General features: G+C 44.8%; 2 protein-coding genes across 3 annotated transcripts; both read left to right on the top strand.

Annotated features, from left to right (window-relative positions):
* Positions 1 to 20049: 20049 nt before the first annotated feature.
* LOC106582408 (kinesin heavy chain) lies at positions 20050 to 54089 on the top strand. The gene is made up of 15 exons (XM_045704399.1): positions 20050 to 20067; positions 25226 to 25307; positions 25436 to 25509; positions 27653 to 27791; positions 32479 to 32534; positions 32713 to 32800; positions 32947 to 33071; positions 36532 to 36631; positions 42157 to 42335; positions 42839 to 42946; positions 52019 to 52153; positions 52467 to 52610; positions 52856 to 52939; positions 53143 to 53385; positions 53544 to 54089. The coding sequence occupies exons 1-15, from the start codon at positions 20050 to 20052 to the stop codon at positions 53655 to 53657; spliced, it is 1689 nt and encodes a 562-aa protein (XP_045560355.1). The 3' UTR covers positions 53658 to 54089.
* A 9447-nt stretch (positions 54090 to 63536) lies between these two features.
* Positions 63537 to 119394, top strand: LOC106595135 (ly6/PLAUR domain-containing protein 6B). 2 transcript variants are annotated; one of them, XM_045704834.1, is made up of 6 exons: positions 63627 to 63767; positions 86901 to 86955; positions 102499 to 102625; positions 102757 to 102855; positions 103078 to 103208; positions 118484 to 119394. In XM_045704834.1, exons 3-6 carry the CDS (start codon positions 102523 to 102525, stop codon positions 118658 to 118660), a joined length of 510 nt encoding a protein of 169 aa, XP_045560790.1. In that variant the 5' UTR covers positions 63627 to 63767; positions 86901 to 86955; positions 102499 to 102522; the 3' UTR covers positions 118661 to 119394. The 2 variants fall into 2 exon arrangements, with proteins under 2 accessions (XP_045560789.1, XP_045560790.1); XM_045704833.1 differs by lacking the exon at positions 86901 to 86955 and having other exon boundaries at positions 63537 to 63767.
* The last annotated feature ends 10342 nt before the right edge of the window (positions 119395 to 129736 follow it).

Below are 129736 nucleotides of genomic sequence, written 5' to 3'. Positions count from 1 at the left end.
CATCATGGACAGTTATAGCTACTTTGCAACTATTTAGCAGGTTCGCTAACCCTTCCCCTAACCCAGCTATGTTACATCTATGAGACCAGGTTGAATGGACCCATTATTAGCATTGGGAACATCAGAGGCCCCCTCATTCATAGGAAACCCACTAGAGGGAAGCATTGGGTTGAGTGATTAGCTTTCAAAGGATCATATTTATCGAATAAGAAGCATGAGCTGGTGCACACCCAGAGAAAAGTATTTTGTATAGAGGTGCTGACTAACTAAGAATAAACTGCAAGCTATATAGAAAAAAAATAGCTGAACATGTAGAAATTCCCAGTAATTTATTGGGCAAAACATCAACGTTTCGGCATCACTGTGCCTTCTTAAAGGATCATATTGGACCATCAATTATATTTTACACAGAAATGTCTTATGTGGTGATGAGTTAAATTAGGGGACTAGGTCTATAACAAAATTTGCAAAGTAATATCAATGGAAATAACTTATTTTATCGTTTATCAATATGATTTCACTACTGCTCCCAAAATTGCATAGGTGTCATGTTCGGGATGCAAGCACGTGATAAGCTGCAACATCAGCATCCCCATCACTTGGCTGGACCTAGATGGGATTGACTGGACAGCATCAGTGCGACGAGCTTCAAATTGGTGGATGCTGGTTATGGTGCAAGGCGCCGTCGGTGGATACGGGAATACTGGAAGTCTGAAGCAAATATTTGACCACGAAAAGGGAAACTTGAACTCAAGTCCATAACAGACAGACCATTCATCAAGCTATTTTTTAAAACTTGAATTCAGCCTACCACCGATTGTTTAATTGACAGGAATGGACGCTCGAGATTGAATTTCAGCGAACCACAATGGAAAGGAGTGGTTAACGTCACATCTTCGAAGAAAACTGGTGTAAACTTCACGATAAGCAGAGAAAGTTATTCTGGATATCTGGTTGGATACAACGTAGTACTGTGGATATGGCGGATGCTGCTGAGTGCGGTGTGAAAGTGATGTGCCGATTCAGGCCCTTGAACCAACAGAGGAGACAAATACATCCCGAAATTCAAGGACGAAGATACGGTGGTAATAACGGTGAGCAAAACAATTTGATAGACCTAATGTTCATTGTGTAGTCTACAAACAAAGCCATGGTGCACAGGTGCTTATATTCACTCACAAATTCAGTTTGGCAAAAGAAACGGTGATGTGTAAATTGATCATGGACATAGGTGGTGATTCATTGGGGCCTTAATGGGCAATTGTTTGGAATAATAATGGTGTAAACGCCAAAAGGGACCGACATTTTAATCAATAATTCCTTAACTCTGCTATCAATGGAAGCATCTCCAGTAATTTACTGCGGTCCAGTGAGCTGACTCTCATCCGCGCTTGTTTCCTGAATTGCGTGCGCGACTTGACGTTATCGCGTGTATTCTGGTAGGGAAACTGAGTTGGATGCGCTCTCATGCACAGATAAAGACGAGAGCTACAAATAATTCCAAGCAAATAGTTTGAAGCACGCCTATTCAATCTTCCATAATCAAAATTGTACCAAATAATGTATTTCATTTTCGCGCCTCCTCAAAAAATACTTTGATATCATGGGAAGAGTGAGGCTGCAGAGGCTGCCATAGCCTAACGGTGGTGGTGTTTAGCAAATGTTAAATTGTTTACATTTGTGACATACAAACAAACAAACACACACATACAACTTCACAGCAATATCTAAGTGAGCTTGAGTTGACCCTTGTACTTTATTTGTATTTTTACCCTCTGTGCACCACTCACAGGACTCTACACACTCACGCACACTGACAGTCCAACACAAACACTCACTTCGTAATTTGCTCACACACACATATGGTTGCATATGGCCTGACCAGTGTTTGCCTTAGCCCAGGGGAAGGTTGGGGTATGGTTGCATACACCTTCTACACCGGCCCCGACACTCGTCAGATGTGGCAGGGCTTGCAAACTATTACAGACTACAAAGGGAAGCACAGCCGTGAATGCATGGATCATTTGTAAAGTGGGGGAAGGGGGAAGTGTTAGGTAACCCACTCAAACACACTTAGGCCTAGTCTTATTCTGTCTGGTCCACTAATTCAGATAGATACATAAATGAGATATTTACTAGAAGTCTAGAGTATCATGTAAAATAAAGCAATGCTCCATGTAATCCTCTTATTCTTGCCCTGACATTTAGAGGTATTGATTTGCAGTATAATTTCCATTTTGTAACCTACAGTAGTCTAATTGCTTATCAGAAAGAAGCTGATGATTTCATTGATATAATTGCAAAGCCTCAAACAGCTTCGCACCGGTTGTAAATTAAATGAGAAATAAAAAGAACATGAATTAATTAAACAGATACAGAGGATATTGAACTGAATGAATGATTCATTTGTATGTGTTATAGTTTAAAATACATTGTTGTAAACAATGACATGAGACTACAATGTGTAGGCTATTGAGGGGATAGACTTTCTTCAGTATTAAAGCAAACAAGTTCAGCCTTGTTTCAGTTCTGTTCCAGTCTGTGTGTTTTATATGGGTGAAATAGTGCTGTGTCTTTCTTTACTATTGATAAATGTTCCCTCTAAACAGGGGCAGGAGCACAGTCTCTTGGGTAATTCTGTCTCCATGACGATGGAGGCTGGAGGTCATTAGAAATGATTGATAGGGGAGCAGAAGGTCACTGGCTGGAATCATCATCAACAATTACAATCACACAGACATACAGTTGCTGCATGTGCTTTTACACTAGCTATCCCTGACCAAGAACAGGCTGATATGGCTGGTCACACTGTACAGGTGTACATCTGACGTGGTTTTCTCCCACAGCAACACATGAACTCTCCCTCTCTGCATCAGGTTTGCCAAAAGAGCATGTTGTCTTTACTTTCCCCAGGTGATGCAGAGAAGGTTTATTCTGCTGAAAGACGTCCCTAGTCAGGCAGTCCTCCACCATAGTGATGTCCACAGCACACAATGAGAGCATGTTGATTTAATAATGCCTGAACTGAATACCTTCATCGGGGATGGAAACCAGGCACTCCAGCAGAGCGAAGGTCTGGGCTTTCCTTTGGGACAACACATCTATTATTGAGAAAATGGCATTTTGACCGTGTGTGTGTGTGTGTGTGTGTGTGTGTGTGTGTGTGTGTGTGTGTGTGTGTGTGTGTGTGTGTGTGTGTGCGCTTGCTGCGTGTTTGTGTTCACACATCATTTATTGAGATTGTAGGATATAGTGTGTGTGTGGTCACATTTGTAAATCTTGCATATTTCTGCCATACTGCTATGGGTTTCCCATTTGTCTTTCATGCTAGGCTGGAGTAATGCTTACATGTCAATTAGAACACATGGGGTGTATTGACCTGAGGTGCCTTTATAGGAGACGTGGCATGTTACTATTTCACTCTATATTGAAAACATTCTCTTAGAAAGACATTTGAATGGTTGAGAGTGACAACCTTGTCTCTCTGACAGTTGGAATGGTTGAGAGTGACAACCTTGTCTCTGACAGTTGGAATGGTTGAGAGTGACAACCTTGTCTCTGACAGTTGGAATGGTTGAGAGTGACAACCTTGTCTCTGACAGTTGGAATGGTTGAGAGTGACAACCTTGTCTCTTTGACAGTTGGAATGGTTGAGAGTGACAACCTTGTCTCTGACAGTTGGAATGGTTGAGAGTGACAACCTTGTCTCTCTGACAGTTGGAATGGTTGAGAGTGACAACCTTGTCTCTTTGACAGTTGGAATGGTTGAGAGTGACAACCTTGTCTCTGACAGTTGGAATGGTTGAGAGTGACAACCTTGTCTCTCTGACAGTTGGAATGGTTGAGAGTGACAACCTTGTCTCTGACAGTTGGAATGGTTGAGAGTGACAACCTTGTCTCTCTGACAGTTGGAATGGTTGAGAGTGACAACCTTGTCTCTCTGACAGTTGGAATGGTTGAGAGTGACAACCTTGTCTCTGACAGTTGGAATGGTTGAGAGTGACAACCTTGTCTCTGACAGTTGGAATGGTTGAGAGTGACAACCTTGTCTCTCTGACAGTTGGAATGGTTGAGAGTGACAACCTTGTCTCTCTGACAGTTGGAATGGTTGAGAGTGACAACCTTGTCTCTCTGACAGTTGGAATGGTTGAGAGTGACAACCTTGTCTCTCTGACAGTTGGAATGGTTGAGAGTGACAACCTTGTCTCTGACAGTTGGAATGGTTGAGAGTGACAACCTTGTCTCTTTGACAGTTGGAATGGTTGAGAGTGACAACCTTGTCTTTGACAGTTGGAATGGTTGAGAGTGACAACCTTGTCTCTGACAGTTGGAATGGTTGAGAGTGACAACCTTGTCTCTTTGACAGTTGGAATGGTTGAGAGTGACAACCTTGTCTCTGACAGTTGGAATGGTTGAGAGTGACAACCTTGTCTCTTTGACAGTTGGAATGGTTGAGAGTGACAACCTTGTCTCTCTGACAGTTGGAATGGTTGAGAGTGACAACCTTGTCTCTGACAGTTGGAATGGTTGAGAGTGACAACCTTGTCTCTGACAGTTGGAATGGTTGAGAGTGACAACCTTGTCTCTCTGACAGTTGGAATGGTTGAGAGTGACAACCTTGTCTCTCTGACAGTTGGAATGGTTGAGAGTGACAACCTTGTCTCTCTGACAGTTGGAATGGTTGAGAGTGACAACCTTGTCTCTCTGACAGTTGGAATGGTTGAGAGTGACAACCTTGTCTCTCTGACAGTTGGAATGGTTGAGAGTGACAACCTTGTCTCTCTGACAGTTGGAATGGTTGAGAGTGACAACCTTGTCTCTCTGACAGTTGGAATGGTTGAGAGTGACAACCTTGTCTCTTTGACAGTTGGAATGGTTGAGAGTGACAACCTTGTCTCTGACAGTTGGAATGGTTGAGAGTGACAACCTTGTCTCTTTGACAGTTGGAATGGTTGAGAGTGACAACCTTGTCTCTCTGACAGTTGGAATGGTTGAGAGTGACAACCTTGTCTCTCTGACAGTTGGAATGGTTGAGAGTGACAACCTTGTCTCTCTGACAGTTGGAATGGTTGAGAGTGACAACCTTGTCTCTTTCACAGTTGGAATGGTTGAGAGTGACAACCTTGTCTCTTTGACAGTTGGAATGGTTGAGAGTGACAACCTTGTCTCTCTGACAGTTGGAATGGTTGAGAGTGACAACCTTGTCTCTCTGACAGTTGGAATGGTTGAGAGTGACAACCTTGTCTCTCTGACAGTTGGAATGGTTGAGAGTGACAACCTTGTCTCTGACAGTTGGAATGGTTGAGAGTGACAACCTTGTCTCTCTGACAGTTGGAATGGTTGAGAGTGACAACCTTGTCTCTGACAGTTGGAATGGTTGAGAGTGACAACCTTGTCTCTCTGACAGTTGGAATGGTTGAGAGTGACAACCTTGTCTCTTTGACAGTTGGAATGGTTGAGAGTGACAACCTTGTCTCTCTGACAGTTGGAATGGTTGAGAGTGACAACCTTGTCTCTCTGACAGTTGGAATGGTTGAGAGTGACAACCTTGTCTCTCTGACAGTTGGAATGGTTGAGAGTGACAACCTTGTCTCTCTGACAGTTGGAATGGTTGAGAGTGACAACCTTGTCTCTTTGACAGTTGGAATGGTTGAGAGTGACAACCTTGTCTCTGACAGTTGGAATGGTTGAGAGTGACAACCTTGTCTCTCTGACAGTTGGAATGGTTGAGAGTGACAACCTTGTCTCTTTGACAGTTGGAATGGTTGAGAGTGACAACGTTGTCTCTGACAGTTGGAATGGTTGAGAGTGACAACCTTGTCTCTTTGACAGTTGGAATGGTTGAGAGTGACAACGTTGTCTCTGACAGTTGGAATGGTTGAGAATGACAACCTTGTCTCTGACAGTTGGAATGGTTGAGAGTGACAACCTTGTCTCTGACAGTTGGAATGGTTGAGAGTGACAACCTTGTCTCTTTCACAGTTGGAATGGTTGAGAGTGACAACCTTGTCTCTCTGACAGGTGGAATGGTTGAGAGTGACAACCTTGTCTCTCTGACAGTTGGAATGGTTGAGAGTGACAACCTTGTCTCTGACAGTTGGAATGGTTGAGAGTGACAACCTTGTCTCTGACAGTTGGAATGGTTGAGAGTGACAACCTTGTCTCTGACAGTTGGAATGGTTGAGAGTGACAACCTTGTCTCTCTGACAGTTGGAATGGTTGAGAGTGACAACCTTGTCTCTGACAGTTGGAATGGTTGAGAGTGACAACCTTGTCTCTCTGACAGTTGGAATGGTTGAGAGTGACAACCTTGTCTCTTTGACAGTTGGAATGGTTGAGAGTGACAACCTTGTCTCTCTGACAGTTGGAATGGTTGAGAGTGACAACCTTGTCTCTCTGACAGTTGGAATGGTTGAGAGTGACAACCTTGTCTCTCTGACAGTTGGAATGGTTGAGAGTGACAACCTTGTCTCTCTGACAGTTGGAATGGTTGAGAGTGACAACCTTGTCTCTCTGACAGTTGGAATGGTTGAGAGTGACAACCTTGTCTCTGACAGTTGGAATGGTTGAGAGTGACAACCTTGTCTCTGACAGTTGGAATGGTTGAGAGTGACAACCTTGTCTCTCTGACAGTTGGAATGGTTGAGAGTGACAACCTTGTCTCTCTGACAGTTGGAATGGTTGAGAGTGACAACCTTGTCTCTCTGACAGTTGGAATGGTTGAGAGTGACAACCTTGTCTCTCTGACAGTTGGAATGGTTGAGAGTGACAACCTTGTCTCTGACAGTTGGAATGGTTGAGAGTGACAACCTTGTCTCTCTGACAGTTGGAATGGTTGAGAGTGACAACCTTGTCTCTTGACAGTTGGAATGGTTGAGAGTGACAACCTTGTCTCTCTGACAGTTGGAATGGTTGAGAGTGACAACCTTGTCTCTCTGACAGTTGGAATGGTTGAGAGTGACAACCTTGTCTCTGACAGTTGGAATGGTTGAGAGTGACAACCTTGTCTCTCTGACAGTTGGAATGGTTGAGAGTGACAACCTTGTCTCTCTGACAGTTGGAATGGTTGAGAGTGACAACCTTGTCTCTCTGACAGTTGGAATGGTTGAGAGTGACAACCTTGTCTCTCTGACAGTTGGAATGGTTGAGAGTGACAACCTTGTCTCTCTGACAGTTGGAATGGTTGAGAGTGACAACCTTGTCTCTCTGACAGTTGGAATGGTTGAGAGTGACAACCTTGTCTCTTTGACAGTTGGAATGGTTGAGAGTGACAACCTTGTCTCTCTGACAGTTGGAATGGTTGAGAGTGACAACCTTGTCTCTCTGACAGTTGGAATGGTTGAGAGTGACAACCTTGTCTCTCTGACAGTTGGAATGGTTGAGAGTGACAACCTTGTCTCTTTGACAGTTGGAATGGTTGAGAGTGACAACCTTGTCTCTGACAGTTGGAATGGTTGAGAGTGGCAACCTTGTCTCTCTGACAGTTGGAATGGTTGAGAGTGACAACCTTGTCTCTGACAGTTGGAATGGTTGAGAGTGACAACCTTGTCTCTGACAGTTGGAATGGTTGAGAGTGACAACCTTGTCTCTCTGACAGTTGGAATGGTTGAGAGTGACAACCTTGTCTCTCTGACAGTTGGAATGGTTGAGAGTGACAACCTTGTCTCTCTGACAGTTGGAATGGTTGAGAGTGACAACCTTGTCTCTCTGACAGTTGGAATGGTTGAGAGTGACAACCTTGTCTCTCTGACAGTTGGAATGGTTGAGAGTGACAACCTTGTCTCTCTGACAGTTGGAATGGTTGAGAGTGACAACCTTGTCTCTCTGACAGTTGGAATGGTTGAGAGTGACAACCTTGTCTCTCTGACAGTTGGAATGGTTGAGAGTGACAACCTTGTCTCTTTGACAGTTGGAATGGTTGAGAGTGACAACCTTGCTCTCTGACAGTTGGAATGGTTGAGAGTGACAACCTTGTCTCTCTGACAGTTGGAATGGTTGAGAGTGACAACCTTGTCTCTCTGACAGTTGGAATGGTTGAGAGTGACAACCTTGTCTCTTTGACAGTTGGAATGGTTGAGAGTGACAACCTTGTCTCTTTGACAGTTGGAATGGTTGAGAGTGACAACCTTGTCTCTCTGACAGTTGGAATGGTTGAGAGTGACAACCTTGTCTCTCTGACAGTTGGAATGGTTGAGAGTGACAACCTTGTCTCTCTGACAGTTGGAATGGTTGAGAGTGACAACCTTGTCTCTGACAGTTGGAATGGTTGAGAGTGACAACCTTGTCTCTCTGACAGTTGGAATGGTTGAGAGTGACAACCTTGTCTCTGACAGTTGGAATGGTTGAGAGTGACAACCTTGTCTCTCTGACAGTTGGAATGGTTGAGAGTGACAACCTTGTCTCTTTCACAGTTGGAATGGTTGAGAGTGACAACCTTGTCTCTCTGACAGTTGGAATGGTTGAGAGTGACAACCTTGTCTCTCTGACAGTTGGAATGGTTGAGAGTGACAACCTTGTCTCTCTGACAGTTGGAATGGTTGAGAGTGACAACCTTGTCTCTCTGACAGTTGGAATGGTTGAGAGTGACAACCTTGTCTCTGACAGTTGGAATGGTTGAGAGTGACAACCTTGTCTCTTTCACAGTTGGAATGGTTGAGAGTGACAACCTTGTCTCTTTGACAGTTGGAATGGTTGAGAGTGACAACCTTGTCTCTCTGACAGTTGGAATGGTTGAGAGTGACAACCTTGTCTCTGACAGTTGGAATGGTTGAGAGTGACAACCTTGTCTCTCTGACAGTTGGAATGGTTGAGAGTGACAACCTTGTCTCTGACAGTTGGAATGGTTGAGAGTGACAACCTTGTCTCTTTGACAGTTGGAATGGTTGAGAGTGACAACCTTGTCTCTTTGACAGTTGGAATGGTTGAGAGTGACAACCTTGTCTCTCTGACAGTTGGAATGGTTGAGAGTGACAACCTTGTCTCTCTGACAGTTGGAATGGTTGAGAGTGACAACCTTGTCTCTTTCACAGTTGGAATGGTTGAGAGTGACAACCTTGTCTCTCTGACAGTTGGAATGGTTGAGAGTGACAACCTTGTCTCTCTGACAGTTGGAATGGTTGAGAGTGACAACCTTGTCTCTCTGACAGTTGGAATGGTTGAGAGTGACAACCTTGTCTCTGACAGTTGGAATGGTTGAGAGTGACAACCTTGTCTCTTTGACAGTTGGAATGGTTGAGAGTGACAACCTTGTCTCTCTGACAGTTGGAATGGTTGAGAGTGACAACCTTGTCTCTGACAGTTGGAATGGTTGAGAGTGACAACCTTGTCTCTGACAGTTGGAATGGTTGAGAGTGACAACCTTGTCTCTTTGACAGTTGGAATGGTTGAGAGTGACAACCTTGTCTCTCTGACAGTTGGAATGGTTGAGAGTGACAACCTTGTCTCTGACAGTTGGAATGGTTGAGAGTGACAACCTTGTCTCTTTGACAGTTGGAATGGTTGAGAGTGACAACCTTGTCTCTTTGACAGTTGGAATGGTTGAGAGTGACAACCTTGTCTCTCTGACAGTTGGAATGGTTGAGAGTGACAACCTTGTCTCTTTGACAGTTGGAATGGTTGAGAGTGACAACCTTGTCTCTGACAGTTGGAATGGTTGAGAGTGGCAACCTTGTCTCTTTGACAGTTGGAATGGTTGAGAGTGACAACCTTGTCTCTGACAGTTGGAATGGTTGAGAGTGACAACCTTGTCTCTAACAGTTGGAATGGTTGAGAGTGACAACCTTGTCTCTTTGACAGTTGGAATGGTTGAGAGTGACAACCTTGTCTCTCTGACAGTTGGAATGGTTGAGAGTGACAACCTTGTCTCTGACAGTTGGAATGGTTGAGAGTGACAACCTTGTCTCTCTGACAGTTGGAATGGTTGAGAGTGACAACCTTGTCTCTGACAGTTGGAATGGTTGAGAGTGACAACCTTGTCTCTTTCACAGTTGGAATGGTTGAGAGTGACAACCTTGTCTCTTTGACAGTTGGAATGGTTGAGAGTGACAACCTTGTCTCTCTGACAGTTGGAATGGTTGAGAGTGACAACCTTGTCTCTTTGACAGTTGGAATGGTTGAGAGTGACAACCTTGTCTCTTTGACAGTTGGAATGGTTGAGAGTGACAACCTTGTCTCTCTGACAGTTGGAATGGTTGAGAGTGACAACCTTGTCTCTCTGACAGTTGGAATGGTTGAGAGTGACAACCTTGTCTCTCTGACAGTTGGAATGGTTGAGAGTGACAACCTTGTCTCTGACAGTTGGAATGGTTGAGAGTGACAACCTTGTCTCTTTGACAGTTGGAATGGTTGAGAGTGACAACCTTGTCTCTCTGACAGTTGGAATGGTTGAGAGTGACAACCTTGTCTCTGACAGTTGGAATGGTTGAGAGTGACAACCTTGTCTCTGACAGTTGGAATGGTTGAGAGTGACAACCTTGTCTCTTTGACAGTTGGAATGGTTGAGAGTGACAACCTTGTCTCTCTGACAGTTGGAATGGTTGAGAGTGACAACCTTGTCTCTGACAGTTGGAATGGTTGAGAGTGACAACCTTGTCTCTTTGACAGTTGGAATGGTTGAGAGTGACAACCTTGTCTCTTTGACAGTTGGAATGGTTGAGAGTGACAACCTTGTCTCTCTGACAGTTGGAATGGTTGAGAGTGACAACCTTGTCTCTCTGACAGTTGGAATGGTTGAGAGTGACAACCTTGTCTCTTTGACAGTTGGAATGGTTGAGAGTGACAACCTTGTCTCTGACAGTTGGAATGGTTGAGAGTGACAACCTTGTCTCTGACAGTTGGAATGGTTGAGAGTGACAACCTTGTCTCTGACAGTTGGAATGGTTGAGAGTGACAACCTTGTCTCTGACAGTTGGAATGGTTGAGAGTGACAACCTTGTCTCTCTGACAGTTGGAATGGTTGAGAGTGACAACCTTGTCTCTTTGACAGTTGGAATGGTTGAGAGTGACAACCTTGTCTCTCTGACAGTTGGAATGGTTGAGAGTGACAACCTTGTCTCTTTCACAGTTGGAATGGTTGAGAGTGACAACCTTGTCTCTCTGACAGTTGGAATGGTTGAGAGTGGCAACCTTGTCTCTCTGACAGTTGGAATGGTTGAGAGTGACAACCTTGTCTCTCTGACAGTTGGAATGGTTGAGAGTGACACCTTGTCTCTGACAGTTGGAATGGTTGAGAGTGACAACCTTGTCTCTCTGACAGTTGGAATGGTTGAGAGTGACAACCTTGTCTCTGACAGTTGGAATGGTTGAGAGTGACAACCTTGTCTCTGACAGTTGGAATGGTTGAGAGTGACAACCTTGTATCTTTGACAGTTGGAATGGTTGAGAGTGACAACCTTGTCTCTTTCACAGTTGGAATGGTTGAGAGTGACAACCTTGTCTCTCTGACAGTTGGAATGGTTGAGAGTGACAACCTTGTCTCTTTGACAGTTGGAATGGTTGAGAGTGACAACCTTGTCTCTCTGACAGTTGGAATGGTTGAGAGTGACAACCTTGTCTCTGACAGTTGGAATGGTTGAGAGTGACAACCTTGTCTCTCTGACAGTTGGAATGGTTGAGAGTGACAACCTTGTCTCTTTGACAGTTGGAATGGTTGAGAGTGACAACCTTGTCTCTTTGACAGTTGGAATGGTTGAGAGTGACAACCTTGTCTCTGACAGTTGGAATGGTTGAGAGTGACAACCTTGTCTCTCTGACAGTTGGAATGGTTGAGAGTGACAACCTTGTCTCTCTGACAGTTGGAATGGTTGAGAGTGACAACCTTGTCTCTCTGACAGTTGGAATGGTTGAGAGTGACAACCTTGTCTCTTTGACAGTTGGAATGGTTGAGAGTGACAACCTTGTCTCTCTGACAGTTGGAATGGTTGAGAGTGACAACCTTGTCTCTGACAGGTGGAATGGTTGAGAGTGACAACCTTGTCTCTGACAGGTGGAATGGTTGAGAGTGACAACCTTGTCTCTTTGACAGTTGGAATGGTTGAGAGTGACAACCTTGTCTCTGACAGTTGGAATGGTTGAGAGTGACAACCTTGTCTCTCTGACAGTTGGAATGGTTGAGAGTGACAACCTTGTCTTTGACAGTTGGAATGGTTGAGAGTGACAACCTTGTCTCTTTGACAGTTGGAATGGTTGAGAGTGACAACCTTGTCTCTCTGACAGTTGGAATGGTTGAGAGTGACAACCTTGTCTTTGACAGTTGGAATGGTTGAGAGTGACAACCTTGTCTCTTTGACAGGTGGAATGGTTGAGAGTGACAACCTTGTCTCTCTGACAGTTGGAATGGTTGAGAGTGACAACCTTGTCTTTGACAGTTGGAATGGTTGAGAGTGACAACCTTGTCTCTGACAGTTGGAATGGTTGAGAGTGACAACCTTGTCTCTGACAGTTGGAATGGTTGAGAGTGACAACCTTGTCTTTGACAGTTGGAATGGTTGAGAGTGACAACCTTGTCTCTGACAGTTGGAATGGTTGAGAGTGACAACCTTGTCTCTGACAGTTGGAATGGTTGAGAGTGACAACCTTGTCTCTTTGACAGTTGGAATGGTTGAGAGTGACAACCTTGTCTCTCTGACAGTTGGAATGGTTGAGAGTGACAACCTTGTCTCTTTGACAGTTGGAATGGTTGAGAGTGACAACCTTGTCTCTGACAGTTGGAATGGTTGAGAGTGACAACCTTGTCTCTTTGACAGTTGGAATGGTTGAGAGTGACAACCTTGTCTCTGACAGTTGGAATGGTTGAGAGTGACAACCTTGTCTCTGACAGTTGGAATGGTTGAGAGTGACAACCTTGTCTCTGACAGTTGGAATGGTTGAGAGTGACAACCTTGTCTCTGACAGTTGGAATGGTTGAGAGTGACAACCTTGTCTCTCTGACAGTTGGAATGGTTGAGAGTGACAACCTTGTCTCTCTGACAGTTGGAATGGTTGAGAGTGACAACCTTGTCTCTGACAGTTGGAATGGTTGAGAGTGACAACCTTGTCTCTTTGACAGTTGGAATGGTTGAGAGTGACAACCTTGTCTCTTTCACAGTTGGAATGGTTGAGAGTGACAACCTTGTCTCTCTTTCACAGTTGGAATGGTTGAGAGTGACAACCTTGTCTCTTTGACAGTTGGAATGGTTGAGAGTGACAACCTTGTCTCTCTGACAGTTGGAATGGTTGAGAGTGACAACCTTGTCTCTCTGACAGTTGGAATGGTTGAGAGTGACAACCTTGTCTCTTTGACAGTTGGAATGGTTGAGAGTGACAACCTTGTCTCTTTGACAGTTGGAATGGTTGAGAGTGACAACCTTGTCTCTTTGACAGTTGGAATGGTTGAGAGTGACAACCTTGTCTCTGACAGTTGGAATGGTTGAGAGTGACAACCTTGTCTCTCTGACAGTTGGAATGGTTGAGAGTGACAACCTTGTCTCTCTGACAGTTGGAATGGTTGAGAGTGACAACCTTGTCTTTGACAGTTGGAATGGTTGAGAGTGACAACCTTGTCTCTTTGACAGTTGGAATGGTTGAGAGTGGCAACCTTGTCTCTGACAGTTGGAATGGTTGAGAGTGACAACCTTGTCTCTTTGACAGTTGGAATGGTTGAGAGTGACAACCTTGTCTCTGACAGTTGGAATGGTTGAGAGTGACAACCTTGTCTCTCTAACAGTTGGAATGGTTGAGAGTGACAACCTTGTCTCTTTGACAGTTGGAATGGTTGAGAGTGACAACCTTGTCTCTGACAGTTGGAATGGTTGAGAGTGACAACCTTGTCTCTCTGACAGTTGGAATGGTTGAGAGTGACAACCTTGTCTCTTTGACAGTTGGAATGGTTGAGAGTGACAACCTTGTCTCTCTGACAGTTGGAATGGTTGAGAGTGACAACCTTGTCTCTCTGACAGTTGGAATGGTTGAGAGTGACAACCTTGTCTCTCTGACAGTTGGAATGGTTGAGAGTGACAACCTTGTCTCTGACAGTTGGAATGGTTGAGAGTGACAACCTTGTCTCTTTCACAGTTGGAATGGTTGAGAGTGACAACCTTGTCTCTTTGACAGTTGGAATGGTTGAGAGTGACAACCTTGTCTCTTTGACAGTTGGAATGGTTGAGAGTGACAACCTTGTCTCTCTGACAGTTGGAATGGTTGAGAGTGACAACCTTGTCTCTCTGACAGTTGGAATGGTTGAGAGTGACAACCTTGTCTCTGACAGTTGGAATGGTTGAGAGTGACAACCTTGTCTTTGACAGTTGGAATGGTTGAGAGTGACAACCTTGTCTCTCTTACAGTTGGAATGGTTGAGAGTGACAACCTTGTCTCTCTGACAGTTGGAATGGTTGAGAGTGACAACCTTGTCTCTCTGACAGTTGGAATGGTTGAGAGTGACAACCTTGTCTCTGACAGTTGGAATGGTTGAGAGTGACAACCTTGTCTCTGACAGTTGGAATGGTTGAGAGTGACAACCTTGTCTCTCTGACAGTTGGAATGGTTGAGAGTGACAACCTTGTCTCTCTGACAGTTGGAATGGTTGAGAGTGACAACCTTGTCTCTGACAGTTGGAATGGTTGAGAGTGACAACCTTGTCTCTGACAGTTGGAATGGTTGAGAGTGACAACCTTGTCTCTGACAGTTGGAATGGTTGAGAGTGACAACCTTGTCTCTCTGACAGTTGGAATGGTTGAGAGTGACAACCTTGTCTCTCTGACAGTTGGAATGGTTGAGAGTGACAACCTTGTCTCTGACAGTTGGAATGGTTGAGAGTGAGAACCTTGTCTCTCTGACAGTTGGAATGGTTGAGAGTGACAACCTTGTCTCTTTCACAGTTGGAATGGTTGAGAGTGACAACCTTGTCTCTGACAGTTGGAATGGTTGAGAGTGACAACCTTGTCTCTGACAGTTGGAATGGTTGAGAGTGACAACCTTGTCTCTCTGACAGTTGGAATGGTTGAGAGTGACAACCTTGTCTCTTTCACAGTTGGAATGGTTGAGAGTGACAACCTTGTCTCTCTGACAGTTGGAATGGTTGAGAGTGACAACCTTGTCTCTGACAGTTGGAATGGTTGAGAGTGACAACCTTGTCTCTGACAGTTGGAATGGTTGAGAGTGACAACCTTGTCTCTGACAGTTGGAATGGTTGAGAGTGACAACCTTGTCTCTCTGACAGTTGGAATGGTTGAGAGTGACAACCTTGTCTCTTTGACAGTTGGAATGGTTGAGAGTGACAACCTTGTCTCTGACAGTTGGAATGGTTGAGAGTGACAACCTTGTCTCTGACAGTTGGAATGGTTGAGAGTGACAACCTTGTCTCTCTGACAGTTGGAATGGTTGAGAGTGACAACCTTGTCTCTGACAGTTGGAATGGTTGAGAGTGACAACCTTGTCTCTCTGACAGTTGGAATGGTTGAGAGTGACAACCTTGTCTCTGACAGTTGGAATGGTTGAGAGTGACAACCTTGTCTCTGACAGTTGGAATGGTTGAGAGTGACAACCTTGTCTCTGACAGTTGGAATGGTTGAGAGTGACAACCTTGTCTCTCTGACAGTTGGAATGGTTGAGAGTGACAACCTTGTCTCTGACAGTTGGAATGGTTGAGAGTGACAACCTTGTCTCTGACAGTTGGAATGGTTGAGAGTGACAACCTTGTCTCTGACAGTTGGAATGGTTGAGAGTGACAACCTTGTCTCTCTGACAGTTGGAATGGTTGAGAGTGACAACCTTGTCTCTCACAGTTGGAATGGTTGAGAGTGACAACCTTGTCTCTTTGACAGTTGGAATGGTTGAGAGTGACAACCTTGTCTTTGACAGTTGGAATGGTTGAGAGTGACAACCTTGTCTCTTTGACAGTTGGAATGGTTGAGAGTGACAACCTTGTCTCTTTGACAGTTGGAATGGTTGAGAGTGACAACCTTGTCTCTGACAGTTGGAATGGTTGAGAGTGACAACCTTGTCTCTTTGACAGTTGGAATGGTTGAGAGTGACAACCTTGTCTCTTTCACAGTTGGAATGGTTGAGAGTGACAACCTTGTCTCTCTGACAGTTGGAATGGTTGAGAGTGACAACCTTGTCTCTCTGACAGTTGGAATGGTTGAGAGTGGCAACCTTGTCTCTGACAGTTGGAATGGTTGAGAGTGACAACCTTGTCTCTCTGACAGTTGGAATGGTTGAGAGTGACAACCTTGTCTCTGACAGTTGGAATGGTTGAGAGTGACAACCTTGTCTCTTTGACAGTTGGAATGGTTGAGAGTGACAACCTTGTCTCTTTGACAGTTGGAATGGTTGAGAGTGACAACCTTGTCTCTCTGACAGTTGGAATGGTTGAGAGTGACAACCTTGTCTCTCTGACAGTTGGAATGGTTGAGAGTGACAACCTTGTCTCTGACAGTTGGAATGGTTGAGAGTGACAACCTTGTCTCTCTGACAGTTGGAATGGTTGAGAGTGACAACCTTGTCTCTGACAGTTGGAATGGTTGAGAGTGACAACCTTGTCTCTTTCACAGTTGGAATGGTTGAGAGTGACAACCTTGTCTCTTTGACAGTTGGAATGGTTGAGAGTGACAACATTGTCTCTGACAGTTGGAATGGTTGAGAGTGACAACCTTGTCTCTCTGACAGTTGGAATGGTTGAGAGTGACAACCTTGTCTCTGACAGTTGGAATGGTTGAGAGTGACAACCTTGTCTCTGACAGTTGGAATGGTTGAGAGTGACAACCTTGTCTCTTTGACAGTTGGAATGGTTGAGAGTGACAACCTTGTCTCTCTGACAGTTGGAATGGTTGAGAGTGACAACCTTGTCTCTTTCACAGTTGGAATGGTTGAGAGTGGCAACCTTGTCTCTTTCACAGTTGGAATGGTTGAGAGTGACAACCTTGTCTCTGACAGTTGGAATGGTTGAGAGTGACAACCTTGTCTCTTTGACAGTTGGAATGGTTGAGAGTGACAACCTTGTCTCTCTGACAGTTGGAATGGTTGAGAGTGACAACCTTGTCTCTTTCACAGTTGGAATGGTTGAGAGTGGCAACCTTGTCTCTCTGACAGTTGGAATGGTTGAGAGTGACAACCTTGTCTCTCTGACAGTTGGAATGGTTGAGAGTGACAACCTTGTCTCTCTGACAGTTGGAATGGTTGAGAGTGACAACCTTGTCTCTCTGACAGTTGGAATGGTTGAGAGTGACAACCTTGTCTCTGACAGTTGGAATGGTTGAGAGTGACAACCTTGTCTCTGACAGTTGGAATGGTTGAGAGTGACAACCTTGTCTCTCTGACAGTTGGAATGGTTGAGAGTGACAACCTTGTCTTTGACAGTTGGAATGGTTGAGAGTGACAACCTTGTCTTTGACAGTTGGAATGGTTGAGAGTGACAACCTTGTCTCTCACAGTTGGAATGGTTGAGAGTGACAACCTTGTCTCTTTGACAGTTGGAATGGTTGAGAGTGACAACCTTGTCTCTGACAGTTGGAATGGTTGAGAGTGACAACCTTGTCTCTGACAGTTGGAATGGTTGAGAGTGACAACCTTGTCTCTGACAGTTGGAATGGTTGAGAGTGACAACCTTGTCTCTTTGACAGTTGGAATGGTTGAGAGTGACAACCTTGTCTCTTTGACAGTTGGAATGGTTGAGAGTGACAACCTTGTCTCTCTGACAGTTGGAATGGTTGAGAGTGACAACCTTGTCTTTGACAGTTGGAATGGTTGAGAGTGACAACCTTGTCTCTTTGACAGTTGGAATGGTTGAGAGTGACAACCTTGTCTCTTTGACAGTTGGAATGGTTGAGAGTGACAACCTTGTCTCTTTGACAGTTGGAATGGTTGAGAGTGACAACCTTGTCTCTTTGACAGTTGGAATGGTTGAGAGTGACAACCTTGTCTCTTTCACAGTTGGAATGGTTGAGAGTGACAACCTTGTCTCTGACAGTTGGAATGGTTGAGAGTGACAACCTTGTCTCTCTGACAGTTGGAATGGTTGAGAGTGACAACCTTGTCTCTGACAGTTGGAATGGTTGAGAGTGACAACCTTGTCTCTTTGACAGTTGGAATGGTTGAGAGTGACAACCTTGTCTCTGACAGTTGGAATGGTTGAGAGTGACAACCTTGTCTCTGACAGTTGGAATGGTTGAGAGTGACAACCTTGTCTCTTTGACAGTTGGAATGGTTGAGAGTGACAACCTTGTCTCTTTGACAGTTGGAATGGTTGAGAGTGACAACCTTGTCTCTCTGACAGTTGGAATGGTTGAGAGTGACAACCTTGTCTCTGACAGTTGGAATGGTTGAGAGTGACAACCTTGTCTCTGACAGTTGGAATGGTTGAGAGTGACAACCTTGTCTCTCTGACAGTTGGAATGGTTGAGAGTGACAACCTTGTCTCTCTGACAGTTGGAATGGTTGAGAGTGACAACCTTGTCTCTCTGACAGTTGGAATGGTTGAGAGTGACAACCTTGTCTCTTTGACAGTTGGAATGGTTGAGAGTGACAACCTTGTCTCTTTGACAGTTGGAATGGTTGAGAGTGACAACCTTGTCTCTTTGACAGTTGGAATGGTTGAGAGTGACAACCTTGTCTCTCTGACAGTTGGAATGGTTGAGAGTGACAACCTTGTCTCTGACAGTTGGAATGGTTGAGAGTGACAACCTTGTCTCTTTGACAGTTGGAATGGTTGAGAGTGACAACCTTGTCTCTCTGACAGTTGGAATGGTTGAGAGTGACAACCTTGTCTCTCTGACAGTTGGAATGGTTGAGAGTGACAACGTTGTCTCTTTCACAGTTGGAATGGTTGAGAGTGACAACCTTGTCTCTCTGACAGTTGGAATGGTTGAGAGTGACAACCTTGTCTCTTTCACAGTTGGAATGGTTAAGAGTGACAACCTTGTCTCTGACAGTTGGAATGGTTAAGAGTGACAACCTTGTCTCTTTCACAGTTGGAATGGTTAAGAGTGACAACCTTGTCTCTGACAGTTGGAATGGTTAAGAGTGACAACCTTGTCTTTGACAGTTGGAATGGTTGAGAGTGACAACCTTGTCTCTGACAGTTGGAATGGTTGAGAGTGACAACCTTGTCTCTCTGACAGTTGGAATGGTTGAGAGTGACAACCTTGTCTCTCTGACAGTTGGAATGGTTGAGAGTGACAACCTTGTCTCTGACAGTTGGAATGGTTGAGAGTGACAACCTTGTCTCTCTGACAGTTGGAATGGTTGAGAGTGACAACCTTGTCTCTGACAGTTGGAATGGTTGAGAGTGACAACCTTGTCTCTTTCACAGTTGGAATGGTTGAGAGTGACAACCTTGTCTCTTTGACAGTTGGAATGGTTGAGAGTGACAACCTTGTCTCTGACAGTTGGAATGGTTGAGAGTGACAACCTTGTCTCTTTCACAGTTGGAATGGTTGAGAGTGACAACCTTGTCTCTTTCACAGTTGGAATGGTTGAGAGTGACAACCTTGTCTCTTTGACAGTTGGAATGGTTGAGAGTGACAACCTTGTCTCTGACAGTTGGAATGGTTGAGAGTGACAACCTTGTCTCTTTCACAGTTGGAATGGTTGAGAGTGGCAACCTTGTCTCTTTGACAGTTGTTGTAGCATTAGAACCGTCATAGGACACAAAGCAGTACCTTAACAATGCTGGGAAGATCTTGGTCTCGACTGAACAAGAGATTGAGACACAGCAGACAGCCTTCCTGTCACAGAGAGGGAGGGGGGGGGGGTAGAGAGGGGAAGAGTGGGAGAGCAAGGTGAGAGAGATAAGTCTGCATCACTCAACAGCTGGCCGACATCCAATCAGCACAAGACTCTCGATTTGGGAGTAAGTTTCCGTGGTGACCGGGTCCTTGTTAGAACAGCTTTCTCTCTCTCCCACTGTTGGGGTCCTTGACCCCTTGCCTGCGCTATAAAAGAAAAATCGCTCCTCTGTCAGAAAGCTGGTCCAGAACAAAGACAGGCAGAGATAAAATACTTTTATGGCTCAATGTTGTGGATCAGTGTTGCAGTTACAGATGGAGTTTGAGACCCATAAATAAACATCGTACAACAATGCCCCCTGAAACCAAGGTACATAGAGCTATTGCCCAACATGAACAGACAGTCATGTGAAGTTGAGGGCCAGCACTAAATACTGGGGTCTGTGAACTTTCAATTCCATGTGTTACTGTTCAACTGTATGGAGCACTGGCCTCCCCCGAGTGTAGGTAGACAGGAGGAGAGCGTTCTGAACTCATTAAGACATTTCACGCTCCTATCTGGGTAGCGTGACAGCGCAGCTCAAATAAGTGTTTCATCACAGTAAAGCAGCCCTGACGTTCCTATTGGCTCCCTGGCTGTAGCCGGCCACGGGGGAATTAGGCGTAGTAGTGTAGGGTGTAGTCTTCACAAACTACTGTGACACAGTGGAGAATGTGAAAGCCGTCACACCAGCCAATCTCTCCCTACAGGCATAAGTTATTCTGTGGAATTCTACTGTATTTCATTTCAGTCAATTTTTAGGGTGTGTTGTCTCCAGTTGTCCAACATCTAATTTGTTTGTCATTCTGTTTACCAACTTTCTATTAATTTAAACTACTATGCTGACAAAACAATATAAACTAGACTAGAGTATGTTAGCATTCTAGCTACATGGTCACTGCTGGAAAGTATTCGGGCCCCTTCTCCTTTTGTTACGCTACAGCCTTATTCTAAAATGGATGAAATAAAACATTTTCCTCATCAATCTACACACAATACCCCATAATGACAAAGTGCAAACAGGTTTTTAGAAATGTTTGCAAATGTATTAAATATAAAAAAACAGATACCTTATTTACGTAACTATTCAGACCGTTTGCTATGAGACTCGAAATTCAGCTCAGGTGCATCCTGTTTCCATTGATTATCCTTGATGTTTCTACAACTTGATTGAAGTCCACCTGTGGTAAATTCAGTGGATTGGACATGATTTGAAAAGGCACACACCTGTCTATATAAGGTCCCACAGTTGACAGTGCATGTCAGAGCAAAAACCAAGCCATGAGGTCGAAGGAATTGTCCGTAGAGCTCCGAGGTAGGATTGTGTCGAGACACAGATCTGGGGTAGGGTCCCAAAAATGGGCTGCAGCATTGAAGGTCTCCAAGAACACTGTGGCCTCCATCATTCTTAAATAGAAGAAGTTTGGAACCACCAAGACTAACCCCTAGAACTGGCTGCCCAGCCAAACTGAGCATTTGGGGGAGAAGGGCCTTAGTCGGGGAGGTGACCAAGAACCCGATGGTCACTGACAGAACTCCAGAGTTCCTCTGTGGAAATGGGAAAACCTTCCAGAAGGACAACCATCTCTGCAACATTCCATCAATCAGGCCTTTTTGTTAGTGTGGCCAGACGGAAGGAACTCCTCAGTAAAAAGGCACATGACAGCCCGCTTTGAGTTTGCCAAAAGGACTCTCAGACCATGATAAACAAGATTCTCTGGTGTGATGAAGCCAAGATTGAACTCTTTGGCCTGAATGCCAAGCGTCACGTCTGGAGGAAACATGGGACCATCTCAACGGTGAAGCATGTTGGTGGCAGCATTATGATGTGGGAGACTAGTCAGGATCGAGGGAAAGATGAACGGAGCAAAGTACAGAGAGCTCCTTGACGAAAACCTTCTCCAGAGCACTCAGGACCTCAGACTGGGGGTGACGGTTCAACTTCCAACAGGACAACGACCCTAAGCACACAGCCAAGACAACGCAGGAGTGGCTTTGGGACATTCCCTGTAGCTCAGTTGGTAGAGCATGGTGTTTGCAACACCAGGATTGTGGGTTCGATTCCCACGGGGGGCCAGCACAGAAAAAAAAAATGTATGAAATGTATGCATTCACTACTGTAAGTCGCTCTGGATAAGAGCGTCTGCTAAATGACGTAAATGTAACAAGTCTCTGAATGTCCTTGAATGGCCCAGCCAGAGCCCGGACTTGAACCTGATCGAACATCTCTGGAGAGACCTGAAAATAGCTGAGCAGCGATACTCACTATCCAACCAGACAGAGCTTGAGAGGATCTGCAGAGAAGAATGGGAGAAACTCCCCAAATACAGGTGTGCCAAGCTTGTAGCGTCATACCCAAGAAGACTCAAGGCTGTAATCGCTGCCAAAGGTGCTTCAACAAAGTACTGAGTAAAGGGTCTGAATACTTACGTAAATTTGATATTTCGGTTTTATTTATTTATTTTTAAATGTTTTTGCTTCGTCATTATGGAGTACTGTGTGTAGATTGATGAGGGAGGAAAAGTCAAGTGGTCTGAATACTTTCCGAATGCACTGTACTTATTCAAGGGCTTTGATGAACATGACTCTGGAGGATAGCTAGAAACTCTGTTGCTTGACGGGGAAAATGCATATGACCTTCAGTTGAATGAATCCCACCCCCACCTCACTCCAAAGCCCCAGGGTGAGTAAACCCACTCTTAGCCAGGAGGAACCTCCCATTTTAAGATCCATCAATTCTGCTGCTTTTCAAATCATCTCCTTTGTTAAACTAAGGTAATTACATGGGTTTGAAATCAGTCTGACTGTCACGCCATGACCTTAGAGATCCTTATTATTCTCTGTTTGGTTAGGTCAGGGTGTGACTCAGATGGGAACATCTGTTTTTGTATTTCTATGTTGGCCTGATATGGTTCCCAATCAGAGGCAGCTGTCATTCGTTGTCTCTGATTGGGGATCATAATTAGGCAGCATTTTCCCACTGGGTGTTGTGGGATCTTGTTTTTTGGTTAGTTGTCTGTGAGCACGCCATTTGTCACATTTCATTTGTGCTTTTTTGTTTGAGTTTCATTTATTAAATGATGTGAAACGCTGCGCCTTGGTCTCCTTCTAACTACGAACGTGACACTGACCGAATGTCAACTGTCCCAGATATATTTCTTTTTAGATTAGACTAGCAGGACAACAACAAAGTGGGAAGTAATATTTCACTCCTACAGCAGTATAGAGTAGTGTCTGGTGGGGGCCTGTCTCCAAGAGGGATGAGAGACATACACAACTACACACGCTCCTACACACAAGTTCTAAAACACTCATAACCCACCATCTCAAAGTAGAGGAGTGACTGACTTCACTACTTGTATTTGTGAGAGGTATTGACTTGTTGAAAGCACTGAGCTGCCTGTTTAAACTACTAGCACACAGCTCAGACACCCATGCATACCCCACAAGACATGCCACTAGAGGTCTCTTCACAGTCCCCAAGTCCAGAACAGACTATGGGAGGCACACAGTACTATATAGAGCCATGACTACATGGAACTCTATTCCACATCAGGTAACAGATGCAAGCAGTAAAATTAGATTTAAAAAACATAAAAATACGCCTTATGGAACAGCAGGAACTCTCCAATTTGTAAGTCGCTCTGGATAAGAGCGTCTGCTAAATGACTTAAATGTAAATGAAGCAAAACTAACATAGGCAGAGACATGCATACACACACACACACACGATAGCACTATACACACACGTACACATGGATTTTGTTGTAGATATGTGGTAGTGGTGTAGCGGCCTGAGGGCACACATTTCGTGTGCTTTGAAAATTGTATAACTGCCTTAATTTTGCTGGACCCCAGGAAATGGGGATCCATAAATACAAATCTTGTCTTGAAAATGTCTCCTCTCCATCCTTTGTTTTCCTGTGTAACTGTTTGTGGGCCTGCTTCATTCAAGCCCATCCCAGGATGCTATTAACAGAAAATCTGTGGTTGTCTCTGTCTCCAAAGTAACCTCCAGGCCCACTGTTACGAATCCCTTTGGCCCTGCAGTCCAGGGGGGATGGAAACGAGACCTGTAACATATCTCATGCAAATCATGACAGTAAAAAAAGAACAGTGAGAACTAAAAACAGACAACCTAAATCTACCGTCAAACACTTGACGGTAGATTTATTTACCGTATTTTTTAAACACACGGTAATGTGGGGAGGGGGGTAAAGGGGCTGAGCTGGACCCAAGGAAATAACTATTTAAAGAAAAAAAACGAAGCTAGTCTTGCCTGCTTCAAGAACAGCTAGCCAACTAACCAATAAAATACAGTGGGTGGTCCGCCCAGTTCTAACTAGGGTACTTAGACAAAGTTTTCCTACAGGTAATGTATGCACAAGGGCGACTTGGCTTGGTGTCCCCTTTTCTTTTCCCGCCAACAAACAAACAGCCATACACCACAGCAATACATACTCACACGATAACAGACAATGTGAGATGTAGGCACAAAAACAAAAGAGAGATAGCTCCAGAGACAACTGATTGGGTTTATTTTAAACCAAGGGAAAGGGGATGTGATTGGGTAAGAGAAAAGGAGCAGGTGTGTCTTCAGATTGGCGACTGATTGGCGACTGATGACTGCCACCTGTGACTAGGGCAGAAGGAGAGAAAACAAATACACACAGGATACCTGTATCCGTAACAGCCACAGTGTAACGAGACAGGTTATCTGTCTTATACTAAGTGAATAATCAGACAGGCGTACTGTTGTGACAGGATAACTGATCTGAGGTCCGTTTAGAGTTGCTCCGGCTGTACCTCAGAGCAGGAGGAGACTGGTTTAGTGTGACACCTAGACAGACTGAATAACTGATCTGAGGTCAGTTTAGAGTTGCTCCGGCTGTACCTCAGAGCAGGAGGAGACTGGTTTAGTGTGACACCTCCTAGACAGACAGAATAACTGATCTGAGGTCAGTTTAGAGTTGCTCCGGCTGTACCTCAGAGCAGGAGGAGACTGGTTTAGTGTGACACCTAGACAGTCTGAATAACTGATCTGAGGTCAGTTTAGAGTTGCTCCGGCTGTACCTCAGAGCAGGAGGAGACTGGTTTAGTGTGACACCTCCTAGACAGACTGAATAACTGATCTGAGGTCAGTTTAGAGTTGCTCCGGCTGTACCTCAGAGCAGGAGGAGACTGGTTTAGTGTGACACCTCCTAGACACACTTACTCTGAAAGAGATCTGGAGGGAACAAGGTCACCACAGTCATGGAACCTTGCTTGATGTAATACGGACTCTATTTTCTCACCTTGTCAGATTGTCACACCCTGCTTGCAGTCAAAAGATTCAACAGTGACAAAATGTCTGAGGTGGAAAATGTTTAGGCTTTATTCATGTTCTTACATTCAGTTTTGTTGCTGAAAATAACTCACAACGGTTCCTCAGGAATGGACTAACGGTGAAATTAGACTATTGACAGTTGCTTTATTTCGTCCCTTGCAGAGTAAGCCCTATGTGTTTGACCGAGTCCTGCCACCCAACACAGCCCAGGAGCAAGTCTACGATGCCAAGCAGATCGTCAAAGGTCAGAGACACTCTGTCCTGCAGTCTCTTTATCTGACCTCCTCTCCTCCCCACCGTCATTTCATCATCATATCAACTCAGCTCCAGAGCTATTATGAAAGCCGTAACCCCAGTTTCTGCATTTTGGAGATGTGCTGGGCGGGTACAATGGAACAATCTTTGCCTATGGCCAGACCTCAACAGGAAAGACCCAGACCATGGAGGTAAGTCAGAAGGACATTTTGATGCCTCACTGGGATTTGTGCTGGAACCAAAGAGATTCTTTTAGAGATTAGATTAAGGATAGCAGACATTAGGCTTCAGTGAAGCTACTGTGCAAGTATAACCATTAGCAGCCATTTTTACAAGCCAGTACAAAGGAGAGGCTCATGGGACATAAAACCGTTTAAAGAGGAGCCAGAGGTACAGACTAGAATCAGGTTTAACTTTTGGCCTCGCTACCTGCATCTGTAGGTGATCTAGTGACCCATTGGCTGAGCTGGTAGTGACTGGAGTTTAAAGGAATAGTTCATGCAAAATCTATATTTGGATTAAATTACCTTTACCTTGATTTGTGTTTGAAGGCCCATGGTGACAGAATCCACAATAATCCATTATATACTTCTGTCTACAGCCTAGAGTTGGCATGCTAGCATCGTCAGATTTCATGAATGGCAACAGCCGGACCGATGTTAGCAAAGCTGCACTGCAAGCCGAGACTTCATCAGAAACACACTAAATTCGGTAGTTAGTGGAGTTAGCAGGGATTTTTTAAAACGTTTATACTGCTAAAATAATTGCTGGAACTTAGTTCCTCAGAACTGAAATTATTACCTCATGTAGCAACAGCACAGGGCATCTGTATGTGTCTTCCATTGATGATGTCCTCCTGGGGCAGGCACTTAGACGTGGATTGCTTTCCAGATAAACATAGGAACCTGTAAACCATAGGAAGTATCAGAGCATTTAAAATGTTTCTCGCGTGGAAGAACACCTGGACAGGTTCTTCGCGAGTATTGACTCTACCAAACTTAGTTTGAAGCGTTTTTGAAGAAGTTTCGTCTTGCAGTGCAGGTTTGCTTACATCGGTTCGGCTGTTTCCATTCATGAAATCTGACGATGCTAATATGCTAAATCCAGGCTGTAGCCAGAAGTAAATAATGGATTATTGTGGATTCTGTCACCATGGGCCTTAAGACACAACTCAAGGTAAGGGTAATTTAACACACATATATAACACACATATATATATATATATATTTTGCATGAACTATCCCTTTAAGATGATTACCTCAGTCATAATCCTAACATGATTTCAAAAGCGAGTTTTAGACTATTTAACATAGTGTTGCAGAAACATGTTTTTTACAGGCGGATCAAAATTGTGCTGTAGTTACTCAGGCGGCAGACACTTGAGATTGTCAAACATGTTTGCTTCATTTAAAGGGAGGTGCCAGTCAGTATGCATATACAATAAATCACCAACAACAGACTTTTCAGCAAAAATCTCTCTCATGCTTGTGTTGTGGAAGAACATTTCTGGTTCTCCTTGAATGGGAACATTCCCAACAGTCCTTCCCTCCTGCTGCGTCTTCCTTACTGGCATACCTTTATTTAGGCTGGCTGCCTATGCCAGACGGCACGCCAAAATAGCAGTGAGGTGTTACTCCGCCACGGTTCACATGATGTGCCACCATGCGATTACACATACATACAATAGCCTCCTATTCAGCTGCAGCCGTTGCCCTGGAAACAGCCCAGAGAGCCTTCAGCAAGCCTCAGGATAAAATTGGAAAACATTTATTCCATTATTCCTCAGCAGCTAATGGAAGGGCGGGGAAGCGATGGTGGCAGTATGATTAGCTTCCACGCTGCCAGCCTGACCAGAATGTAAAACTATCCTTGTTATGTGCTTAATCTATGATGCTATTATACATCTCCCTATCCTCGTCTACCTAGCCAGCATCATATTACCATATGAATGGCATCAGCCCTGAGGCGAATGACAGACTGTGATAGTCCATTACATTTTTATTGTCAAGTCAATATTATTTTTATTATGTTTGGGCTGGATAAGGAGAGGTAAGACTGAATGAAATTGAGGTGGGGGATGAGGGGACTAAAGTAAAGGAAGTTCAGGCTGGCAAAGGAATGAAACCCCCTTGAGGTAGCATGTGTATTTCTGATCAATATGAGGACCCAGGCCTTATGAAAGCTAAGAGGGTTAAGGCCTTTGTTTGAGGAGAAATGGTGAGTGCTTTTTCCCTCTGTAATGAATCTGTATTGCTACTTGCCATTTCAACTTTTGGGAATGCTAAATGTTGTCGTCTATCTTGTTTATTTGATCAGGAGTGTGTTTTTTCCCAGGGCAAGCTACATGACTCCCAGCAGATGGGTATTATCCCCCGTATCAGCAGGGACATCTTTGACCACATCTACTCCATGGACGAGAACCTGGAGTTCCACATCAAGGTAACAGACACACCATGGCCCCTCTGGAACCCTGGCTAGGTTCCACATTAAGGTAACAGACACACTATGGCCCCTCTGGAACCCTGGCTAGGTTCCACATTAAGGTAACAGACACACCATGGCCCCTCTGGAACCCTGGCTAGGTTCCACATTAAGGTAACAGACACACCATGGCCCCTCTGGAACCCTGGCTAGGTTCCACATTAAGATAACAGACACACCATGGCCCCTCTGGAACCCTGGCTAGGTTCCACATTAAGGTAACAGACACACTATGGCCCCTCTGGAACCCTGGCTAGGTTCCACATTAAGGTAACAGACACAATATGGCCCCTCTGGAACCCTGGCTAGGTTCCACATTAAGGTAACAGACACACCATGGCCCCTCTGGAACCCTGGCTAGGTTCCACATTAAGGTAACAGACACACCATGGCCCCTCTGGAACCCTGGCTAGGTTCCACATCAAGATAACAGACACACCATGGCCCCTCTGGAACCCTGGCTAGGTTCCACATTAAGATAACAGACACACCATGGCCCCTCTGGAACCCTGGCTAGGTTCCACATTAAGATAACAGACACACTATGGCCCCTCTGGAACCCTGGCTAGGTTCCACATTAAGGTAACAGACACACCATGGCCCCTCTGGAACCCTGGCTAGGTTCCACATTAAGATAACAGACACACCATGGCCCCTCTGGAACCCTGGCTAGGTTCCACATCAAGATAACAGACACACTATGGCCCCTCTGGAACCCTGGCTAGGTTCCACATTAAGGTAACAGACACACCATGGCCCCTCTGGAACCCTGGCTAGGTTCCACATCAAGATAACAGACACACTATGGCCCCTCTGGAACCCTGGCTAGGTTCCACATCAAGATAACAGACACACCATGGCCCCTCTGGAACCCTGGCTAGGTTCCACATTAAGGTAACAGACACACCATGGCCCCTCTGGAACCCTGGCTAGGTTCCACATTAAGGTAACAGACACACCATGGCCCCTCTGGAACCCTGGCTAGGTTCCACATCAAGATAACAGACACACCATGGCCCCTCTGGAACCCTGGCTAGGTTCCACATTAAGATAACAGACACACCATGGCCCCTCTGGAACCCTGGCTAGGTTCCACATTAAGGTAACAGACACACCATGGCCCCTCTGGAACCCTGGCTAGGTTCCACATTAAGATAACAGACACACCATGGCCCCTCTGGAACCCTGGCTAGGTTCCACATTAAGATAACAGACACACCATGGCCCCTCTGGAACCCTGGCTAGGTTCCACATTAAGGTAACAGACACACCATGGCCCCTCTGGAACCCTGGCTAGGTTCCACATTAAGATAACAGACACACCATGGCCCCTCTGGAACCCTGGCTAGGTTCCACATTAAGATAACAGACACACCATGGCCCCTCTGGAACCCTGGCTAGGTTCCACATTAAGGTAACAGACACACCATGGCCCCTCTGGAACCCTGGCTAGGTTCCACATTAAGGTAACAGACACACCATGGCCCCTCTGGAACCCTGGCTAGGTTCCACATTAAGGTAACAGACACACCATGGCCCCTCTGGAACCCTGGCTAGGTTCCACATTAAGGTAACAGACACACTATGGCCCCTCTGGAACCCTGGCTAGGTTCCACATTAAGATAACAGACACACCATGGCCCCTCTGGAACCCTGGCTAGGTTCCACATTAAGATAACAGACACACCATGGCCCCTCTGGAACCCTGGCTAGGTTCCACATTAAGATAACAGACACACTATGGCCCCTCTGGAACCCTGGCTAGGTTCCACATTAAGGTAACAGACACACCATGGCCCCTCTGGAACCCTGGCTAGGTTCCACATTAAGGTAACAGACACACTATGGCCCCTCTGGAACCCTGGCTAGGTTCCACATCAAGATAACAGACACACCATGGCCCCTCTGGAACCCTGGCTAGGTTCCACATTAAGGTAACAGACACACCATGGCCCCTCTGGAACCCTGGCTAGGTTCCACATCAAGATAACAGACACACTATGGCCCCTCTGGAACCCTGGCTAGGTTCCACATCAAGATAACAGACACACCATGGCCCCTCTGGAACCCTGGCTAGGTTCCACATTAAGGTAACAGACACACTATGGCCCCTCTGGAACCCTGGCTAGGTTCCACATTAAGGTAACAGACACACCATGGCCCCTCTGGAACCCTGGCTAGGTTCCACATCAAGATAACAGACACACCATGGCCCCTCTGGAACCCTGGCTAGGTTCCACATTAAGATAACAGACACACCATGGCCCCTCTGGAACCCTGGCTAGGTTCCACATCAAGATAACAGACACACCATGGCCCCTCTGGAACCCTGGCTAGGTTCCACATCAAGATAACAGACACACCATGGCCCCTCTGGAACCCTGGCTAGGTTCCACATTAAGATAACAGACACACCATGGCCCCTCTGGAACCCTGGCTAGGTTCCACATTAAGGTAACAGACACACTATGGCCCCTCTGGAACCCTGGCTAGGTTCCACATTAAGGTAACAGACACACCATGGCCCCTCTGGAACCCTGGCTAGGTTCCACATCAAGATAACAGACACACCATGGCCCCTCTGGAACCCTGGCTAGGTTCCACATTAAGATAACAGACACACCATGGCCCCTCTGGAACCCTGGCTAGGTTCCACATCAAGATAACAGACACACCATGGCCCCTCTGGAACCCTGGCTAGGTTCCACATCAAGATAACAGACACACCATGGCCCCTCTGGAACCCTGGCTAGGTTCCACATTAAGGTAACAGACACACCATGGCCCCTCTGGAACCCTGGCTAGGTGCTCAGTGTCCATGTAATTTAGGTTAGCTTGCCTTCACAGCAAATAGTCTATGTTAAGATATCATTTTGCAGGATTTGTCAATATATGAGAATGTATAATAAGATGTTATGAAAGTGTAAGAGCAGTGCATTCTGTGTACCATATACAATGTGAATGGAACAGGTGCTGTGGTGGCTGAGGGATAGTCCAGTGCTCTTTACTGTGCTAGTGTTAGTGACAGGACCCACAGAGCCAGGCGTCCACTATGGTGCTTGCTCTGCTGGAGTAGGTTACAAGTACCATATGGTCACAGTAGTGACACATCCAACTGGTGACTGTGGGCTGTGTGGTCCTCAAGTAACCCAAATGGAAGGTCACAACACAAAAGCCTAGGAACCCGAGTGCTCATCTGTTAGAATAGTGAGTACTTCACCAAGGACAAGACTGGCACAGGAGTAATGCTGTCATAGTCCGGTTTATTAACGGTTTTTTATATGCAGTGTGTGATATACACTACATGACCAAAAATTATGTAGACACCTGCTTGTCAAACATCACTTTCCAAAATCATGGGCATTAATATAGAGTTGGTCCCCCTTTGCTGCTATAACAGCCTCCACTCTTCTGGGAAGGCTTTCCATTAGATGTTGGAACAATGCTGCAGGGACTTGCTTCCATTCAGCTATAAGAGCATTAGTGAGGTTGGGCTCTGATGTTGGGTGATTAGGCCTGGCTCGCAGTCGGAGTTCCAATTTATCCCAAAGGTCTTTGATGGGGTTGAGGTCAGGGCTCTGTGCAGGCCAGTAAAGTTCTTCCACACCAATCTCGACAAACCATTTCTGTATGGACCTCGCTTTGTGCAGTGGGGCATTGTCATGCTGAAACAGGAAAGGGCCTTCCCCACAAAGTTGGAAGCACAGTTGGAAGCACAGAATCATCTAGAATGTCATTGTCTGCTGTGGCTTTAAGAATTCCTTTCACTGGAACTAAGGGGCCTAGCCCAAACCATGAAAAACAGCCCCAGAACATTGTTCCTCCTCCACCAAACTTTACCGTTGGCACTATGCATTCAGGCAGGTAACGTTCTCCTGGCATCTGCCAAAACCATATTCGTCCGTCAGACTGCCAGATGGTGAAGCATGATTCATCACTCCAGAGAATGCGTTTCCACTGCTCCAGAGTCCAATGGCGGCGATCTTTACACCACTCCAGCCGACACTTGGCATTGCGCATGGTGATCTTGGGCTTGTGTATGGCTGCTCAGCCATGGAAACCCATTTCATGAAGCCCCCGACGAACACATCTTGTTCTGGCACTGCTTCCAGAGGCAGTTTGAAATTCGGTAGAGAGTGTTGCAACCGAGGACAGACAATTTTTACGCGCTACATGCTTCAGCACTTGGCTGTCCCATTCTGTGAGCTTGTGTTGCCTACCACTTCGCGGCTGAGCCATTGTTGCTCCTAGACATTTCCACATCACAATAACCGCACTTACAGTTGACTAGGGCAGCCCTAGCAGTGCAGAAATTTGAAGAAGGGTGGCATCCTATGATGGCGCCACGTTGAAAGGCACTGAGCTCCTCAGTAAGGCCATTATTTTGCCAATGTTTGTCTATGGAGAGCGCATGGCTGTGTGCTCAATTTTATACACCTGTCAGCAACAGGTGTGGCTGAAATAGCCGACTCCACTAATTTTGAAGTGGTGTCCACATACTTGTTATATATAGTGTATGTTCTGTCTTTATACGTCTACTACTTTGACATCTACTTAGACAAAATCAGAGACTTATTGGATGGTGAGTAAAGACTTTCTAGTTTTAATAAAGTTTGGATTTCTGAAAAGTGAGGTGGACAATTCTGATTTAAATATTTTCTGCCTTTTTTCTTTTTCAGTGTCAAAGACCAACCTGGCGGTGCATGAGGACAAAAACAAGGTGCCCTATGTTAAGGTGGGTATCCAATCTCTGTTACTAAAGTGCTATAAACAGAAATGATTTCAATTGTTGATAATATTATTGTTCATTCACTAAGCACAGTAAATAATATTTCAGGTAAATACCCCACAATATTGTGGTTCTGATGCAACATTTACCTCAGCTTCACACACATTCCCACTTTCACACACAGGTCTGTACGGAACGCTTTGTGTCCAGTCCAGAAGAGGTTATGGATGTCATCGATGAGGGAAAGTCCAATCGTCACGTGGCTGTTACAAGTAAGTGCTTCTCTTTTCCTCTGGAATCACACATTTAATGAATAAATACATTTTAACTACATTTGATATCCAGTGATTCAGCAAAAGACTGCCCATTTTCTTTGCTACCACTCAAATGTTGTGCTGCTGTTTATTCGTCCACACAGACATGAATGAGCACAGTTCTCGCAGTCACAGCATCTTCCTGATCAACATCAAGCAGGAGCACAGAGAGACAGAACAGAAGCTGTCAGGAAAACTTTACCTGGTGGATCTGGCAGGTATTGAGAAGGTGAGAAGTCTACCTGGTGGATCTGGCAGGTATTGAGAAGGTGAGAAGTCTACCTGGTGGATCTGGCAGGTATTGAGAAGGTGAGAAGTCTACCTGGTGGATCTGGCAGGTATTGAGAAGGTGAGAAGTCTACCTGGTGGATCTGGCAGGTATTGAGAAGGTGAGAAGTCTACCTGGTGGATCTGGCAGGTATTGAGAAGGTGAGAAGTCTACCTGGTGGATCTGGCAGGTATTGAGAAGGTGAGAAGTCTACCTGGTGGATCTGGCAGGTATTGAGAAGGTGAGAAGTCTACCTGGTGGATCTGGCAGGTATTGAGAAGGTGAGAAGTCTACCTGGTGGATCTGGCTTGTAGTGAGAAGGTGCGAAGTCTACCTGGTGGATCTGGCTTGTAGTGAGAAGGTGAGAAGTCTACCTGGTGGATTTGGCTGGGAATGTGAAGGTGAGTGGTCTTCCCTCTTACTACCCTCCCTCTCTGCCTCTCATCCCTCTCATCCCTCTCATCCCTCTCATCTCCTTCACTCACTTGGTCTTCCCTTCCTCTCTTCCCTCCCACCCCACTTCTCACTCTCTTCTTCCTTTCCTCAGCTCTCTCCCCTACCGCTCCTTCTCTCTCTCTCCCCCTGCCTCTCCTCTCTCTCTCTCTCCCCTGCCTCTCCTTCTCTCTCTCTCTCTCTCTCTCCTGCCTCTCCTTCTCTCTCTCTCTCTCTCACTCCTGCCTCTCCTTCTCTCCCTCCTCTTCCTTTCCTCACCTCTCTCCCCTGCCTCTCCTTCTCTCTCTCCCCTGCCTCTCCTGCTCTCTCTCTCTCCCCGCCTCTCCTTTTCTCTCTCTCCCGTGCCTCTCCTTTTCTCTCTCTCCCGTGCCTCTCCTTTTCTCTCTCTCTCCCGTGCCTCTCCCTTTCTCTCTCTCTCCCGTGCCTCTCCTTTTCTCTCTCTCTCCCGTGCCTCTCCTTTTCTCTCTCTCTCCCCTGCCTCTCCTCTCTCTCTCTCTCTCTCTCTCTCTCTCTCTCTCTCTCTCTCTCTCTCTCTCTCCCCTGCCTCTCCTTCTCTCTCTTCAATAAATCATATTTTTCAACGAATCATCTTTACACCCATGCATACCCCACAAGACATGCCACCAGAGGTCTCTTTAAAATCCCAAGTCCAGAACAGACTATGGGAGGCACACAGTACTATATAGAGCCATGACTACATGGAACTCTATTCCACATCAGATAACTGATGCAAGCAGTAGAATCAGATTGAAAAAAATGATAAAAATACACCTTATGGAACAGCAGGGACTGTGAAGAGATACACACGTACACATGCTAACACATGTACTCTACACACACATGGATTTTGTATTGTAGATATGTGGTAGCAGAGTAGTGGCCTGAGGGCACACAATGTGTTGTGAAAAGTGTTATGAAATGTAATGTCATGTAATATTTTTGATTGTATATATCTGCCTTAATGTTTCTGGACCCCAGGAAGAGTAGCTACTACCTTGGCAACAGTTAATGGGGATCCATAATAAATACAAATATATACTGAGTATACAAAACATTAAGAACACCTGTTATTTCCATGACATCGACTGAACAGGTGAATCCAGGTGAAAGATATGATCCCTTATTGATGTCACTTGTTAAATCCACTTCAACCAGTGTAGCTGAAGGTTAAAGAAGGATTTTTAAGCCTTGAGACAATTGTTACATGGATTGTGTATGTGTGCCATTCAGAGGGGGCAAGACAAAAGATTTAGGTGCCTTTGAACGGGGTATGGTAGTAGGTGCCAGGCGCACCGATTTATGGCAAGAACTACAACGCTATTGGGTTTTTCACGCTCAACAGTTTCCCGTGTGTATCAAGAACGGTCCATCACCCAAAAGACATCAAGCCAACTTCACACATCTGTGGGAAGCATTGGAGTCAACATGGGCCAGCATCCCTGTGCAATGCTTCGACACCTTGTAGAGTCCATGCCCCGACGAATTGAGTTTTCAATATTAGGAAGGTTTTCCAAATGTTTGGTATACTCAGTGTATATAAACTCAGCAAAAAAAGAAACGTCCCTTTTTCAGGACCCTGTCTTTCAAAGATATTTCGTAAAAATCCAAATAACTTCACAGATCTTCATTGAAAAGGGTTTAAACACTGTTTCCGATGCTTGTTCAATGAACCATAAACAATTAATGACAGCATGGCAACAACAACTGTCTGAGTTACACCAGGAACGCACAATCCCTCCATCAGTGCCCAGACTGTCCGCAGTAGGCTGAGAGAGGCTAGACTGAGGGCTTGTAGGCCTGTTGTAAGGCAGGTCCTCACCAGACACCACCGGCAACAACGTCGCCTATGGGCACAAACTCGCCGTCACTGGACCAGACAGGACTGACAAAAAGTGCTCTTCACTGACGAGTCGCGGTTTTGTCTCACCAAAGGTGATGGTCGGATTTGCGTTTATCGTCGAAGGAATGAGTGTTACACCGAGGCCTGTACTCTGGAGCGGGATCGATTTGGAGGTGGAGGGTCCATCATGGTCTGGGGCGGTGTGTCACAGCATCATCGGACTGAGCTTGTTGTCATTGCAGGCAATCTCAACGCTGTGCGTTACAGGGAAGACATCCTCCTCCCTCATGTGGTACCCTTCCTGCAGGCTCATCCTGACATGACCCTGCAGCATGACAATGCCACCAGCCATACTGCTCATTCTGTGCGTGATTTCCTGCAAGACAGGAATGTCAGTGTTCTGCCATGGCCAGCGAAGAGCCCGGATCTCAGACCCATTGAGCACGTCTGGGACCTGTTTGATTGGAGGGTGAGGGCTAGGGCCATTCCCCCCCAAAATGTCCGGGAACTTGCAGGTACCTTGGTGGAAGAGTGGGGTAACATCTCACAGCAAGAACTGGCAAATCTGGTGCAGTCCATGAGGAGGAGATGCACTGCAGCACTTAATGCAGCTGGTGGCCACACCAGATACTGACTGTTACTTTTGATTTTGACCCCCCCTTTGTTCAGGGACACATTCAATTTCTGTTAATCACATGTCTGTGGAACTTGTTCAGTTTATGTCTCAGTTGTTGAATCTTGTTATGTTCATACAAATATTTACACATGTTAAGTTTGCTGAAAATAAACGCAGTTGACAGTGAGAGGACGTTTCATTTTTTGCTGAGTTTATATATACAGTGGCTTGCGAAAGTATTCACCCCCTTGGCATTTTTCCTATTTTGTTGAGAGTAGAGGACTGGAGGAGAGAGAGAGAGAGAGAGAACAGGAGTGAGAAAAATAGAGATAGAGACAGACAGTAGCTTCAGAAAAATATAGAGAGACAGAGAGAGCACGAACGAAAGCGGAGGAGCTGTAGCAATTATGGTCTAACGAGACTAGAATTCTTATGAGTACATCTCGACTGCAAGGCATACACAGTAAATAATGATAATTTACGCAAACCAATTGAATATATTGTGAACCCAGTTACTCTACTACACAACCTTCTCTGGGAGCATCAGAAACTGTTTCCACACATCTCCCACCTTCTTCTCCTGTCCTATGAACGCTAAGGTCTTCACTGACAGTTAGAGGCCATGGGGTTGTAGGGCATGTGTCTAGATAAACCAACATTGTTACTGATGAAACTTTGTTTTCAGTTGATGAAATTGCTTTAATGAAAGTCATATAGAAGACCTGTGGATGACCCAGAGGGGTTTTGTTCATCCTGGTCACTGAACACGTGTAGAATAGGCTTCACTAATAAGGTAGGATGGGGACTGGACATGTTTTCCCAAACTACTCATCCGTTCACTCATTCTGTTTCCAGTTTTCTCATTTACTCACTGATTATTCCCCCTTTGCAAGCTTTGTTTTTTCCAAATAAAATCCTTGTTAGAATAAATAGGTCAGTTGATGTTGGGATTTTAAGCAACAGGCAATTTGTCATCTCAGTTTGGGCTGGGTTCTGTTCTGACCTGGATGGAGGTTGTCTGTCAAACAAACTGACATATTTAGTTGTTTTCAACAACAGTATGTTCATCATGATATACTTTCTGGATGCTGGATTTGTAGCCATGATCACGACCCTCCTCTCAGTACTCATTAGTCAGCCAGCAACCTGCTGTGCAGACTTGCCTCCTTTTATACAGTGCTTTTGTATTTTTGAGATTGTGCTTGATATAAATGAAACATATACACTACATCGTCAAAAGTATGTGGACACCTGCTCGTCGAGCATCTCATTCCAAAATCATGGGCATTAATTTGGAGCTAGTCTCCCCCTTTGCTGCTATAACAACCTCCTCTCTTCTGGGAAGGCTTCAACTTGATATTGGAACATTGCTGCAGGAACTTGCTTCCATTCAGTCATGAGCATTATTTGAGGTCACTGATGTTGGGCAATTAGGCCTGGCTCACCGTCGGTGTTCCAATTCCTCCCAAAGGTGTTCGATGGAGTTGAGGTCAGGGCTTTGTGCAGGCCAGTCAAGTGCTTCCACACCGACAAACCATTTCTGTATGGACCTCGCTTTGTGGACTGGGGCATTGTCATGCTGAAACAGGCCATCCCCAAACTGTTGCCACAAAGTTGGAAACACAGAATCATCTAGAATGTCTTGTATGCTGTAGGGTTAATATTTCCCTTCACTGGAACTAAGGGGCCTAACCCGAACCATGTAAAACAGCCCCAGACCATTATTCCTCCTCCACCAAACTTTACAGTTGGCACTATGCATTGGGTCAGGTAGCATTCTCCTGGCATCCGCCAAACCCAGATTCGTTCATCAGACTGCCAGATTGTGAAGCGTGATTCATCCCTCCAGAAAATGCGTTTCCACTGCTCGTAGACATTTCCACTTCACAATAACAGAACTTATACTTCACCGGTGCAGCTCTAGCAGGGCAGAAATGTGAAGAACTGATTTGTTGGAAAGGTGACGGTGCCACGTTGAAAGTCACTGAGCTCTTCAAAGAAAAATAATTCAGTAAGGCCATTCTACTGACAATGTTTGTCTATGGAGATTGCATGGTGTGTGCTCGATTTTATACACCTGTCAGCAACAGCCGAATCCACGCATTTGAAGGGTTGTCCACATACACTATATATATAAGTATCTCTAATTTGCATTGCAAGATAATGTATAATAATGCAAACAGATTGTTGATTCTCCCAAATGGGGGACACTGTTTACCCCTGTTTACCCCTTCCACATGTGAAGACCATTAGCTACAGGCACAGTTACAGACAAAGCTACAGACATAGCTACATACAGACACAGCTACATACACAGATAGTTACAGACACGGCTACAGACACAGCTACATACACAGCTACAGACACAGCAACATACACAGCCACATACACAGACACAGTTACAGACACAGTTACAGACAATGCTACAGACACAGATAGTTACAGACACAGCTATATACACAGACACATCTACAGACACCGACACAGTAACAGCTACAGACACAGCTACAGATACAGACACCGCGATCTCTGTCCTCTGGTAACTCTACCTCCCCCTTCCTCCCCACTCTCTCTGTCGTCTGGTAACTCTACCTCCCCCTTCCTCCCCACTCTCTCTGTCCTCTGGTAACTCTACCTCCCCCCCACTCTCTCTGTCCTCTGGTAACTCTACCTCCCCCTTCCTCCCCACTCTCTCTGTCCTCTGGTAACTCTACCTCCCCCTTCCTCCCCACTCTCTCTGTCCTCTGGTAACTCTACCTCCCCCCTTCCTCCCCACTCTCTCTGTCCTCTGGTAACTCTACCTCCCCCCTTCCTCCCCACTCTCTCTCTGTCCTCTGGTAACTCTACCTCCCCCTTCCTCCCCACTCTCTCTGTCCTCTGGTAACTCTACCTCCCCCTTCCTCCCCACTCTCTCTCTGTCCTCTGGTAACTCTACCTCCCCCTTCCTCCCCACTCTCTCTGTCCTCTGGTAACTCTACCTCCCCCCTTCCTCCCCACTCTCTCTCTGTCCTCTGGTAACTCTACCTCCCCCCTTCCTCCCCACTCTCTCTGTCCTCTGGTAACTCTACCTCCCCCCTTCCTCCCCACTCTCTCTGTCCTCTGGTAACTCTACCTCCCCCCTTCCTCCCCACTCTCTCTGTCCTCTGGTAACTCTACCTCCCCCCTTCCTCCCCATCTCTCTCTGTCCTCTGGTAACTCTACCTCCCCCTTCCTCCCCACTCGCTCTGTCCTCTGGTAACTCTACCTCCCCCCTTCCTCCCCACTCTCTCTCTGTCCTCTGGTAACTCTACCTCCCCCTTCCTCCCCACTCTCTCTGTCCTCTGGTAACTCTACCTCCCCCCTTCCTCCCCACTCTCTCTGTCCTCTGGTAACTCTACCTCCCCCTTCCTCCCCACTCTCTCTGTCCTCTGGTAACTCTACCTCCCCCTTCCTCCCCACTCTCTCTGTCCTCTGGTAACTCTACCTCCCCCCTTCCTCCCCACTCTCTCTGTCCTCTGGTAACTCTACCTCCCCCTTCCTCCCCACTCTCTCTGTCCTCTGGTAACTCTACCTCCCCCCTTCCTCCCCACTCTCTCTGTCCTCTGGTAACTCTACCTCCCCCCTTCCTCCCCACTCTCTCTGTCCTCTCGTAACTCTACCTCCACCCTCCTCCCCACAACCCCATCCCTTGCTTTCCTGTCTTATCTCAGGGTCTACATGAGAGCTGCCCAGCACTGAGACGATTATGTGTGGTGTTGATTATTTCAGAGTGTGGTGGTGTTTGGCTGGTCGACACGGTCGGAGGTTATTAGGGATAGCCCCCTTTCTTTCAATTTTTGCCTAAATGACATACCCATATCTAACTGCCGGTAGCTCAGGCCCTGAAGCAACGATATGCATATTATTGGTACCATTTGAAAGGAAACACTTTCGAGTTTGTGGAAATGTGAATTGAATGTAGGAGAATATAACACAATAGATCTGGTCGAAAATAATACAAAGAAAAAACCAACCGGTCTTTTTCTACCACCATCTGTGAAATGCAAGAAAAAGGTCATAGTTATAGCCATCAATCTGGTTGTAATTCCGATAGTGTCCACAAGATGGCAGCAGTGTATGTGCAAAGTTTCAGATGGATAACTTGAAAAATGAGTGAACAAGAATACCAAGTCCCCAGGTACATTTGGACAAATCGTGAAGGGGACATTCGCATTCATATTCCATTTTTTCGGCAAGAATATCGTAAAATCTGTATACTTGGACTTTGATTTAGCTTTTCAAGTATTAGTAGCCATATTATAATTTCAACATTTGCAAAACAACCAGTTTTCATAACTTCATAACTCTGAATATTCTTATACGTTGTGTCCAAAAGGAAAAGGCATGCTGTCGCAAAAGGTTAGCGCCTACATTTTGCGACCGAGACGGGGTTTCCGGCTATCTAGCTAGCTTTGTTTGACCCCGATTGGTGCTTTTTTGTCAAAGATACAGTCCTTCAAGTGATGGCCACCCGCGTCATCTGTGTGCCATGAAGGCGTCGCTCTCTGACCAAATATGGTGTCCTATAGGATATACTACACCCCTAATGAAATAGTGAAGTCTTGTTACCTTCTAGGATCTCTGAGGAATAGAGATGAACGTGATTTGACTCGTTCAAACAACATTTAGGGTGCGATTTTCACAGATTCCTTTCTTTGCAAATTGAACGAGTGGAAATACAAAATCGATTGCGCGTGCTATATGGACCTTTTTAGGATATGAAAAATGATTTTATCTAACAAAACGACACTTCATGTTATCTCTGGGACCCTTTGGATGATAAATCAGAGCAAAATTCACCTTCAGAGGTGAATTTATCAAACCTATCGCGTTGAAAAAAGTGTTTTGTTGTTAGGAGCTCTCCTCAAACAATAACATGTCATTTTTTTTATCGCATTAATAGCTACTGTAAATTGGACAGTGCAGTTATATTAACAAGAATTGAAGCTTTCAGCCGATATTAAACACTTATATGTACCGACATTTGTTGTTTCTCTAAAATCTGTGATCTTGACATAACACGCTGCATGATTTACGATCCCTAAGAAGTTGCCTCATAATCATGTCCCAATATATCCCTGGATCCTGTAGAAATGTTAGTGGTTTGTGCTAGGATGTGTTGTATTTATAATAATAATAACTTTATTTGTATAGCGCTTTTCAATACAACTAACAAATCATGAAAGACGGAATGGAAGGATCGTAGACACAGATAGCAGATATTGTTCTCCTCTGAACTAGGTTTCTGTACAGTTTATTTAGTGCATTTTCTCACACACTCACTTGATGAATGTGATAAGGATGTGTAGGCACATTTAGTGAGCTAAAATCTGTCAGTGCTGTCCCTGCTGCCCCTCTCCATAACCCACAACTTACATGTTTGGTTGAGGTCCATCACTCTAACCACTGCTGCCCCCTCCCTCCCCTCCTCCCTCCCTCCCTCCCTCCCTCCCTCCCTCCCTCCCTCCCTCCCTCCCTCCCTCTCCCTCCCTCCTCCCCCTTCCTCCCTCCTGTCTCCCTCCTGCCTCTGTCATTCTATTTCTCCCCCCGTCTCTCCTCCCCGCTCCCTCCCTCCCTCCCTCTCCTCTCCCCCGCTCCCTCCCTCCCTCTCTCCTCCCTCCTCCCTCTCACCCTTCCTCCCCCTGTCTCCCTCCTGCCTCTGTCATTCCATTTCTCCCCCCGTCTCTCCTCCCCGCTCCCTCCCTCCCCTCCCTCCTCCCTCCCCTTCCTCCCTCCTGTCTCCCTCCTGCCTCTTCATTTCTCCCCTCCCCTCCCGCTCCCTCCCTCCCTCCCTCCTCCCTCTCCCCCTTCCTCCCTCCTGTCTCCCTCCTGCCTCTGTCATTCCATTTCTCCCCATCTCTCCTCCCCGCTCCCTCCCTCTCCCTCCCTCCTCCCTCTCCCTCTTCCTCCCTCCTGTCTCCCTCCTGCCTCTGTCATTCCATTTCTCCCCATCTCTCCTTCCCCGCTCCCTCCCTCCCTCCCTCCTCCCTCTCCCCCTTCCTCCCTCCTGTCTCCCTCCTGCCTCTGTCATTCCATTTCTCCCCCCGTCTCTCCTCCCCCGCTCCCTCCCTCCCTCCATCCCTCCCTCCCTCCGTCTCAACCCTCCCTCTCTATCCCAGGTGAGGCTGTTCCAGTGGAGGAGCAGCTGAGCAGTAAGGAGAAGAAAGACAGTAGTGGTGACACCACGGCCACACCCATGATCAACACCATAGCCCCGCCCCATGTCCCGCTATTGGACGAGGAGAAGACCCGATACGAGGGGCTCATCACCGACATATACCAGCAGCTGGATGACAAGGTGGGTGTGGCTGGGTAGGAAGGGATGGAGCTTCCCTTTCCGAATGTTCCCAGTTTCCGATCATTCCAAGAGCACATATAGCAGGATGATTCCCTCTGGGATGAAGGTTCATGGTCATGGATGACTGGAAAGGGGCTGTGTCTGTGGTTGATGTTTTATAGATATAATTAACCACAGTTAATGTATTTAATCATATGCAAATACTATACAATAGCATACATGCATAATTCTGTAGGAATTATATTAAATCTGTTTTAATCACCCAACCATTAACTTAATGAGGGATTATTAGGTTTGTTTGCCATGGTCATAATGGTCTAACCAATTAACTGTTGGGAAAATGAACATATTGGTGTAAACACAAATCCCTCTCACAGTAAAAGCCATAGCCCTGCATTAGCTAGCTGCCCCCAAAAAAGTGGATTACAGAGTCTTGGTAAATCCAAACATGAATGCAACATTTTTCTATTGAAACATATCTTTCTTCTTTGCTCCTATCTCAGGATGATGAGATCAACCAACACAGCCAGTGGGCAGAGAAGTTCAAGGAGCAGATGATCGATCAAGATGAGGTCAGCTTATCCAACCCTATACAACAGATCTACTTCATCTAGATGAGGTGAGCTCATCCAACCCTATACAACACATCTCCTTCATCTAGATGAGGTGAGCTCATCCAACCCTATACAACACATCTCCTTCATCTAGATGAGGTGAGCTCATCCAACCCTATACAACACATCTCCTTCATCTAGATGAGGTGAGCTCATCCAACCCTATACAACACATCTCCTTCATCAAGATGAGGTGAGCTCATCCAACCCTATACAACACATCTCCTTCATCTAGATGAGGTGAGCTCATCCAACCCTATACAACACATCTCCTTCATCTAGATGAGGTGAGCTCATCCAACCCTATACAACACATCTCCTTCATCTAGATGAGGTGAGCTCATCCAACCCTATACAACACATCTCCTTCATCTAGATGAGGTGAGCTCATCCAACCCTATACAACACATCTCCTTCATCTAGATGAGGTGAGCTCATCCAACCCTATACAACACATCTCCTTCATCTAGATGAGGTGAGCTCATCCAACCCTATACAACACATCTTCTTCATCTACATTCCGTAATAATCATAGATTGACATGGTATAACTTGATGAGATTCAAGGTTTTCATTGCATTTAATTAGTGCATTGAGCAAAGGCATTCGGAAAGTATTCAGACCCCTTGAATTTTTTTTCCACATGTTGTTACTTTACAGCCTTACTCTAAATAATGACAAATGACAATGTCGAAAACAGGTTTTCAGAAATGTTTGCAAATGTGTAAAAAAATAAATACATAAGTATTCAGACCCTTTAATATGAGATTCGAAATTGAGCTCAGGTGCATCCTGTTTCCATTGATCATCCTTGAGATGTTTCTACAACTTGTTTGGAGTCCACCTGTGGTAAATGCAATTGATTGGACATTATTTGAAAAGGCACACACCTGTCTATATAAGGTCCCACAGTTGACAGTGCATGTCAGAGCAAAAACCAAGCCATAAGGTCGAAGGAATTGTCTGTAGAGCTGGGGAAGGGTACCAAAAAATGTCTGCCGCATTGAAGGTCCCCAAGAACAAAGTGGCCTCCATCATTCTTAAATGGAAGAAGTTTCAAACCACCAAGACTCTTCCTAGAGCTGGCCAACCAGCCAAACTGAGCAATCGGGGGAGTTGACCAAGGGAGGTGACCAAGAACCCGATGGTCACGCTGTCAGAGCTCCAGAGTTCCTCTGTGGAGATGGGAGAAACTTCCAGAAGAACAACCATCTCTGCAGCACTCCACCAATGAGGCCTTTATGGTAGAGTGGCCAGACGGAAGCCACTCCTCAGTAAAAGGCACATGACAGCCCTCTTGAAGTTTGCCAAAAGGCACCTAAAGGACTCTCAGACCATGAGAAACAAGATTCTCTGCTCTGATGAAACCAAGATTGAAGTCTTTGGCCTGAATGCCAAGTGTCACGTCTGGAGGAAACCTGGGACCATCCCTACGGTGAAGTATGGTGGTGGCAGCATCATGCTGTGGGGATGTTTTTCAGCGGCAGGGACTGGGAGGCTAGTCAGGATCGAGGGAAAGATGAACGGAGCAAAGTACAGAGAGATGAAAACCTGCTCCAGAGCACTCAGGACCTCAGACTGGGGGCGAAGGTTCACCTTCCAACGGGACAACAACCCTAAGCACACAGCCAAGACAATGCAGGAGTGGCTTCGGGACAAGTCTCTGAATGTCCTTGAGTGGCCCAGGCAGAGCCCGGACATGAACCCAATCGAACATCTCTGGAGAGACCTAAAAATAGCTTTGCAGTGACGCTCCCCATCCAACCTGACAGAGCTTGAGAGGATCTGCAGAGAGGAATGGGAGAAACTCCCCAAATACAGGTGTGCCAAGCTTGTAGTGTCATACCCAAGAATACTCTAGGCTGTTATCGCTGCCAAAGGTGCTTCAACAAAGTACTGAGTAAAGGGTCAGAATACTTATGTAAATGTGATATTTCAGTTTGTTTGTAAAAAATCTAAAGAACAGTTTTTCCTTTGTCATTATGGGGTATTTCGTGTAGATTGATGAGGGGGAAAAAAATATTTAATACATTTTAGAATAAGGTTATAACTTAACAAAATGTGGAAAAAGTCAAGGGGTCTGAAAACATTCCGAATGCACTGTACATGTTTTTAGAGTGCAAAACTTTTTAGTTTGTGTTTATTGCCATCTAGTGGTCAGAAATGTATCTGCATTAGATATAAATCTGGTAGAGCTTTGTTTCTTCTGGCAAAGTGCAAGCTATGAACATGATGTAGTAGTAGAATTAGTCACTCAGTAAGCTGCCTACTCTGTGAGTGATATCAGATACAAGTGTTCTTTCCTTAATGGTTTTTAAATCTGCAATTACCTTTCCTTAATGTTTTTTTTAAAGCAATGCATACCTTTCCCAAATGACTGATGATTGGCTGAGAGAAATTGATGATAAAAAGATTGGGGGGGCTGTTTTGTTGGACTTCAGTGTGGCTTTTGACATTATCGATCATAATCTGCTGCTGGAAAAACGTATGTGTTACGGCTTTACACCCCCTGCTATATTGTGGATAAAGAGTTACCTGTCTAGCAGAACACAGACGGTGTTCTTTAATGCAAGCTTCTCCAACATAATCCAGGTAGAATCAGAAATGCCCAGGGCAGATGTCTATATTTTGATTTATTTTACACTTTTTTGGTTACTATATGATTCCATATATGTTATTTCACAGTTTTGATGTCTTCACTATTATTCTACAATGTGTGTCCAAAGTTTTGACTGGTACTGTATGTGGTAGTAGAGTAGGGGTCTGAGGGAACACACTTAATGTGTTGTGAAATCTGTTGTGAATGTATTATAATGTTATTAAAATTGTATAACTGCCTTAATTGTGCTGGACCACAGGAAGAGTAGCTGTTGCCTTGGCAGTAGCTAATGGGGATCCATAAAAAATACAAATGTTTTTTAAAGCAGTGGTTACCTTTCCTTAATGGTTTTTATAAAGCAGTGGTTACCTTTCCTTAATGGTTTTTATAAAGCAGTGATTACCTTTCCTTAATGGTTTTTAAAGCAGTGGTTACCTTTCCTTAATGGTTTTTATAAAGCAGTGGTTACCTTTCCTTAATGGTTTTTATAAAGCAGTGGTTACCTTTCCTTAATGGTTTTTATAAAGCAGTGATTACCTTTCCTTAATGGTTTTTAAAGCAGTGGTTACCTTTCCTTAATGGTTTTTATAAAGCAGTGATTACCTTTCCTTAATGGTTTTTATAAAGCAGTGGTTACCTTTCCTTAATGGTTTTTAAAGCAGTGATTACCTTTCCTTAATGGTTTTTATAAAGCAGTGGTTACCTTTCCTTAATGGTTTTTATAAAGCAGTGGTTACCTTTCCTTAATGGTTTTTATAAAGCAGTGGTTACCTTTCCTTAATGGTTTTTAAAGCAGTGGTTACCTTTCCTTAATGGTTTTTATAAAGCAGTGGTTACCTTTCCTTAATGGTTTTTATAAAGCAGTGATTACCTTTCCTTAATGGTTTTTATAAAGCAGTGGTTACCTTTCCTTAATGGTTTTTATAAAGCAGTGGTTACCTTTCCTTAATGTTTTTTAAAGCAGTGGTTACCTTTCCTTAATGGTTTTTATAAAGCAGTGATTACCTTTCCTTAATGTTTTTTAAAGCAGTGGTTACCTTTCCTTAATGGTTTTTATAAAGCAGTGGTTACCTTTCCTTAATGGTTTTTATAAAGCAGTGATTACCTTTCCTTAATGGTTTTTATAAAGCAGTGGTTACCTTTCCTTAATGGTTTTTATAAAGCAGTGATTACCTTTCCTTAATGTTTTTTAAAGCAGTGGTTACCTTTCCTTAATGGTTTTTATAAAGCAGTGGTTACCTTTCCTTAATGGTTTTTATAAAGCAGTGATTACCTTTCCTTAATGGTTTTTAAAGCAGTGATTACCTTTCCTTAATGTTTTTTAAAGCAGTGGTTACCTTTCCTTAATGGTTTTTATAAAGCAGTGATTACCTTTCCTTAATGGTTTTTATAAAGCAGTGGTTACCTTTCCTTAATGGTTTTTATAAAGCAGTGATTACCTTTCCTTAATGTTTTTTAAAGCAGTGGTTACCTTTCCTTAATGTTTTTTAAAGCAGTGATTACCTTTCCTTAATGGTTTTTATAAAGCAGTGATTACCTTTCCTTAATGGTTTTTAAAGCAGTGATTACCTTTCCTTAATGGTTTTTATAAAGCAGTGATTACCTTTATTTAATGGTTTTTATAAAGCAGTGATTACCTTTCCTTAATGGTTTTTATAAAGCAGTGATTACCTTTCCTTAATGGTTTTTATAAAGCAGTGGTTACCTTTCCTTAATGGTTTTTATAAAGCAGTGGTTACCTTTCCTTAATGGTTTTTATAAAGCAGTGGTTACCTTTCCTTAATGGTTTTTATAAAGCAGTGGTTACCTTTCCTTAATGGTTTTTAAAGCAGTGATTACCTTTCCTTAATGGTTTTTATAAAGCAGTGGTTACCTTTCCTTAATGGTTTTTATAAAGCAGTGGTTACCTTTCCTTAATGGTTTTTATAAAGCAGTGATTACCTTTCCTTAATGGTTTTTATAAAGCAGTGGTTACCTTTCCTTAATGGTTTTTATAAAGCAGTGGTTACCTTTCCTTAATGTTTTTTAAAGCAGTGGTTACCTTTCCTTAATGGTTTTTATAAAGCAGTGGTTACCTTTCCTTAATGGTTTTTATAAAGCAGTGATTACCTTTCCTTAATGGTTTTTAAAGCAGTGGTTACCTTTCCTTAATGGTTTTTATAAAGCAGTGGTTACCTTTCCTTAATGGTTTTTATAAAGCAGTGATTACCTTTCCTTAATGGTTTTTAAAGCAGTGATTACCTTTCCTTAATGTTTTTTAAAGCAGTGGTTACCTTTCCTTAATGGTTTTTAAAGCAGTGGTTACCTTTCCTTAATGGTTTTTATAAAGCAGTGGTTACCTTTCCTTAATGGTTTTTATAAAGCAGTGGTTACCTTTCCTTAATGGTTTTTTTAAAGCAGTGGTTACCTTTCCTTAATGGTTTTTATAAAGCAGTGGTTACCTTTCCTTAATGGTTTTTATAAAGCAGTGGTTACCTTTCCTTAATGGTTTTTATAAAGCAGTGATTACCTTTCCTTAATGGTTTTTAAAGCAGTGATTACCTTTCCTTAATGGTTTTTATAAAGCAGTGGTTACCTTTCCTTAATGGTTTTTATAAAGCAGTGATTACCTTTCCTTAATGTTTTTTATAAAGCAGTGGTTACCTTTCCTTAATGGTTTTTTTAAAGCAGTGGTTACCTTTCCTTAATGGTTTTTATAAAGCAGTGGTTACCTTTCCTTAATGGTTTTTATAAAGCAGTGGTTACCTTTCCTTAATGGTTTTTATAAAGCAGTGGTTACCTTTCCTTAATGGTTTTTTAAAGCAGTGGTTACCTTTCCTTAATGGTTTTTATAAAGCAGTGGTTACCTTTCCTTAATGGTTTTTATAAAGCAGTGGTTACCTTTCCTTAATGTTTTTTAAAGCAGTGGTTACCTTTCCTTAATGGTTTTTATAAAGCAGTGGTTACCTTTCCTTAATGGTTTTTATAAAGCAGTGGTTACCTTTCCTTAATGGTTTTTATAAAGCAGTGGTTACCTTTCCTTAATGGTTTTTATAAAGCAGTGGTTACCTTTCCTTAATGGTTTTTATAAAGCAGTGGTTACCTTTCCTTAATGGTTTTTATAAAGCAGTGGTTACCTTTCCTTAATGGTTTTTATAAAGCAGTGGTTACCTTTCCTTAATGGTTTTTATAAAGCAGTGGTTACCTTTCCTTAATGGTTTTTAAAGCAGTGATTACCTTTCCTTAATGGTTTTTATAAAGCAGTGGTTACCTTTCCTTAATGGTTTTTATAAAGCAGTGATTACCTTTCCTTAATGTTTTTTAAAGCAGTGGTTACCTTTCCTTAATGGTTTTTATAAAGCAGTGATTACCTTTCCTTAATGTTTTTTAAAGCAGTGGTTACCTTTCCTTAATGGTTTTTATAAAGCAGTGGTTACCTTTCCTTAATGGTTTTTATAAAGCAGTGGTTACCTTTCCTTAATGTTTTTTAAAGCAGTGGTTACCTTTCCTTAATGGTTTTTATAAAGCAGTGATTACCTTTCCTTAATGTTTTTTAAAGCAGTGGTTACCTTTCCTTAATGGTTTTTATAAAGCAGTGATTACCTTTCCTTAATGTTTTTTAAAGCAGTGATTACCTTTCCTTAATGGTTTTTATAAAGCAGTGGTTACCTTTCCTTAATGGTTTTTATAAAGCAGTGGTTACCTTTCCTTAATGGTTTTTATAAAGCAGTGGTTACCTTTCCTTAATGGTTTTTATAAAGCAGTGGTTACCTTTCCTTAATGGTTTTTAAAGCAGTGGTTACCTTTCCTTAATGGTTTTTATAAAGCAGTGGTTACCTTTCCTTAATGGTTTTTATAAAGCAGTGATTACCTTTCCTTAATGTTTTTTAAAGCAGTGATTACCTTTCCTTAATGGTTTTTATAAAGCAGTGGTTACCTTTCCTTAATGGTTTTTATAAAGCAGTGATTACCTTTCCTTAATGGTTTTTATAAAGCAGTGATTACCTTTCCTTAATGGTTTTTAAAGCAGTGATTACCTTTCCTTAATGGTTTTTAAAGCAGTGATTACCTTTCCTTAATGGTTTTTAAAGCAGTGATTACCTTTCCTTAATGGTTTTTAAAGCAGTGGTTACCTTTCCTTAATGGTTTTATAAAGCAGTGGTTACCTTTCCTTAATGGTTTTTAAAGCAGTGATTACCTTTCCTTAATGGTTTTTAAAGCAGTGATTACCTTTCCTTAATGGTTTTTAAAGCAGTGATGACCTTTCTTTAATGTTTTTTAAAGCAGTGATGACCTTTATTTAATGGTTTTTAAAGCAGTGATTACCATTCCTTAATGGTTTTTAAAGCAGTGATTACCTTTCTTTAATGTTTTTTAAAGCAGTGATTACCTTTCATTCATGTTTTTTAAAGCAGTGATTACCTTTCCTAAATGGTTTTTAAAGCACTGATTACCTGATAAGCAGCAGTTATAGAAAGTGATTTGAATGAGAACATTTCCATGGTAACACATCTATTCCTCTCAGTTGGCAAATAGTCAAGGTATTGAAAGGTGGAGCAGGGCACGATCTAACTGCTGAGAGAAACAATAGCTTTTAAGCCATTCTGCATCTTGTCCTCCTGTAAAGTGCTTTCATTCTGAGATGTGGATTTCTAAAACCTGTTCTTGTGCCAGAGACAATAAGATGCTGGTATTCTGGTGTTTTGTTGGGGAGTCGAAGCACATTGCTGGGTGTTTTATTTAATTTAAGCAGAATGTGTCTGTACATGTATTCACCTGTGTATTCACCTGTGTGTTCACCTGTGTATTCACCTGTGTGTTCACCTGTGTGTGTTCACCTGTGTGTGTTCACCTGTGTGTGTTCGTTCACCTGCGTGTGTTCATTCACCTGTGTGTATTCACCTGTGTGTTCACCTGTGTGTTCACCTGTGTGTGTTCACCTGTGTGTGTTCACCTGTGTGTGTTCACCTGTGTGTATTCACCTGTGTGTGTTCACCTGTGTGTATTCACCTGTGTTCGTTCACCTGTGTGTATTCACCTGTATGTAACTGTGTTCACCTGTGTGTGTTCACGTGTGTGTATTCACCTGTGTGTTCACCTGTGTGTGTTCGTTCACCTGTGTGTGTTCGTTCACCTGTGTGTGTTCACCTGTATGTATTCACCTGTGTGTTCACCTGTGTGTGTTCGTTCACCTGTGTGTGTTCGTTCACCTGTGTGTGTTCGTTCACCTGTGTGTATTCGTTCACCTGTGTGTATTCGTTCACCTGTGTGTGTTCGTTCACCTGTGTTCGTTCACCTGTGTGTTCACCTGTGTGTGTTCACCTGTGTGTATTCAACTGTGTGTGTTCACCTGTGTGTGTTCACCTGTGTGTGTTCGTTCACCTGTGTGTGTTCACCTGTATGTATTCATCTGTGTGTATTCACCTGTGTGTATTCACCGGTGTGTATTCACCTGTATGTGTTCATCTGTGTGTATTCACCTGTGTGTGTTCACCTGTGTGTGTTCACCGGTGTGTATTCACCTGTATGTGTTCACCTGTGTGTGTTCACCTGTATGTGTTCACCTGTGTGTATTCACCTGTGTGTGTTCACCTGTGTGTATTCACCTGTGTGTATTCACCTGTGTGTGTTCACCTGTGTGTGTTCACCTGTGTGTGTGTTCACCTGTGTGTGTTCGTTCACCTGTGTGTATTCATCTGTATGTATTCACCTGTGTGTGTTCACCTGTATGTATTCACCTGTATGTATTCACCTGTATGTTCACCTGTGTGTGTTCACCTGTGTGTATTCACGTGTGTGTATTCACCTGTGTGTATTCACGTGTGTGTGTATTCACGTGTGTGTGTATTCACCTGTGTGTATTCACCTGTGTGTATTCACCTGTGTGTTCACATGTGTGTGTTCACCTGTGTGTGTTCACCTGTGTGTGTTCACCTGTGTGTGTTCACCTGTGTGTATTCACCTGTGTGTATTCACCTGTATGTATTCACCTGTATGTTCACCTGTGTGTGTTCACCTGTGTGTATTCACCTGTATGTATTCACCTGTATGTTCACCTGTGTGTGTTCACCTGTGTGTATTCACCTGTGTGTGTTCACATGTGTATGTTCACCTGTGTGTGTTCACCTGTGTGTGTTCACCTGTGTGTGTTCACCTGTGTGTGTTCACCTGTGTGTGTTCACCTGTGTGTGTTCACCTGTGTGTGTTCACCTGTGTGTATTCACCTGTGTGTATTCACCTGTGTGTGTTCACGTGTGTGTATTCACCTGTGTGTATTCACGTGTGTGTGTATTCACGTGTGTGTGTATTCACCTGTGTGTATTCACCTGTGTGTATTCACCTGTTTGTATTCGCCTGTGTGTGTTCGCCTGTATGTGTTCGCCTGTATGTATTTGTGTGTGTGTGTTATTTACTCACCTTCCTGTACATCCAGCTGCTGGCTTCGACCCGTAAGGACTATGAGAACTCCAGGAGGACCTGTCCCGTCTGCAGAGGGAGAACGAGGCGGCCAAGGAAGAGGTAAAGGAGGTTCTGCAGGCCCTGGAAGAACTGGCTGTTAACTACGACCACAAGAGCCAGGAGGGGGAGAACGAGAACCGCTCCAACAACCAGCTCAACCAGAAGACTGTGAGTCACTCTGGGAGGAAACGAGATGGGTTCTAATAGTTCTGGTTATAGGTTTGATTTCCGCATGGCCCACATAAAGTGAATATACTGTTTACATTGATGTGTCACTGTCAAGGTTGACAGGTTTGGAAGTCACTTTGGACAGGTGAGGAGGGCGCAGTGAGGAGGACATACGACAAGTTATGTGTAGGAGTAAAGATTGCTGTTGTGTACAGCTGAGAGGATTTGTGGAAAAGGTAGGGCTGGGGTCATAATCTAAGTACTCTGTAGGTCCACTCATCTGTCCACTTTTAAATCCGTCAATGTGTCTCAGACCACTCTGGCGCGGTTACAGAGGGAGCTGACCAGTCTACAGGAGCTCAGTAGTCATCATAAGAAGAGAGCAGTAGAGATTCTCAGTCTACTGCTCCGAGACCTCAGTGAGATAGGAGGCATCATCGGCACCAGTGACCTCAAGGCTATAAGGACATACAATTAAACAATTACGCAATTAGAATCATACACACATATACACACTGTTATTTAGACAGACATAAACTGTTTGTAACAGGTAATCATACACACGCACACACACACACTCAGTCCTGATCTCTCTGCTCTTCAGATGATGGAGGTGAATGAGGTCATTGAGGAGGAGTTCACCATGGCTCGTCTCTACATCAGTAAGATGAAATCAGAGGTAAAGTCTCTGGTGAACCGCAGCTGGAGAGCTCCCTGGCCGACACCTCCCGCAGGATGCAGGCCAATGAGAAGGAGCTGGCCTCCTGTCAGTTACTCATCGCCCAGGTAACCAGGAAGTGGATGTAACATCCATTTCGATATCTTGAAAAAAATAGTATGGAATATTTTCCTTTATTCAGTAGACTATTGTGTTCATGCAGCTTGGTTGGAAAGAGAGACAGTGTCAGCATTCTTTTCCTCAGCTGTTAACCCTGTCCCTGCCTGATGGGGTCCTCCATGCAGCACCAGGCTAAGATCACGTAGAGCAGAAGAAGAGACAGCTAGAGGAGACCCAGGGCTCCCTCGTGGAGGAGGTTCAGACTCTACACACACAGGCTGAGAAACGCAGAGAGACCCCCAAACACAAACAAGCCTGTCATCAATCATTATGTCACATGAACAAAACAAACAATGTCGCTTGCTTTGTCTCCACAGACAAAATGAAGGAGGTGCATGTGATGGATAAACAGAAGGAGCACCTGACCAAACTGCAGGATGCAGTAGTGATGAAGGTAAAGATCTCTCTATCTCTCTCATCCTCCCTCTCTCCCCTCCTTCCATCCCTCCCCCTTTATCCCCCTTTCTTTTTTCCCCCACTCTTCAAATTCCTGTGAAAGGTAAATCAATTCAACTTGACCCTTGACCCTGTGTTCCCTTCTGCACTCTATAGAAGACCCTAGAGGAACAGATGGAGAACCATAGAGAGGTCCATCAGAAGCAGCTGTCCCGTCGGAGAGATGAGATCGACCACAAGCAGAGGGTCTTGGAGGAGCTCAAGGAGTAAGAGAGATTTTATTTCATTTGCAGGTCTTTTTCAAGTCTCATTTCAGGTAGTGAACACAGTCCCAGGAGATAATTACGCCATGTACAGTATAGCATTGATTTGTACTCTACTGTATACAACCCATCTGCTCTCCTCTAGTCTGAACCAGGGCCTTCAGCTGGAACAGAGGAAGCTGCAGTCAGACTATGACAAACTGAAGGCTGAGGAGCAGCAGAAGGACGAGCAACTGCAGAAACTTGTGCAAGTCTATTTATTACAGTATCTGCCACAGCTCTGTTTGGTTCTCCTCAGAAATGGTCATAGCATAATCATAACATGGTCATAAACCCCTAGGGTTGATTTCTGCAGCCCCACAGAAATCTAATTGGCATAAGAAAAAAATATCCATCAAAATCCATTTTAAACTGGGGATTGGATGTGTCTCAATCCACCACTTCCGTATCTGCAGTGAAAGGTGGCAGAGCTAAAGCAGTGTTTGTCATCCCGAAAATCAGTCTTCTCACTGTAGCATCTGAACGGTTTGGCCTACAAAACTATTATGACCCCTCTATGGAAAGGCATGATTCTCACGAACACGACAGGGTTCTCTACAACCCCCACACGCGTCTTGGGACTCGGCTGAAGTATAACAAAAAGGAATAGTTTCCTGATCTTTTTTATATTTCTCAGATATAGAACAGACACTTCAGGACGAACTTCCTTTAGATGTTTTGGGGGACTGTCTGTTGTTCCATGTAGTGAATGTGTTATTCAGTGTGTTTGTATGGGCTAATAGCAGTACGGCCAAATTCAATGTTTCATCAAACCATTTTTTTTTAATACTTCAAGGGGTTTTACAATTCAACATCCAATAGCTAAATGGTCCTTGGTATGACCTTATTAAAACAATTCCATATGTCAGTTTAGCAGCACCCCATCCCTCCCTCAACCCCCCAGGCTTAGACTGTATAGATGGGCCATAGCATGGTCATAACATGGTCAGATCCTCATCAGTCCTCTGCATGTCTCTGCTGTAGCTTCATCAATGAGAAGCGAGAGCAGGCCAAGGAGGTTCTGAAGGGTCTAGAAGACACTGTGCTGAGTGGAGTTAACATAATGTAGTTAATCTGACTTACTTGTGCTGGCTTTTTTTTAAATACATCTCAGGTGTTGATAGATGTTGAACTCATTGACGATGAGAGATTTGCCCCTTCCTCCAGGCCAAGGAGCTTCAGACCTCTGCACAACCTGTGCAGGCTCTTCATCCAAGAGCTGACCTGCCGCATCAGCATGGTAAGTACAGGAAGGATAGGCTATTTGGGGGAGAAATGTCCGTAAATCTCAGCTACAATGTTTCCACTCTGTAAACTATCACATAGTCACCCATTTGTGGGCATGCTGTATGCCTTATATCATCCAGCGTCTATGCTGACAACTAACAGGATGTTGTTTGGTTCAGTGTTATCACTATCTAAAACCAGCTGACAACTAACAGGATGTTGTTTGGTTCAGTGTCATCACTATCTAAAACCAGCTGACAACTAACAGGCCGTTGTTTGGTTCAGTGTTATCACTATCTAAAACCAGCTGACAACTAACAGGATGTTGTTTGGTTCAGTGTTATCACTATCTAAAACCAGCTGACAACTAACAGGCTGTTGTTTGGTTCAGTGTCATCACTATCTAAAACCAGCTGACAACTAACAGGCTGTTGTTTGGTTCAGTGTCATCACTATCTAAAACCAGCTGACAACTAACAGGCTGTTGTTTGGTTCAGTGTCATCACTATCTAAAACCAGCTGACAACTAACAGGATGTTGTTTGGTTCAGTGTTATCACTATCTAAGACCAGAAGAGGAAGGCAAACCACAAAACAAGTAGACCTTAGAAACCACTTTTTCAGACATGTATTGTAAATGTTAGCAGTTGTGGTGTGTCCCTCCCTGCTGAGAAAGGTGACATCACTCTGGTCTCACAGTGTAAAGTGCCGCAGGCTGTATTTGATGACACTGCGTTTGCTGTTACTGATTTGTGTTGGGCTGTTGTTTCCTTTAGGAAATAACTTCATGTGTCTGTTCTCACACTAAAGTCCCATGTGGGAATGTTGACATTTATTCATGTGTAAGTTGTGTGAAGCAATTGCTTGGATGGGGTTTGTTCATAGCCTATGTTATGCAAGGAATTCAGTTAGTAAGTATGTTGTGTGAAGTCACTTCCCTGTTTCTGTCCAATCAGAGTGCAGAGATGGATAATGATGAGGCTGTGGGTAGTCTGGCTCAGAGACAGAGGATTACCTTCCTGGAGAACAACCTGGAGCAGCTCACCAAGGTCCACAAACAGGTACGACATACACACACACACGCACACGCACACACACGCACACGTACACGCACACGCACACGCACACACACACACACACACACACACACACACACACACACACACACACACACACACACACACACACACACATACATACATACATACATACATACATACATACATACTGTCACATTCTGACCAGTAAAGGGGTTATTTGTTATTGTAGTTTGGTCAGGACGTGGCAGGGGGTGTTTGTTTTATGTGGTTCGGGGATTGTTGGGTTATGTTATTATGTAAGAGGGGTGTTTGTTTAGAGTGTTCCGGGGTTTTTGGGCTATGTTCTTGTTAGTTTATTTCTATGTTAGTTCTAGTCGTTCTATGTCTATGTTTAGTTAATGGGGTTGACCTTCAATTGCAAGCAGCTGCCTCTCGTTGCTTCTAATTGAAGGTCTTATTTAAGAGGGGTGTTTGTTCTATGGTATTTGTGGGTAGTTGTCTCCTGTTTAGTGTCTGAGCACCTGATTGGACTGTTAGTGTCGTTCGTTTGTATTGTGTACGTGATTTGTTTGTTTTTCCTTCTTCACATTAAAAAGATGAGTATACACGTTCCCGCTGCATTTTGGTCTGATCCTTACGACACCCGTTACACATACATTCATACATACTATATACACAAGCATACACACTCACATTCAATCCTCATATATGCTGCTGCTACTCTGTTCATCATAAATCCTGATGCCTAGTCACCTTACCCCTATACATACCTACCTCTATCACTCCAGTATCTCTACACATTGGAAATATGGTAAATGTTTTTTTTTTATTTCTAGTTCTCGTGTGTTTTTGTTCTACTTGATTTTATAGTACTTCTGATATTGATTACTGCATTGTTTGGAAAGAGCTGGCAAGAAAGGCATTTCACTGTACCTGCATATGTGACAATAAAACTTGAAACTTAAAACACATAACAGAACTTCATATCCCCCGTGACTCGTCTCTCCAGTTGGTGCGTGATAACGCCGACCTGCACTGCGAGCTTCCCAAGCTGGAGAAGCGTCTGTGGGCCACTGCCGAGAGGGTAAAATTCAAGGCAGTGTGCCTTGAATTCTAAATAAATCACTGACAGTGTCACCAGCAAAGCACCCCCACACCATCACACCACCTCCTCCATGCTTCACGGTGGGAACCACACATGTGGAGATCATCCGTTCACCTACTATGAGTCTCACAAAGACACAGCGGTTGGAACCAGAAATCTAAAATTTTGACATTTTGATCTCCTTCCATACCTGCCCAGTGGATTTGTGCCGGGCAATGACGCCCTCGTCTGGTTGTATTGAGAACGTGACCTGTTGGTGCCTTTTCTCTGCTGCTCAGTGTAATATGCTGCGTCACTCACTTGCATTCCATGTTATTGGCCCGACTGACGTCTTTTCACCAAAAATCTTTCTTGTACTTGCGCATCCTGTTGTACCTCTGTTCGAAATCAATTATGTAGTCCGTCATTGCAACCGAAATGTCTCTAGTAACACTGTCAAAGTTTGAATATGCCTTGTAGGCACGGTCTCCCTCTTCTTTAAGAAACACAGAATCCAGTGCTCTGATCAGTTCCCATACCATCACCCTTGTTCAAATCCTCAACGGATATTTCCAGTGCTGTAGCTCTCGCTCTTCCCTCAAGCAATAATACCACCGCGAGTGCTTGCTTTTTATCGTCCAGATTAGTAACCCGTGTCCAGATTCCAAGTAAATTTTTCCAACTTTCGTACGACCTCTTCTCGTCGAAGCGTGGTGGCATATTGTAGTTATTAACCATCCTCTACTACCAATGTTAACTCAAAATGACACAACGACTAGGCTCCAGTTTAACAACGTTTGCTTCACCGTATTACCACAGTACATAGTCGCCATCACACTCAGGCCAGGTCCATCTCCAGTGAGACTACTGCGCAGGCGTACTAATAACAGAGTGGTAGCACTGTAATAACAGAAATATAGGGATACTTAAAACATGAACTTAACACTTAGTGAGGTCAAACAGGTGGGTGTGCTTAGCGATTGCTCCAGAAAGCTTAGTAGTTCACTTCTCTCTGATAGACTCCAATGACCTTTCCAAGTTTCCAAAGTCCTACTTCCCACACTGCTCCATTTTCAACAACCAGATTGAAACAATACACCTCTTGAACGCTTGATTCAGCCAAATCACATCTTAGAAGAAATATCTGTGTTAGAACCCTGTGGCCAGCTGTGTGGCCACGTCTCTTTGTGTCATGCGTTTAGCATGAATTAATCATATTGGTCTGATTGATGTTGGACTCTGGAGTTGGCCCACTCTGGTGCTGTTGGCCTTTTGAAAAAATGAATGACAGTCAGGAAACCAGCTATTAATTAATGAAGTTTCAAAGGCTTTAATTCAGGCTTGAACCAGTTTGAGTTTTACAGAGAAATCCAAAGGCCTCACTGACATCTGCGTTTGTGCCAATAGCCATGTTAGGACCAAAGCATTCGCTCTATTCTAGAAACAAGTACAAGAGATTTAAATATTAAAGAGCATTAAGTCTCGTACACATCGCGCTGAATATGGATCTAGCATTCGTCGGGCGATCGTTCAGCACGCTGTGTTTTATGGAGCACCTGCTGTAGACGGCTAACATTGTTCATGCGATTCTACATGTAAAATCGGTTCACACTCGTTTGTCAAATTACCTCCAGACGTGCTAAGTACTCTCGGCCATCAAACGCTATTGGTGTCTCGGAGCACTTAGGGTCCCCAGGAAAGTGTTCAGAGGCACTTTAGCCTCTAAATCTCAAATGTAAAGTTCAGTATTGGTCCAAAAGGGGGCAGCACATGTCTATAAAATCAGAACTGTGTTTTTGTCCCTTTCATAACCTCATGCTATCGGATATACTGTGCATCACCAATCTTATGACATTAACTCACACTTACAGTGCAATATTAGTCAATAGACCCATAAACAATATATTTCTGAGTCTCCCTTAGTCTGTTTCTCTTTTGTTTTTTAATAGCAGCAGGTGGCAGCTGTTTTTTCCTGTTGGATGTACAGATATTCTCTTCTCTCCGTTCTGGACCTGAACCCACACTGGGACTGTCTCTGATATTCTCTTTCTCCATGGACCTGTCTTTCTAACCACTGGGAACAATCCTCCTCTCCTTCTCTCACCACCATGCCTTTACTGGGACTTCAGACGCCTCATTCCCAAACACTCTGTACGCCAGATATCCTTATTAAGGTCTCCTCTCCTCATAGCCAAGAGGAAAGAGAGGCTCCTTAATGCTGAACAAGTTCTTTTCATCTCTATCTCCTCCTTGAATCGCTCTTACTTTACCTCTGTGTCTGGTGCTCTCTCTCTCTCTCTCTCTCTCTCTCTCTCTCTCTCTCTCTCGCTCTTTCTCTCTCACTCTTTCTCTCTCTCTCTCCTCTCTCGCTCTTTCTCTCGCTCTCTCTCTCTGTTTCTCTCTCGCTCTTTCTCTCTCTCTTTCTCTCTTTCTCTTTCTCCCTGAGTGAAATTGTGTAATGAGCTACTGTATGTTGTTGAGGTTCCTCTCTCTCTGATGCTCGTTCATTGTTGTATCTTGTGAAACAGACTGGTTTTCCTATAGAAATTATGAGAAAAGAAGGTTTGGAGGGTCACACTGAATATGGTTGTTTAGGGGTTTCTGCCTGACACCAATACCCTCAAAAACACTAGAATGGCCACAGACGTTGTTAAAGATTAAAAGACACTGTTAGGATTGTAGTGTGTTTTAGAACTCACGTAGTGTTACTGATGGCTGTCTGGATCACTTTCAATAGTAGATGTTAGTGTTTTGAAAGTACCACTTTATTTCATAGTGAATTTTGTTGATTTCACTATTTACACAAGTTTGATATCGGCAATTTATTTTAGACATTTTATTCATGCAACATTGATGTTAGTCATTTGAAAATTTGCTTTGACAACATCACACACCACTGAAGTAACATGAAGAGTTTATGATCAGAGATGACTAATCTACTCTATATATACAGTATGTTTCTCATATGTGTTTGAGAAGAACATGGGTAAGATACAGAACAACTATCTCATTGTGAACTTTTAGAATTCCGATTATGTATCCAATATGTGTTTAATCATTGTCAAGCTACAGTAGCAACAGTCTAAAACAGCATTGGTGCATAGATTGTTGAGAGAGAACCTTGAATTTCTTCTTAGGTTTCAGGGGGAGTTGAATCTTTTAATATGTGTCACATGCAAACCGAGTCGAAATACGGGAATGAGGTGATACGAAGCCAAAACTGAGGGATCATACAGCTTAGGAAAATATTCAAACGTGAGGAATTAGAACTAAAAGATGCTTATTATATTCCTTCCTTTGCTGGATTTCATGTTGGTGTTTTAGACTAGAACATTGCACATACCAGGTTGTTATTTAAAGCAGAGTGCATTGTGAATAACTGACCTTTTGTAAATGAAGGTATAGAAACATGGACCAAAAAGATGATTGAATACCTGTGGTATTCCGAAGTTGATGAGATGATGAGACCTGTGATTGGTTGGTTCTGCCATGATGCTGATCATCCAATCAGCACATCTTGCAGTGTATGCGTTGTCTGAACTGGAGTATTTGAGTTATAGGGTTTATCAGGGATTTCATGTTTGGTCTTTTTGGATTTATGCTCTCCCTTCGAAAGAAGTAACACAATCAGAATGGTTTATAAATGATAAATGGTTGTCATTGTTATCACTGGTCTATTTCCTCCATGTCACTTGTCCACTTGTGATCCACTTGTATTCACGGTGCTAAGTGATAGTCAGACAAATGTTTATGTAGATATAGGCTCTGTCTAATGTATCAAATGAAGTGCTTTGTTGATATCGATGCTTTGTTGATATTGATGCTTTGTTGATATCGATGCTTTGTTGATATCGATGCTTTGTTGATATCGATTCTTTGCTGATTTCAATGCTTTGCTGATATCGATGCTTTGCTGATATCGATGCTTTGCTGATATCGATGCTTTGCTGATATCGATGCTTTGTTGATATCGATGCTTTGCTGATATCAATGCTTTGTTCATATCGATGCTTCTTTCATTCTAGTTCACAAAGCCAAGTGTTTTGCTGAACTTTGTACGAGGTATAAAAAAAGGCAGTCTCAAATAGCCCACCACATTATGCTGTTGTGTTCTATTACGGTGTCTTTGAACAGGGTATATGGCATTCTTTACCCTTCATACTTGCTTCCTGGTGAAAGTCATCAATTTATTTATGTTCCTGATTTGATGTCTTATAAATATGATTGACCTGTCCTTAAGGTATTATCATGATGACTGAATGATGACTCCTGTCTTCTGTCAAAATACTGAGCTAAACGTCATTTCCTGTTTTTAATTTAATTTATCTGATCGCCTCTCTCTCTTTGTCTCTCAAGTGTCTTTGGGCACTGTTAGTAGGCCTAACTCTTTGTATGATTGATAGGTTTGTAAAGCAAGTGTTTCTGAGGCAACAATGCACTGCAAGTGTTTCGTGACTGTGAGACAGGGGAAAATGTTGATCAGACGGTTTTCCACGGTTAAAGAGAAGCTATACAGTTGAAGTCGGAAGTTTACATACACTTAGGTTGGAGTCATTAAAACTTGTTTTTCAACCATTCCACAAATCACTTGTTAACAAACTATAGTTTTGGCAAGTCGAATAGGACATCTACTTTGTGCATGACACAAGTAATTTTTCCAACAATTGTTTGAAGACAGATTATTTCACTTATAACTCACTGTATCACAATCCCAGTGGGTCAGAAGTTTACATGCACTAAGTTGACTGTGCTTTTAAACAGCTTGGAAAATTCTAGAAAATGATGTCATGGCTTTAGAAGCTTCTGATAGGCTAATTGACATCATTTGAGTCAATTGGAGGTGTACCTATGGATGTATTTCAAGGCCTACCTTCAAACTCAGTGCCTCATTGCTTGACATCATGGGGAAATCAAAAGAAATCAGCCAAGACCTCAGAAAAATAATTGTAGACCTCCACAAGTCTGGTTCATCCTTGGGAGCAATTTCCAAACGCCTGAAGGTCCCACGTTCATCTGTACAAACAATAGTACGCAAGTATAAACACAATGGGACCACGCAGCCGTCATACCGCTCAGGAAGGAGACGCGTTCTGTCTCCTAGAGATGAACGTACTTTGGTGCGAAAAGTGCAAATCAATCCCAGAACAACAGCAAAATACCTTGTCAAGATGCTGGAGGAAACGGGTACAAAAGTATCTATATCCACAGTAAAACGAGTCCTATATCGACATAACCTGAAAGGCCGCTCAGCAAGGAAGAAGCCACTGCTCCAAAACCGCCATAAAAAAGCCAGACCACGGTTTGCAACTGCACATGGGGACAAAGATTTTTTTGAGAAATGTCCTCTGGTCTGATGAATCAAAAATAGAACTGTTTGGCCATAATGACCATCGTTATGTTTGGAGGAAAAAGGGGGACGCTTGCAAGCCGAAGAACACCATCCCAACTGTGAAGTACGGGGGTGGCAGCATCATGTTGTGGGGGTGCTTTGCTGCAGGAGGGACTGGTGCACTTCACAAAATAAATGGCATCATGAGGAGGGAAAATTATGTGGATATATTGAAGCAACATCTCAAGACATCAGTCAGGAAGTTAAAGCTTGGTCGCAAATGGGTCTTCCAAATGGACAATGACCCCAAGAATACTTCCAAAGTTGTGTTAAATTGGCTTAAGGACAACAAAGTCAAGGTATTGGAGAGGCCATCACAAAGCCCTGACCTCAATCCTATAGAAAATGTGTGGGCAGAACTGAAAAAGCGTGTGCGAGTAAGGAGGCCTACAAACCTGACTCAGTTACACCAGCTCTGTCTGGAGGAATGGGCCAAAATTCACCCAACTTATTGTGGGAAGCTTCTGGAAGGCTACCTGAAACGTTTGAACCAAGTTAAACAATTTGAAGGTAGTGCTACCAAATACTAATTGAGTGTATGTAAACTTCTGACCCACTGGGAATGTGATGAAAGAAATAACAGCTGAAATAAATAATTCTCTTTACTATTATTCTGACATTTCACATTCTTAAAATAAAGTGTTGATCTTAACTGACCCAAGACAGGGAATTTTTAATAGGATTAAATGTCAGGAAAAACTTGAGTTTAAATGTATTTGGCTCAGGTGTATGTAAACTTCCGACTTCAACTGTATATAGCAGTTTTCTCATCACATGCAATCGATAATGTCCATCGCCATATGTATCTGTCCTGTACCTATTGGCTACCACAACTGTTCGTTTTGGTCAAACTTGTGCAGGTGATGACTGCATGGTGTAAGACTCAATTGTCTGATGTCAAGATGTAATTTAAAAAAAAGATGACACTGAACAAGTATATTGTTGGCAAACAATAGCCCAAGGCTACTTATTTACATAGGCCTACATAATAATATTGGACCTAGACTGAACCCTTTGTTTCAGACAGAATAAAAAACGGATTATTATTTTAATCAATATGTATTTTTTTCTTGGGAAATTGTGTAATTTTCATATTCAAACATGTGCGGGGGAGATTTGAGTTATGACATTAGCCCACGCAAGCTTCCACATCCGCTTATCCTTCACCTGCCCTTCAGCTCCGCCCTCCGGTTGGCTCTCCCGTCTCACCCGGTCCCTGTGCGCCTGCCGCCCTGCCAACCACCGGTACAGTCAACATGGTTCATCCACCCAAGCTGTAGGCGACGATAAAGACACCTCTCCGTTTTCAACTGAATCCAGAAACAAAACACTGCCAAAAGTAAGTCATTTGCGCGGTTACACGGTGTTGCATTGGCTCACGTGGGAGGAAAGCCAATAAGTGATTGATAGAGAACAGGCTACACTTTATATTTTATACAGAGGCATTATTGTCAGTGTTACAGAAAACTGTAAAAACCATCGTCGGATATGGAAATGTTTACAGAAGTGTTAAATTGTGGGGAACCAGAAGCAGCGGTGTTGACCATGTAAAATCTAGAATTTTCCTCCTCATCGCAAATCGTATCGACGGCGGCTACATTCATTGTAGTCCATTGTCGTGAACTGTTATCCCCCCAGCAGACAGCTGTTGGAGACATGTTTAACCATGGAACAAAGCCCATTGTATTTGGCCATTGAAATAGTGTGAGAAACACTCATGCCCAATACTTTACAATTCTTGAGCCATAGGAGAAACAATGGACATCTGAGTGTCTGTACTCTCAGTTATGGACTACTGGCAGAACTGAGAGATGGACATATTTATTTAGTGTCACTCACTGTCCATAAATGTGATCCAAACCACAACACAAAACTTGATTATTCAGCAAGTATGAGACAGAATAATGCATTTAGTATACTATATTGTGTGTTTAGTAGTTAGCCTACAATTGAATTAGTTGTTTTTTTCTAGTGGTCTAGGAAACCACCCAACCAGACCTCTCTCTCTCTCTCTCTCTCTCTCTCTCTCTCAGTTCATGTTCAGTAATGACAGTTGCAGTGGCACATGGCCTCTGTGTGTGTCCTGGCTGCCCAGGGATCCATTGCTGACCCCTGTCTCAATCTGTCACCCATGGCCAAGCCATGGCCACACAGCTTTCAGGAAACAGAAAGGCACAGCCAACAGAAATATATTGCCTTTGACAGTTTCTATAAGTGTATTTAGTTGAAATGTCTTGAGTATTGCTCTCACTCAACATATAGCTGTCACTCATGTAAATGTACATCTGAGACAATATATAGCTTTGAAATCATACGCTACCTATATTTGTGTTTGTGTTCGATCATTAAAGATATTTGATATGAAACTAAAACTAACCTAGGACTGCTGAAGCATCTGTACTCACTAGACTAGAGGATACTCTTGGTGTGCTTTGTCCAGACAGCTGCTAGGCTTCTCCACTTGGTCCCATACACACCAACTGCTGCCACACAACTAAAACAAGCTGAAAAGCGATGTGTGTGGGAAGAGTAGGGGGGCAAGGTGTTGGCATCCCCCCCACCCCCCATTTACTTGAAGAACAGAGCAGATGCAAAGTGTGGTAACAGAATGACGGTTTGTGCTGTTTGTGCCGTCATTCTGTTACCAAACTTTGCATCTGCATTGTAAATATGTGTAAATGGTTCAAATTAGTCCTTGTGCATAGAGTTGTATGGTTTGTTTAATTTTGCAATTATTGGTTTTTGTTTAAGATACATTTTAAAGAAAAAAACGGAGTGTCGGCATCAGATGTCTGGGTTATTAGTTTATAGTCAAGAAGAAGCACGTTTCAGTTTCACGTTTTATTGTCACATGCACAAGTACAGTGAAATGCTTAACTTGCAAGCTCTACCCAACAGTGCAGTAATCAATATCAAAATAGGCAAAGGGGGATACCTAGTAAGTTGCATAACTGAATGTAATCAACTGAAATGTGTCTTCCGCATTTAACCCAACCCCTCTGAATCAGAGAGGTGCGGGGGGGCTGCCTTAATCAACATCCATGTCATTGGGGCCTGGGGAGCAGTTGTTGTTGGGGGTTAACTGCCTTGCTCAGGGGTAGAACAACAGTTGTTGTTGGGGGTTAACTGCCTTGCTCAGGGGTAGAACAACAGATGTTGTTGGGGGTTAACTGCCTTGCTCAGGGGTAGAACAACAGATGTTGTTGGGGGTTAACTGCCTTGCTCAGGGGTAGAACAACAGATGTTGTTGGGGGTTAACTGCCTTGCTCAGGGGTAGAACAACAGATGTTGTTGGGGGTTAACTGCCTTGCTCAGGGGTAGAACAACAGTTGTTGTTGGGGGTTAACTGCCTTGCTCAGGGGTAGAACAACAGATGTGTTGGGGGTTAACTGCCTTGCTCAGGGGTAGAACAACAGTTGTTGTTGGGGGTTAACTGCCTTGCTCAGGGGTAGAACAACAGATGTTGTTGGGGGTTAACTGCCTTGCTCAGGGGTAGAACAACAGATGTTGTTGGGGGTTAACTGCCTTGCTCAGGGGTAGAACAACAGATGTTGTTGGGGGTTAACTGCCTTGCTCAGGGGTAGAACAACAGATGTTGTTGGGGGTTAACTGCCTTGCTCAGGGGTAGAACAACAGATGTTGTTGGGGGTTAACTGCCTTGCTCAGGGGTAGAACAACAGATGTTGTTGGGGGTTAACTGCCTTGCTCAGGGGTAGAACAACAGATGTTGTTGGGGGTTAACTGCCTTGCTCAGGGGTAGAACAACAGATGTTGTTGGGGGTTAACTGCCTTGCTCAGGGGTAGAACAACAGATGTTGTTGGGGGTTAACTGCCTTGCTCAGGGGTAGAACAACAGATGTTGTTGGGGGTTAACTGCCTTGCTCAGGGGTAGAACAACAGATGTTGTTGGGGGTTAACTGCCTTGCTCAGGGGTAGAACAACAGATGTTGTTGGGGGTTAACTGCCTTGCTCAGGGGTAGAACAACAGATGTTGTTGGGGGTTAACTGCCTTGCTCAGGGGTAGAACAACAGATGTTGTTGGGGGTTAACTGCCTTGCTCAGGGGTAGAACAACAGATGTTGTTGGGGGTTAACTGCCTTGCTCAGGGGTAGAACAACAGATGTTGTTGGGGGTTAACTGCCTTGCTCAGGGGTAGAACGACAGATTTTGTCCTTCTCTGCTCGGGGATTCGATCCAGCAGCCTTTCAGTTATTGGCCTAACACTCCTACCTGCCAGGCTACCTAATAAAAACAATACATAATAAAAGAAAACAAGACATTTTGTGCTTAATGCAGGAATACTGGAGTAATATGAGACAGATGTATACATGTAGGCTAGGGATAAGATTAGGACAGTGATTTGTAGCAGGATAAATAACTAAACAATCTGTGAAGACAGACTACTGCTAATGCTATGGATAGATTAGATAACAGAATGTTGTTTTTTTATTCATGGTTTACGACTCAGAGTTTCTGATAAGAACACATGTCATAATTAAGCATTGGTAATACCATCTAATATAAAATATACCACCACATTCTGAGTGGGTCTAATCTGAATGTTGACAAGTACCGTAGATGTGTTGAACATGTGTTTTTGTTGTTTCAGCAAAGCAGTAAATAAGTGGAAGCTCTGGTTTCAAAGAAAGATACTAAAGATACCGAAATATATAAATGTTTTTGTTTAAAAAGTATCTTTGGAGAAGGCATTGTGTTTTTCAAGAGACTGTCTGGATATAACGAACAACATAATGAACTAAATGACATAACAGTAACATTGTAGTTACCGTTATCAACCGTACAATGTGGATCCAAGCCTTGTTCACCGTCCAGATTTTCCCGATGGAGAGAGGGAAGGAGACAGATGGAGAGATGTATAGATGGAGTGTGAGAGTGATGGAGGGTGGTGTGGGGTAAGATGACCAGAGATATGGCAAAGGCGGAGAGGGAAAAATTTGTTTTCATTTTTCATTCAGTCTTCTCAGTTTTTAACCCCCGTTGAATCCCCCCTCCAAATAAACCCCTGCAACAAACCTACTGTAATAAATCAAATGTTATTTGTCACATGCGCCGAATACAACAGGTGTAGGCCTTGCAGTGAAATGCATACTTACCGGTACCAAGTCAATGTGCAGGGGTACAGGTTAGTCAAGGTAATTTGTACACGTAGGTAGGGGTAAAGTGACTATGCAAAGATGCATGCATTAATACTAAAAGAAAGCTACATATTATATAAACTATTATATAAAATAGCTGCTCACTTACAGTAGTTTGTGAGCATTTTCTTCACTTTAAGACTCAATGGAATCTTGCAAAAGTGAATCAAGTTGGATGACCAGATGGAAACAGTTTTGTTCAGAAGGCGTTTAGATAAACTCCCCTGCAGCAAGGAGTTAACCTTAGTGAAACATCGAAGCAACTCCATCAGGAGCGAAATGACAACATAACATTACAGGAATATGTCGTATGATAATTATACAGGGTCAGGAAGAACCCATATCTTGTTCACATCAGGGCTTTGAGGTGTAGGATCTTAATGAAGCCATGCAAAACGGCTCAGCCCTGAGGCTGCAGTACACATCTGTCACAGGTGTCATGCCATTGTCATGCCGCCTACCTACCGGTTTATGTCATTGACAAGATGAGGACAGGATGTCATTGTGTGTAGAGAGAGATTGATGGACTTCCCCTACTCAGGCTCCTCCCCCATACTTAAACATAGTTACCTCAGGAAATCTGCCTCCCTGTGGGGTCTTGAGAAATCCCCAGTCGAATTAAATGCATATGAGATATTCTACAACATTTCCACATTATTCTCATTTGACTGGTAGTTTTCCAACCCATGATGTCAAAAGAAATAATCCCCATAGATGTGCCATTGTTGAAAAAAGGGAGTGGATGATGGGAGGTGATGGTCCCTGTCCAGGGATGAATTTATGGCTCAAAGACAAACAGGTTGCCACAATGACTGATAAGAGTTGCTTACGACCGTTGGCACATTGCCCATTGTGTCCTACCTGAGGAAAACGTGTAGGAACTCATGAGGTTATCTTTAATCAACATTTTAAGCAAGATAGGGTAAAGAAGAAAGAGAGGTGGGAGAGATTTGTCTGAAAGCAAGAGTATTGAATAAGAAAGTGCCAAAGCTTTATTTAATTTTTTGCACTACTGACTTGTGAATTCTTACTAAACTCTGTCATGGATCTGCCTTTCAGAGTGGGAGTGGGCTCTCTCTGGTTAGTCTCCAAGGTGGTGAATCACACGTGTTGTGGAAAGACCTCATGGCCATAAACAGAACACCCAAATCTTAATTTCTAATCTTGTCCCAAATGTGTTGATCTTAATGTTGGCACCTGTGGCCAGAAGGTGTTTTGTCCTGGCAAAAGATGAATGCCTAAGCAAATGGTTCATCATTGGACTGTTGAGTTAAGAGTAGCTCCAACAACTCTGACCCAGGAGAGACCTACGCAGGGCGTTGTCTGATTGAATCTTCGCCATGGCACTGCCCAATAAAATGCCCAGGTGGCAGCCCCATCACCGGCTTTGCACTCAGGTGACATAGGAGAAACCAGGAGAGAAGGGATTACTATCCTCAACCTAGCTGGATAAAACGTCCAGACATCTCTATTCAATTACCTTGGCCCTGGGCCCAGGTGGGATAGCTCAAGAAGTTTCATTTAATCTAAATCGGACAAGGGTACTCCGGGATAGAATCCAGTCTCTCATCATCTCTATAGATTAGATCTTGGAGGAGCAAGGTTGACGAAGGTAAAGGGAGACTGACTGGGGAAATGGCCCAATAGCCTGCTCGTCTCTGTGTCACTGAAGGATTGAACGGTCCAATTATACAGCCTATTAAACCAGAGAGAGAGACTCCACCCAACTGAATAGTTCCTCTTCCAAACTGATGCTGCTGAGTGAGTCAATGCACATGAAAAGTTTATATTCTGGTGTGACTGGTGAGTTAATATTCTGGTGTGACTGGTGAGTTTATATTCTGGTGTGACTGGTGAGTCAATATTCTGGTGTGACTGGTGAGTTTATATTCTGGTGTGACTGGTGAGTCAATATTCTGGTGTGACTGGTGAGTTAATATTCTGGTGTGACTGGTGAGTCAATATTCTGGTGTGACTGGGTGAGTTAATATTCTGGTGTGACTGGTGAGTTTATATTCTGGTGTGACTGGGTGAGTTTATATTCTGGTGTGACTGGGTGAGTCAATATTCTGGTGTGACTGGTGAGTCAATATTCTGGTGTGACTGGTGAGTTAATATTCTGGTGTGACTGGGTGAGTTTATATTCTGGTGTGACTGGGTGAGTTTATATTCTGGTGTGACTGGGTGAGTTAATATTCTGGTGTGACTGGGTGAGTTAATATTCTGGTGTGACTGGTGAGTTAATATTCTGGTGTGACTGGTGAGTCAATATTCTGGTGTGACTGGTGAGTCAATATTCTGGTGTGACTGGTGAGTCAATATTCTGGTGTGACTGGTGAGTTAATATTCTGGTGTGACTGGTGAGTTAATATTCTGGTGTGACTGGGTGAGTTAATATTCTGGTGTGACTGGGTGAGTTAATATTCTGGTGTGACTGGGTGAGTTAATATTCTGGTGTGACTGGGTGAGTTAATATTCTGGTGTGACTGGTGAGTTAATATTCTGGTGTGACTGGTGAGTTTATATTCTGGTGTGACTGGGTGAGTTAATATTCTGGTGTGACTGGTGAGTTAATATTCTGGTGTGACTGGTGAGTTAATATTCTGGTGTGACTGGTGAGTTTATATTCTGGTGTGACTGGTGAGTTTATATTCTGGTGTGACTGGTGAGTTTATATTCTGGTGTGACTGGGTGAGTTTATATTCTGGTGTGACTGGTGAGTTTATATTCTGGTGTGACTGGGTGAGTTTATATTCTGGTGTGACTGGGTGAGTTTATATTCTGGTGTGACTGGTGAGTTTATATTCTGGTGTGACTGGGTGAGTTTATATTCTGGTGTGACTGGTGAGTTTATATTCTGGTGTGACTGGGTGAGTTAATATTCTGGTGTGACTGGTGAGTTTATATTCTGGTGTGACTGGGTGAGTTTATATTCTGGTGTGACTGGTGAGTTTATATTCTGGTGTGACTGGGTGAGTTTATATTCTGGTGTGACTGGGTGAGTTAATATTCTGGTGTGACTGGTGAGTTAATATTCTGGTGAGTTTTACGGACGTACTTAAGTTGATCTACTGACACTTGACCTGTTACCGCCAGTGCCTCTAAAACAGACTTTATTCCGAACAATGAAAATCTTGTTTTTCATCAAAATTGGATGATATTTGGATGAAACTACTTCATAGTAGGTTGACCCAAGTATGAAAAATGACTAGTTGGTACATTAACACAGTTGGTCATAAAGTTACCCCCTCAGCATGCCAAACACTTGGATTCAGGAAGCAGGCATTACGTCTGGCTTTATTCAATGTTACATTAACCCAGAAATGTTATACACCAATGGTAGCGTCTTATAATCTTATCTAATTTAAATATGTAACGCCTTAAAACCGTCATCACATGTGCTCATCATATGGCTTTGTTTACAAACTGTAAGATAGCTCATGCAGAACGTGGCAGAACGATACTGGTAACTAACCCATTTTCATCTGGGTTGTGACTTTTAGTTAGCAAACTACTTACCGGCATGCTGGAAAAGCAGACTGTGTCGTGATTGGATGCCATAGTCTTAATTTAACGTTACACTATTTTCAGAAGAATGAAGACATCCGACAGCAGTGACTGCTTTTCATTTTGGGTGGACAAGCTGCACTGAAAATTACGATCATGGCATGCGTGTGCAGTGCACATTTAGAGCAAAGTTGGTTTATTAATTGGGCAGAACATTCGACTGGTCCTGCCAGGAAGCTAATCCTGAAGACCGATGCCATACCATCACTGACAGCCGATCAGTGGATCTCGCAAGCTCTGACCATAGTGCTGTAATACAAAATCAGCTTTTCCAGGCAACCACCACAGCAGGAATGCTGTAATACAAAATCAGCTTTTCCAAGGCAACCACCGCAGCAGGAATGCTGTAATACAAAATCAGCTTTTCCAAGGCAACCACCGCAGCAGGAATGCTGTGATACAAAATCAGCTTTTCCAAGGCAACCACTGCAGCAGGAATGCTGTGATACAAAATCAGCTTTTCCAAGGCAACCACCGCAGCAGGAATGCTGTGATACAAAATCAGCTTTTCCAAGGCAACCACTGCAGCAGGAATGCTGTGATACAAAATCAGCTTTTCCAAGGCAACCACTGCAGCAGGAATGCTGTGATACAAAATCAGCTTTTCCAAGGCAACCACTGCAGCAGGAATGCTGTGATACAAAATCAGCTTTTCCAAGGCAATCACCACAGCAGGAATGCTGTGATACAAAATCAGCTTTCCCATGGCAACCACCGCAGCAGGAATGCTGTGATACAAAATCAGCTTTTCCAAGGCAACCACCGCAGCAGGAATGCTGTGATACAAAATCAGCTTTTCCAAGGCAACCACCGCAGCAGGAATGCTGTGATACAAAATCAGCTTTTCCAAGGCAACCACCGCAGCAGGAATGCTGTGATACAAAATCAGCTTTTCCAAGGCAACCACCGCAGCAGGAATGCTGTGATACAAAATCAGCTTTTCCAAGGCAACCACCGCAGCAGGAATGCTGTGATACAAAATCAGCTTTTCCAAGGCAACCACTGCAGCAGGAATGCTGTGATACAAAATCAGCTTTTCCAAGGCAACCACTGCAGCAGGAATGCTGTGATACAAAATCAGCTTTTCCAAGGCAACCACTGCAGCAGGAATGCTGTGATACAAAATCAGCTTTTCCAAGGCAACCACTGCAGCAGGAATGCTGTGATACAAAATCAGCTTTTCCAAGGCAACCACTGCAGCAGGAATGCTGTGATACAAAATCAGCTTTTCCAAGGCAACCACTGCAGCAGGAATGCTGTGATACAAAATCAGCTTTTCCAAGGAAGTATCTGATGTGAAGACAGACCCAACATACTCTAAGTCATAGTTATTCATTTCAAATCAATTGAGAATTTTGGCCACACAAAAATACAAACATTGAAAAGTTTCACAATAAAGTCCACAACCAAGTAATGCATATTTCAAACTGAGTACTTCAAAACCCTCCAGAAAAAACATTGTAGAATGAGTAGGTCACTACATCAACAAATTAATAGCATCATAACTCAGTAAATGCAGTAAATACAATGAATTCAATACCCATTTAACAAAAATGTTCCTTTTCAAAAACATTACAGGCTACGTAGACCGGCTCCTGCATCTACTCTTCAACGAGGTCACCCTTGACCCTTGTGAGGAAGCTGTGTGAGCTGTCCATCCCAGGACTCCTGTCTGCCCAGTTTGAGAAGCCTGACAAGGAGGAGGCTATAGCTGGAGTTGTCTCCTATTTCAATCTTGGGGGTGACTGAATCGGGTACATGGGTCTAAAAGGCTTCTTTTGCTTGGGAACCGCGGGTCCCGACCGAGATCATTGCGGCGCGGTCGGCATCTTTCATGCTGTGGTTGGGAGCAGGTGGTCAGATCAGACTTTGGGATGAAAATATTTTTGTTGTCCTGACGATTATTGGGAAACGGTTGTCTTTTTATTTGTATGCGTTAGCCTAGGCCTACCTATTGTAATAAAAGCACATCTTTGTTACATTATTCACACACTCAGAATTCACTGCTTCAAGTTAAGTTGGGCGTGCCAGATCAAGTGTGCCTAGTATATGTGTGGTCTCAATGAAATAGAATAGGCTGCCTATGCTGGGGGGAGAATCACAGGGCAGTTATCTTTCCAAAGAAGTGTACTTCCTAAAAAATAATTAGGCTATAGTTTACTACATTGCCTAGAAAAGGTAGGCTGTAAAACGTAGCTCAAGAGAAAGTGCATGTCTCTCCAACTTGGCTCTCTTCAAACTACATCTAGCCTATTGGCTGAAATAGCACAGTAATATCACGAGCCTAATATAATGAGCCATGTGAGAATCTCTGGTAATCGAACCTATTTCTTATGTTATTTATGCGTATTTTGATATTGCCTATAGGGTACACAATTGCTGGGACCATGACTGGCAGTGAGCTGCATCACATACACCTAAAATAACATTGTGGGACCGCTGTTGGGTTCGGGACCAGCTCTTACAGTAGCGGATGGGAGTCAGACAGAAAGCGTGTGGTGGTTGGGAGCAGGATTAATACATTGGTCCCGCACAGAGCTCTACATGTGTCCCCCTCCCCGTCAAGCTCTGTAGTTGGTTTCATTTCCTGAACTTAAGTAATTCACTTTTATGTGATATGACATCATTCTTTTGTATGTTTTTTTTTCAAGCATTTGTACGGGAGATGAGTGTTACAAATTGTACGAATCAATGGGTCCTGCACACTGGTAGTGTGGCCGGCCGGCTGTCTATATTAGGCTTATGGCTCTAATATCATTTTTTATGTCAAATGATCTCACCATTATTTCTCACCTTTATTTCTCATGAGTGTTCATGTTGATCAATATTTTGGCTATGCTGGGCTATTGTAAATGATCAACTAAATGTCTGGTCAGTAGATACAATTATGAACATATTGTCATTTGTAATGCTAATGCAGAGACAACAATAAATTGTCTGGTACACTTACTGTACACTGTTTTGATGTTCATTCCCTTACGTCTAAGGTGACTCAGGCTTTAATGTTGAGGTAAAAATCAGAGTGTAATGGTTGTATGGATGTCAACCCCAATACATGTTCTTGTCATCGTTACCAATCAACTGCATTGCAGTTAAAAACGACTTTGACTACCGCCACCGATTTCTGTATGCTAGCTATGCTAACCATCTTACACAAACGTGAGTTACGCCCTCATTCTCATTGACAGGGCTGTAGTGGAGCAGGTTGAGAGCTTCAAGTTCCTTGGTGTCAACATGACCAACAAACTAACATGGTACAAGCACACCCAGACAGTCGTGACGAGGGCACAACAAAACCTATTCCCCCTCAGAAGATTTGGCATTGGTCCTCAGATCCTCAAAAGGTTCTACAGCTGCACCATCGAGAGCATCCTGACTGGTTGCATCACTGCCTGGTATGGTAACTGCTCGGCCTCCGACCGCAAGGCACTACAGAGGGTAGTGCACATGGCACAGTACATCACTGGGGCCAAGCTTCCTGCCATCAAGGACCTCTATACCAGGCGGTGTCAGATGAAGGCCCTACAAATTGTCAAAGACTCCAGCCACCCTTGTCATAGACTGTCACGAGAATTTTCAATCCCAATGATCATAACTAAACAATTATTTAAGCTTTGACCAATCCCCGAGGTTTGTAAGACCCTGGGTTTAATAATAATTAGGCAAAGGCTCAGCTTATGCAAAAGGTCCGTAAAGTTTATTCAGAGAACGTTCTAAAGTCAAGAATGCAAAGACATTACATTTTATAACTCCCATTTCCCCCACCTCCTTACAAGCACATACATCCCACCTACTGTTTGTGTGTCTGTATCTTTCCCCACAGTCCTCATTCCTTGTTTATCACTACCAGGCTGGCAGTTCTATCCTCCCGAGATTAGAGGGACCTTGACAGGACTCCCTTTCCTGTCGTAAGTTTCTTAGAGTTCTAACCAGGTTAGGTCATGAATAGTTTAATTGTCCTCTGTATTTTCTTAGTCACACACACACATTTCTCTCCCTTACTAGTCTCGGCCAAACCTTATTGGACTTAAGTTTATCAGTCTAATTATTCATTATACATATTACATAATCTAATAATTACTAATAGTTACATTTGTCTAATTATTCATAATACATGTTACATAATCTAATAATTATGTTTCAGGGTGAAATTCTTTAGTCATTACCTTAAACATATAAATTCCCTTATCATAGACTGTTCTCTCTGCTACCGCATGGCAAGCACTACCGGAGGCTTCCAAACAGCTTCTACCTCCAAGCCATAAGACTACTGAACATCTAATCAAATGGCTATGTTTAATGTATATTTTTATGTTAAGGCTAAATTAACTTGGACCAAGTGTTTTTAACTTACACTAAAAGAGTGCTTTTATGTTAAAAAAGGTAATAAAGGTAATAAAAATATAACATTTGTGGGTAAAATTACACAGAACAATAAATATGTCAAATAGATTCTTACACATTCCCTAAAAAATCTTCCCTTTTACTCTGCTGCTACTCTGTTATTATCTATACATAGTCACTTTAATAACTCTACCTACATGTGTATATGACCTCAACTACCTCGACTTACCGGTGCCCCGCACATTGACTCTGTACCGGTACCCCCTGTACATAGCCTCGCTATTGTTATTTTACTGCTGCTCTTTAATTATTAGTTACTTTTATTTCTTATTTTTTTAAGGTATTTTTCTTAACTGCGTTGTTGGTTAAGGGCTTGTAAGTAAGCATTTCACTAAGGTCTACACCTGTTGTATTTGGCACATGTGACAAATATCATTTGATTTGATTTGACTGTGTAGGACTTTTAAATGTTGGCCTGTTACCTCCAGTACCCCTAAAACCGACTATTTAAATGTTGCCTGTTATCGCCAGTCCCCCCAAAACCAGCTTTATGCAACTGTTGGCCTGTTATTGCCAGTCCCCCTAAAACTGACTTTAATTAAATGTGGCCTGTTACCACCAGTCCCCCCAAAACCAACTTTATTTAAATGTTGGCCTATTACAGCCATTGCCCTTAAAACTGACTTTATTCAAATGTTGGCATGTTACCGCCAGTGCTCCTAAAATCGATAAAAGACGAAGTGTGTACGTAGTGCTCCAGTTTAGAGCATGTTACAGGTGGCACATTGAAAAGATATAAAGCCTAATTGGTTTACTGTTAAAATGCACATCCAAGCTCTACCTGTTTAACTGCCATAGTCCCTTGAATGAGCTTCCTCCCCCAGCTGTAAAAAGCCTTGTGTTTTTCCATTTAATAAAATGCCTTGTATTGGGAAAACACCTTCAATTCCAGGCTCACCCATTTCATTGTGACTCAGCATCTGATGTTTGAAAGACAGCGTTGTCCTCCTGAGCACATTTTAGACTACCAATATAACCAAATCTTAAGAATTCTATAATTCACTTTTGTGATGTTTTTTTTATGTATTTGAAAAAAAACTTAAACCCTCTGGATTTTTACAGTTATGTTTGCCAGTTGACAGTTGATGGGGTCAAGTAGCTTAGACAGGGTATAGCTATAGTATATGCTGGGTTTCACATATTATGGCAGTGCTTCATAGGTAGCTGGTAAATGGTTGGACATGAACTGTACCACACACTAGAGCTACGCTATATGGACAAAAATCCATATTGAGATAAATTACTTGAATTGATGGGATAACTATAAATAGAACGATTATGTTTATAACAATGTGCTGTTTGTTTTTAATTGTCCTTTAAACTACAACTACTTGTATCTACTACTATGGTTGTAACCATCAATTGTCCCATTTAACAATAACCCATATCAAACTTCACATTTCTCTAGTATAGGCTGCTTATCGTAATGAAATGATATCAGCAAAATTCCTGCGATAAGTGAGCGATATTGTCCGTGTCCATAATAAGTGAGCGGTATGGTCCGTGTCCATAATAAGTGAGCGGTATGGTCCGTGTCCATAATAAGTGAGCGGTATGGTCCGTGTCCATAATAAGTGAGCGGTATGGGCCGTGTCCATAATAAGTGAGCGGTATGGGCCGTGTCCATAATAAGTGAGCGGTATGGGCCGTGTCCATAATAAGTGAGCGGTATGGTCCGTGTCCATAATAAGTGAGCGGTATGGTCCGTGTCCATAATAAGTGAGCGGTATGGTCCGTGTCTGTAATTTTCGATTTATCGTCCCAGCACTACTATAAACTTTAGATGGGTGGAGTAGTAGGCCATTTGAAACCAATTGAAAACTAAGCTGGATAAGCCTGATCCTGGAAATCACTGTTATATCAAACTATTCAAGCTCAATAGACAGATCACCACTTAGCTGACACAGCACAAATGCACATTAGTCTCTATTCTTTCTACAGATACTGGGGTGCAAAGGAGCTAAATAAATAAATACAGTATGGGGATGAGGTAGTTGGCTGGGCTATGTACAGGTGCAATGATCTGTGAGCTGCTCTGACAGCTGGTGCTTGAAGTTAGAGAGGGAGATAAGAGTCTCCAGCTTCAGTGATTTTTGCAGTTTGTTCCAGTCATTGGCAGCAGAGAACTGGAAGGAAAGGCAGCCAAAGAGGAATTGGCATTGGGGGTGACCAGTGAAATATACCTGCTGGAGCGCGTGCTACGGGTGGGTGCTGCTATGGTGACCAGTGAACTGAGATAAGGAGGGGCTTTACCTAGCAAAGACTTGTAGATGACCTGGAGCCAGTGGGTTTGGCGAGGAGTATGAAACGAGGGCCAGCCAACGAAAGAGCACAGGTCGCAGTGGTGGGTAGTATATGGGGCTTTGGTGACAAAACGGATGGTACTGTGATAGACTGCATCCAATTTGTTGAATAGAGTGTTGCGGGCTATTTTGTAAATGACATCGCCGAAGTTGAGGATCGGTAGGATAGTCAGTTTTACGAGGGTATGTTTGGCAGCATGAGTGAAGGATGCTTTGTTGTGAAATAGCAAGCCGATTCTAGATTTAATTTAGGATTGGAGATGCTTAATGTGGGTCTGGAAGGAGAGTTTACAGTCTAACCAGACACCTAGGTATTTGTAGTTGTCCACATATTCTAGGTCAGAACCGTCCAGAGTGGTGATGCTGGACGGGCGGGCAGGTGCGGGCAGCGATCGGTTGAAGAGCATGCATTTAGTTTTACTTACATTTAAGAGCAGTTGGAGGCCACGGAAGGAGAGTTGTATGGCATTGAAGCTCATCTGGAGGTTAGTTAGCACAGTGTCCAAAGAAGGGCCAAGATGTATACAGAATGGTGTCGTCTGCGTAGAGGTGGATCAGAGAATCACCAGCAGCAAGAGCGACATCATTGATGTATACAGAGAAGAGATTCGACCCGAGAATTGAACCCTGTAGAACCCCTATAGAGACTGCCAGAGATCCGGACAACAGGCCCTCCGATTTGACACACTGAACTCTATCAGAGAAGACTTTGGTGAATCAGACGAGGCAGTCATTTGAGAAGCCAAGGCTGTTGAATGTGGTGATTGACAGAGTCGAAAGCCTTGGCCAGGTCGATGAATACGGCTGCACAGTATTGTCTCTTATCAATGGCAGTTATGATATCGTTTAGGACCTTGAGCGTGGCTGAGGTGCACCCTTGACCAGCTCGGAAGCCAGATTGCATAGCGGAGAAGGTACTGTGGGATTCAAAATGGTCAGTGATCTGTTTGTTAACTTGGCTTTCGAAGACCTTAGAAAGGCAGGGTAGGATAGATATAGGTCTGTAGCAGTTTGGGTCTAGAGTGTCTCCCCCTTTGAAGAGGGGGATGACCGCGGCAGCTTTCCAATCTTTGGGGATCTCAGACGATACGAAAGAGAGGTTGAACATTCTAGCAATAGGGGTTGCAACAATTTCAGCAGATCATTTTAGAAATAGAGGGTCCAGATTGTCAAGCCTGGCTGATATGTAGGAGTCCAGATTTTGCCGCTCTTTCAGAACATCAGCTAGAAATGGGGGAGGCTTGGGTGAGTTGCTGTGGGGGGTGCAGGGCAGTTGACCGGGGTAGAGGTAGCCAGGTGGAAAGCATGGCCAGCCGTAGAAAAATGCTTATTGAAATTCTCAATTATCGTGGATATATCGGTGGTGACAGTGTTTCCTAGCCTCAGTGCTGTGGGCAGTTGGGAGGAGGTGCTCTTATTCTCCATGGACTTTACAGTGTCCCAGAACTTTTTTGAGTTTGTGCTACAGGATGCAAATTTCTGTATGAAAAAGCTAGCCTTAGCTTTCCTAACTGCTTGTGTATATTGGTTCCTAACTTCCCTGAAAAGTTGCATATCACGGGGGCTATTTGATGCTAATGCAGTACGCCACAGGATGTTTTTGTGCTGGTCAAGGGCAGTCAGGTCTGGAGTGAACCAAGGGCTATATCTGTTCCTGGTTCTACATTTTTTTAATGGGGCATGCTTATTTAAGATGGTGAGAAAGGCACTTTTAAAGTATAACCAGGCATCCTCTACTGACGGGGTGAGGTCAATATCCTTCCAGGATACCCGGGCCAGGTCGATTAGAAAGGCCTGCTCGCTGAAGTGTTTTAGGGAGTGTTTGACAGTGATGAGGGGTGGTCGTTTGACCGCAGACCCATTATGGATGCAGGCAATGAGGCAGTGATTGCTGAGATCTTGGTTGAAGACAACAGAGGTGTATTTGGAGGGCAAGTTGGTTAGGATGATATCTATGAGGGTGCCCGTGTTTACGGATTTGGGGTTGTACCTGGTAGGTTCATTGATAATTTCTGTGAGATTGAGGGCATCAAGCTTAGATTGTAGGATGGCCGGGGTGTTAAGCATGTCCCATTTTAGGTCACCTAGCAGCACGAGTTCTGAATATAGATGGGGGGCAATAAATTCACATATGGTGTCCAGGGCACAGCTGGGGGCAGAGGGTGGTCTATAGCAAGCGACAACGGTGAGAGACTTGTTTCTGGAAAGGTGGATTTTTAAAAGTAGAAGCTCGAATTGTTTGTGCACAGACCTGGATAGTATGACAGATCTCTGCAGTAGATTGCCACTTCGCCCCCTTTGGCAGTTCTATCTTGTCGGAAAATTTTATAGTTCGGGATGGAATTTCAGGGTTTTTGGTGGTCTTCCTAAGCCAGGATTCAGACACGGCTAGGACATCCGGTTTGGCAGAGTGTGCTAAGGCAGTGAATAAAACAAACTTGGGGAGGAGGCTTCTAATGTTAACATGCATGAAATCAAGGCTTTTACGGTTACAGAAGTCAACAAATAAGAGCGCCTGGGGAATGGGAGTGGAGCTAGGAACTGCTGGACCTGGATTAACCTCTACATCACCAGAGGAACAGAGGAGGAGTAAGATAAGGGTACGGCTAAAGCCTAAAGAACTGGTCGTCTAGTACGTTCGGAACAGAGAGTAAAAGAAGCAGGTTTCTGGGCGCGATAGAATAGATTCAAGGCATAATGTACAGACAAAGGTATGGTAGGATGTGAATACAGTGGAGGTAAACCTAGGCATAGAGTGATGATGAGAGATATATTGTCTCTAGAAACATAATTTAAACCAGGTGATGTCACCGCATGTGTGGGAGGTGGAACTGAAGGGTTAGCTAAGGCATATTGAGCATGGCTAGAGGCTCTACAGTGAAATAAGACAATAATCACTAACCAAAACAGCAATGGACAAGGCATATTGACATTAGGGAGAGGCATGTGTAGCCGAGTGATCATAGGGGTCCAGTGAGTAGTTAAGCTGGCTGGAGACACGGCAATTCAGACAGCTAGCAGGCCGGGGCTAGCAAGCTAGCAGAAGGGCCTTAGAGGTACGTCGCGACGGAAGAAGTCTGTTGTAGCCTCCTCGTGCGGAGCCTCCTCGTGCGGTTCCGTCGGCAGACCAGCCGTGATGGATTAGTAGGGTTCCGTGTAGTAAAGGTGCCCAGTCCAATTGGCAAAATAGGTATAGTGGCCCAAGAAATTGGTCGATGGACCTATTCAGGGGATGGGCATTCAGGGGACGTCGCAACGAAGGGTCCTGTTGCAAAAATAACCCTCGGGCAGATTACGTCGGTAGTCCAGTTGTGATGGATTAGCAGGGCTTTGTGTAGTAAAAGGGGTCCAAAATAGGTATTGTAGCCCAAAGGAGTGGCTGATGGACCTCTTCAGCTAGCCAGGAGATGGGCCTAGCATGGGCTAGCTCCAGGCTAATTGGTGCTTGCTTCAGGACAGAGACGTTAGCCAGGAGTAGCAACTCGGATTGCAGCTAGCTAGCTGCGATGATCCAGGTGAAAAGGTTCAGAGCTTGCGGTAGGAATCCGGGGGTATGGAGAGAAAATTACATTTACATTTACATTTACGTCATTTAGCAGACAAAATAAGTCCGGTATGCTCTGGTTTGAATCGCGTTGTGCAAACTGGCGAGAGATTTCCGAGCTAGCGGTTAGCTGATGACTGCTAGCAGTGGTTAGCTGACTACGAGCTAGTAGCTAGTTAGTTAGCTAGCTAGCTTCTGTTGGGGGAATCTGGTTTGAAAGTAAAGAAAAATACTTTAGAAAATATCAGATCCATACCACATTGGGTGAGGCGGGTTGCAGGAGAGTATATTGAAGTTGAGGTTTAGGAAAAATATTTTAAAAAATATATGCGAAGAAAAAAGATATATACACGGGACAAGACGAGGACAAAGACGTCTGACTGCTACGCCATCTTGGACATCAGTGGACATCACAACGATACCTGAGATGGCTCAGGTGATTTTCTAGGACCATGTCCTCTCCTCTCTACGACCTCAACGGCAAAAGCGTTTTCAATTTCCTGGCAGAGTGGGGTGATACAAAGACAGTCCTTGTTTTGAAGTCTCTCCCTTTTCCTGGACCTAGCGGGCTGGAACCTGAGGAGTAGGGTAGGAGCAGCGGGGGGGTTTAAGGAGCTGTAAGGGGATGCAGAGGGGCGGAATCAGACGGTCAATTAAACTGACCTTGGTCTCTCGCCCCTGTGTAATGACCCGGTCTAGTCTCTCTCACACCTGTGTAATGACAAAGGATAGTTCTCTGGAGGAAGCGCTGTCTTGAGAAGGAGAGTAAAGGTGGTGAAGGTGTCGTGATGCCTTGATGTCGTGGAGCAAATGGCACAAAAGTTGAAAGTTATATTTAATCTAGACATCAGGGTACTGTAAGAGTCCACAGTAGATTTCCCTTTTTAAACGAGCTCTATGAACTCTATTTGACAAGCTTTAACTTGGCTACTGGACAAAAGTTTGTTTTTCTTAGTTTGCAGATTAGTGTTGTATTTCCTGGATTTGGAGTGTGCAGATTAGTGGTATGTTTCCTGGATTCGGAGTGTGCAGATTAGTGGTATGTTTCCTGGATTTGGAGTGTGCAGATTAGTGTTGTGTTTCCTGGATTTGGAGTTTGCAGATTAGTGTTGTGTTTCCTGGATTTGGAGTTTGCAGATTAGTGTTGTGTTTCCTGGATTTGGAGTGTGCAGATTAGTGTTGTGTTTCCTGGATTTGGAGTGTGCAGATTAGTGTTGTGTTTCCTGGATTTTGAGTGTGCAGATTAGTGTTGTGCTTCCTGGATTCGGGAGTATGCAGATTAGTGTTGTGTTTCCTGGATTTGGAGTGTGCAGATTAGTGTTGTGTTTCCTGGATTTGGAGTGTGCAGATTAGTGGTATGTTTCCTGGATTTGGAGTATGCAGATTAGTGTTGTGTTTCCTGGATTTGGAGTGTGCAGATTAGTGTTGTGTTTCCTGGATTTGGAGTGTGCAGATTAGTGTTGTGCTTCCTGGATTCGGGAGTATGCAGATTAGTGTTGTGTTTCCTGGATTTGGAGTGTGCAGATTAGTGTTGTGCTTCCTGGATTCGGGAGTATGCAGATTAGTGTTGTGCTTCCTGGATTTGGAGTATGCAGATTAGTGGTATGTTTCCTGGATTTGGAGTGTGCAGATTAGTGTTGTGTTTCCTGGATTTGGAGTGTGCAGATTAGTGTTGTGTTTCCTGGATTTGGAGTGTGCAGATTAGTGTTGTATTTCCTGGATTTGGAGTGTGCAGATTAGTGTTGTATTTCCTGGATTTGGAGTATGCAGATTAGTGTTGTGTTTCCTGGATTTGGAGTATGCAGATTAGTGTTGTGTTTCCTGGATTTGGAGTGTGCAGATTAGTGTTGTGTTTCCTGGATTTGGAGTGTGCAGATTAGTGTTGTGTTTCCTGGATTTGGAGTGTGCAGATTAGTGTTGTGTTTCCTGGATTTGGAGTGTGCAGATTAGTGTTGTGTTTCCTGGATTTGGAGTGTGCAGATTAGTGTTGTGTTTCCTGGATTTGGAGTGTGCAGATTAGTGTTGTATTTCCTGGATTTGGAGTGTGCAGATTAGTGTTGTATTTCCTGGATTTGGAGTATGCAGATTAGTGGTATGTTTCCTGGATTTGGGTAAACTCTGGGCTGTGTAGACTACTGTTTGACGATCAGCTAGGCTGGGATACACATTACTCAAGTAATCCTAAAGCATGTTGGATTGGCAGTTACTTTAGACATTTCTCCAGTTGAAAACGATACACAAGGAAAAGTTGGCTGTCTATTTCAGAGATAAGAATGAAATGTGAGATGGGTAATTCCACAGTGATGCTGAGACTCACTTTAAAATGTATGTCAAACAAAAATCAATGATTGCAAAGTTAAACTCTATGCCCAAGGACTACTTTTAACAATTTCCACTGAAGAACAGTGGAGATGCAAAGTTTGGTGACAGAATGACAGCACAAACAGCACAAACCGTCATTCTGTTAGCATAGAGTTGTATGTTTTGCTTAAGTTAGCCATAATTGGTCAGGCATCTGAAACGGATTAACCTGTTTATATGGATCCCTTACTTTTCAGGAGGAGGAGCATCTCTCTTCCCAGTTCACTTTGAGGGATAAGTGAATTAAACACACCCTCGGTCATAGTCAGATTCGTTTTATGCGTCTTCAAACCATTTCCTATTCTTTGCCCATTGAATGAGACTGCTAGACGTTTATTAGGCTAATGCAAGACAATTTATTCAAATGCAACAATGTTGCATTTCTGTCTTCAATATCCCCCTTTAGAATGTCTTTGAGAGCTACACAAATGATTCCATTGCCAATATATTCCACATAAGATGGAGTTTCTGCACTGTCGACAGCACAACTAGAAGCTGCCATGTTTGGCTTATATCTAGAACGTGACATCTTTAACATGATGCAACCAGAATGAATCACTTAACAGTAGAAGGGTGTTTTCTTTCCCGCTCTTTTTCTGGAACGTCATTCAGAACCAGCATGACCCAAGATTCAGCACGCAGGAAAACAAAACCTATATCCAAGGGGCAAACAATCAGGATCCTCCCCCTTTGCTCTGCTCCACCCCTCGCCTCTCACTGAGGCATGAAAAGACGAGGTCAGATAACAACCACACATTACCCTCGCCAATTTATTACCTCAATTCATCACCTCACGTCCTCCACTGTATCACTGTATACCCACCTGAAATGGCCAGGGGGAAGGCAAGGTAGCTTTAAGTGTTGGTTTGAGACTGTACCGTCGACCTGTTCCCCCTGGGGCTGTGTTTAATGAGAGGGCTGTCTCTGGCACGCCAATAAGCCATTTTCTAGGTTAAATGAATGGACTAGCACAAATTTAGTACCAAGGTGATTCCCCCAGTCTTTTCATCTCCCGCCATGTTTTTGTTGTCATTGTAAAACAATGTAGGACAGGAAACTACTGACTATAAACCGAGTGGTTCGAGCCCTGCATGCTGATTGGCTGAAAGCCGTGGTATATTAGACCATATACCACGGGTATGACAAGTACTTTTTACTAATTTTGTTGGTAACCAGCTTATAATAGCAATAAGGCCCCTTGGGGGTTTGTGGTACAGTATATGGTCAATATACCATGGCTAAGGGCTGTATCCAGGCACTCTGCGTTGTCATGCATAAGAACAGCTCTTAGCCGTGGTATATTGGCCATATACCACACCCCCTCGTGCCTTATTGCTTAATTATAAACTGGGTGGTTCAAGCCCTGAAAGCTGATTGGCTGACAGCCGTGGTATATCAGACCGTATACCATGGGTATGACAAAACATTTATTTTTACAGCTCTAATTAAGTTAGTAACCAGTTTGTAATAGCAATAAGGCACCTCAGAGGTTTGTGGTATATGGCCATTATACCACGGCTAAGGGCTGTATCCAGACACTCTGCGTTGCGTCGTGAATAAGAACAACCCATAACCATGGTATATTGGCCATATACCACACCCCCTCGTACCTTATTGCTTAAATATAACATGCAATGTATATAACACACAGTTTTAGTATCAGCCTTCATAGTCAAAGGCAAAGTTCAGAAATGTCCAACTATATGTCAAAACTGATGAACATCCTGCTGTAAAATGGCTAAATAAATGCTGTACCTCCTAGCTAATGGTTGACTCTAATCGGATGGTTGTGTTAACGTTGTGTTGGAGTCCCGTGCAGAACACTTAGGGTAGCTTTTATATGGCCATTACCAGGCAGTAAAAACGCACTAAACTCCATCCACCTGGACTAGTTTAGGCTCTGTGTTTGTTTTATTAGCATTTCAAAGCCTTCAGAGAGAACTATAGATGAGATCTTGACTGATATAATCTGATTTTAGAGAGAAAAAGTAAAAAAAGAAAGATGAAAGTTCACGTTCTTCCCAACAGCGTTTTTTGACTGACCGACCACAGACATACCATAGATTTCTGAGCAGCCTTTGAGGCTAGAGGAGTGCTTTGCTCCCAGCTATTCTCTTAAGTCCTTTTTCACACTTCACTGGCTTTGTTTACTGTAATCCTCTGTCTTCAGGATATTCCCTAAACGAGACCAGTTATTTATTTTTTTACCTTTATTAAACTAGGCAAGTCCGTTAAGAACAAATTCTTATTTACAATGACGGCCTACCCCCGGCCAAACCCTAACACAATTGTGCACCGTCCTATGGGACTCCCAATCACGTCCCGTTGTGATACAGCCCGGAATCGAACCAGGGTCTGTAGTGACAGTTCTAGCACTGAGATGCAGTGCCTTAGACCGCTGCGCCACTCGGGAGCCCAGTCATGCGAACCAACATAGTTTAACCTGCATATTGCCGACAAATCTGATGGCTAAACTTTAGAGAGCACATAGCAAATGAAGAAAATACAGGTGTTCTGTTAGAACACCATCTACAGTGATTTCCATAAGGATAAGGTATTGTTAATGCAATTTCCTGACTTGCTTTAAAATGTAGCCAATCCCTCTGCAAGTTGTTCCTCAAATAGTCATTATTAAAAGCGTTCAGCCCAGGCTATAGGCCTACCGATGGGAGGTCAACCTCCATTCTAGACTTGCTAGGCCATCCACAGCAGGTGAGACCTCTGGCCCTGTAGCTCACAATGGCCATTACTAAGACCCTGGTGTTGATCAGAGGGTTGTCTACAGAGCCTGAGTGCTTTACAACCCCTGTGCCTGCCTGTGCTCTGACCGCCTGGTATTGTCAAACAAGAGGGAGAATGACCCACACACAAAAGAGCAGTAAAGGCTGAAGTAAAGGACCCTTTGGTTTTATAGGCGCTTAGGCCTGAGGGGTTTGTGAAAGAGCAGTGACCAGCCCCTCAGTCACTTCCTGTAATGGAGGATGATCCACAGTGAAGCGTCAGTGTCGGGAGAAGACGAGAACAGAGACGGGGAGATGTTTAAAACCACGCTCGGGAACTTGTTTAGAGCAGACAGTGTCGGGAGAAGACTGGGGATACTTTTCTCACCACCTCTCCTTCTCTTTTTTATGTAAAAGAAGACTGAAGACTGAGAGAAACACTCTGACTGAAGATTGTATCAGGATATCTCAGGTAATTCTGTTATTTCTAGGTTGGCATGCTCCTTACGTTGATGTTCCTCACTCTGCTTCTCATCTCTGTTGTCCTTCTGGGCATTCTGCAACATGTTTTTATTTGTTTGGGATCGTATCCTATAGGTCAACTTTTATAACTATTGGCATTATTGGAATGCCTTCCAGGGAAATGATACAGGGAGGGAAAACATGCATCTCTTTGAGTCTTTGCGACAGGCTCAACAAGTCTGCTGCTCTCCATACACACACACACAAATACACACACACACAAATACACACACACACACACACACACACACACACACACACACACACACACACACACACACAGTAACCCGAGCCCCTCTCTCTACTTCCAAATAGGGGATTCTAAAAGCCAACACATTCTTGTCGGCAGGACTTCTCAGCGATGGTTTCTCTCTATAGACGTGATGGTTTCTCTCTGTAGATGTGATGGTTTCTCTCTGTAGACGTGATAGTTTCTCTCTATAGACGTGATGGTTTCTCTCTGTAGACGTGATGGTTTCTCTCTGTAGACGTGATGGTTTCTCTCTGTAGACGTGATGGTTTCTCTCTGTAGACGTGATGGTTTCTCTCTGTAGACGTGATGGTTTCTCTCTGTAGACGTGATGGTTTCTCTCTGTAGACGTGATGGTTTCTCTCTGTAGACGTGATGGTTTCTCTCTATAGACGTGATGGTTTCTCTCTGTAGACGTGATGGTTTCTCTCTATAGACGTGATGGTTTCTCTCTATAGACGTGATGGTTTCTCTCTATAGACGTGATGGTTTCTCTCTAGACTTGATGGTTTTTGTGCCAGGTCAGGAAGGTGCTGATGGAAGCTCTCTCTCTTTCTACAGACCTGATGCAGCCAGAACCCCCCATCCCCCCATTTCGTTGTCTCTTGTCACAAGGCAGGCAGTGGGTAATGTCACAACTGAGAAAGTGGGTCTAAAAAGGGTCTAAGAAAATATAGCTATTGTATAGGTTGTGTTAAAAACAAACAGAAGGCAGAACTGTCCCTGAATCAGCAGCTTGTTACCAACATCCTGTTCTACAACACCTCTGAATCCATGACTCAAGCCTTTCTCCCATTTTCCTCCCCCACAATCAGCTGCAGCTAAAAATAGGGACGCACATTGTATTCCGTGTCCATTGAGGTACCCACAACCCTCGAGGCGTCACTGAGCATTGTCACGCTGTCAAGCCATGCTGACACTAGTGACTGGTGTGTCCACCTACATACAGTCCCTGTCATGACGCGACTCCCCGTCTCTCTACCTCTGTACGTTTAACAAAAACAAAGCCATAAATCTGTAATTTGGATTGGCCCAGGGCTTTCCAAACTGGTAGGGTGTAACACTATACAGAAAATGGCTGAAACATTTCAGTGTAAAGCTGCCTGAAGATTTTTGTCTCAGCAGTCTCTGTACTTGTTTTTTCCTTGTTGTAGCTGGTCTGAGTAGACGGTCACTGCTCCACAAACCTCTCTTTAATTGAGACAGCCACCATAAACAGTCATAAAAAACCAGGTACCATATTTAAAGTAAACCAAGCACCATATTTAAAGTAAACCAGGCACCATATTTCAAGTAAATCAGGCACCATATTTCAAGTAAATCAGGCACCATATTTCAAGTAAACCAGGCACCATGTTTAAAGTAAACCAGGCACCATATTTCAAGTAAATCAGGCACCTTATTTCAAGTAAACCAGGCACCATGTTTAAAGTAAACCAGGCACCATGTTTCAAGTAAATCAGGCACCATATTTCAAGTAAACCAGGCACCATATTTCAAGTAAACCAGGCACCATATTTCAAGTAAACCAGGCACCATATTTCAAGTAAACCAGGCACCATATTTCAAGTAAACCAGGCACCATGTTTAAAGTAAACTGAGCAGCTATTTAAAGTAAACCAGGCACCATATTTCAAGTAAACCAAAGCACCATATTTGTTTGACAGTCCTGGAAACCTGCTTAACCTAGATGGTAATGGTATTTATGGACATGCAGGTATGGTTATTTACATTGAAGTGTCTTTTTAGTCTGTGAGAACATTGTCTTGATGATGGGGGATTTGGGGAATGTTCTGTTCATTTAGACATATGCCTAAATTACGTATTGCACTGTATGCCTCTTCACAATATGCAGTCAACTTCCCTGACGGGAGGCACTTTAATAACACTGTGTGTTGTGCTATCGCCCCTGAGTTTAGTGTGTCAGCCTTGAGGGAGCTGTGGGGCACTAGTAGGAGTCTTTAGTGGGTGATGGCTTTGATCGTTTCCTTATCGGATTACACTCTCCGTTCCCTTGCCCCCTATGCTATCAACCATTTAAAATGACTTATAGAAGCTGTCACAGTTGGGATTTATTGTCTATGATTTACATTACTTTAATTTAATGGTCATATCTAGGGTTGCAAAAAGGGATGGTATATTACCGGAAACTTTCGAAGTTTACCAATTAACTTTTAGAACTTTGGTTTCTTTATAGATGCACTATGCAGAAATCGCTCCGCCATTTCCTGGTTGCTAAAATTCTAATAGTTTGACCCATTTTTGTTTATGTGACAAAACGATCAAGTATAGTGTAAAGAATTTACTGTTCTGTCTAAACCGCTGTGAAATATATTTTTAATAAGAAAAAAATATTGTATTTTCCGCTGTTTGAAGCTGGTGTACAAAACTGAAAGTAAAAGACGCAAAAACTAAACTTAAAAACCCGGAAGCATAGAAATAGCGCACATAGAACAGATGTACCGCTTGCTTTCTCATTGCTTTCAATGAGAATGACAGATCTGTAACACTCATTTCTATGTGAATTTGGTTGGGTCGCCCCAAAAGTTACATATTGCAGCTTTAAGGGATTTTATGTACAGTGAGGGAAAAAAGTATTTGATGCCCTGCTGATTTTGTACGTTTGCCCACTGACAAAGAAATGATCAGTCTATAATTTTAATGGCAGGTTTATTGTAGTTGGCCACCAGGTTTGCACACATCTCAGGAGGGATTTTGTCCCACTCCTCTTTGCAGATCTTCTCCAAGTCATTAAGGTTTCGAGGCTGACGTTTGGCAACTCGAACCTTCAGTTCCCTCCACAGATTTTCTATGGGATTAAGGTCTGGAGACTGGCTAGGCCACTCCAGGACCTTAATGTGCTTCTTCTTGAGCCACTCCTTTGTTGCCTTGGCCGTGTGTTTTGGGTTATTGTCATGCTGGAATACCCATCCACGACCCATTTTCAATGCCCTGGCTGAGGGAAGGAGGTTCTCACCCAAGATTTGACGGTACATGGCCCCGTCCATCATCCCTTTGATGCGGTGAAGTTGTCCTGTCCCCTTAGCAGAAAAACACCCCCAAAGCATAATGTTTCTACCTCCATGTTTGACGGTGGGGATGGTGTTCTTGGGGTCATAGGCAGCATTCCTCCTCCTCCAAACACGTTGAGTTGATCAAATCAAATCAAATTTATTTATATAGCCCTTCGTACATCAGCTAATATCTCAAAGTGCTGTACAGAAACCCAGCCTAAAACCCCAAACAGCAAGCATAGCATGTGAAAGAAGCACGGTGGCTAGAAAAAACTCCCTAGGAAAAACTCCCTAGAAAGGCCAAAATCCTAGGAAGAAACCTAGAGGAACCAGGCTATGAGGGGTGGCCAGTCCTCTTCTGGCTGTGCAGGGTGGATATTATAACAGAACATGGTCAAGATGTTAAAATGTTAAAATGTTAATAAATGACCAGCATGGTCAAATAATAATAATCATAGTAGTTGTCGAGGGTGCAACAAGCACGTCCGGTGAACAGGTCAGGGTTCCATAGCCGCAGGCAGAACAGTTGAAACTGGAGCAGCAGCACGGCCAGGTGGACTGGGGACAGCAAGGAGTCATCATACCAGGTAGTCCTGAGGCATGGTCCTAGGGCTCAGGTCCTCCGAGAGAAAGACAGAAAGAGAGAGAGAATTAGAGAGAGCATATTTAAATTCACACAGGACACCGGATAAGACAAGAGAAATACTCCAGATGTAACAGACTGACCCTAGCCCCCCGACACATAAACTACTGCAGCATAAATACTGGAGGCTGAGACAGGAGGGATCAGAAGACACTGTGGCCCCATCCGATGATACCCCCGGACAGGGCCAAACAGGAAGGATATAACCCCACCCACTTTGCCAAAGCACAGCCCCCACACCACTAGAGGGATGTCTCCAACCACCAACTTACCGTCCTAAGACAAGGCTGTGTATAGCCCACAACGATCTCCGCCATGGCACAACCCAAGGGGGGGCGCCAACCCAGACAGGAAGACCACGTCAGTGACTCAACCCACTCAAGTGACGCACCCCTCCCATGGACGGCATGGAATAACACCAGTAAGCCAGTGACTCAGCCCCTGTAAAAGGGTTAGAGGCAGAGAATCCCAGTGGAAAGAGGGGAACCGGCAAGGCAGAGACAGCAAGGGCGGTTCGTTGCTCCAGCCTTTCCGTTCACCTTCACACTCCTGGGCCAGACTATACTTAATCATAGGACCTACTGAAGAGATAAGTCTTCAGTAAAGACTTAAAGGTTGAGACTGAGTCTGCGTCTCTCACATTGGTAGGCAGACCATTCCATAAAAATGGAGCTTAGAAATTTGCTTAGAAATTCTAGGGACAATTAGGAGGCCTGCGTCTTGTGACCGTAGCGTATGTGTAGGTATGTACGGCAGGACCAAATCGGAAAGATAGGTAGGAGCAAGCCCATGTAATGCTTTGTAGGTTAGCAGTAAAACCTTGAAATCAGCCCTTGCCTTAACAGGAAGCCAGTGTAGGGAGGCTAGCACTGGAGTAACATGATAAATTTTTTTGGTTCTAGTCAGGATTCTAGCAGCCGTATTTAGCACTAACTGAAGTTTATTTAGTGCTTTATCCGGGTAGCCGGAAAGTAGAGCATTGCAGTAGTCCAGCCTAGAAGTAACAAAAGCATGGATTAATTTTTCTGCGTCATTTTTGGACAGAAAGTTTCTGATTTTTGCAATGTTACGTAGATGGAAAAAAGCTGTCCTTGAAACAGTCTTGATATGTTCTTCAAAAGAGATATCAGGGTCCAGAGTAATGCCGAGGTCCTTCACAGTTTTATTTGAGACGACTGTACAACCATCCAGATTAATTGTCAGATTCAACAGAAGATCTCTTTGTTTCTTGGGACCTAGAACAAGCATCTCTGTTTTGTCTGAGTTTAAAAGTAGAAAGTTTGCAGCCATCCACTTCTTTATGTCTGAAACACAGGCTTCTAGCGAGGGCAATTTTGGGGCTTCACCATGTTTCATTGAAATGTACAGCTGTGTGTCGTCCGCATAGCAGTGAAATTTAACATTATGTTTTCGAATGACATCCCCAAGAGGTAAAATATATAGTGAAAACAATAGTGGTCCTAAAACGGAACCTTGAGGAACACCGAAATTTACAATTGATTTGTCAGAGGACAAACCATTCACAGAGACAAACTGATATCTTTCCGACAGATAAGATCTAAACCAGGCCAGAACTTGTCCATGTAGACCAATTTGGGTTTCCAATCTCTCCAAAAGAATGTGGTGATCGATGGTATCAAAAGCGGCACTAAGATCTAGGAGCACGAGGACAGATGCAGAGCCTCGGTCTGACGTCATTAAAAGGTCATTTACCACCTTCACAAGTGCAGTCTCAGTGCTATGATGGGGTCTAAAACCAGACTGAAGCGTTTCGTATACATTGTTTGTCTTCAGGAAGGCAGTGAGTTGCTGTGCAACAGCTTTTTCAAAAAATTTTGAGAGGAATGGAAGATTCGATATAGGCCGATTAGTTTTTTATAATTTCTGGATCAAGATCCGGCTTTTTCAAGAGAGGCTTTATTACTGCCACTTTTAGTGAGCTTGGTACACATCCGGTGGATAGAGAGCCGTTTATTATGTTCAACATAGGAGGGCCAAGCACAGGAAGCAGCTCTTTCAGTAGTTTAGTTGGAATAGGGTCCAGTATGCAGCTTGAGGGTTTGGAGGCCATGATTATTTTCATCATTGTGTCAAGAGATATAGTACTAAAACACTTTAGTATCTCCCTTGATCCTAGGTCCTGGCAGAGTTGTGTAGACTCAGGACAATGGAGCTTTGGAGGAATACCCAGATTTAAAGAGGAGTCTGTAATTTGCTTTCTAATGATCATGATCTTTTCCTCAAAGAAGTTCATACATGTATTACTGCTGAAGTGAAAGCCATTCTCCATTTGCGAAGGCTGCTTTTTAGTTAGCTTTGCGACAGTATCAAAAAGAAATTTCGGATTGTTCTTATTTTCCTCAATTAAGTTGGAAAAATAGGATGATCGAGCAGCAGTGAGGGCTCTTCGATACTGCACGGTACTGTCTTTCCAAGCTAGTCGGAAGACTTCCAGTTTGGTGTGGCGCCATTTCCGTTCCAATTTTCTGGAAGCTTGCTTCAGAGCTCGTGTATTTTCTGTATACCTGGGAGCTAGTTTCTTATGACAGATGTTTTTAGTTTTTAGGGGTGCAACTGCATCTAGGGTATTGCGCAAGGTTAAATTGAGTTCCTCGGTTAGGTGGTTAACTGATTTTTGTCCTCTGACGTCCTTGGGTAGGCAGAGGCAGTCTGGAAGGGCATCAAGGAATCTTTGGGTTGTCTGAGAATTTATAGCACGACTTTTAATGCTCCTTGGTTGGGGTCTGAGCAGATTATTTGTTGCGATTGCAAACGTAATAAAATGGTGGTCCGATAGTCCAGGATTATGAGGAAAAACATTAAGATCCACAACATTTATTCCATGGGACAAAACTAGGTCCAGAGTATGACTGTGGCAGTGAGTAGGTCCAGAGACATGTTGGACAAAACCCACTGAGGCGATGATGGCTCCGAAAGCCTTTTGGAGTGGGTCTGTGGACTTTTCCATGTGAATGTTAAAGTCACCAAAAATTAGAATATTATCTGCTATGACTACAAGATCCAATAGGAATTCAGGGAACTCAGTGAGGAACACTGCATATGGCCCAGGAGGCCTGTAAACAGTAGCTATAAAAAGTGAGTGAGTAGGCTGCATAGATTTCATGACTAGAAGCTCAAAAGACGAAAACGTAATTGTTATTTTTTTTGTAAATTGAAATTTGCTATCGTAAATGTTAGCAACACCTCCGCCTTTGCCGGATGCACGGGGGGTATGGTCACTAGTGTAACCAGGGGGTGAGGCCTCATTTAACACAGTAAATTCATCAGGCTTAAGCCATGTTTCAGTCAGGCCAATCACATCAAGATTATGATCAGTGATTAGTTCATTGACTATAACTGCCTTGGAAGTGAGGGATCTAACATTAAGTAACCCAATTTTGAGATGTGAGGTATCACAATTTCTTTCAATAATGGCAGGAATGGAGGAGGTCTTTATACTAGTGAGATTACTAAAGCGAACACCGCCATTTTTGCCCAACCTAGATCGAGGCACAGACACGGTCTCAATGGGGAAAACTGAGCTGACTACGCTGACTGTGCTAGTGGCAGACTCCACTAAGCTGGCAGGCTGGCTAACAGCCTGCTGCCTGGCCTGCACCCTATTTCATTGTGGAGCTAGAGGAGTTAGAGTCCTGTCTATGTTCGTAGATAAGATGAGAGCACCCCTCCAGCTAGGATGGAGTCCGTCACTCCTCAACAGGCCAGGCTTGGTCCTGTTTGTGGGTGAGTCCCAGAAAGAGGGCCAATTATCTACAAATTCTATCTTTTGGGAGGGGCAGAAAACAGTTTTCAACCAGCGATTGAGTTGTGAGACTCTGCTGTAGAGCTCATCACTCCCCCTAACTGGGAGGGGGCCAGAGACAATTAATCGATGCCGACACATCTTTCTAGCTGATTTACACGCTGAGGCTATGTTGCGCTTGGTGACCTCTGACTGTTTCATCCTAACATCGTTGGTGCCGACGTGGATAACAATATCTCTATACTCTCTACACTCGCCAGTTTTAGCTTTAGCCAGCACCGTCTTTAGATTAGCCTTAACGTCGGTAGCCCTGCCCCCTGGTAAACAGTGTATGATCGCTGGATGATTAGTTTTAAGTCTAATACTGCGGGTAATGGAGTCGCCAATGACTTGATGAGTTGATGCCAAAGAGCTCCATTTTGGTCTCATCTGACCACAACACTTTCACCCAGTTGTCCTCTGAATCATTCAGATGTTCATTGGCAAACTTCAGACGGGCATGTACATGTGCTTTCTTGAGCAGGGGGACCTTGCGGGCACTGCAGGATTTCAGTCCTTCACGGCGTAGTGTGTTACCAATTGTTTTCTTGGTGACTATGGTCCCAGCTGCCTTGAGATCATTGACAAGATCCTCCCGTGTAGTTCTGGGCTGATTCCTCACCGTTCTCATGATCATTGCAACTCTATGAGGTGAGATCTTGCATGGAGCCCCAGGCCGAGGGATATTGACAGTTCTTTTGTGTTTCTTCCATTTTCGAATAATCGCACCAACTGTTGTCACCTTCTCACCAAGCTGCTTGGTGATGGTCTTGTAGCCCATTCCAGCCTTGTGTAGATCTACAATCTTGTCCCTGACATCCTTGGAGAGCTCTTTGGTCTTGGCCATGTTGGAGAGTTTGGAATCTGATTGATTGATTGCTTCTGTGGACAGGTGTCTTTTATACAGGTAACAAGCTGAGATTAGGAGCACTCCCTTTAAGAGACATCTGGGAGCCAGAAATCTTTCTGATTGAGAGGGGGTCAAATACTTATTTCCCTCATTAAAATGCAAATCAATTTATAACATTTTTGACATGCGTTTTTCTGGGTTTTTTGGTTGTTATTCTGTCTCTCACTGTTCAAATAAACCTACCATTAAAATGATAGACTGATCATTTCTTTGTCAGTGGGCAAACATACAAAATCAGCAGGGAATCAAATACTTTTTTCCCTCACTGTACTCTATCATAAGACATCTAATGGCCATTTTGGGTACTTCACATTATCACAGGTGTCTGTAATTATCTCTTGCCTTATCACGTGAAATATATGAAATAATTAAATAATCATCAACTTAGTGAATACCATTTGGTGTATAATATGAGGGTTTCTGCATGAAATATCCTTGTTTTTTCTTTTACACACTTTTATTTTTTTTACTACTATGTCAGTATGTATTTTTTGGCAGTGTTTTGGTGGCAGTTGTGAAAAAAGTCAATAGCTGGACGAGTTGTAGAGGTCATTTAAAATAATGCCGGTGTTGATTTAGATGCTTTTTTCATTAATTAGGCAATTTTTTTCTTGAACCATATTGTCTATCTACTAGAAACTCATGGACAATATGGACACAGATATAAAAAAAAATATTGAAAAAAAGTTATTGCATGCATATCTCCTGGGTCAACACTCAACATACTGCAAAGATTTCAGTGTGACCGTGGCCATTCACTGAGGAATTCACCAGAAAGCCAACTGCCTTTAAATAGAATATGAGCTTCTCATGGTAACCCACATGGAGAATAAAAATCCTTAGCAGTTTGCATGCACAGGGGCAATTTGCAACCTGACTCAGTGAAGAAAGCTGAGGGGCTTAAATTAAAAGCTGGGGGGGAAAAGGCTGCTGTGCTGCGTTGTCCTCTCTCCCCACATGTACTGAGTTATCAGAACCAGGTGCTGGTTGGTTAACTGAGTAAGCCAGTCAGGTGCACCGCTCCATTGGAATGTGTTTTCCAGACATAGCTGATCTTCACCAGAACTCAGAACTCTGGAAGTGGTTAAAACCCCTCTTAAAAATGTCTAGACCCCTGCTTGGAAGTGGATTGTTCCCATTTCAGACTCCTTTCCTTCCTTATCATGGGAACTAGATTCCTACACTGATCCCAGTGACCTTCAGGGGAAAGACCTGCTGATTTCCTAAAGGAGGAGAGGAATAAGGGAATAGAGGAGGAGGGGAATAGGGTTCAAGGAAGGTGATGTTTTGTAGTTAGTACTGAAACCAGAGAGAACCTAGTCATTTCCAAAGAGCACAAACTGTCTTATCAATGATACTGTTTCCAATCAAGTGTTTGATAATGAGGAGTGTGTAGCAGATGAATGACTTACCAGTATGCTAAGATGTTTGGAGACTGAGCATCAGTACTGAACTGATAGGTCACAGGAGGCCGCAACAGAATTAACTGTTCAATACTAGAGATTGTGACTCAGTAACAGGTACATCGATGCACTAACCTGTCAACTCTTCCCATGATTCCACCTGGCTTAGCTTTGTGAAGGAGAAAATGGCTTGTCATAATATGACTCATCTCTCTCGCAGGCACATGTTTTATCTGGGCTGCCTTTAGCTGCTTGATGGACAAACTCACTAGATAAGGGGTATTTTGGGATTTGCCCTCCTTCTCTCTGTGTGTGTGTGTGTGTGTGTGTGTGTGTGTGTGTGTGTGTGTGTGTGTGTGTGTGTGTGTGTGTGTGTGTGTGTGTGTGTGTGTGTGTGTGTGTGTGTGTGTGTGTGTGTGTGTGTGTGTGTGTGGTGTGATTGGTAATGAGGTGGGCTGGCAGGCAGACTAGCTGACACACTCCTGATAGATAGTGACTGTTCCCATAGTTCCCCCAATCTGTTGTCCAATCACATTGCTGCAGTGTCAGGAAGTTGAGGGTCGCTGACCTCTTGGGACTCTGATTTAAGGAGGGGGTAGCAGGGAATTAAATTACTTCCTAGTGCTTCTAGTAAACCAGGGGTCTATCTTGTCACACTCAACCTGACCGGAAAGATCGGTTAAACAAGGCTCTTACTTTTTCTCTGTGGATACATACATGTGGATAAGGTTTCACTTAATTTGAACCTAAGGTAAGGCTACTGTTCATGTTTTAATTAGCATGTCATTTTGGCTATATTCACCGCCTGGCGTAGTGAACTGTCTTCACCGCCTGGCGTAGTGAACTGTCTTCACCGCCTGGCGTAGTGAACTGTCTTCACCGAACTGTCTTCACCGCCTGGCGTAGTGAACTGTCTTCACCGCCTGGCGTAGTGAACTGTCTTCACCGCCTGGCGTAGTGAACTGTCTTCACCGCCTGGCGTAGTGAACTGTCTTCACCGCCTGGCGTAGTGAACTGTCTTCACCGCCTGGCGTAGTGAACTGTCTTCACCGCCTGGCGTAGTGAACTGTCTTCACCGCCTGGCGTAGTGAACTGTCTTCACCGCCTGGCGTAGTGAACTGTCGTTACCGTCTGGCGTAGTGAACTGTCTTCACCGCCTGGCGTAGTGAACTGTCTTCACCGCCTGGCGTAGTGTACTGTCTTCACCGCCTGGCGTAGTGCACTGTCGTTACCGCCTGGCGTAGTGAACTGTCGTTACCGCCTGGCGTAGTGAACTGTCGTTACCGCCTGGCGTAGTGAACTGTCGTTACCGCCTGGCGTAGTGAACTGTCGTTACCGCCTGGCGTAGTGAACTGTCGTTACCGCCTGGCGTAGTGAACTGTCTTCACCGCCTGGCGTAGTGAACTGTCGTTACCGCCTGGCGTAGTGAACTGTCTTCACCGCCTGGCGTAGTGAACTGTCTTCACCGCCTGGCGTAGTGAACTGTCGTTACCGCCTGGCGTAGTGAACTGTCGTTACCGCCTGGCGTAGTGAACTGTCGTTACCGCCTGGCGTAGTGAACTGTCGTTACCGCCTGGCGTAGTGAACTGTCTTCACCGCCTGGCGTAGTGAACTGTCGTTACCGCCTGGCGTAGTGAACTGTCGTTACCGCCTGGCGTAGTGAACTGTCGTTACCGCCTGGCGTAGTGAACTGTCGTTACCGCCTGGCGTAGTGAACTGTCTTCACCGCCTGGCGTAGTGAACTGTCTTCACCGCCTGGCGTAGTGAACTGTCTTCACCGCCTGGCGTAGTGAACTGTCGTTACCGCCTGGCGTAGTGAACTGTCGTTACCGCCTGGCGTAGTGAACTGTCGTTACCGCCTGGCGTAGTGAACTGTCGTTACCGCCTGGCGTAGTGAACTGTCGTTACCGCCTGGCGTAGTGAACTGTCGTTACCGCCTGGCGTAGTGAACTGTCGTTACCGCCTGGCGTAGTGAACTGTCGTTACCGCCTGGCGTAGTGAACTGTCTTCACCGCCTGGCGTAGTGAACTGTCTTCACCGCCTGGCGTAGTGAACTGTCTTCACCGCCTGGCGTAGTGAACTGTCGTTACCGCCTGGCGTAGTGAACTGTCGTTACCGCCTGGCGTAGTGAACTGTCGTTACCGCCTGGCGTAGTGAACTGTCGTTACCGCCTGGCGTAGTGAACTGTCGTTCACCGCCTGGCGTAGTGAACTGTCGTTACCGCCTGGCGTAGTGAACTGTCTTCACCGCCTGGCGTAGTGAACTGTCGTTACCGCCTGGCGTAGTGAACTGTCTTTTTAAGGAAGGATTACACTTACTACTTCTCTAATCAGTCTGTGTGCTTGGTTTAGCAATCAATGCTACTTTAATTAGCTAATCATTACAAATTTGGCCGAAAAATAAAAAAAATCCTAAGACTTGTCAGTGCAGTTGAATCTGTGTCTCTATGCCAGGGGTTCTTAAACTTTTTCAGCCTGGGACGCAAATGAGAAATTCTGTGTTTTCCTGGGACCCAAGTTTAGGAAAACATGCAACTATGCGTAAATATCGGAACATTTCATTGCCTTTATGCCTAAAAAAAATAGGCAATATAGACAAAAACAAATAACAATGAAATACCCATAAATATATTTTCATGTTTATTTTTCCCCATTAAAAACACTCTTACATACCTGTCTAGGTTCAAATTGTTGCTGTTAAAATACAATAAATAACTTCAGTCTGAACTGGAATAAACGGATTGATCACATCACACAGATGTATAACAGAACACACACACACACACACAGGCTTTTTGATCGTGCAACCCTAAGTAACAGTACAGATTTTTTTTAAATGATCTGGTCTACTGTACATCTTACTATATACATTATTGTTGATAGAAAGTCTAGGTTGGAACTGTTGCTCTTAAAATACATATTTTTTATTCTGAACTGGAATAAACTTATTGATCGTGTCTGGTTGAAGTTTTCAACAAGCAGGTCTATTCTGGGCTCTGCTTTAGACAGTGCAACACTGAGGTCATGCTCAGCAATGACACTGTTTCCGTACTTCAGAACCCTGACTTGCATAGGTATGGTGGTGTCAAACTGGATCAGAACATCTACTGCTTTCTCAGTCAGGCAGGAGACCGCTTCCTGCTTCAGATGAACAACCCAGAAATGTCTGAGTGTTTGTCTCAAAAAGCATCTTGCTTCAATCAGTTTATTCCAGTTCAGAATACATATTAATACCTGTAACAGCAACAGTTCCAACCTAGTTGTTTTCAACAATAATTTATACAGTAAAATGTACAGTAGGCCTGATCATTTTTCATCTTCATCTGTACTGTTTCTTATGGTTGCACTACCATCAGTAGCTAGTTGGCTTGCTTTGGCTAACGTTAGTTATTACCGTTAGCTGTGTAACGTTGCAAGGCTAGGGGATTGTTTGAAAGAGAAACACATCTACTACTATGATATATAGTGCTCCCTTATTTCTGCTTATCATCACCTGTTATAAAATGACAACAATGCCTTGCTAGTTGATTGACTTTTCCTCTTTCGAAGCAGTGTTTCCTGAAGCATTCTGCCCTGTTCTGAAATAACTCCCTGGGTTTACCGTCATGTTGTGCCTGGATGTTTGGTCAGGACGTGTCATTTTATTCATTTGTTCATTTTTAGAGACACCTTACTAAGCACTTCCCCACACAAAACACTGTGGGCGCTCCTCGTTATTGTTAAAGTTTGTATGAAGAGACAAAAAGTCATCGCTGTATTTGCGTTTCATGACGGTTGAGCTCAGTCAGACCTTGTGGCTGTCATGAGTCCATTTCATGACAGCGGTGAGTGATGGCGACTGGAGTAACACGTCGGTGGCTTGAACCACAGCGCTGCAGCGTGTGGGTCGCTCAGTGATCTTCAAGAAAACTGCAGAAATGAAATATTTATACATTTACGTCGCGACTAACAGGTGGGTCGTGACCCATACTTTAATTAAGAAACTCTGCTCTATGCTAACCTGAAAGAAACTGTCTGTGTTGTAGAATGGTTATAAAATGATGACTTGGGTCTATTTGTTTTTGAGGTGTCGGCCTAGACACAGGAAGTGATTGAATCAACACCAGCCTCGATTGCACCACCAGGCAGGAGGAGGAAATGGGTGTCGTCTGAAAACTCAATGATTATCGCCTCTGGGAAAATGTGCTTTGTTTTATCTTGTTTTTCATTGGCATCGTTACTTGACAAATAATACATGACGGACTGTCAGCATTTTTTAACTCTAAAGGCATTGCAATATAGTTCCATAATGTTATAGTTATTAAGTAATAATTTCAGAGTGATGACTCAACCGCTTGTGATTTGGAAATGCCAAAAGGTGTGTTTTCTCAACTCTGACTCAGCATTTCTCCTTTGAGAGTGAATTTCTAGTCTGGGACTGAGGACAGTTGGAGATGAGAGAGGGCCTAAAGATTGTGACTTGAGACAATGTAGAATCAATTCCTTTGGTTGATTTAATCAACTTATTGGATATTTGAATCATGTGCCTTGGGGTTCATCCTGCGACCAACTCCCTGCAGACACTTTTGTCTCTAAAAGACTTGTCTCTTTGATCTAAGATGACAAATTGGAGGCATTTCAACATAATGTTATCAGAATCCCAATAATGTGCTGCTAGACTTTCTCTATGTTCAAATGCCTCCAATTTGTCATTTTAATGTTATCAGAATCTCAATAATATGCTGCTAGTATTTAACGTGACACAAGGCTCGTGTTCAGTTGAAGCTGCTTTGTGCTTTGGCCTCTCCACTCTTCTGGTTTGCCTGCCTTTGGTACTTACAACTACCGTTACATTAATGATGCTTGATTACAAATTTGATAATAATAATGTGATATTAACAACATGTTCAGCCAAGATTCAGCCTGTTTGCTCTGTTCATCAAAAGGTCCCAAAAGAGCAGCTGTTGATTGCTCTTGGCTTCTCTCATAAGTGGCCCCAGAGGTCCCTATAAGAGCCTGTAGGTTACTCTCCATTGCCTGCTCAAATATCAGCTGTACAGGGAGGGATCCGTCTCTTTATCCCCTCTATGGACTCTGCGGATCCCAGTGTGCTCCCTGAGCCGTGACTCCTGATCTCTGATTACCCCGCCCCACTCACCTGTACCCCAGGTTACCTGACCAGAGGTCAAGGTTCAAAGGATGGAGGTCCCGAGACCTGATAAAGAACAGAGCTCTCTGGAGTCCTACCCTTCAGCTCAGAAGCTTGACCCCACCTTCTCAATGTCCCAGAGAGGGTCAACTGTTCTTTATTCATGTTCGTCTCGATATGAGCTACTCCTTCTAGTCACACCTTTCTCTCTTCGTCTCCATTCCGCCCCTCGTGTCGTCTCCATTCTGCCCCTCGTGGTTCTAGAACACGTCCAATGCTTCACAAGTATGACTAACTAGAATCCCTGACTAAATAGCCATCCTGATTCTGTGTCTGTGTTGAAGGTTACTGCTAGAGGGACTGTGAAGATGTCATTCACCACCGCTGTCCATCTCCTGGCACTGGTGGCAATATGTGACCAGGTTAAATCTCAGCGCATCAACTTCTACAATGTCAAACCTCCTGTGGAAGGTGCGTTTCTGCTTACTGGTTGAAATGATGTAATTTCTTGAACAATGACGTCAACTACCTGAAGTAACATTTATATCCATCAAAAGAGAAGTTTGAACAGGAGGAATTTGAGTGAAAACATCTCTTTACAGCCACTCCATTCCCTAAGAGCTTCAAGTGCTTCACCTGTGAGAGAGCTGCGGACAACTACACCTGCAACCGCTGGGCTGAGGACAAGTGGTGTCCACCGAGTGAGTTCCTTCTGTTGTTACACATAGATACTGTCAGATATTATACATGTCTTTATTGTTTCTCATTGGCATTACTGATGGGGCTAACCAGTACTTAATAACCATTGTTGTTGTTGCTGTTACACTATTATAATAGCTTATGATTATGCAGTTATAGGCAATGCACGACAGAACCAGCTAACCAGTTGAGTAGTGTATATTTACTGGTCATCCTTTCCTCAGATAGCCAGTTCTGTATGACAGTGCACCACTTCACCAGTCACGGCAAGACCAAGTTTGTAACCAAGAAGTGTGCTGCTCGTGAGGAGTGTCATACGTCTGGCTGTCGACACCACAGAGACACGGGTCACACTGTAAGTTCATACACCTAAACCCCCCCCACACACACAGTAAATAACCTAAACCCCTCCACACACAGTAAATAACCTAAACCCCTCCACACACACAGTAAATAACCTAAACCCCTCCACACACACAGTAAATAACCTAAACCCCTCCACACACAGTAAATAACCTAAACCCCTCCACACACAGTAAATAACCTAAACCCCTCCACACACAGTAAATAACCTAAACCCCTCCACACACAGTAAATAACCTAAACCCCTCCACACACAGTAAATAACCTAAACCCCTCCACACACAGTAAATAACCTAAACCCTCCACACACACAGTAAATCACCTAAACCCCTCCACACACAGTAAATCACCTAAACCCCTCCACACACACAGTAAATAACCTAAACCCCTCCACACACAGTAAATACTAAACCCTCACACACAGTAAATCACCTAAACCCCTCCACACACACAGTAAATCACCTAAACCCCTCCACACACACAGTAAATCACCTAACCCCCCCCCACACACACACAGTAAATCACCTAAACCCCTCCACACACAGTAAATCACCTAAACCCCTCCACACACACAGTGAATCACCTAACCCCCCCCCCACACACACAGTAAATCACCTAAACCCCTCCACACACACAGTAAATCACCTAAACCCCTCACACACACAGTAAATCACCTAAACCCCTCCACACACACAGTGAATCACCTAAACCCCCCCCCACACACACAGTAAATCACCTAAACCCCTCCACACACACAGTAAATCACCTAAACCCCCCACACACACACAGTAAATCACCTAAACCCCCCCACACACACAGTAAATCACCTAAACCCCCCCACACACACAGTAAATCACCTAAACCCTCCACACACACAGTAAATCACCTAAACCCCTCCCCCCCACACACAGTGAATCACCTAAACCCCCCCACACACACAGTAAATCACCTAAACCCCTCCACACACACAGTAAATCACCTAAACCCCCCCACACACACACAGTAAATCACCTAAACCCCCCCCACACACAGTGAAAATCACCTAAACCCCTCCACACACACAGTAAATCACCTAAACCCCTCCACAAACACAGTAAATCACCTAAACCCCTCCACACACACAGTAAATCACCTAAACCCCCCCACACACACAGTAAATCACCTAAACCCCTCCACACACAGTAAATCACCTAAACCCCCCCACACACACAGTAAATCACCTAAACCCCCCACACACACAGTAAATCACCTAAACCCCCCACACACACAGTAAATCACCTAAACCCTCCACACACACACACAGTAAATCACCTAAACCCCCACACACACACAGTAAATCACCTAAACCCCCACACACACACAGTAAATCACCTAAACCCCCCCACACACACAGTAAATCACCTAAACCCCCCCACACACACAGTAAATCACCTAAACCCCCACACACACAGTAAATCACCTAAACCCCCCCACACACACACAGTAAATCACCTAAACCCCCCCACACACACAGTAAATCACCTAAACCCCCCCACACACACAGTAAATCACCTAACCCCCCCCACACACACAGTAAATCACCTAAACCCCCCACACACACAGTAAATCACCTAAACCCCCCCACACACACAGTAAATCACCTAAACCCCCCACACACACAGTAAATCACCTAAACCCCCCCCCACACACACAGTAAATCACCTAAACCCCCCACACACACAGTAAATCACCTAAACCCCCCCACACACACAGTAAATCACCTAAACCCCCCCCACACACAGTAAATCACCTAAACCCCCCACACACACACAGTAAATCACCTAAACCCCCCACACACACAGTAAATCACCTAAACCCCCCCACACACACAGTAAATCACCTAAACCCCCCCACACACACAGTAAATCACCTAAACCCCCCCCACACACAGTAAATCACCTAAACCCCCCCACACACACAGTAAATCACCTAAACCCCCCCACACACACAGTAAATCACCTAAACCCCCCCCACACACACAGTAAATCACCTAAACCCCTCCACACACACACAGTAAATCACCTAAACCCCCCCACACACAGTAAATCACCTAAACCCCCCCCCCACACACAGTAAATCACCTAAACCCCCACACACACACAGTAAATCACCTAAACCCCCACACACACAGTACATCACCTAAACCCCCCCACACACAGTAAATCACCTAAACCCCCCCACACACACAGTAAATCACCTAACCCCCCCACACACACAGTAAATCACCTAAACCCCCCACACACACAGTAAATCACCTAAACCCCCCACACACACAGTAAATCACCTAAACCCCCCACACACACAGTAAATCACCTAAACCCCCACACACACACAGTAAATCACCTAAACCCCCCCACACACAGTAAATCACCTAAACCCCTCCACACACACAGTAAATCACCTAAACCCCCCACACACACAGTAAATCACCTAAACCCCCCACACACACAGTAAATCACCTAAACCCCCACACACACAGTAAATCACCTAAACCCCCCCACACACACAGTAAATCACCTAAACCCCCCACACACACAGTAAATCACCTAAACCCCCCACACACACAGTAAATCACCTAAACCCCCCCACACACACAGTAAATCACCTAAACCCCCCACACACACAGTAAATCACCTAAACCCCCCCCACACACACAGTAAATCACCTAAACCCCCCACACACACAGTAAATCACCTAAACCCCCCCACACACACAGTAAATCACCTAAACCCCCCACACACAGTAAATCACCTAAACCCCCCCACACACACAGTAAATCACCTAAACCCCCCCACACACACAGTAAATCACCTAAACCCCCCCACACACACAGTAAATCACCTAAACCCCCCCACACACACAGTAAATCACCTAAACCCCCCCACACACACAGTAAATCACCTAAACCCCCCCACACACACAGTAAATCACCTAAACCCCCCCACACACACAGTAAATCACCTAAACCCCCCCACACACACAGTAAATCACCTAAACCCCCCCACACACACAGTAAATCACCTAAACCCCCCCACACACACAGTAAATCACCTAAACCCCCCCACACACACAGTAAATCACCTAAACCCCCACACACACAGTAAATCACCTAAACCCCCCCACACACACAGTAAATCACCTAAACCCCCCACACACACAGTAAATCACCTAAACCCCCCACACACACAGTAAATCACCTAAACCCCCCACACACACAGTAAATCACCTAAACCCCCCCACACACACAGTAAATCACCTAAACCCCCCCCACACACAGTAAATCACCTAAACCCCCACACACACAGTAAATCACCTAAACCCCCCCACACACACAGTAAATCACCTAAACCCCCCACACACACAGTAAATCACCTAAACCCCCCACACACACAGTAAATCACCTAAACCCCCCACACACACAGTAAATCACCTAAACCCCCACACACACAGTAAATCACCTAAACCCCCCCCACACACACAGTAAATCACCTAAACCCCCACACACACAGTAAATCACCTAAACCCCCCACACACACAGTAAATCACCTAAACCCCCCCCACACACACAGTAAATCACCTAAACCCCCCACACACACAGTAAATCACCTAAACCCCCCCCACACACACAGTAAATCACCTAAACCCCCCCCACACACACAGTAAATCACCTAAACCCCCCACACACACAGTAAATCACCTAAACCCCCCCCACACACAGTAAATCACCTAAACCCCCACACACACAGTAAATCACCTAAACCCCCCACACACACAGTAAATCACCTAAACCCCCACACACACAGTAAATCACCTAAACCCCCCACACACACAGTAAATCACCTAAACCCCCCCACACACACAGTAAATCACCTAAACCCCCCCACACACACAGTAAATCACCTAAACCCCCACACACACAGTAAATCACCTAAACCCCCCCACACACACACAGTAAATCACCTAAACCCCCCACACACACAGTAAATCACCTAAACCCCCACACACACAGTAAATCACCTAAACCCCCCCACACACACAGTAAATCACCTAAACCCCCCACACACACAGTAAATCACCTAAACCCCCCACACACACAGTAAATCACCTAAACCCCCCCACACACACAGTAAATCACCTAAACCCCCCACACACACAGTAAATCACCTAAACCCCCCCCACACACACAGTAAATCACCTAAACCCCCCACACACACAGTAAATCACCTAAACCCCCCACACACACAGTAAATCACCTAAACCCCCACACACACAGTAAATCACCTAAACCCCCCCACACACACAGTAAATCACCTAAACCCCCCACACACACAGTAAATCACCTAAACCCCCACACACACAGTAAATCACCTAAACCCCCACACACACACAGTAAATCACCTAAACCCCCCACACACACAGTAAATCACCTAAACCCCCACACACACAGTAAATCACCTAAACCCCCCACACACACAGTAAATCACCTAAACCCCCACACACACAGTAAATCACCTAAACCCCCACACACACAGTAAATCACCTAAACCCCCCCACACACACAGTAAATCACCTAAACCCCCCCACACACACAGTAAATCACCTAAACCCCCCACACACACACAGTAAATCACCTAAACCCCCCACACACACAGTAAATCACCTAAACCCCCCCACACACACAGTAAATCACCTAAACCCCCCCACACACACAGTAAATCACCTAAACCCCCCACACACACAGTAAATCACCTAAACCCCCCCACACACACAGTAAATCACCTAAACCCCCCACACACACAGTAAATCACCTAAACCCCCACACACACACAGTAAATCACCTAAACCCCCACACACACAGTAAATCACCTAAACCCCCCCACACACACAGTAAATCACCTAAACCCCCCACACACACAGTAAATCACCTAAACCCCCCCACACACACAGTAAATCACCTAAACCCCCCCCACACACACAGTAAATCACCTAAACCCCCCACCACACACACAGTAAATCACCTAAACCCCCCACACACACAGTAAATCACCTAAACCCCCCACACACACAGTAAATCACCTAAACCCCCCACACACACAGTAAATCACCTAAACCCCCCCACACACACAGTAAATCACCTAAACCCCCCCCCACACACACAGTAAATCACCTAAACCCCCACACACACACACACAGTAAATCACCTAAACCCCCCCACACACACAGTAAATCACCTAAACCCCCCCCCACACACACAGTAAATCACCTAAACCCCCCACACACACAGTAAATCACCTAAACCCCCACACACACAGTAAATCACCTAAACCCCCCCACACACACAGTAAATCACCTAAACCCCCCACACACACACAGTAAATCACCTAAACCCCCCCACACACACAGTAAATCACCTAAACCCCCCACACACACAGTAAATCACCTAAACCCCCCACACACACAGTAAATCACCTAAACCCCCCACACACACAGTAAATCACCTAAACCCCCCCACACACACAGTAAATCACCTAAACCCCCCCACACACACAGTAAATCACCTAAACCCCCCACACACACAGTAAATCACCTAAACCCCCACACACACACAGTAAATCACCTAAACCCCCCACACACACAGTAAATCACCTAAACCCCCACACACACAGTAAATCACCTAAACCCCCCACACACACAGTAAATCACCTAAACCCCCACACACACAGTAAATCACCTAAACCCCCCACACACACAGTAAATCACCTAAACCCCCCACACACACAGTAAATCACCTAAACCCCCCACACACACAGTAAATCACCTAAACCCCCCCACACACACAGTAAATCACCTAAACCCCCCACACACACAGTAAATCACCTAAACCCCCCACACACACAGTAAATCACCTAAACCCCCCACACACACAGTAAATCACCTAAACCCCCCCACCACACACAGTAAATCACCTAAACCCCCCCACACACACAGTAAATCACCTAAACCCCCCACACACACAGTAAATCACCTAAACCCCCCACCACACACACAGTAAATCACCTAAACCCCCCCACACACACAGTAAATCACCTAAACCCCCCCACACACACAGTAAATCACCTAAACCCCCCCACACACACAGTAAATCACCTAAACCCCCCACACACACAGTAAATCACCTAAACCCCCCCACACACACAGTAAATCACCTAAACCCCCCACACACACAGTAAATCACCTAAACCCCCCCACACACACAGTAAATCACCTAAACCCCCACACACACACAGTAAATCACCTAAACCCCCCCCACACACACAGTAAATCACCTAAACCCCCCCACACACAGTAAATCACCTAAACCCCCCACACACACAGTAAATCACCTAAACCCCCCACACACACAGTAAATCACCTAAACCCCCCACACACACAGTAAATCACCTAAACCCCCCCACACACACAGTAAATCACCTAAACCCCCCACACACACAGTAAATCACCTAAACCCCCCACACACACAGTAAATCACCTAAACCCCCCACACACACAGTAAATCACCTAAACCCCCCACACACACAGTAAATCACCTAAACCCCCCACACACACAGTAAATCACCTAAACCCCCCACACACACAGTAAATCACCTAAACCCCCCCACACACACAGTAAATCACCTAAACCCCCCCACACACACACAGTAAATCACCTAAACCCCCCCACACACACAGTAAATCACCTAAACCCCCCACACACACAGTAAATCACCTAAACCCCCCACACACACAGTAAATCACCTAAACCCCCCCACACACACAGTAAATCACCTAAACCCCCCCACACACACAGTAAATCACCTAAACCCCCCCACACACACAGTAAATCACCTAAACCCCCCCACACACACACAGTAAATCACCTAAACCCCCACACACACAGTAAATCACCTAAACCCCCCACACACACAGTAAATCACCTAAACCCCCCCCACACACACAGTAAATCACCTAAACCCCCACACACACAGTAAATCACCTAAACCCCCACACACACAGTAAATCACCTAAACCCCCCACACACACAGTAAATCACCTAAACCCCCCCACACACACAGTAAATCACCTAAACCCCCCCACACACACAGTAAATCACCTAAACCCCCACACACACAGTAAATCACCTAAACCCCCCCCACACACACAGTAAATCACCTAAACCCCCCCACACACACACAGTAAATCACCTAAACCCCCCACACACACAGTAAATCACCTAAACCCCCCCACACACACAGTAAATCACCTAAACCCCCCACACACACAGTAAATCACCTAAACCCCCCCACACACACAGTAAATCACCTAAACCCCCCCCACACACACAGTAAATCACCTAAACCCCCCACACACACAGTAAATCACCTAAACCCCCACACACACAGTAAATCACCTAAACCCCCCACACACACAGTAAATCACCTAAACCCCCCACACACACAGTAAATCACCTAAACCCCCCACACACACAGTAAATCACCTAAACCCCCCACACACACAGTAAATCACCTAAACCCCCCACACACACAGTAAATCACCTAAACCCCCCCACACACACAGTAAATCACCTAAACCCCCCACACACACAGTAAATCACCTAAACCCCCCACACACACACAGTAAATCACCTAAACCCCCCCACACACACAGTAAATCACCTAAACCCCCCCACACACACAGTAAATCACCTAAACCCCCCCACACACACAGTAAATCACCTAAACCCCCCCACACACACAGTAAATCACCTAAACCCCCCCACACACACAGTAAATCACCTAAACCCCCCCACACACACAGTAAATCACCTAAACCCCCCCACACACACAGTAAATCACCTAAACCCCCCCACACACACAGTAAATCACCTAAACCCCCACACACACAGTAAATCACCTAAACCCCCCACACACACAGTAAATCACCTAAACCCCCCACACACACAGTAAATCACCTAAACCCCCCCACACACACAGTAAATCACCTAAACCCCCCACACACACAGTAAATCACCTAAACCCCCACACACACAGTAAATCACCTAAACCCCCCCACACACACAGTAAATCACCTAAACCCCCCACACACACAGTAAATCACCTAAACCCCCCACACACACAGTAAATCACCTAAACCCCCCCACACACACAGTAAATCACCTAAACCCCCCCACACACACAGTAAATCACCTAAACCCCCACACACACACACAGTAAATCACCTAAACCCCCCCACACACACAGTAAATCACCTAAACCCCCCCACACACACAGTAAATCACCTAAACCCCCCCACACACACAGTAAATCACCTAAACCCCCCCACACACACAGTAAATCACCTAAACCCCCCCACACACACAGTAAATCACCTAAACCCCCACACACACAGTAAATCACCTAAACCCCCCCCCCACACACACACAGTAAATCACCTAAACCCCCCACACACACAGTAAATCACCTAAACCCCCCCACACACACAGTAAATCACCTAAACCCCCACACACACAGTAAATCACCTAAACCCCCCCACACACACAGTAAATCACCTAAACCCCCCACACACACAGTAAATCACCTAAACCCCCCCCCACACACACAGTAAATCACCTAAACCCCCCACACACACAGTAAATCACCTAAACCCCCCCCACACACACAGTAAATCACCTAAACCCCCCACACACACAGTAAATCACCTAAACCCCCCACACACACAGTAAATCACCTAAACCCCCCCACACACACAGTAAATCACCTAAACCCCCCCACACACACAGTAAATCACCTAAACCCCCCCACACACACAGTAAATCACCTAAACCCCCCCCCACACACACAGTAAATCACCTAAACCCCCACACACACAGTAAAATCACCTAAACCCCCCCACACACACAGTAAATCACCTAAACCCCCCACACACACAGTAAATCACCTAAACCCCCCACACACACAGTAAATCACCTAAACCCCCCCACACACACAGTAAATCACCTAAACCCCCCCACACACACAGTAAATCACCTAAACCCCCCACACACACAGTAAATCACCTAAACCCCCCACACACACAGTAAATCACCTAAACCCCCACACACACAGTAAATCACCTAAACCCCCCACACACACAGTAAATCACCTAAACCCCCCCACACACACAGTAAATCACCTAAACCCCCCACACACACAGTAAATCACCTAAACCCCCACACACACAGTAAATCACCTAAACCCCCCACACACACAGTAAATCACCTAAACCCCCCCACACACACAGTAAATCACCTAAACCCCCCCACACACACAGTAAATCACCTAAACCCCCCACACACACAGTAAATCACCTAAACCCCCCCCACACACACAGTAAATCACCTAAACCCCCCACACACACACAGTAAATCACCTAAACCCCCCACACACACAGTAAATCACCTAAACCCCCACACACACACAGTAAATCACCTAAACCCCCCACACACACAGTAAATCACCTAAACCCCCCCACACACACAGTAAATCACCTAAACCCCCCCACACACACAGTAAATCACCTAAACCCCCCACCACACACACAGTAAATCACCTAAACCCCCCCACACACACAGTAAATCACCTAAACCCCCCACACACACAGTAAATCACCTAAACCCCCACACACACAGTAAATCACCTAAACCCCCCACACACACAGTAAATCACCTAAACCCCCCACACACACAGTAAATCACCTAAACCCCCCACACACACAGTAAATCACCTAAACCCCCCACACACACAGTAAATCACCTAAACCCCCCCACACACACAGTAAATCACCTAAACCCCCCCACACACACAGTAAATCACCTAAACCCCCCCACACACAGTAAATCACCTAAACCCCCCCCACACACACAGTAAATCACCTAAACCCCCCCCACACACACAGTAAATCACCTAAACCCCCCCCCACACACACAGTAAATCACCTAAACCCCCCACACACACAGTAAATCACCTAAACCCCCCCACACACACAGTAAATCACCTAAACCCCCCCACACACACAGTAAATCACCTAAACCCCCACACACACAGTAAATCACCTAAACCCCCACACACACACACAGTAAATCACCTAAACCCCCCCACACACACAGTAAATCACCTAAACCCCCCACACACACAGTAAATCACCTAAACCCCCCACACACACAGTAAATCACCTAAACCCCCACACACACAGTAAATCACCTAAACCCCCCCACACACACAGTAAATCACCTAAACCCCCCCACACACACAGTAAATCACCTAAACCCCCCCACACACACAGTAAATCACCTAAACCCCCCACACACACAGTAAATCACCTAAACCCCCCACACACACAGTAAATCACCTAAACCCCCACACACACACACACACAGTAAATCACCTAAACCCCCCACACACACAGTAAATCACCTAAACCCCCACACACACAGTAAATCACCTAAACCCCCCCACACACACAGTAAATCACCTAAACCCCCCCACACACACAGTAAATCACCTAAACCCCCCACACACACAGTAAATCACCTAAACCCCCCACACACACAGTAAATCACCTAAACCCCCCCACACACACAGTAAATCACCTAAACCCCCCCACACACACAGTAAATCACCTAAACCCCCACACACACAGTAAATCACCTAAACCCCCCACACACACAGTAAATCACCTAAACCCCCCACACACACACAGTAAATCACCTAAACCCCCACACACACAGTAAATCACCTAAACCCCCACACACACAGTAAATCACCTAAACCCCCCACACACACAGTAAATCACCTAAACCCCCCACACACACAGTAAATCACCTAAACCCCCCCACACACACAGTAAATCACCTAAACCCCCCCACACACACAGTAAATCACCTAAACCCCCACACACACACACAGTAAATCACCTAAACCCCCCCACACACACAGTAAATCACCTAAACCCCCACACACACAGTAAATCACCTAAACCCCCCCACACACAGTAAATCACCTAAACCCCCCACACACACAGTAAATCACCTAAACCCCCCCACACACACACAGTAAATCACCTAAACCCCCACACACACAGTAAATCACCTAAACCCCCCACACACACAGTAAATCACCTAAACCCCCCACACACACAGTAAATCACCTAAACCCCCCCACACACACAGTAAATCACCTAAACCCCCCACACACACAGTAAATCACCTAAACCCCCACACACACAGTAAATCACCTAAACCCCCCACACACACAGTAAATCACCTAAACCCCCCCCCACACACACAGTAAATCACCTAAACCCCCCCACACACACAGTAAATCACCTAAACCCCCACACACACAGTAAATCACCTAAACCCCCACACACACAGTAAATCACCTAAACCCCCACACACACACAGTAAATCACCTAAACCCTCCACACACACAGTAAATCACCTAAACCCCCACACACACAGTAAATCACCTAAACCCCCACACACACAGTAAATCACCTAAACCCCCCACACACACAGTAAATCACCTAAACCCCCCACACACACACAGTAAATCACCTAAACCCCCCCACACACACAGTAAATCACCTAAACCCCCCCACACACACAGTAAATCACCTAAACCCCCCCACACACACAGTAAATCACCTAAACCCCCACACACACACACAGTAAATCACCTAAACCCCCCACACACACAGTAAATCACCTAAACCCCCCCACACACACAGTAAATCACCTAAACCCCCCCACACACACAGTAAATCACCTAAACCCCCACACACACAGTAAATCACCTAAACCCCCCACACACACACAGTAAATCACCTAAACCCCTCCACACACACACAGTAAATCACCTAAACCCCTCCACACACACAGTAAATCACCTAAACCCCCCACACACACAGTAAATCACCTAAACCCCTCCACACACACAGTAAATCACCTAAACCCCTCCCACACACACAGTAAATCACCTAAACCCCCCACACACACAGTAAATCACCTAAACCCCCCCACACACACAGTAAATCACCTAAACCCCCCCACACACACAGTAAATCACCTAAACCCCCCACACACACAGTAAATCACCTAAACCCCCCACACACACAGTAAATCACCTAAACCCCCACACACACACAGTAAATCACCTAAACCCCCCACACACACACAGTAAATCACCTAAACCCCCCACACACACAGTAAATCACCTAAACCCTCCACACACACAGTAAATCACCTAAACCCCCCCACACACACAGTAAATCACCTAAACCCCCCCACACACACAGTAAATCACCTAAACCCCCACACACACACAGTAAATCACCTAAACCCCCACACACACACAGTAAATCACCTAAACCCCCCACACACACAGTAAATCACCTAAACCCCCCACACACACAGTAAATCACCTAAACCCCCCACACACACAGTAAATCACCTAAACCCTCCACACACACACAGTAAATCACCTAAACCCCTCCACACACACAGTAAATCACCTAAACCCCCCCCACACACACAGTAAATCACCTAAACCCCCCCACACACACAGTAAATCACCTAAACCCCCCCCACACACACAGTAAATCACCTAAACCCCCCACACACACAGTAAATCACCTAAACCCCTCCACACACACACAGTAAATCACCTAAACCCCCCACACACACAGTAAATCACCTAAACCCCCCACACACACAGTAAATCACCTAAACCCCCACACACACACAGTAAATCACCTAAACCCCCCACACACACACAGTAAATCACCTAAACCCCCCACACACACAGTAAATCACCTAAACCCCCCACACACACACAGTAAATCACCTAAACCCCCCACACACACAGTAAATCACCTAAACCCCCCACACACACAGTAAATCACCTAAACCCCCACACACACAGTAAATCACCTAAACCCCCCACACACACAGTAAATCACCTAAACCCCCACACACACAGTAAATCACCTAAACCCCCCCACACACACAGTAAATCACCTAAACCCCCACCACACACACACAGTAAATCACCTAAACCCCCCACACACACAGTAAATCACCTAAACCCCCCCCACACACACAGTAAATCACCTAAACCCCCCCCACACACACAGTAAATCACCTAAACCCCCCCACACACACAGTAAATCACCTAAACCCCCCCACACACACAGTAAATCACCTAAACCCCCCCACACACACAGTAAATCACCTAAACCCCCCACACACACAGTAAATCACCTAAACCCCCACACACACAGTAAATCACCTAAACCCCCCCCACACACACAGTAAATCACCTAAACCCCCCACACACACAGTAAATCACCTAAACCCCCCCAACACACACAGTAAATCACCTAAACCCCCCACACACACAGTAAATCACCTAAACCCCCCCACACACACAGTAAATCACCTAAACCCCCCACACACACACAGTAAATCACCTAAACCCCCCACACACACAGTAAATCACCTAAACCCCCCCACACACACAGTAAATCACCTAAACCCCACACACACACAGTAAATCACCTAAACCCCCCCACACACACAGTAAATCACCTAAACCCTCCACACACACAGTAAATCACCTAAACCCCTCCACACACACACAGTAAATCACCTAAACCCCTCCACACACACAGTAAATCACCTAAACCCCTCCACACACACAGTAAATCACCTAAACCCCTCCACACACACAGTAAATCACCTAAACCCCTCCACACACACAGTAAATCACCTAAACCCCCCACACACACAGTAAATCACCTAAACCCCTCCACACACACACACACAGTAAATCACCTAAACCCCTCCACACACACACAGTAAATCACCTAAACCCTCCACACACACAGTAAATCACCTAAACCCCTCCACACACACAGTAAATCACCTAAACCCCCCACACACACAGTAAATCACCTAACCCCTCCACACACACAGTAAATCACCTAAACCCCCCACACACACACAGTAAATCACCTAAACCCCCCCCCACACACACAGTGAATCACCTAAACCCCCCCACACACACAGTAAATCACCTAACCCCCCCACACACAGTAAATCACCTAAACCCCTCCACACACACACAGTAAATCACCTAAACCCCCCACACACACACACAGTAAATCACCTAAACCCCCCACACACACAGTAAATCACCTAAACCCCCACACACACAGTAAATCACCTAAACCCCCACACACACACAGTAAATCACCTAAACCCTCCACACACACAGTAAATCACCTAAACCCCCCCACACACACACAGTGAATCACCTAAACCCCCCCCACACACACAGTAAATCACCTAAACCCCCCCACACACACACAGTGAATCACCTAAACCCCCCCACACACACAGTAAATCACCTAAACCCCTCCACACACACAGTAAATCACCTAAACCCCTCCACACACACAGTAAATCACCTAAACCCCCCCACACACAGTAAATCACCTAAACCCCTCCACACACACACAGTAAATCACCTAAACCCCCCCCACACACAGTAAATCACCTAAACCCCCCCACACACACAGTAAATCACCTAAACCCCTCCACACACACACAGTAAATCACCTAAACCCTCCACACACACACAGTAAATCACCTAAACCCCCCCCACACACACAGTAAATCACCTAAACCCCCCCACACACACAGTAAATCACCTAAACCCCCCCACACACACAGTAAATCACTTAAACCCCCCCACACACACAGTAAATCACCTAAACCCCCACCACACGCACAGTAAATCACCTAAACCCCCCCCACACACACAGTAAATCACCTAAACCCCCCCTCACACACACACAGTAAATCACCTAAACCCCTCCACACACACACAGTAAATCACCTAAACCCCCCACACACAGTACATCACCTAAACCCCTCCCCCCCACACACACACAGTAAATAACCTAAACCCCTCCACACACACAGTAAATCACTAACCATTATCTACTCAGTCTCATTTGTAGAATCATCTAAAAAGTATTTGCCATTACTGCTGTTCTTGTGTTTTGAATTTGTTGTCACTCACTCCTCCGCTCTCTCTCTCCTCTCCTCTCCCTGTCCTTGTTCTCCTGTAGGAGTGTGTGTCTTGCTGTGAGGGTATGATCTGCAACGTGGAGGTCCCTACCAACCACACCAATGCTGTGTTTTCCATGAGGCAGCAGGCCTACAGCTCAGCCCCATCCCAGACTCCTGTTAGGACGATGTTACTGTCCACTCTGGGCCTGGGGCTGACCAGGCTGGTCCTACTGTGAAACTACTGTCCCTCAGACCAGGTCCCTATAGAGAGGACCAGACTGGACCAGACCAACATGTCCCTCAGACCAGGTTCCTATAGAGGAGACCAGACTGGACCAGACCAACATGTCCCTCAGACCAGGTTCCTATAGAGGAGACCAGACTGGACCAGACCAACATGTCCCTCAGACCAGGTTCCTATAGAGGAGACCAGACTGGACCAGACCAACATGTCCCTCAGACCAGGTTCCTATAGAGGAGACCAGACTGGACCAGACCAACATGTCCCTCAGACCAGGTTCCTATAGAGGAGACCAGACTGGACCAGACCAACATGTCCCTCAGACCAGGTTCCTATAGAGGAGACCAGACTGGACCAGACCAACATGTCCCTCAGACCAGGTTCCTATAGAGGAGACCAGACTGGACCAGACCAACATGTCCCTCAGACCAGGTTCCTATAGAGGAGACCAGACTGGACCAGACCAACATGTCCCTCAGACCAGGTTCCTATAGAGGAGACCAGACTGGACCAGACCAACATGTCCCTCAGACCAGGTTCCTATAGAGGAGACCAGACTGGACCAGACCAACATGTCCCTCAGACCAGGTTCCTATAGAGGGGACCAGACTGGACCAGACCAACATGTCCCTCAGACCAGGTTCCTATAGAGGAGACCAGACTGGACCAGACCAACATGTCCCTCAGACCAGGTTCCTATAGAGGAGACCAGACTGGACCAGACCAACATGTCCTCAGACCAGGTTCCTATAGAGGGGACCAGACTGGACCAGACCAACATGTCCCTCAGACCAGGTTCCTATAGAGGAGACCAGACTGGACCAGACCAACATGTCCCTCAGACCAGGTTCCTATAGAGGAGACCAGACTGGACCAGACCAACATGTCCCTCAGACCAGGTTCCTATAGAGGAGACCAGACTGGACCAGACCAACATGTCCCTCAGACCAGGTTCCTATAGAGAGGACCAGACTGGACCAGACCAACATGTTCCTCTGAACATGGAGGATGTGTGTTTTTACAAGTCTGATGGTAATCTGTGATAAAGATGTCACATGGATCGATCAATCACAAAGGACTACAGCAGTGTCATAATGACTGATGCTTGGTTTACCAATGACCACTGATGACACTGGTTGGGATCTACATAAGCCAATGGAACTGGAGAAAAACATCCATGGAACCAATGAATTGGCCAGAGGACCAATAACAATGGTCAGTGGATCTACAGAACTAGATGCAGAGCATCGGACTGCAGATGCATAGAGTTACTGTAGTTTGCTGGCTAGTGGAAACTGTTTCCTCACCCAGCCCCTTCCAGAGCCCTAAACTACTGTTTCCTCACCCAGCCCAGCCCTGCCCTAAACTACTGTTTCCTCACCCTGCCCTGCCCTACACTACTGTTTCCTCACCCAGCCCTGCCCTAAACTAATGTTTCCTCACCCAGCCCTGCCCTAAACTAATGTTTCCTCACCCAGCCCTGCCCTACACTACTGTTTCCTCACCCAGCCCTGCCCTACACTACTGTTTCCTCACCCAGCCCTGCCCTAAACTAATGTTTCCTCACCCAGCCCTGCCCTACACTACTGTTTCCTCACCCAGCCCTGCCCTAAACTAATGTTTCCTCACCCTGCCCTGCCCTACACTACTGTTTCCTCACCCAGCCCTGCCCTACACTACTGTTTCCTCACCCAGCCCTGCCCTAAACTAATGTTTCCTCACCCAGCCCTGCCCTAAACTAATGTTTCCTCACCCAGCCCTGCCCTAAACTAATGTTTCCTCACCCAGCCCTGCCCTACACTACTGTTTCCTCACCCAGCCCTGCCCTAAACTAATGTTTCCTCACCCAGCCCTGCCCTACACTACTGTTTCCTCACCCAGCCCTGCCCTAAACTAATGTTTCCTCACCCAGCCCCTGAGCCCTACACTACTGTTTCCTCACCCAGCCCTGCCCTAAACTAATGTTTCCTCACTCAGCCCCTTCCAAGCCCTAAACTAATGTTTCCTCACCCAGCCCTGCCCTACACTACTGTTTCCTCACCCAGCCCCTTCCAGGCCCTAAACTAATGTTTCCTCACCCAGCCCTGCCCTACACTACTGTTTCCTCACTCAGCCCCTTCCGAGCCCTACACTACTGTTTCCTCACCCAGCCCTGCCCTAAACTAATGTTTCCTCACCCAGCCCTGCCCTAAACTAATGTTTCCTCACCCAGCCCTGCCCTACACTACTGTTTCCTCACTCAGCCCCTTCCAGAGCCTTAAACTAATGTTTCCTCACCCAGCCCTGCCCTACACAACTGTTTCCTCAACCAGCCCCTTCCAGAGCCCTAAACTAATGTTTCCTCACCCAGCCCTGCCCTACACTACTGTTTCCTCACTCAGCCCCTTCCAGAGCCTTAAACTAATGTTTCCTCACCCAGCCCTGCCCTACACTACTGTTTCCTCACTCAGCCCCTTCCAGAGCCTTAAACTAATGTTTCCTCACCCAGCCCTGCCCTAAACTAATGTTTCCTCACTCAGCCCTGCCCTACACTACTGTTTCCTCACTCAGCCCTGCCCTACACTACTGTTTCCTCACCCAGCCCTGCCCTACACTACTGTTTCCTCACCCAGCCTTGCCCTAAACTAATGTTTCCTCACTCAGCCCTGCCCTAAACAACTGTTTCCTCAACCAGCCCAGCCCTGCCCTACACTACTGTTTCCTCAACCAGCCCAGCCCTGCCCTACACTACTGTTTCCTCACCCAGCCTCTTCCAGAGCCCTTGTTTCCTCACCCAGCCCTGCCCTACACTACTGTTTCCTCAACCAGCCCAGCCCAGCCCTGCCCTACACTACTGTTTCCTCACCCAGCCTCTTCCAGAGCCCTTGTTTCCTCACCCAGCCCTGCCCTACACTACTGTTTCCTCAACCAGCCCAGCCCTGCCCTACACACTGTTTCCTCAACCAGCCCAGCCCTGCCCTACACTACTGTTTCCTCAACCAGCCCAGCCCTGCCCTATACACTGTTTCCTCAACCAGCCCAGCCCTGCCCTACACACTGTTTCCTCAACCAGCCCAGCCCTGCCCTACACTACTGTTTCCTCACCCAGCCTCTTCCAGAGCCCTTGTTTCCTCACCCAGCCCTGCCCTACACTACTGTTTCCTCAACCAGCCCAGACCTGCCCTACACTACTGTTTCCTTAACCAGCCCCTTCCAGAGCCCTAAATTAATGTTTCCTCACCCAGCCCTGACCTACACTACTGTTTCCTCACCCAGCCCTGCCCTAAACTAATGTTTCTTCACCCAGCCCAGCCCTGCCCTACACTACTGTTTCCTCACCCAGCCCTGCCCTGAACTAATGTTTCTTCACCCGGCCCAGCCCTGCCACAGTCATAAACTACTGTAAAGACCATGAGACTGTTTCCTCACCCAGCCCCTGCCCTGAGCGTGCCAAAAGAGTCTTGAACCGGGAGACTTGAAATGTTCTGCAGAACATTCCCTGGATTACTCATTGTCCTGGCAATACTAGTCAGGTGTTCACTGTTTGGGATTCCACATGGACCAGGAAGAAGAAATTGACTGGACACAGGCAGGAACAGCATGCCTCATTCCCTTTGGATTAGGGAGAACTTTGGGAGACGATCAATGAAAGACATGGAATCTGGCGCTTAGCTCTGTCAAAGTCAATTTATGAATACTTGATCCACAGTATGTCACAAATAAGATACATTTTGCACATGAATGTTACGAAATATTGTTGCTTGTATTTTTGTATAGCATAACTTTATATGACCTAACTGAAATATAATGGAAGGAATGTGATTTAGTAAAAGTGTACAATTCTGTATGTTGCTTTACACAATAACATACCTTAATGAAATTACAGTGTTACATTTACCAGATTAGATTCTCTTTAAATCTAGAGATTACATTTACCAGAGGTATTATCTCTTTAAATCGAGAGACTACATTTACCAGATGTATTATCTCTTTAAATCTAGAGACTACATTTTCAGTAACATTGCAGAAGACCCATGTCTTTGATCATATGGTGCGCATCATAACCCTTATATAGATCCTAGCATGTGAGGCTCACATGCAACACCAAGCTTTATACTGGCCCTGTTTCTGCGTCATGTTGTGAAGAGGTTTTATCACATCTGATCTTAGAACTGGAAATCTGACAAACAAGCACTAAGATGGAATGTGACATTTATTTACATAAATACATGCGATGTCTGGTTAGTTATATGCAAAAATTATCATGGCAAATAAAGTTGTGAGAGATAAAGGGGTATTATGACTTTCTCTGTCAGCAGTATAAAGGTTGACCTAGGGAATTAACCTTCTTAGCATGTTTTATTGATATCTAATGAATATGTCAAGAAACCATGGAATGTTGCATTATTTATGACCAAGTAATAACTATTCCTATGAACCGCTATAAAATATTGGTTGTTCCTTGTTTTCTCAGAGCTTGATGACCGTGACTGCCTGGCTCCATTGAAATGGAAAAAGCTAAAAGATGATTTGAAACTAACCTGATTAGTTTTGTGAGGAATTGTAAAAAGGGCAGTTCATATTTGCTGAATCTCCACCTTACCCAGATCGCACATTTGGTTCCTTGGAAGTCTTGGTTTCCCGATTGGTTCTGGGAATGGAGCCATAAGTTTCCTGACCGGTAAAACTGAGCTATTTTAAATGTTCTGAGAACAGAAGTGAACATTTTGCCTTTAGTTTATTAGGGTCCCCATTAGCTACATCTGTCACGCCCTGGCCTTAGATTGCAGTTTATTTTCCCTTTTTGGGGGTTAGGTCAGGGTGTGAAGTGGGTTGGGCATTCTATGCCAGTCTATGTGTTCTATTTCTTTGTGTTGAGCCGAGTATGGTTCCTAGTCAGAGGCAGCTGTCTATCGTTGTCTCTGATTAGGAATCATACTTAGGCAGCCCTTTCCCCTCCTCCTGTGTGGGATCTTGTTTTTGCACAGCTCTGTAAAGCCTGCAGAACGTGACGTTCGTGGTTCTTTGTTTGTTTGCTTTAGTGTTCTTAGTTAAATTAAATATTTTTTTCATGAGCACTGAACACGCTGCACCTTGGTCTACTTTCTACGACGATCGTTACAGAAGATCCCACCTCAATATGACCAAGCAGCGTGGGGAGGACTAGTGGACTTTTGAGGAAATTAGGAAGAATATATCGTTGACTTTGGAAGAAATAGTGGCAGGAGAAAAGAGCCTGCCAGGGAAGCAGGCGGAAGCAGCGAAGGAGGGACAGCTACGAAGTCGGGAAGGAAGGCTACAGAAACCCCAAGAACATTTTGGGAGGGGGGGCACATGGAGCAGTCGGCGGAGCCGAGGAGTGAACCAAAGCCAATCCGGGAGAAGAGGGAGAATTTGGAGAAGAGAGAAATGGGAGAGTTGTTGAGTTGGTGGAGGATGCACAAGTTTTTCCCAAAGGAACGTGTCGTCAGTTTGGTGCCACCTGAGTCAGCTCCCCGTACTCGTCCTGAGAAGTGTGTGGAAGTTCCGGAACAATTGATACCAGCTATACACACCGGGTATCCAGTACGTCTCAACAGCCCAGTACGTCCTGTTCCTACTCCTCGCATTCGCCCTGAAATGCGTGTCACCAGTCTGGTGCCACCTGTCCCGGCTCCACGCACTAGGCCTTCAGTGCGTCTGCCCAGTCCAGTGCTTCCGGCGACAGTTCCCAGTCCAGAGCTTCCGGCGAGAGTTCCCAGTCCAGAGCTTCCGGCGACAGTTCCCAGTCCAGAGCTTCCGGCGACAGTTCCCAGTCCAGAGCTTCCGGCGACAGTTCCCAGTCCAGAGCTTCCGGCGACAGTTCCCAGTCCAGAGCTTCCGGCGACAGTTCCCAGTCCAGAGCTTCCGGCGACGGCCTGCAGTCCGGAACCTCCTGAGACGGCCTGCAGTCCGGAACCTCCAGCAGGGAGTTCCAGTTCTGAGCCTCCGGCGATGATCCACGGTCTGGTTCCTCTGGAGACACAAGAATGGAGGGATCAGCGGGCGGAGTGGGGGCTACGCCCCAAACCAGAGCCGCCGCCAAGAGTAGATGCCCACCCGGACCCTCCCCTATAGGTTCAGGTTTGCGGCCGGGAGTCTGCACCTTTGGGGGGGGGGTACTGTCACGCCCTGATCTTAGATTGCCGTTTATTTTCCCTTTTTGGGGGTTAGGTCAGGGTGTGATGTGGGGTGGGCATTCTATGCCAGTCTATGTGTTCTATTTCTTTGTGTTGAGCCGAGTATGGTTCCTAGTCAGGGACAGCTGTCTATCGTTGTCTCTGATTAGGAATCATACTTAGGCAGCCCTTTTCCCTCCTCCTGTGTGGGATCTTGTTTTTGCACAGCTCTGTAAAGCCTGCAGAACGTGACATTTGTGTTTCTTTGTTTATTGTTTGCTTTAGTGTTCTTAGTTAAATTAAATATTTTTTCATGAGCACTGAACACGCTGCACCTTCGTCTACTTTCTACGACGATCGTTTCATCACTCTACAAACTACATACAAATGCATGACAAAGTACAGAACAGTTATAGACAAGAACAAGTTATTACTTTATATTCTAAATAAAATGTAAAATATATATTTACAGTGCATTCGGAACGTATTCGGACCCCTTGACTTTTTCCACATTTTGTTATGTTACAGCCTTATTCTAAAATTGATTAAATTAATTTGAATCTACACACAATAGCCCATAATGACAAAGCAAAAACTGTTTTTTAGAATTTTTGGCAAATATAGAAAAAGAAATACCTTATTTACATAAGTATTCAGACCCTTTGCTATGAAACTCAAAATTGAGCTCAGGTGCATCCTGTTTCCATTGATCATCCTTGAGATGTTTCTACAACTTGATTGGAGTCCACCTGTGGTAAATTCAATTGATTGGAGGTGATTTGGAAAGGCTCACACCTGTCTATATAAAGGTCCCACAGTTGACAGTGCACGTCAGAGCAAAAACAAAGCCTTGAGGTTGAAGGAATTTTCCGTAGAGCTCAGAGACAGGATTGTGTCGTGGCACAGATCTGGGGAAGGCTACCAAAAAATGTTTGCAGCATTGAAGATCCCCAAAAACACAGTGGCCTCCATCATTCTTAAATGGAAGAAGTTTGGAACCACCAAGACTTTTCCTAGAGCTGGCCGCCCGGCCAAACTGACCAATCGGGGGAGAAGGGCCTTGATCAGGGAGGTGACCAAGAACCCGATGGTCACTCTGACAGTGCTCCAGAGTTCCTCTGTGGAGATGGGAGAACCTTCCAGAAGCACAACCATCTCTGCAGCACTCCACCAATCAGGCCTTTATGGTAGAGTGGCCAGACGGAAGCCACTCCTCAATAAAAAGGAAAGGGGGATACCTAGTCAGCTGTCCAACTGAATGTATTCAACTGAAATGTGTCTTCCGCATTTAACCCAACCCCTCTGAATCAGAGAGGTGCGGGTGGCTGCCTTAATCAACATCCACGTCTTCGGCGCCCGAGGAACGGTCTTGCTCATGGGCAGAACACGGCACATGACAGCTCACTTGGAGTTTGCCAAAAAGACTCTCAGACCATGAGAAACAAGATTCTCTGGTCTGATGAAACCAAGATTGAACTCTTTGGCCTGAATGCCAAGCGTCATGTCTGGAGGAAACCTGGCACCATCCCTACAGTGAAGCGTGGTGGCAGCATCATGCTGTGGGGATGTTTTTCAGCAGCAGGGACTGGGAGACTAGTCAGGAACGAGGCAAAGATGAACGGAGCAAAGTACAGAGAGATCCTTTATAAAAACCTGCTCCAGATCGCTCAGGACCTCAGACTGGGGGCGAAGGTTCACCTTCCAACCGGACAACGACCCTAAGCACACAGCCAAGACAACGCAGGAGTGGCTTCGGGACAAGTCTCTGAATGTCCTTGAGTGGCCCAGGCAGAGCCCGGACATGAACCCAATCGAACATCTCTGGAGAGACCTGAAAATAGCTGTGCAGCGACGCTCCCCATCCAACCTCACAGAGCTTGAGAGGATCTGCAGAGAAGAATGGGAGAAACTCCCCAAATGCAGGTGTGCCAAGCTTGTAGTGTCATACCCAAGGAGTCAAGGCCTTAATCGCTGCCAAAGGTGCTTCAACAAAATACTGATTAAAGGGTCTGAATACTTATGTAAATGTAATATTTCCGTTTTTATTTTGTATACATTTGCAAAAATGTCTAAAAACCTGTTTTGTCTTTATGGGGTATTGTGTGTAGATTGATGAGGAAAAAATTAAATGTAATCAATTCTAGAATACGTAACAAAATGTGGAAAAGTCAAGGGGTCTTAATACATTCTGAATGCACTGTATATTGAAAAGACACAGACAACAAAAATACTATTTAGACACTATTCATATATATAGTACCAGTTCAATTAGAGCTTTAAAAAAGAGGAGAGGCTGTGATAAAATATGTTTTTGATCAGTTTTTTTTTAAAGCTAAACCGAGTAACCTCTGGTGGCTGAGCATTCCGCGATGACATGGCTTTATACACAATTGAGCGAGGCATTAAATCTGTTTTTGGTTTCAGTACCATGAAGAAACCCGGAGTGGCGTGTCTGGTCAGAGCGCACATTTTTAGGTTGCACAGAGGTTCTGAGAAAGTTTTCCTTGGAGGTTTTTTAATGTTCTGAGAATGTAAATTATAGGTTGTTTCCAAGGTAATTAAATAACGTTCTGAGAACATGTTTCAATAACACTTTTATTAACACTTAGCTTACCATAGCTGTTTTGAACTCCAAGCACAAATGGAAATTAATTTGTTTTGGCATGAATTATTCAAACACATTTCTTTTTATTGTGGCAGAGCGTCAGTGAGATTCAAAACTACAATCTTCTGTTCTCTATCCATGGAATTAGTCCAATGTGCTACCAGGATGGAGCTGTTCATTTTAGTCTATTCAAACAGACCCCATTTCAAAGGAAATACGCACTCGTTAAGATCATTTGTGGACAATTAGTGAGTGCGGCAAACACACACACACTTAAAGGGATACTTCAGGATTTTGGCAATGAGGCCCTTTATCAATTTCCCCAGAGGTAGATGAAATTGTGGATACCATTTTTGTCTCTGCATGCAGTTTGAAGGAAATTGCTAACTAGCGTTAGCTAACGAGTATTTGTGCAATGACTGGAAGTCTATAATAACTGTTAACATGCTAGCAGTCATCATAGACTTCCAGTTAACGCTAGTTAGCTTTGGCTCACAAAACTACCTCTAACTTCCTTCATACTGGACATAGAGACATTAAAATGGTATCCACGAGTTCATCTGACTGGGGAAGTAGATATCGGGCTTCATTGCCAAAATCCTGAGGTATCCCTTTAACATCCTCAAAACAATTTGAGAACATAACTTTAAATAGAACCATGAGGACACCTGTTGGAAACGTTGTGCTGAAGTAATAAAATTCCAACAGAAAAACGTTGTTTCTTACTGTTCTCTGAACTATTTGAGGCCATTCCCCAGTCAAACCAATTGGAGAACATTCCTAGAACATTACCAACATTTTAATGAAATGTAACCATGTTTGAACTTTTAGCAAACGTTCTGTTAAAGTAATGAAATATTAAGATTTTTTGTTGTTGTCAATTCCTGTCACAATTATCTTCGTCTTCTGACGATAATGCGAAATCGTCATCTGAGAATGTAGACCAATACGCAGCAGGTGTGCAGTTGTTCATTTTGAACATTTAATTAAATCAACACGAATACAAAAACAACAAACAAGAAACCGAATGATAAACTGACAGTCTGCAAAGCATAGGCTCAACACAGAACAATCACCCACAAATCACACACAAACACACCCTAATATATGGGACTCTCAATCAAAGCTAGATAGACAACACCTGCCTTCAACTGAGAGTCCCAACCCCAATTAACCCAACATAGAACCAGACATACTAGACTAAACATAGAATACATGGAAACCAAACAGTGCCCAAAAACCCCGGAATACTAAATCAAATGCCCCTTCAACAAACACACCACCCCGAACCACAAAACGAATACCCTCTGCCACGTCCTGACCAAACTACAATACTAATTAACCTTTATACTGGCCAGGACGTGACAGTACCCCCCCCTTAAAGGTGCTAACCCCGGAAGCACCTTAAAACAAAAACAACAACAAAAAAAAACAACCCCAACCAACAAAACCAAATTCCCCCCTACTAAAGGGAGGGAAGGGAAGGTGGCTGCCGTCACCGACGGCACTGTGCTACACCCCCCCTCCCCAACCCACCTATATCTGGCGGTGGCTCTGGTTCCGGCCGTTCCAGGCAGTCGGGCCACTCTGGCATCGCCGGGGGGCAGTCGGGCCAGTCTTCGCGACTCGGGCCAGTCCGGCCAGTCCGGCAACTCGGGCCAGTCCGGCCAGTCCGGCAACTCGGGCCAGTCCGGCCAGTCCGGCCAGTCCGGCCAGTCCGGCAACTCGGGCCAGTCCGGCCAGTCCGGCAACTCGGGCCAGTCCGGCAACTCGGGCCAGTCCGGCAACTCGGGCCAGTCCGGCAACTCGGGGCAGTCCGGCCAGTCCGGCAACTCGGGGCAGTCCGGCCAGTCCGGCAACTCGGGGCAGTCCGGCCAGTCCGGCAACTCGGGGCAGTCCGGCCAGTCCGGCAACTCGGGGCAGTCCGGCCTCTCTGGCGACTGTTGACTGGCGGGCAGCTCTGACGACGACTGTTGACTGGCGGGCAGCTCTGACGACGACTGTTGACTGGCGGGCAGCTCTGACGACGACTGTTGACTGGCGGGCAGCTCTGACGACGACTGTTGACTGGCGGGCAGCTCTGACGACGACTGTTGACTGGCGGGCAGCTCTGGCGACGACTGTTGACTGGCGGGCAGCTCTGACGACGACTGTTGACTGGCGGGCAGCTCTGACGACGACTGTTGACTGGCGGGCAGCTCTGGCGACGACTGTTGACTGGCGGGCAGCTCTGGCGGCGACTGTTGACTGGCGGGCAGCTCTGGCGACGACTGTTGACTGGCGGGCAGCTCTGGCGGCGACTGTTGACTGGCGGGCAGCTCTGGCGACGACTGTTGACTGGCGGGCAGCT

The sequence above is a fragment of the Salmo salar genome, chromosome ssa21 (genome assembly GCF_905237065.1).
Source record: "Salmo salar chromosome ssa21, Ssal_v3.1, whole genome shotgun sequence".
NCBI classification, from domain to species: Eukaryota; Metazoa; Chordata; class Actinopteri; order Salmoniformes; family Salmonidae; genus Salmo; species Salmo salar.
The sequence above is the reverse complement of the archived record's forward strand: the minus strand, read 5'-3'. Positions and strand labels throughout refer to the sequence as shown.

Excerpts from the sequence above, each read along its gene's own strand:
- LOC106595135 (XM_045704833.1), top strand. The coding sequence starts at position 63,552 with ATGACATTAGCCCACGCAAGCTTCCACATCCGCTTATCCTTCACCTGC. Across the intron at positions 63,768-102,498 it reads GAAACAAAACACTGCCAAAA|GTTACTGCTAGAGGGACTGT; the intron begins GTAAGTCATTTG and ends TCTGTGTTGAAG. Across the intron at positions 103,209-118,483 it reads ACAGAGACACGGGTCACACT|GAGTGTGTGTCTTGCTGTGA; the intron begins GTAAGTTCATAC and ends GTTCTCCTGTAG.
- LOC106582408 (XM_045704399.1), top strand. Across the intron at positions 32,535-32,712 it reads ACAAGGTGCCCTATGTTAAG|GTCTGTACGGAACGCTTTGT; the intron begins GTGGGTATCCAA and ends TTTCACACACAG. Across the intron at positions 52,154-52,466 it reads ACCAGCTCAACCAGAAGACT|ACCACTCTGGCGCGGTTACA; the intron begins GTGAGTCACTCT and ends AATGTGTCTCAG.